Genomic DNA, 121,896 nt, shown 5'->3' on the forward strand with positions numbered 1-121,896 from the left:
AAGGGCTGCAACGATCGTGTTCTACCCTGCGGGGCGGGGTGGGGGAGGAGACAGGGTTGTGATTGTCACACCAAGAGAAGTTACAAAAGGTAAATGCAACGTGTTTACATTCTGTATGCGTGCAGCCTACGGTTTCCGGTAATCTCTGTATTGTCTGAAAAGTAAACTATACAGTGAACATTGCAAAAGGTATAAACTGAATATTTCTAATGTCGCTTTTCACATGTTTACAGTATTTTATAATACACCAACATATAAAAAATACCTCTGCTTCTTCCATATCCCATACAAATAATAAATGTCACACTAGGGCCACCCGGAATATTCATTCATCTGCCCAAGTGCATTATGTTCGTGAATTGCGTGTGTTCCCTGGTCGATTTGCCTGTTTGCTGGACGAAAAATTCGAGTTCTGGGGGGAGGGTATCTTGATGATCTACGCCTGAGACTGACTAACTCAGCCACGGACTGAAAAAAACAAAGCCCATAAAAATTCCTCGTGTCATTGACGGGATTCGAACCCGGGCCTTTTCCACCCGGTGTTGGAAGGACGGTGAAGATGTAACTGTGCTACCACCCGACTCCATTTCCCCCACAAAGAAGGGAATTTCTTTTTTTTTTTTTTTTTTTTTTTTTTTATATTGCACACTCGCTGTTAATGGTCTCCGCCAGGGTTTGAAATTGGGTGGGACACTGGTGGACGTCGTCTTCTATTTCCAGAGCAGTTGTGACCACCCTGAACAGTAGTTTCCAAACTTAAGTGACATTTGAAGTTCAAAGACGCTATATTCATGGCACTCCTAAAGAGTAATTGCCATTGAACTGAGTGGAATTTTTCCTAATCTCGCTGCATACCAGAATGTTGGAGCATACAGTTTGGGAACCACTTGCTTTTACATTACTGAGAATTCGGTCTGTCTTCTTAGAATTGCATAAAGTGTCTGCCTAGTTCTAAAAATCGCGTACACGTAGTTATAAAAAAAAAAAAACATTTCCACTCCTGGTTACCACATAGGCTAATTGATTTAGGATTTTTTGAAGAGAATTTAAAGTACTGTATTTTCATTGGTATCGCTCTAGTAAAGCTAGTAATACATAAGATTAACTGTTCATCCCGTATAACTAAATGGTATTAACAGCGAACTGACAACTATTAGAAATCAAATAATACTCAGTTCAGCAGCAATGGGAACTTATTCGAAACCATAACAGTTAACTGTGGGGACTATAACACTAACCATAACTGTGGGGACCATAGACACCTGATAACCAATTTATCAGAACTTTTGACTAAACACTGTGAGATATGTATAAGAAGTACTATATTGTAATGAATAAGTTAGTGAACGGTATGAACTGAAGGACATTAGCCAGGGCAAGTCAATATATATAAATAAATTTTGTAAGGGAATAGATATACGGTATATATGAATTTTTTGAAGTGATTGATATCTGTTAATAATTGGTTAAATAAGTGAATGACTAAGTATGAATTTTGGAAGGGGATAGAGGGAATAGACGGATGTCAGTAACCCTCAAATGCGCAAGTAATTAATTGTAGAAATTTGATAGTGGTGTAATTACCTAGATTAGAGAAGGTTATAAGCTATAATCTGTTAGAAAACGGAGTAATTATTTATACTGAAATTAAGAGTATAGGAGCTTTATAAATTTGGAGTAAGAATTGTTTTATAATGAAAGGAGAATGTTAACAGATTCTTTTGAAAGTCAATTGTACTCAGGAGTAAGGAAGTAGAAACATTATTATTTTGTTAGTTTAAAAGAGGGGAGATTTGATTATGATATATGTAAAAGAGATAACCCTACGTGAGTATACTCAATAGGCAAATATACCTTTGCTCATATACATTCACTTCTAAGTAGGTGAAATTAGATTTATTTGGTCATGTGTTTAATGAATTTTTTTCTTTTGTGTTGATGACAATAAACTATTTTTATCCAATATGTGTGTAGTTTTTGTTGTTCTGAATACCAGCCTATCTGAAGGGGAATCAAAAGTATATATATATACCAAGAGTAGTTCCCCGAACCTGAAATTTTCTGAGTAGATACTAGTCAGGTGCGCAGGTGGGGAGTTTATTTTAAAGGGGAACTAACCAAAAAGGATAGATAAAATTATAATTAAAATATTGTCAAGTTAAATAGGAGACAGATAATATAAATGAAAAAATATACAAAACGTGTAGCACAGTGGTATCGTCACCGTCCTCCCCACACCGAGTGGAAAAAGGTGCAGGTTGGAATCCCGTCGATGACGCGAGGAACTTTTATGGTTTTTGTTTTCACTCCATGGCTGAATTAGTCGGTCTCAGGCGTAGATAGCAAGGTTTTCACCCGGAAAAACGTTTTTTTTTATCCAGCATAGCAGGCAAATTGAGCAGAGAACACATGCAATTTACAAACACAATACACATGGGTAGATGAAATAACTTTCCCGGTGACCCTAATAAATTTTTTTTCCATATGGATATTGGTCTTTCTGTTTCCCACGTCGTACTGAGTGGTTAGCTGGGCCGCTGTGTTGAGACAAGACGAGACACACGACGCTTGCCACTGGCATCGTGGCTGTCCCAATGGCCTTGCTGTTTTCCACGTCGTGCTGGGTGGTTAGCTGGGCCACTGTGCTGTGTTGAGACAAGACGAGACACACGACGCTTGCCACCTGGCATCGACCACACGTGGCTGTCCCACGTATAACCTTTGCTTGGTGTTCTACAGCTGTTGAGCCAGTTACGGTAGACTCGTGACACCACAGAACGGGGGAACTTAACCATGTTGACTGTTGTCGAGGCAATTCGGGAAAAAAAAAAAAAAACTATTTATTAGGGTCACCCCGGAAAGTTATTTCATCTACCCATGTGTATTGTGTCTGTAAATTGCGCGTGTTCTCTGGTCGATTTGCCTGCTATTGCTGTTAGCCCCCCCCCGTTTTTTCAGGGGGAGGAAACATTGCTATCTACGCCTGACCCCGACTAACTTAGCCATGGAATTAAAAAAAAAGCCCATAAAAGTTCCTTGTGTCATCGACGAGATTCGAACCCAGACCTTTTCCACCCAGTGTGGGGGAGGCCGGTGACGATACAACTGTGCTACCACGCAAACATGCGAAGACGGAAAGATCTCGACACCGACTCGTTCTTCGCAGACACTCAAAAACTGACTGCTACGTGTGCAAACTGCAATCTGCCACTACACTCTGTGCCTTCGCCAGTGTCACAGCCTAATCCATTCATACCCAAGGGGGTGTTACTAATGCAAAGCGGACTCAGTATGTATATTTATTATTTATGAACAAGATAATATCAATGAGCTACTCCACACACACACACACACACAGGCACACACAAAGTGGCCACTTTATTAGGTACACCTACCTTTTTCATTGAATGGAACGCCCTTTTAACAACAGCATCATATACCATTAATTACTTTTTCCATCAGGAATGCACCATCACAATGGCAGAATTGTACAGAACTGGTTCCAGGAACATGAGAGTGAATTGAGCCTACTGCTGTGTCCTCTCCAATCACCAGATTCCAATCTAGTCGAGCATTTGTGGGATGAGGCAGAACGAGTTCTTCAGAGATGCCGATGCGCCTAATAAATCCCCAATCAATCAGTTAGAGTAGAGATCTGCAACCATACAGATTCCAACGATTGTGGGAATCTATCTAGTCAACACTAACCAGCATCTTATGACATGCGTTCGACACCCCGTTTAGTCCCTGCCAGGACGAATCCAGGCCGTACACACTACCTGTTCACTTTATTATAATCATGGAAGTTTGGGCTATGTATAACGTAGCTGATGGTCACGGGCGCGAGTGCACGAGCACACGCTCTTTGAGCGGACCGGGGTTCAAGCCCGTGACTGCTAAATACGATTAACATTTGTATTAATTGATTTATTGTAAACGCTGGTGGTTGTGCCCGCGTATGAACAGTCAATGTAGAAATATTTTTAAATTGGCTATATGCAACAATCTATGAAAAAATATTTAAACTGAAAAGATCACATCTTGTGAAACGTGGTAGTGTAACTCGAATTGTGCCTAAATCAGTTTATTGCCAATAAGAAACAGACGGGATTTCATGGGCTTCCAGACATTATTGTCAGAAATATTCTGTATAAATTTAATACTCAAATTCACATTTATTATTATTATTAGCAATATAGTGCAAGGAAGCCTGAGGCTTATGCTGCACCAGCCAAAAAAAAAAAAAAAAAAAAATTCCAACTTACCTTGAGAGAGAGAGGAATCACCAAGAAAGGGAAGAATGATGATATCCAGCTCAGGACCCTGGGTGTACCAAGCCTAAATCTCTACTTTTATCTCTAAATCTCACCAGATGTAAGATTTAGAGATAAAATCAAAAATGAGGAAACAATGCAATATAAAATACGACCTATTGATGAGTGAATATTTAATAGAAAAAATAATGGGAAAAACATAAATAGGATGGATATTGACAGATAGATAAAAATATTAAAGAACTGGAGACCCATCGGCAAACGAAGTAGAGGAAGGCCAAGAATAAGATGGATCATCTATCTTAACCCAACAAGCAGCGTACTTAATGGATAAAGAAGAAGAAATTTAGTAAGTGTGCTCACATTTCTTTTTTTTATTATTATTTTTTAAACAAATTTAAATATAAGAATGAAACGAAATAGCAAGTTTTCTAACCTTGCCTACAGGGATTTATTTTCTCTCTCCAAATTGTTATTATTCGATTTAATTTCTCTCCAGATTTTTACTGAGTGTTTACTAATACTGTACAGTATATAGACAGAGGACACACTTTTAGAAATTGTGTTATTAAACCGGTATGCTAGCCATAATATTGTTTTCTCTGAAGCTACAAGTCAAGGACAAACTTTCCAGTTTTTCCTAGTGTGCAATTCCCTTACACGTATACATGACGCAATCGCGCATGCGTTGAATAAATACATACACAACTAAGTCTTATAGTGTGCACGGCAGCGCGCAGACATTTCTGTGTGCTAGAAGTGAGTTGTTGACGATGAAGATATATTTTATAAATTGTTATTGAAGAGGTCATTATTAAACTTTTCGTTATTTACCGTTAGGTAAATAGGCAAGAGTTTTACCAGTTCGATAAAGTTTTGATGATACCGCCCTTTTAAAGACTTAATTACATCATCGACATGTGTCCTGTAGTGCTCCTTGCGTTATTGCTGAGCTTTCTGCTTCTGCTTATGGAATTGACTGCAGCGATTAGTGTCACTTTTTATCCCCCGAAGCCGGTTAATATAACTGAAGATGGTTTTGGTGTAGTTCAGTTTTCAGTTAGAAACACCAGTCTTACGAATCCCTCTCTTTATGAAATCGTGTCAGATGATGAGTATATCGCTAGCGTTGTCAATAAGACGTTCTATATGAATACAACTGTTGATCCTCAGACGTTTAATGATTCATTTACAGTAAGGGGTAATTTTCTTGGACGTACATTTGTTCGCGTTCGAGCTGTTAAAGGTAAAGAAGAGGAATACTCAGAAAAATTGCCCGTGACTGTTACAAGGAAAAAACGAGCAATCGCTACTGCATTTGTTGTGTCAGTAACAATTCTTGTATCTCTCAATTATGTTAACATGGGATGTGCATTAGACCTCGATGTTGTGAAAAAAGTTTTGTTTAGACCTGTTGCGCCAGCTTTAGGTTTCTTTTGCCAGTATGCCATAATGCCTTTGGTAAGTCATATTCCACATCATGTAACATTAAAAAAAAGTATGCCTTATTGTCCAGTAGAATTTCATGATAATTTATTTATGTAATGAGATCAAGTATTATGTTTGGTAAAATTTTAGTATCCGGTACCCCTGGCCGTGCTCAACGACCGGTTTTTGCTTGAATCCCTCCTGAAATCGCGTAGAAACTTAACCTTTTTTCACTAAGCAAAAATGAAAGTCGAAACATGATCCCTCTTATAAGTGTTTCTTTTTTTTCCCCTCTTCTAATTACAACTATTTTTCTCAGTTGACGTCCTTCACGCAACCTTCTGTTCGTCACGTAGCGTAAGACGAGGGGTACCGGATACTAAATTTGTCTTATGTTTATTATGTATTATTATTTATTATTAAGTATTATGTATTTATGTAATGAGATTAATTTAGTAATAACCATATTTGAACTTGCACATCAGAAATGAGTGCTTCCCTATGGAGTCGGACTGAACCTAGAGGGGATATTGAAAAAAATATCGGAGGTGGCGAGCAGCTCAGTCATCTCTGGATAAAAAGATGCTTTTTTTTAAGATACTTTTTTTTCCCGAGGTTATTTTCAGATCGATTCCAGTTGTTCCATTCAAATTAATGGTCACCTAAGAAGACTACGCTTTTTCCAATTATATTGCCATTCCCCAAATCAATTTTGGAAACAGCAGTATAATTATTTTGGAATTGACCTTGGAGTTTGCCAGCACAATCTTTTGAATTTCCCAGTTGGTGGTAAACTTTCGTCTTTGGAAGATGGATTTTATATTTGAAAGCAGCTAAAAGTTATTGAAAGCTGAGTCAGAGAACAAGAGGAATGATCATGCTGGGCATTCCCCCCCCCCCTTTTTTTTTTTTGCTAAAAACTTTTATTGAAGATTCTAGCTGGCCAAAGTATTGTCACAGTGAAGAAGCCAGTTATGTAACAGTTCACTCCTTTTGCATCGCATAGAATTTGTCACATCAGAATGCTATTGACATCAAAGAAAAAAATTAACATCACCTTTACATGTGCTTTTTTGGCTCTCAAGGAATGTTGTGTTTTCCACTTCAGACTTTGATGTGTTTTTTCAGGTCTTACTAGAAACAGTTTTTTATTATTGATTATTTTTCTTTAAAAAAAAGGTTAATTTGTGTGACTTCCCTTTTAGATCAAAACAAATGCTAGATCTGCCGCTCATCACTTAAAATTCATGAAACAATCTTTGCAGAAACTGTCCTCATGTTCAAATTTTATTATTATTATTATTATCCATATGATGCAAGGAAGCCTGAGGCTTATGCTGCACCAGGAAAAAAAAAAAAAAATTTCCCGAGTAACCCTGAGAGAGAGAGTCAAAAGTAGAAGGGAATCACCAAGAAAGAGAAGAATGATGATATCCAGCTCAGGACCCTGGGTGTGCCAAGCCCATACTCACCAGATGTGAGCCCCGGTGTTAAATATATTATCTAACTTAACTCTTTGACCATCATTCTCCTAGTTGTATCTGAGCATACAACATTTTCATCAATCCTGTGGATAATTGGAAGACTGCTTTGTGTATCATTATAGGCATCTTTCCTACTCTAACTTATTTGTACCAAAAAAACTCTTCCTTTTGTCATTAGTTTATCCACCATGGGCAAAGAATTAATATCAAATTTTCTTCAACTGTAAAAAAATTGTTGTTAATTCTTTGCTCAAAATTAGCATTTGTCTTGTTGTCCATGCATTAATCAGAGATCAGTAAACTGATTTTTAAAAAAGAAGGTTAGTTTTATTTATTTTTATAACAAACTTGTTTTATTGGTCAGTATCTGTGTGAATCTCTGCAAATAATGTACTGTATTTGCATAACCATTCCTGAGTGTATATTTGTTCACGATATTAGTATTAGTAATGGCCGCATGGTGCAAGAAAGCCTATGGCTTATGCTGCACCAGCCAAAAAAAAAAAAAAAAAAAATCCAAACAAAACAATGATAAAAACAAAAAAAAAAAAAAAAAAAAATAATAATAATAATTAATAAAAAAAAAAAAAAAAAAAAAAAAGGAAATTAAACCTATCATCCTATGCACTTCCCTTACCCGAAAGTACTATCCAGATGACTTTTGAATTTCCCCAAACTGTCAGGTTACTGTTTCCCAGGTGTAATACCTTACACTTTGTTGGATTAAAGCATAGCTGCCATTTTTCTGACCATTCCTGAAGTCAATCTAGGTCTCTCTGAAGAAGCTCAGCTTGACAGTGATCATTAACTACTTTATCATTATATTAGCTTGGAATTTTGTTATCTACAACAAAAATCACATATTCAAAAAGTCTCAACCAGGAATTGGGTTAATGAAATATGCAGAATTTCCACAAATGGATAAAAGTGTGTTTTCATTACTTCAGTTCTAGATAATCAAATTGCAGGCACCCCCCCCCCCAACTTTTTGATTATTTTGAACCTAATTATGTAAGCAAGAGAAATAACTGAATAAAAAAAAGCATGTTGTGGGAAGGAAATTTATTGATTTAATTGAATAAACTCATCACTGAATGTTAAACTGGAACTTTATTTTTGACCTTTATAGTCGACCTTCATGGCATTCTGTGATCTTACCTCTGGGTAAAGTAAAATGACTGCTTTGTACATGTATATTAAATGTGTAATTATAGTGCAAACTGTTAACATTTGTAACACATATCTCTGAATATGTCCAACTGTTTAAAAATATTTATTGCTAAGTCAAAATCATTACTCACTATAATGCCTAAAATCCCTAACTTAGTGTAGGACTTCATTACTAAATTAAAGGTATGAGTAAATACATGGTAGACATGGACCTCCAACGAGAAAAGTCTACACCAAAGTATTGGTGTAGACTTTCTACACCAATATTTTGTTGTAGAAAGTCTTTTTTTTTTTTTTTTTTTTTTTTTTTTAAATCCATATGCAGGGCAGTACTTTAAATCTTACTGGTGGTATGCCAGTTAAGTCAACTTAACCTTCATTTATTATGGAAGTACATACATTTCTGTTGGTGACAGAAAATTTTGCTCTGTGTGTGTTGGGGGGGATTGTCATGTTTCATTTGCTAATTACACATTTTCTGAAAGTTAATGTTAATCTTCTAATATCTAGTCTCAGGATGGTTAAAGCCTAAATCTGTATCCCCACATAGAGAAATTATACTGCTAGTAAGTAAACTTGAAAGACCGACCAGTGCATTCCCTCTGCAGGCTAGCATTAGACAGCTGGGGAAATACCACATGTTAAACCTGATTGATTAAATGAGTAACTAAAAGCTCTTAACAATGTCACTATCAAAGGCCATCTCCTACACCAATATTGTCTATAATTTGTATATAGGTAATGTCAATTTGAGTATGTTTTAATATCAGCCTCATTAACACCTATTGATTGCACCCATAAAATAGTGAGATCACAAACATATGACCTCTTTCCCAGATGTCTACACTGCCTTACTTACAAAGAGAGAAAGAGGCTGGTCTCTGTCTTTAGAATTTTGATTTCCAGTGTTTACTTTATTCATCCTTTTTGAAGACTTAAATACCTAAATCAAAATTTTGCAACTTATAGTGGCGCCTCCGTAGCCAGGTGGGAAGGAGCAGCAGTGCGTAGCACACGCTTCTTGATTAGACCGGGGTTCGAGCCCGTCACCACCAAATACGGAGGATGCGGAAAGGTCATTCAGGGAATGACCACCGCATATCCCGGAGCAATATGGCCTTAGTTGCTAATGCTCCTAAAAACCAAATAACAACAATAACAACAGCAACTTATAGAACTGGAGCCCTGTTAAGATTAATAAATTACATCCACACTCAATCTTTTCTACTCTTATCTTTAGCCCTTTCCAGGAAGCCCATATCCTTCCTGAAATGTGATTTCCAAAATCAGTATATATACAACACACAAGATGTATCCTAACTAGTTTGTGTGTGTGAGACTTTGGGGTGTAAGCAGAAAATAAAAATAATTTAACTACTCTGTTTACCATTTCCCACGTGATAAATAACAACCTGTGATCACTCTTTATCTAAATGTGAAACTATTTGCAGAATCCTTTTGACTGTGCTCATAACATTGTTCCATGTAGAACAGTATTTTATGTATGATATCAAAGAAGAATGTCTTTGTTCGTTTAACTCTAAAGAAGACCCAGAATTTAGATATGCAACTGACATGACATTGTAAAATCCCACTTTTGTTTTTGTTATAAAATTCATTTTTATCCTTTTTTTTTTTTTTTTTTTTTTTTCCTGCAAAATTGAAAATTATCTTAATTATGGTATGTTCCATTTCTAATCACTTGAATTTCTTGTGCTGGTTATTTTTTCACGTCATTCTTCTGTTACCCGCCACTTAGTCAATTTCCAGTTGTTCATAATGCAGGTACACATGGGAAAAATGCAATTTTCAGAAAAAATACTCATGATTGGCACAATGCCAAATTACAGAATGCCAGTAACACAAAAAGACACTCCATCGCTCATGTAGCATCTTTAGACACCACACAGGATTAATCTCTTATAATTCATAGCAAATTGAAATATATTGTACAGCTAATGTATGGTATTACATTGTACATAGCTAAGGTCAAATGTTGAGGGAGAGCAAGAGGATGAACAAACAAATGGCTGTGTACCAAGACTTTGTAATGCTTGTTTTATTTTATTTTTTAATTTTTTTTATCAATTTTCAGTCTACTTTCCTTAAACAAACTGAAACAAAAGCAGAAGGCATTCTTAAAGGCTAGTGTCCTTGAGCTGTAGTCTAATGATTAAGATAGCACTGTGTATGGGAGTGGGTCTAGTGGAAAATTATGCAAGAAAGAACTTATAAAGCATGAGCCAAAAAAAAAAAAAAAAATTCCCACATCATCTCTCTATTCCAGTAGTTTGTCTATTTCTTCCTTGAATTTACTTAAACTATCCACTTCTACAACAACAGATGGAAGCTTTCCCAACTATTAACCATCTGCTGGCTGAAGGCACACATTTGTCCTGCAGCCATCCTCTCTCAATTTGAATTTATGCCTGCTCATGTATGTAGTCTGAGCAAGTGCAGTTTCTTGTGTCTTGCGACGATGCCATTGACTGCCATAGCCTGTACAAGCTAATTCCAGTGTATAGTCCATGTTGATATTAGTCTTTCTATTCCTACATTGTACTCTGTGATTAGCTGGGCCACAGTGCTGTGTTGTTGCTGTGTTACGATGAGACACATGATGCTCACCATGGGTGTAAAGCACATGTGACTTTTTGGCTAGTTGTCCAACTTCCGTTGAACCAGTTGTAGATTCATGAACCACAGAATGAGAGCACTTAACCATGTTGGCTGTTGTTGTGATATTGGCACTTGCACATCCTGCTCCACAATCATTCCACATTCAAATTTGGAAAGATCTTGATGCCAACCCATTCTTCCTCACAGACCCTCAAAAACTACAATCTTACATCAGCTGGTCCCCACTTTGAGCCTTCACCAGCAAGACAGACCAGTTCATTCCTACACAAGGCGGTGTTGCCAATGTAAAACCAACTCAGTGTGTACTACATACAGTTAATATATTGAAAAATATTTAAAGTATACTGCCATATTTAAATTATATTTTTATTTTTGATGAGATGTATGTACTATTGGACATGTGAAGAAAGTATAAATATCTTATTTATGTATTATAGTTTAATGCTCTGTGCAACAAAATACTGCGAAAAAATTTTTTTTTTTTTTTTTATAAATATCGACATCTCTGTTGGTTAAAGTAATTTAATTTTAGAACATTTCAGTTAATTTATTGCCTGGGAAAGCTGTTTGATATTCTTTTCAAAGAATATAAAATGGTTTCTTAATGATAAATTTGTTACTGAAAATCTTTCATATTTCCTGTAATAAATAAGCAGCTTTGCGCTTTCGTACACACACACACACACACACACACACACACACACACACAGCTGGTAAGTTGTGACGAGTTTCCATTAGGTTAGGCATGCTGCAGTTTGATTTGTAGAAAGGGTTAGGAGTTAACCAATTGTAAGCACAAGCTAGGCAATTGTTACCTCTGCAATTGTTTATTTGTATTTAAATTATACAGTAATAACTGCTTTCTGTATGCAACAACTTCAAAGCCACTTTGTCAAACTGCAGTGCTGTAGTGATTTTCTTCTAAGGAAAAACATTCTTGTATACTATTACACTTCATTAACTCATATATAAAGATACTTAAATGCAGTTCACCCCTACTATTTCAATAAATACATTTTTATTTAAAATTTTCAGTGTTTTATTTAAATTTTGTAGTAGTGACATAAGCCTTATGTTATCCTGGTTGTCATGCATTTTTGGGAGTGAACTTTTTTTTTTTTTTTTTGTATAACAAGTGGAACACATCCTCTTGTTATACCATTGTATCTATGGGGAAAATTGCTACTTTCCAGGAATCCATGGTGACTGTAAATCTGGAACTTGCTGTATATACAATTTTGCTCTCAGGTATGTTGCCACCTCTTTGTGTTGCATACGTCAAAAGTGAAGTTTATTGGGTTTTTTTGTTTTGTTTTATTTTATTTTTTTTATATATTTTATTTGCATACTTATTGTTTCCCTAACCCTCTTTTTTTCTAAGAGACCTTAGTCTTTTCAAATGCTCTACTTTTCAGGAATGTAACCCCACAATTGAGATATGATTACAGATTGTTTTATTTGAGGTATTCCTATATACATATAGCACATATTGTGCAGTACAGGAAAAATTAAATTAATCATTTCCCTTCAATATAGGGGTAAAGCAAGAAACATTTTTTCCTGAAGTTCCTATGCTGAGTATATCTGACAGTACAACAGTGTTCACAGTTGTATTGTGGATGAAAATGGATAAATTTTGCAGTGTCAATGTTTACAAACTATAATTTAAATTTTGAAAACATTCACTAAACAGTAAATGTGCTTAATGAATCATAATCTCAATGTAATGTTTAATGTACAAAATGTTAAATTCAAAAAAGTGAGTAAACCATCACTTATTATCAATGAATAGGTAATCATGTTTGCAGGGATGAACTGTCTGCAGTTGGTCCTTGAAGCTTCCAACAGTTTTATCCCCCTCCCAATGGTAACATATTACAAATCTTGTTTCAAAATGGTACCAGTGACAAATGCCACCAAGTCAGTCTTCCTCCTGCATGTCCATGAATAGCAATTAGACAGTCCCGTGATCTAACCAATTTCTTGGTATCGTTGGAGTGCAGTAAAAACTTAGGACTGTCTAAGGCTTAAGTCAGACAATGTATTGACTTTTGGATGGTTTGCTGTATTTACCTATTTTCTTAGACATAGCTAGAAAATGGGTGGTAATGGACAAAGATGGTATAAACAGTATTATTATGCAACATTTCAGATCATGGATCCCTTCACAATGAGTTGCTCCTACTCGTGCACTTTGAATAAGTACCATTTCCCCAGAAGACAAATACAGTATACTGCTGTTTATTCTCAGTTGAGTGCCACCATCCATACATACTGTTTCAGAGATTGTCTCATCACCAGGTGGGTAGGCACCTGCCTATCAGTGAGGGGGCAGCAATCTTCACAATGTTGGTGTTTGTTGCAGATGGCGACACTCAACTAATTATCTGTTGATCCCCTGCCCCCCAAATACTGAATTTGAAAAGGTAATTTGATTTATGTGTTTTTCTTCTTTTTTTTATCAGTTTTTGAAAATAGTTTTTCATTTTTAGCTTATTTTATAAATATGGAAAAACTCTTGAGATTATTGCTATAGTCTGGTCAGATGATCAGAAAAGTATAATAATAGAGGCATGTGATGCAAGAAAGCAAGCATATGTAGCATCAGCTAAAAAAAAATTTGCACAACCAGTCCCTCTAAAAGTTTGTTCAGTTCCTCCTTGAATTTATTTAAGCTAACAATTTCCACAAGACAGATGGAGTTTGTTCCAGCAATTAACCACCTGCTGGCTAAAGGCAAATTTCCACACATCTATTCTACAGCTGTCTTTCCTCAATTTGAATTTATGCCGCCTTAGGTTTGTAATCTGAGCAAGTGGAATAATCCCATCAGAATTCAGCATATCATTGGAGTGCAGTAAAAACCATTCATGCACTTTGAATAAGTAGCATTTCCCCAGAAGACGAATATACTGCTGTTTATTCTCATATCATGTGCATGATATCAAAGAAGAAAAAGAAGAAATGACAAAGAAAAAAAAGATATTGTATTTCTAATAACTATATGTACATTTCAATTGAAACCAGAGTTACAGTATAGGTGAGGTGGGCATTATGGTACCCTGATTGGCATGTTTTTATTTAGACTTATTTTGAAAGGAGATGGCCAAATTAAAAATAGCATTTGCTTAAAATGCATCGTTTGCAGTTAATTTTAGACAAAATTTTATTTACCATACTTTTGAGGGGAAAATCCTAGGATATTCTGATAGGATTTTTATGACAGTCTACCATTTCGAAACAAGGTAACCATTACTTAGCTTGTAAGTACCCATTTAAAGCATATGATCCATATAAAAGCTGTATTTGTGATAGATGTTGAGGGAGGGGATTGATCCTAGGATATTCTAGCAATGTAGTTTTTATTGCAATCTTAAAACGAGATTGAAATAGCCTTCATTAAGTCACTATGTTTAAAAAAAAAAAAAAAAATCAGGCATTATTAGTTCTTAGAACTTCTTTTTTGGAATATATGATATGTTTTCATTAAAATTTATTTTTTGTTTTTATTATTATTATTAGCTATATGGTGCAAGGAAGCCAGAGGCTTATGCTGCACCAGCCAAAAAACATTTCTGAGTTACCCTGAGAGAGAAGTAGGAGGGAATTGCCAAGAAAGATGATATCTAGCTCAGTACCCTGGGTGTGCCAAGCCCATACTCACAAGATGTGAGCCCCTGGGGTTTTTGAGATGGAGTTCAGTTTCATGTTGAATATAATTTACTTATTTAGTCTGCTGTTCAAAAATGGAACATATGCTAAGTAAGTGATTTTCAGTGAAAGTAAATGTACTTCCATCAACATATCAATAGGGGGGAAAAACTAAACAAATGAAAGTTTATTTATTTATTATTTATTTTTTTTATTGCAACACATTTAAAATTATTTCATATGAAAAATTAAGATATAAACATTCTTGTTAGTATACTAATATGATTTTACCTTATAGGTAGCCTATGGTGTAGCAAAACTCTTATTGTATGGCCAGCCATTTTTACAATTGGGTTTGTTTACTTTTGGCTGTAGTCCAGGTGGAGGTGCAAGTAATATGTGGACTGTTTTGTTGAAAGGCAACTTAAACCTCAGCTTAACAATGACATTCATCAGTACCGTTTTTGCATTGGGTATGTATTAAAAAAAAAATTTTTTCTTTAACATTACATCATCATAAGTTCTCTGCCATGTGTCAGGATCATTACAGCCAGAACTCATTGGTATCTCCCTGTCCTTATCTTTCTCCTTTACCCCACAATGCAAGTCGGCCTCTATTTAATCATCAAGAAGCCAGTTCTACTTATCACTCTGTCTCTTTCCCATCATGTCCCATTCAGCTCTCTCTCTCTCTCTCTCTCTCTGTCTCTGTCTCTGTCTCTGTGTGTGTGTGTGTGTGTGTATTCTCATACAGATATTTGATCTATATTAGAATACAGATATTCAATATCAGACAATTCACACAAATATATGTCGTTTGTGTGATTTATCTATTGCTGATATTGAATAAGATCTACTTCCGAAGACATGCTTCCTGTGAAAATTTTGAACTGACAAGTATTAAAAAATCTAAAACAGTATTGTTTTTTTTTTTATGCTCTATAAACTAATCTTTCAAATGATTTTAAATAAAAATTTTAGTTGTTAGAATTGATTTTTTAATTTTGTGAAAGTCAGAACAGCATTTCCCACTCTGAAGATGTGGTTTAGAATTATACCTGCTAAACATCAGTGTAAATTATCGGCTTCTTTCTTTATCAGATGAGAAGAAATACTGGTTTTCATAACTCATAGGATACAATGCTCATTTGATTATAGTTAGCAGCTTTTAATACAGCCCTCTTTTGTTCACATTTGAATACTTGTTTAGCATAGTATCCCCATTCCTCACTGAGTATAATACATATATCTGTGTTGGGAATTTACCAGCTATGGGAATCTACCACATCATCAGCAGTAGCAATTTTGCTTGTTATGTTAGTGTGCAAGTTTTCTCTGACTTTAAAATATATGAACTAACCCTCTGATAGCACTGAATAATTCATCCTTAGAATTATCACCATTTTGTTTAACTGCGGTAATAATGCATGCCTAAGAGGCCCTACAGGAATAATCCTGGTGATCCCCTATTTGGTAATTAGTAGTTACTTTTTTCCCATCTTAACCCTTTGCAATCCAGCATCATTTTTGCTGTCTTCCTATTCTGGTTCACCCCAAAACTTAAAAAAATAAATGCTGAATATGAGCTCTTCAGACATTATTTATTTTCAAGTTTACATGAGTTATTATATAAAAGCAATTGATAAAACATTAAAAAAACTTTTCAGCCATTTTCAATATTTGTTATTTATATGATATTTCTTGAAACATTCACCAGAATGCAGTCGAGGTTTTCTGGAGCACGTCTCGCAATACCAAACTCTTTTTGTTTTCTTCCACCTCTAACCCTTCTGTTACTAGATAGTGCACAGCTTTCTTCTTATTTGAACTTTCTTGTTTCATCACAAAATCAGGACAGCCATTCAATCTCTCTTTGGCATCTGAACTTGATGCCCTTTTTCTAGAAAGGACATTCTTATTTCAGACAGCTCCTATCTGAACAAGCAACTTCTTTTGAAACTGTTTGGGATGAAGGTTTTTTTTTTTTTTTTTTTTTTTTTTTTAGATGGATCCACCACCTTCATCAAGATGAAGCTGTTCACAATTGAGACTTCTAAAAGTCAGGAAAATGACTTTCTCCACCATTTTGTTGATTTCCAAGTGAATGAATAACTCACACAATAATGATCAACTCTTTCTACAACTCCCATATTTTTTGTACATTCACAAATAGCAACTGGTTTTTCAATCTATAAGGTTTCCCTCCTTTTACCTTTCCTTTCGTGACCACAGTTTGGGTATCAGAGAAAGTAGAAAGCATAAGTACAGTTTCCATGCCAGCACTTGAACTTCATCCTCCTTTTGGAAACCAATGGGTCTGTGTTTTTCAGTTTTCTTTGTCGTCTTGATCTCTAGCAGTAAACCCTTCCTGTTTCCCATAACAGCACCTGTTAGGTGTATATTCATTTTATGTAGTTCTTCTGCTAGTTCAGTAATATTGTAAAATCGGTCAGTGAAAAAAATGAAATCCACTACCCTCAACACTTTGAAACACTTTTGAACAGATTCTGTATACAAATGCTTAGTCACCAGTTATATGTATCAAACCCACTGAAAGGTCATCTACATAAACAACAATAGCAATCAGTGGATAAAGTACAGGAATCACTAAGGGAACCACAACTCCTATGCTTTTTTTTCAAAATACTAAGGCTGTGGTCACCAAAATGTTTACCCTTCAATTTGAGGTCTTCAAAACATCTGCCTTGTGGAGATGTGGATCACGAATGGCAAATCCCTAAACCTTCTTCACTTCATAGGGTATTATTACATTGGAAAAGGAAGAACTGATAGAAGAATAGGAGTGGCAATCATATAAAAAAGGACTACCACCTGTCAAGAATACAAATCAATGACCCTTGAACATATTGCGATGATTTGTTCCATCTGCACAAAAAATACCATGCAGTGGAGAAACTAAGTCTTTTACAGCCTGAAATAGCAACTTGGCCATGTTCATCATGATGTTGCAGAAATAATGCTAACTGATAATTTATCTAAATTTCAATCTGATCATAATCCCATTACCTGCAAATTTTCTCTTTGTAGTGTACTGCACATCCTTATAATAGAAGAGAAAGAGATGACATTAAGAAATTCTTCTCAGTTAAATATATCAAACTCAGATAATGCTTCAATAACTAAGCACTTTAAGTTGGCATGACTTGTACAGTAAATCACTGGCCACCTTGGCACATGATGGTCATTGTTTCCATCAAATTTGGTAAAATGCTGAGACAAAACTAGCATTTACTAATAAATAAAAGGAATGTAAAAAGTGGCAAAGAATGTAATGAAAAGAAGGCCTCATCCACATTTCTGAAACAGAAAAGAGGAGCAACTAAAAAAGAAATGAACTGTTTAAAATAATGCATTCAAAAGGAATAACAAGAAAAAGAGACTACGCATTTTGAAAAGATTCAAAAACATGCAGTATGCTTGCCAAAATTGGCTAAAGGGTGTACTCATATGTGGAGAGGCTTTGAATATGTGGGCTATTGAGTTTGGTAACTATATACCTTAAAGGGGGATCTAATTGAGGTTTATAATGCTTTGAGAGGAAATAGTAAAATCAATGGAGATGAAATTTTCACAATACAAAATGAGCAAGAATCGGAATGGTGGGGAGAATTGAAGCTAAGTGGGAGGAATTATATACCAGATTGTAGGAACTTTTCCTTTAGCCAGGAAGATGTTAATCATTGAAAATAAGTTGCCTCTGAATAGTTGAGCTTAGGAAAATTTAAAGGGAAACACGTGGGGTTGTGTGTGTGCATACACACACACACACACACACACACACACACACACACACACACACACACACACACACACACACACAGGTGCAGTAAAAACTTCAGATTTCCTTGTAGTGTATGTGCAAGTACTAAGTTTGTCTCTTCAAAAGAGTAATCAAGCTTGCAGGAAGCAGAGAGTGTATGTAGATTTAAAGGAGAATTAGATAAATATTTGGAAGAAGTAGGTAAAACTTAATACTTGGGAGATGATTTGATTTAATTTATCTCATTTTTGTTTTATGTATTATTTTTATTATTATTCATTTAATTTAATTTTTTATTTTATTTTACATTTTGACAGCACATGCTACATAATCCTTATTTCTTTGTATTGTTCTACCATTTTAATACTAATACTAATAATTCAAAATTGTCACTTGCATGTCAGTAGCTGTGACTTGATCTAAGGACAGTACTGGGTTTGGTTTCATTTATATGTTCATGAAATAGTTTTGTCAGTCACCATATCAAGTATTAAAAAGTAAAACTTTGGTATATTAAAATTTTAAGTTCATATTAAACTTGTACAGTAATATTTGTAAAATACTTTTTAAGCACCTTCATGTTAAAGCAAATCATTAAAATTACAATGATTTTAGTGTTAAAGTTATATAATAAAAGTCAATAAACAATTTATTAAATTCTAGTGCTCTTGTGTATATTTGTTATTTTTAAGGTAAATTTTTTTTAATGAAAAAGTAGTATTTGTAGTTAATATATTCTTACAAAGATATTTTTATAACTTAATAATATTTATATAATTTATAATTAATTATTCCTCATTTTTTTATAGGAATGATGCCATTGTGGCTGTTTACATTAGGGAGCACACTACTAGAAGGAACCAACACTAGAGTTCCATTTACTCATATTCTTTATACCCTTGTTGCACTAGTAGTTCCAGTAGGAATTGGCCTTTTGCTGCAGCGTTTTTTTCCAAAGGTTTCCAAGTTCTGCAGTCGTATTTTGGCTCCTGTATCTATCATCATGATTATCTATATCATATGTTTTGGAACTTATGCTAACTTATATATGTTTAAGCTGTTTACTTGGAAAGTAGTAATAAGTGCTCTCATTAATGTTTGGGTGGGATTTTTATTTGCTGCTGTTGCTGCTAAGGTTATTGGTCTACCATTAGAGGATCTTATAGCTATTACAGTTGAAACTGGTGTTCAAAATACAGGTATAGCTATAATCCTTTTGGGATTTTCATTAAAATCTCCTGATTCAGATTTAGCATCAGTGGTCCCAGTTGCAGCTGCTATCATGACTCCATTTCCTCTTCTAATTATATATTGCTGTCAAAAAATCAAGGATTGCTGTTTTCAAAAGAAAGAGAGTAAGTTGGATTATGTCATAGACAATGAAGAGGAACAAAAAGTACTCAACCTAGTTTCTAGTGGAAGCACAATTTCAGAGAGAAAGTCATCATATAACGGCTATATGTGATGTTTAAGTGTAAAGGGAACAGTTCTTAAATTAGTTATTCGTGAAGTTTTCTGCACACATATTTTTGCACATATATCATACATAGCTGTTTAGTATGTATATACATATAAAGGATTATGAAGAACTGTTTGTTATATTTTAGTATTTTGAATAACTTATTTCTCTTTGTCCATTTTAATTGTTTGTATAGGAACCAATACTTGGATTAGATAATGAATTTTTAATTCTTGTGATATGAACTATATTTCTTTTTTGGATGGTTTGAAACATATTGAGCATTGACAATTATAATTACTAGTAGTATAAATAATGAATCAGAAAGAATAGTAATAGTTCATAACTAGGATAACAAAATGTATCAATGCCTTCATTTGAAAAGGGCAAATGTCAGTTTTTATGCACATTATGTTTATAATATTGTTGTATCCTTTTATGCTAAGAACAACCAGTGTCTAGCTCTAGTAGTAACAGAAGGGAGCTAGACATTAGCATAGGTAAGTGACAACAAAATGATAGCTTAATCCTACTACTATAAACACAGTATGCATGAAAATTGACATTGAACCTTTTAGAACACGTATATTGTAGGGTGTTTTTTTTTTTTTTTTTTTACAGTACTTATGGTAGTTAGTGAATCATCTGTATGCAGAAAGGTTGTAGTATTATTAATAGATGCAATAGGTGAAAATTAACTCTTCTTTTTTTTTTTTCTGTGCTGTTTTTATTGGTCACTTAATCTAAATAAGCAACCTATACTTTGCCATATCAGTATAGTGTTTTTTGACTCTGAAGATAGGGTTTTTTTTTTTTTTATTTCACATACCATTCTTTATTTCTTTATCGATAACATCATTAGGCATCTAGGATTGAATAAGTCCTCCAGTGTATTTGAAAACAAAGAAAGAATAGTCCTGTCTTTCTGAGAAACTTTGCCACCTTCAAGTAAAATTATTTAATTTTTTGGCAATAATACTATGTCTTTAACTGCTGTTTGCTATACAGTAAAACTTATGATCATACATAGTAAATAAAATAGTACATATGATCGAAAATGATCATATGTACTATTTTTGGTAGCCCTGGTAGCTTTGAAAGAAGCTGTTATTTTGTAACTTCTGCAATTTTTTCAGGAGCCAAGTGACACAATTGTGACAAGCTATGCACAAAAAGCAGCCAGGCTATTTGAATAACGTCAGTTCCCTGGAGGTAGCTGTCTACATTGTTTGCCACTTCATGTTTATTTGGCTTGAATGTTTTGCTTTCACACTCCCACAGAAAGCAAGGGATCTTACATAAATAACTTAGAATATCTGTTTATTTGTTTATGTGCCATCCCATGGTGGTCCATTGAAAGAGTCAGATTAATTTTATTAAAACATAAAATGGGATGGTTTAAAAAAAATATTTTAAATAACCATTGTAGCTGCGAACTTTAACTTTTATATTTTCAATGAGAACAGTATAATTGATATTTTTATAAAAATGAATTTTGAATCTTCATATGTTGCTCTGTCAGAAATCACTTTGAGAGTTGTGTATTTAAAAAACTTCATTTAAAATAACTCCTTTAGATATGAATATATGATATTAGACATTCTCAAAGATTTATACTGTTTACTAACAGGGAAAAGTTAAATGAGAAATTTATTTACAAATTTGGGGCCAAAAAATCTTTCTCCTTACAAAATTGTTTTACAAAAAAAAAATGAAAGTGTTATTTTGTATTTAGGATCTATATAGTTTTGATTATCAGTGAGAAAAAGTGAATGGGAAATACTGAGAGCTGCACTATGAGTTTAAAATTCGGGAATGAGACCCTCCTAAAACAGGTTGTTTTAAAAACCTAAGGATAGGGTGAACTTTCAAGAACACAAGGCTGATAGAACAATAGTAAAGGTTCTCAACTGCAAGACAAAAGAAAGGCAGATCACCACCATGTTGTATATACTATTTCGGTAATATAACTGTGTATCAAAAATTTCCCTCACTTTTCTCATAATCAGTATTAATTTTGGGTTTCAGAATAAATACTGATTATCTTCATTGTCTCATTGCTCCTTCCTGTTTCTGCCATAACTTTAATACACAAGATCTTGATCAAACTGTGCCAGCATCAGCATCCTCCTTTCCAGTCATTTGTTGTTGTTTTTTTTTTTTTTTTTTTTTTTTTTTCATTCTCTATCCAGCACAGCCTTTCTCTGTTCAGGAACAGGGTAGCACAGTTGATAGAATCGCCATCCTCCCTACATCAGGTGGAAAAGACTTGTTTGAATCCCACTGATAATGTGGGGAATTTTTATGAGCTTTTTTTTGCACTGTGGTTGAGTTAGTTTGTTTAAAGCAAGGGTAGCATAGCTTTTTCTCCTGGAAACTTTTTTTTTTTTTTTTTTTTTTTTTTTTTTTTGTCCAGCAAACAGACAAATTGACCACAGAACACATGCGGTTTACAGTCATAATATGTGTGGCTTAAGTTGCTAATACACCTCTCAAAACACTGGAACAACTCCCTTTTCCCCACTCTTCTTCTCTTATAAATTCTAACTTTACATGCGTAAGGTTCCAGACCGCTGTGGAACGGTCTGGAACCTTACGCAAGTAAAGTTCCCACATGTCTCGAAATGCATTATGGGAACATAGGAATTCTTTAAATACATAATTCCTTTTCTCCTATCATTGCCATCTGAAGACGTTTTTCATGAAAGTCGCTTGTTGTGACTACTGGCTTCACCTTGTTCTCATATTAATATTTTATAAATGACAATCAGGGATGAAGTAGTGCACTTCTTCTTCTTCCTTGAGCAAATTTTAATTATAGGTTTTTAACAATTCTATCTTTATTTATTTTAAACTTCATTTCCACTTCAATACCATGTAACTAAGCAAATCAATCGAGGTGAGTACTGTCAATTAAGCTCTTATTGCTGCTATTATTATTATTAAATAAAAATTACTTTAAACAGCTTTTATTTTATTATTATTTTTTTCATCCTTTAATTTTTATTAAAACGTGTACCAGAAATGTATTTTAAATAAGTCTTTTTTTTTTTTTTCTTCTTTTTTAATATAATTTAGGGGAGGGCACAATTTTTCATTCTTGCCTCGGGTACTAAAATGGCTCGGCACAGTTCTGCATGACCCATTGTGTGAACTGCAGTGGCAAAAATCTGATTGCCCTTAATTCCTGTGCCACCATAGTAAATATGCAAGCATTCTTGTCTTGGCCATCTTGAGAACAATGGGAAAGTTTTTATTTATTAAACTCGGCATTCCTCTTTCAAACACCATATATGGATTACAAACTTTTTTATCAAACTGATCTGTAGACAGCAGCGGCTGAAGCTTTATTCGGATGAAGTAAATAATAAATTTGTATAGAATTTGACTTGATCAAGAACATTATGCTTCAAAAAGAACAGACAAAAAAAGTTACTCTGTCCAGACTATGTACTGGACACATGGCACCTCCGTAGCCAGGTGGGCAGGAGCAGCAGTGCATAGCACACGCTTCTTGATTAGACCGGGGTTTGAGCCCATGTCCGCCAAATTCGGAGGATGTGGAAAGGTCAGGGAATGACCACTGCATATCCCCTGAGCAATATGGCCTTAGTTGCTAATGCTCCTAAAAACAAAAAAAAAAAATAACTGGACACACCATATAACTCACTTTTGCTTACCAGAGAGGGCCTCCTACTCAGTGCCTTAACTGCAAAATATTAACTTGTAGTGCAGCATCTAATCATTCACTACATTTCAGAATGTGAACTACTTTTTCTCCCTCTCACCTTCTACTTGATTCTTTGATCTCACCATGGTGGTATCCAAGAATCATATACGAGTTGAAACCCCTCCCCAAGTCCTTTCAAGTTGACTGGTTTTTCAGAGAAGGCTGAAACTCTCTTATTCTTCTACTGGCACAAAATAACCTTCTAATCATTCACTACATTTCAGAATGTGAACTACTTTTTCTCCCTCTCACCTTCTACTTGATTCTTTGATCTCACCATGGTGGTATCCAAGAATCATATACGAGTTGAAACCCCTCCCCAAGTCCTTTCAAGTTGACTGGTTTTTCAGAGAAGGCTGAAACTCTCTTATTCTTCTACTGGCACAAAATAACCTTCCCCTCTGCTGTTCTTTAAGGGGATCTCTACCAATGAACAGTTCTTTCATTTCACAACCATTCAAGACCACATACCCTAGCAGTTACTCTGCTGTTGATTTGTCAGTAGAACACTAAGTACATTGTTACAAAGTAGTAGTCCTTTACTTCAGTGGCTATTTTCTTTCTTTTGACAGTGAATGATAAATTTTAAATTCATTGTATTGATTGTTCTTACTCTGGTGAACGTTCAACACCTAGTTTAACACAGCTCATAATACTTCATGTTAGTAAATATGGCTTTCTGTATTTAGCACGTGCACACAGCTTGCCCCCCTCTGGGGTTTGTGTGTGCACTGATATGAAGAATTTGCCTTTTGAATGTCATTTTGTAATCAAGAAATATTCTGCTCCTGTAGCTGAATTCAAAGGTGTAAAACAGTTGAAACTAAAAGATACAAAAGTGGGATGACGTTCATTTTCCTTTTTGACAAAAGAAAGCTATTCTATCATAGCAGCTTATAGATATTCATCTATAAGCTGCTATGCTTATAGCAGCTTATAGATATTCATCTATAAGCTGCTATGACAGAATTCATATTCAGATATACAGATATTCATATGTATTGCAATAATGAGTTGCAATGTCCACTTGATAACATTAATTTTCTGAATTAAGATGTTAATTTAAAGCTGCCAAAGTTCAGAAAGGAATTTGTAGAGGTTAGCTCCTAGGAACACTTTAGACCAGTGGTGGTCAACCCCTTTTTTCCTTTTTTTTTTTTTTTTTTTTTTTTTCCCACATGCATTTTCAGACTCTCATATTCAAACTGAAACTCTCTACATACTTATTTTTATTAGATGAAAGTTTGTAAATATACAAATAGTTGTTTATATGAATATATAAGAAGCATTTGATTACAGTGGGAATAAAAAAAACATTCTCTAATACTTCTGCATACTCTTAAGAGTGCACTTGCCATTGGTTGACAGACTTCTAGTTTAACTTAGAATAGACTACTAAAATTAATAATGATGTTCTGTTCCTTCTATAGGTTTGCATAAATGCAGATCTAAAAGAACAGTTTTTATAGGAAATGTTAATTTGTAAATTTATATTTTTATAAAACAAAAGAAAGAAAACTATTTTGAATGGAAAATTAAGAATTCTAATAAATATTTTACGAAGCATATTTAATAAAATATATTAAATCTATATATATTTAAATTCAATTTTGAATGTAGTTTTTCTGAGAGAGAATATTTATATTATATGCAATTATTACTATGCCCGAAAGTGAGATTACTTTTATTAGTCTTTTTATGAGTGATTTTTAAGCACTGTGTTGTTGGTCCTGAGAAGTTTTTTTTTTTTTATTTTAGAAAATCCTAAAAATGAAACCCTTGTACATAAATGCCTTTAAAAATAGTCTGCTTTTATTTTGGTTAGGTCGCCAATATTAGGATGACATTATTTCAAAAGTCAAATCAGCTTTTTAAAAAAATATACAAAAAATTCTGTAAAAAAAACTCATTACTTATTTTGTGATGCAATGCTGTCTTCTACATCTATTTATATATCACTTAATTCAAGTTCATCAACTTCTCTGGATTGGAATGGCAGAATTTGTTTTTTTAAGCCTGAATCAGACAATGACTGCTGAGGCCCGATCTCTTCCTGTAATTTTAAAATCTGTTTTTATGCTATCATCCAGTATAAACTGTCTACAATTACTTGGAAACACAAATAAGAGGTTGCAGCATTTACTGGAAGCTTTAGTTGAGGTACTGTTAAATAACCTCAAAGTGTGGTTTGTCTAAGTACTCCTCAGGACATACACGCATAAAATGTAGATATACATACTTACTTGAAAGGTTAAATATAGTGGAAATTTGTTAAACGCACAAATGTGATAATTATGAAATCTCCATATTCTATGATTTAGAAAGTGATTGCAGTCTGGCTAAGTGCACATGGTTTGTATATTTTATAAAATAATAGTAAAGGAAATGGCCTGGCCAAAATTAGCACTTTCAGTATTTTCTTTAGTATGTATCTTCAAAACACTGAAAGTGTTTTGAAGTTTTGTTTGGTAATAAATGTATTTTCCTAATGCTCCTTCTCCTCCATACTGCTTAAATAATGATCCTATAACTATTTGACATTAAAATTCACAGATTTCCAGTTGAGTCTATGCTATGGTATGATCTCTAATTGTTTTACAGTGAATCTAAAGAAAAAAAAATATTAAAAATACTAATTTGCTTCATAAGCATCATCAATGTGTATTTTTAAAAATTTTCTTTTCTTGTTTTCTTTGAAATTTATACGGCACATTAGCTTCCCATGGCCATAATGTGCTAATATAGTTTTTGAAATAACTTGCTAGAAACCTATATAAACATAATTTTAATGCTTTTATGAAAAAAAAAAAAAACTTTAAATTATACAAAATTTGACCATTTATTGAAAGAATGATGACTAGATAGTGATAAATTTCAGAAATATAATTTCCCTTTGGAGTTTAAACATATATATACTGTACATTTTTTGCCAAAAAAATTCCTTGGCAGTATGTGATATTAATGTCTTCTACTTGTCATGATTTTTTGTTAATTATTATTGCATCTTTATTTTAGCTGTTTAAGTAATCATATACATTCTTAACCTTTTGTGAGTGTGCATGCATGCACGCACACACATATATATATGGAATTTCCTCTGTGGTTTTTGAAACTTGTTTTGATACATTGTCAGGAAGTACAACAAATATATATGTACAAATTATCTTGAAAAGGAAATGATGCCATCCATTAACTGTATGAATAATAGCCACCACTTTTATATTTACAACAGATTCAAAAATCAACTTGAAAAGGTTCAAGACAATGTGGGCAAGCCAAAATTAAATTTTCTAGAACTTGTATCCAGACCATGTTGAAACTGGTTTCTGATACATGTATAAATGCATAAGATATAGCATCAAAAAAAAAAAAAAAATGAAAAAGGAAATTAATATTTCTAAACACATCTCCATACTTTTTCGACTTTCATGAAACTAGCAAATTCCTTAAAATCCACCCCACGTGTCTTTTATGCATACTCTCCAGAAACTCGCTTACAAAAAGGTTAAGGATGACTTCGTGTTTAAACTCTATTTACAGTGCATTTATTGCTACAATTTTAGAAAATAATCATAAATTTCATTCATCTTTAGCTTCTGTTAATCACATTATTTTTCTAGCCAAATAGTATTTATGATTTTCTCCTGTCAAAGTATTCATAAATACTTTTCTCGGATAAAAATTTTTACTGTGATAATATTACAAATATTGCAGAACATTATACATTTACCAATATATATTTTGTTCTCGGTGATTTCACAATATGCAGTATTTTTTCCTATGCAGATTAATTGAGATGATATCATATGTGTTGCTACTTGTTCTTTCCAGTTTCCCGAAAAGTGTAAGTTATACCGTTTCCTGTATTTGAACCTATCATTCACTCCCTAACAGAAAAATTACTGTTTTTTTATACATAATGACATGACATGATGATTAATGCATATACAGTCAAAGCTCTTTATAGTGACCCCCTTTTTAATGCCCTATGTGTTGGTCGTGGCCAATTTCTCATTAACCTAATGCTATTTTATGAACAATAAATATAATGCCAAATTGGTGATGCATACACATATCCAGGAAATGTTTATTATTATTAGTATTTATCTCATGGACTCTCCCTCTTTAGTAGTAGCAAGTAGTCTGCTGTTGTATGGTTATTTACACCTATTTATAGAAAGTCACATGATACAGAAAAACATTTCCATATGTTTAAAAGTTAGCGGTGCTCACGCTTAGTAAAATACTACAATTAACTGTTTTAAAGATATTTTGGACTTTATAATTGATTAGAATTTGTACTTTTGTTAGAATCATTGAAAGTAAAATACATATTGTACTTATAAATTAAGCTCCTTGAAACAGTTTAAATTATTCATGTTGATTGATTTTTAAAAATCACAATAGTGCCACTTTATTTAGCATGTACCTTGTTTTTATGTTATGAATTATATCCATAATTCATAACATAAAATTCATATATAAGTTTTTATATTCATAAAAACTATGCCGTTAAATGGGCATTGTTGTGGTTGAATTTATTTAAAACTTGTTTTAATTGGAAAAGCAAAATGATATGTCACCAGCCTATAGACAACATATTAATATCATAAAAAAGTAATATGGTGAAACAGGTATGTAATAGTACTAGATGAAAATTTATTTCTTTTGGTTTGAAATGAAATTTTTTTTTTATTTTCTTTAAGAAAATAAATATACATTTGACTTGCTACAGTGAAATACATGATGCTGCTATGTTCATTGTACATGCTTTAAAATCATTAATATGCAGATGGTCAGTAATGGTTGTAACTTTCATAAGATATTTTTAAAAAAAAGTGCTTGTTAAATTTTATTTTTATTGATGTCAACATTATCTATAGTTTGTTATACTTTATAGCTTATTCATGGCTATAGCCATTATACGTACACAATAAAGGACCTGTGAAGTAATTTTGAGTACATTTACTGTATTTAATTTTTTGATAAAACTAAAAACTCTTATATTACACACAGTTATACCAATAAATTGGGGTAGTGAAAAAGAATGTCTTAATAAACTATTAGGTACATTTCTATAAAAATGAAATAACCAACAAGTTAATGTATGCGGTGCATTTACATTTCAGACACGTTAACAAATATTACTAATCCATCATTTATGACAAGGGGGGGAAAAACTGACTTTTCTGCATGAACCCCACTGAGAAAGTTCATTTCTGTGCATTTGCCGTAGTGCTCATTTATTCCTTTGTTCAGTAAATGGAAATGCACATAATATCTAGTACTTTAACTACAGTATACAGTAAATGGATATATATTCAGAAAATAAATAATAATTGATGAATTTCTATTGCTCAGACTAATGAAATTTGAGTTTGACAAACTGTTCTAACACGTTCACTGAATCTGATATGCATATGCATTCAGAAAGCACCCAAGTGCTTTGCCATAGCACATTAGCAGGCAATTCTTAAGAAATATATATGAGTGGTGTAAAAGTAAAAGCACGTAACATCGACTGCTCAGTTATATTGGCACACTGAACTCTGGGCTATTAGCAGCAACACTTCATTTTTGTTTATAGTTTGGTATACATTTTTATTATTTGTTTGCTTGTGTTGACATTAGTGGAATCAAGTTTCAATTAAAATTTTTGAGTTTTGTTCTGATATACAACTCAGCCTAGAAATAAGTGTTTGCATTTAGCTATGAATTCCAGACTTTTACTTTTCAACCATTATTTATGAATTTTTGTTATTTCTCATCATTACAAAAATTATGACCTAGTGAATGCACACTTTCAAATATAGGTGGCACTGAATGTGTTAAGAGTCAAATATAAAATATCATGAAGATCCATCCAGTAAGAATCAAATTTTGCATGTGGATGGATGGACAAAGAAATAACTGCCATATTTCTGAGTCTGATTTTAATGAATTTTTGGAGGCTTCAAGAAATCTTTCTAAAAGAGCCAAATATGGAATTTTATGAAAATCCATAAAAGTCTAGTTATTGTAGACATGGGAGGACGATAAGGCACCCTATGCATATATACTAAAGAAACTAAAAAAAGATGTTAGTGCTATGAATATTCCTTGTATTAACAATTACAGCCTGTGTCATATTCTCAGTTCATCTTGAAAAATAATCAAAATCCTACTGGCTTAAATCTTAAGACAGTGTTTCTCGATCTGTGCTGTGAGTATGCCTCAGGTGTGCTGCCGAAATGCAAATTAAAAAAAAAAAATTAATAAATCCAAGTTTTATAATAATAATTCATATAAAAAAATTCATTTATTTATACTGCACTGATCCCAGCCCCTTCCAGCGGTCAATGTGACGTCACGTTTTGATTCCTAGTACTAGATCTGTTCACTTTTAATCCTTTATTCAGCCTTTGATTCCTAAGAGTAGATCTGTTCACCTTTATTCGGCCATTCTTATCACTTGAGAGTCTCTTCCAGGCACCCTGCAGTTGCATAAGTGCAACTTGTCAGCAGCATAGTAAGAAATTTCCTTTGTGGTTTAAAAGTACTTTTTTTGTTTTTATATCTCTAAAAAGCCATGTTCAGTTAATTCGTATAGAACAGGTATTTTCAATTAACTGTATTAGTACATTTTAGAAGCAACTTGAATTTTTTTTAGAAATTATTAGCAATGGATAAATTTTTAGTGAAAGGAAATCAGCAGAGGCAACTTGATAACAACAAGCTTGGAGAAAATGACAAAAACAAAAACGAGCAACCATCAACCTCAAAAAAGAAGAAAACCTGTCGTAAATAGTATTATTATTATATGCCATATGGTGTAAGGAAGCCTAAGGCTTATGTTGCACCAGCCAAAAAAAAAAAAAAAAAAATTCCCCGAATTATCCTGAGAAAGAGAGTCAGAAGTAGAAAGGAATCGCTAAGAAAGAGAATGATGATATCCAACTCAGGACCCTGGGTGTGCCATACTCACCAGATGTTAGCCCCTGAGGTTATGATGATGATTATTTGGCAATGGGATTTTCATATACTGGTACCCAAGATTGTCCTCTACCTTTATGTGTGGTATGTGGTTTAAAATTGTTGAATGAATCAATGGTGTAAATTGCAGTGCATTTTTCTACGAAACACAAGAATTATTCGTCCAAAACTGTGGAGTATTTTAAAAGATTGCAGGCCACTACTAGAAAACAAGGTACAGAATTTTATAGTATGGCTAAAATATCTGACAGAAAAAAAAATCTCGCCTGATTGCAGAAATTCTAGTTTTACCAGCATGTCGGGTGATCGTGAAAAGTATTTTGGGACAGGAAGTTGGGAAAAAAAATAATGGCTGTACCACTCTGGAATAGCACAATTAGCAGGCGTATAAAAGAAATGTCCGATGATATTGAAGAACAAGTTGTTCAAAATATTATAATTTTGGGCGACTGTTTGCATTGCAAGTAGATAATTCTACAGATAAGGAAAGCCCAAAAAGCAGGAAAGTCCAATTAATAGCATTTATCAGGTTTATTGAAAACACACAATTATTAATCTTTTTTTTTTTTTTTTTTTTTCCTTCGTTGTAAAGAACTCGCTGAAAGAACAACCAGCCAAGATATTTTCCATGTAATGAATAATGATTTACAAAAGTGTGGTATATTTTGTGTAAGTCGTGTGTTGGCATTTGTACCGACGGTGCTCCCATGATGACAGGAGCACTAAAAGGATTTGTAAACTTAGTAAACCAACACGATCAAATATTATTACAACAGTTTTATACACAGAAGTTCTAGTAGCAAAGACAGACAGTTGTACCCAATTTAAAACTTGTACTTGATCAAGTGATTAAAATGATCAATTATATCAAAACTAGACCACAAAAAATATGTATTTTTGGGAAATTATGCAAGGTACTGGAGTCTGATCATTTTTCTTTAAAAATGCATGCCGAGGTTCAGTGGCTATCGAAAGGAAATATACCTATGCATATATACGAATTGCATGAGGAAATGCTCATATTTTTTTTTCACTGGAGCAATCAGATTTTGTGATTATTTGTTAAGTGATTATTATTTAAGTGATAATTTGGTGCTGTAAATTAGCTTTTCTAGCAGATTTGTGCAGCTTAATAAATTAAATATCAGTATGCAAGCAGAAGCAGCCCCAGGTCTTATCAGTGCCCTGTGCGAGATGATTTGTGCACCCTCTCAGACTTCAAATTTACAGCAAATCAGTAAATTTTTGGGGCATTTTGCACCCCCTAAATTTTAGCGCTCTGTTCGGGGGTTAACCGCTCGATCGTGCCTTAAACCAGCCCTGATGCAAGACCCAGAGGAAAATTTACTCACTTGTACTGACAAGTTGTTCGCCGTTAAAGAAATGTTGAGTATGTGGAAAAAATTGTTTCCCTTGACTGCCAAAACGAATTATACTAAAATAATATAATAAGTGAAACATTACAGCTGTTAAAGACAAAAATTGAGCATTACTTTCCATCCCTTGATACCAAAACATATTTATGGGTAAGAGACCTATTTGCAACAAGAAACCTTCCAACATTAGAACTTAATCTGCAAGAGGAAGAAGAATTGGCTAAGATTCATAGCGACCAGTCGCTGGAAATCCACTTTAATAACACTAATATTAGCCAATTTTGGATCAAAATTTAAAATGAATTTACACGAATTTTGGAAAAGGCAATTAGAATTTTATTGCCATTTTCCACTTCCTACTTGTGCGAAACAGGGTTTTTCCGCTTTAAATGAGATTAAACAAAAAAAGAGACTGACTAAAGTCAGTAGGAGAGGAATGGGAGTAAGCCTATCCACTCCATGATAAATTGTCATATTAAAAAGATGTGTGCCTCTCATCAAACCCTACGACTGATTAAAATGTTATAATTGTATATTTGTTTGTTTTTATATAATTATGTAAAATAATTTTTTACATATTTCCTTTTAAATTTCATGCAATTCATGTATGTTCAAAAAAGGGACATTTAAAACAAATAATAAGTGTAACTTCCAGCAGTTTGTGAATACAGGCAGTTCCCAGGTTTAGGTTTTTTTCTTTCCCCAAGTATCAACAAAATCGAAAATACGAACATTAATTGCAAAAAACGAATGTTAAACATTCATAAATACTGCATTTCAAACCACGCACATAGCTATACAATATAGTGCACCCTGCTTTACAATATTAGTCCGTTCCAGAGACACCATCGTATCGTGAAAATATCATAATGTGAACCCAATAACACATTGTTTTTTGGTAATTCGTCCCATGACCTTGGAAGTTGAAATTTTCGCTATATAACTCTCTAAAAGGTCGTTTTTATAGTGTAAATTGTATTAGTTACCAATTCAAATCATTAAAACGCATTACACTTTCATCATTATCATATGTTCCAATTTTGAACAGCTTTGTGATATTTTTCTAAAGCCCGTTTCTGGAGGCCACGACCATAAAACAATAAAAACAATTTGTACTTTCCAGTTTATTGGGCTTTTCTGTTACTGCAAACAATTATAAACAGGTAGTAAACCCGATGTTATTGCATTTGTGAAAATACTGATAGCTGAAATTGTGTGGTTTTTTTATGTTATTATGGTGAAATGTGTTTTCCCCTTTACTGAAATCTTCAATTGTATAAAAAAACAAATTTTCAGAATCTTCTCTTCATTCATTTTTTTTTTTTTTTTTTTTAAAGCTTCCTAAACTTGTTACTTGGTGCAAATCGTGTTAGTTGCTTGTTATTTAGTTTTTAGGAGCATTAGCAACTTAAGGCCATATTGCTCCGGGATATGCGGTGGTCATTCCCTGACCTTTCCGCATCCTCCGTATTTGGTGGTGACGGGCTCGAACCCCGGTCTAATCAAGAAGCATGTGCTACGCACTGCTGCTCCTTCCCACCTGGCTACGGAGGCGCCGTGTTAGTTGCAATTTGTGCATTCATTGCATGCTATTGAAATTTATAAAGAAAAGAGAAGATTATCTTGGAAACAAACTCCTCTTGAAGCATTTCTGAAGAACAATGACGCCTTGTGCAACAAACTAACAAGTGCCAAACCAATAATGAGTGATCAACGAGTGTGCATTTAGTCGATGATGATGAATAAGCATTCTTTAACATTTGTAAGTCATAAATAATTTCTTTATTATTATAATTTGTTTGATTTTACAGGCTACATTTTCATTTCTTTGGATAAATCAATCATTGTTTAAACATAAACTTAGCTAATTAATTTCATTGTTGAGAACATAACCCCTATTTTTAACATTGTCTATGGGAAATAAATTCCCACTCTACGAGCGCACACTAGGAACGAATTAACTCAAAAAGTGGGGAACTACTTGTATTTATATTTATTATCTTTATTTATAATATATATGAATATATTAGTGATTGTAGTGTGTGTGTGTCGCAAAATTTTAACATCTTTAAAAGTGTGCTGCAACAACGAAAAGATTGAGAAACACTGTCTTAAGACATACAGAAAAATTGCTGAATTAATCTATTACTGGATGATATGAATTTGATTTCAGAATCAGTGGCATTCTACACAGGCACAATTATTTGTCAAGTTTTATTTATGATCAGATAAAAACGTGTTGTATAATTTTAAATTCAACTTGTGGACAAATATGTCAAATGAAATGCATAATTTTGGCACACACAATAAATTGTGTACAAGTTGATATAAATGTTACATATAGTGAAATAAATTTTTTTTTTTTTTAATCTTCCCCATTAAATTGCTTATGCATAGCACTTGTTTTTTAAAGTCAGGGATCTTCAGATTGCTGGGGGAGAGGCATGGTGAATTTACCTCAAGCAAAGGAGCAGTTATACAAAAAAACACAAAGATAAACAAACTGCATATTGGATGCCTCACCGAGCGTTATTTTGTACTCTATGCAAATCTTGCTTTTGTATCACTGTATACTCACAAATACTGACAGTGAACTCTCAAGCTGATGTCAAAGATTGCAATTATAATTTTTATAATGGAAATGGGAAGTATATTAAAGTTGAATTTAAAAGTAATTTATTTGCCTCTAGTTTTTATAGAAACAAAAATAAATTAGAGATTTAAGTATCACTTCTCCAAAAGAAGCTTAACTTCCCTTAATAATTTAAATGTCTGTATTCTCAATATTATTTATAAATTAATTATATTTACAAGGTGATATTAAAATTAATAAATCATGTAATAAAACAAAGAAATTAGATTAATTTCATTTAATTTTCTTATTTATATTGTAGTAATATCTGTAAAAAAGTTTGTTTTTATGCAAATGAATTTTGAATTATACTCTTAAATTACAATTCATATAACATTTAAGGTACAAAGTAGGCCAATATCCATGATTATAAAATAATTCTGTAAAATTTGATTTAGAACTTTATTAAACATGAAGCTTACAATTATTTCATTGTGATGCACATTTAGTTAGTAGTGGTCAAGTAGGGACTGCCAACCAAATATTAACTTCAAATCTAGTTCTTTAAATAGACATCAGTGAAATTAAGGATGGTGTGTGTGGATTACTTTTAGCATTATAAACCACTCCCTTTCTAACTACGCTGCTCAACAAAATTAACAGAACAAAATGTTTTTAATGAATATTTTATCGTGAACAGTGTTGCTGAAGATGAATCTTTGATATAATAGATATCCTGACATGCAAATTCCAATTATCCAATAGAAATTGATCTACCACCTTACAGAGCCACATTGTACAAATTATTCATGCCTATAAAAACACTGGTTGTGACCACATCATTTCATTCCTGTTTTTTGGTTTGCTCAGTGGAATAGCCCCACTTGAGTACTCATGATGGCGAGTCATTGTCATTTAGATGATTCTTGGAAATGGTGGGCAGTTGCAGGTGGTGGTGGCAAGTTGGTTTATTGTATCATCTCAGCACCATGGAAGCAGTTTCAGGAGATGAACCATTACAAGGAGAGCTGGTCAAGGTCACCTGAGGGCTACGTCAACCAGAACAGACTGCTATCTGACTTTAACAGCAAAATGGAACCCTATTACTTCCTGTCATTAACTGTCTCTTGTGGTTGCTGTGGCCACCACAGGTGAAAACATTTCCAACTGGACTGTATTAAGAAGGCTCAATTCAAGTGAACTCTATTCAAGGAAGCCAGTGGTTTATCCCATCCCCAAACCACCACAGAGCTCATGAACATGGGAGCCCTGACAAATGGGGTAGAGTTCTGTTTTCTGATAAGTTCTGTTTTAGCCTAAAAACAGATTCTAGACATTATTTCATTTGGAGACTATGTGGAATGCGGTACCATCCTTCCAACATCATAGAAAGGGACACTTACAGTGGAGGCAGTGTTCATGTGTGAAGTGGAATAATGATCAACAGCTGCACCACTTATGTTTTTGAGGGTACCACAACTGCAGAGGTCCTGAGAACAGATCCTGAACCCTATGTGTGATGTTTTAGGGGGTGCAGTTGGCCTAGATTTTCTTTTCATGCATGACAACACCACTGCACATAGAGCTCAAGTGGTGGAGGAATATCTTGAAACTAAAGATATCCAATGACTGCCATGGCCAGCATGATTACCACACTTAAATCCAATCAAAAACGTGTGGGATACCTTTGGGCATTGCATTGCATTGCATGCCGACAGTCAACTGCTCAGTCACTTGAACTAAGGTCTGCACTGGTGGAAGAATGGCATTTATTGCCACGCCACAGAATCTTATAGACACCCTTATGTTGAGCATGGTTCACAGCTGTCAGCTGTTGGAGGGATCATACTCCGTACTGATGTCATGTAACCATATTTTCAAGCATCTTGTATCAACTTCTGTAATGTGACCTTTTTGGTAATTCTTATACAACCCCTATAAATGTCCTTATACCTGTATGAAGTTTCTCACTATCTCCCCATTTCATTTATTCTATGGTACACCACTATACCAAATTTTGTGCGGCGCCTCCGTAGCCAGGTGGGAAGGAGCAGCAGTGCGTAGCACACGGTTCTTGATTAGACCGGGGTTCGAGCCCGTCACCACCAAATACGGAGGATGCGGAAAGGTCAAGGAATGGCCACCGCATATCCCGGAGCAATATGGCCTTAGTTGCTAATGCTCCTAAAAACCAAACAACAACAAGATACCAAATTTTGTCCCACTTCATCACAAGCTGCATGAGTTACACCACATTTTCTATGTGTTCTGTTAATTTAGCCAAGCAGTGTATTTACATTGCATCTTATATTGATGTTCCAAAAGATAGTACTCACATCTTTTAGCAGAGGAAATACTCTTAAGTAACATTGTGCCTTAATCAGAAAAAATCTTTATAGCTGTTTGGGCTAAATTATTATAAATATCATTTATTCTCCAAAAAATAATACTTTATAAAAACGCAACAATATAATTTAATCAAAACACTGTATATTGCATATAAAATGCTGCTATAAAAATATGAAAAAAGAAACTGAAAAGTATAGTACAAATATATAGATGATCCCAATAATTATACATATATAAAGTTAAATAATATTAAGTCAATAAACATGAATAGAATAGGCATTGTATTATTAATTTCTAACATTTAAAAAAAATAAGGCAAAAAAACATAATTATCTCTACAAATAATATAAAAAGATATTAATATAACATAAGAAATAGTAATAATTTATTTTTGCAACTGTAATTATACATCAAATTTACTTCCGTGCAATTAGTGTAAATCATGAGTTATCCTCTCCTTTGAAAATCATTGCTAATTATTGCAGAAATAGTTTTTAATTGTATTTTCTGTAGGTTAATACAACGTTTGTATTCACATAATACTGACTAATAGTTCTACTGCGTTATTTTATTCAGAACTCTCACTTTCATTTTAAAAAAGGAAAATCATTTCCAATGCGATTTGAGCACAGCATAAATAATCAGTGGAGATATATATATAAGTAACTACACTCTACACCATTCAGTTTAGTCACTTTGAAAATTTAAAAACCAAAGCACATTATAAAGAATAATAGTTTCATGATTTAATTTATGTAATATATTTTATCCACCTAGGTCCCTAGTTAAAGTTAAACTAATATATTAGTTTACTATTAGTTTTTTTTTTTTTTTCTCCTTGTGTGCTAGAACAGCTTAAATTTTTTAAGTATAGCAAACTTTGCAAAATATATAGCAATATTTTATGAAAATAGTTATATTAAAAAAATGCAAATGTTTCAATTTTACACTTAAGTTCCTTCTATTAGATTTTTTTTCCTTTTTCTCTAAATATTGTCTTATGCAGTGTCATGCCAGGAAATTTTTTCCCAAACGTACTTGAAATAAACATGCAAATTATTTCCATATCATCTAGAATAAAAATACAATTACTCTAGTAACTAATCAAATTAGCCCTTTTTTTTTTTTTTTTTTTTTTTAAATTCAGAACTTTTTCGGATCCTATTATCATTAGAAAAAAAAGCTGAAACTGAAAAATAAAATATCATTGTCCTAAACTTTAAAAATATTATTATATCCCTTTTGGGGTAGGGTATGTATCTTTCATATGCCTTTCCTTAAAATTTGGAAAAGTGAATGAACCATTAAATGTGGAACATTTTTGAAATGATAATTTCTTCCCTGTTCAAATTATTAACACAGAACCTTATAGGGATATGGCCTTCTGTACCCTTCTTTAGAAATTGTAATGTTACTAAAATCGTCATTACTTCTCTTTTTTCAATTATTCTTGCAGTGGTGAGATTTGTTTTGTATTGCATTCCTGAGTATATTTGAATAAATGTTTTTCAGTTTCAAGATGTTTATATGTAGCTTCTAGTGGGGGGGGGGAACAGATTTACACACATCAGTAAAGTGTTATTACATAACTGAATTTTCATTTGATGTGCTGGAATTCAAGTAGGGGCTATAGAGGTGTGATAGAACTATATTCATTATAAATTATTTGCATATAAAACAGGAATTTTATTCTCCATGTTGTTATATTTCTCAGTTTTGTGATGCTTTTTCTCAACTTCTATTATTTCAGATGGTTTATGTATTGCAATTCACTATACTTAATTAAAAACAATTTCTTAATTATAGTTTCTTTGTAAAGACTTATTTTCGGTTTCAGTTTTTTTTTCCTTTTTTTTTTTTAAATTTACGCAGAGACCTATTGCTGTATATCTTGTGAATTTTCTAACTAATTGTTTCTTGTAGGAAAGTTATTCCCCATCATTTAATTTAAAATCATCAAAAATTTAATTTAAAATCATTTCTGAATTTTGTTTGTTTTGTGCATTTTTTCATTAATTACATTATCATTTCTTTCAATAAGGTTTTTATTAATTTTAATAAAAAAAATTACGAAGTATGCAGTACAGGCATACCTCGGTTAACGTTACCTCTGATAACGAAGTCGGCAATTTCAAGCCCCATTTAACATTAAAAAAATATATTCCAGTTTAATCACCTGAAATCTAAACAAACTGAAGAAATTACAGAAACCTTTGGGGCTTCTCGTGGTTGGTTCGAGAAATTTAAAAAACGGGCCAGGATTCATAGTGTAAAATTAACAGGAGAAGCTGCAAAGTTTCCAGAAAAACTGAAGGAAATAATTGAATGTGAAAATTTTCCATTGGTGTTCAATGTTGACGAAAGCGGTTTGTTCTGGAAAAGGCTACCAACAAAAAGCTTCATTTCTATTGAAGAAAAATCAGCTGCTGGGTTCAAAGCAGCCAAAGACCGTTTAACGTTACTCTTTGGATCAAATGCCTCTGGCGATTATAAATTAAAACTGTTATTAGTTTACCATTCAGAAAATCCGAGGGCATTAAAAGGTAACATAAAAATGAATTTACCTGTAATATGGAAAGCAAATAGAAAAGCGTGGGTTACCAAGGAGTTATTTACTGATTGGTTTGTTAACCACTTTTGTCCTGAAGTAAAACGGTATTGTCAAAAAAAAAACAACTTTGAAGAAAAAGCTCTTTTGTTGTTAGACAATGCTCCGGGACATCCTACTGATCTTAACACGGACACATGCATTCCTGTCAAAGTTGTGTTTCTTCCAGCAAACACAACTTCCCTGATTCAACCATTGGATCAGGGAGTAATAGCATCATTTAAAGCTTTTCTATTTAAGAATACTTAAATAGAAAAGAAAACAGTTTTCCCAGCCCGAGTAAAAGGGTTAGGGTTGGCGTAAGGAAGGGCATCCGGCCGTAAAAAAAAATTCATGCCAAAACACTACAAACGCTGACCTCATATATAAAAATTGGAAAAAGGCGAGGACAAAAAAAAAGAAAACAGTTGGATCTGCGTCGAACATTAAGCAGTTTAACTGAACTAGAGGATAAAGAGGAAATGACAGTTAAAACTTTTTGGAAAAACTACACCATTAAAAACGCAATTGAAAACATTGATAGTTCTTAGAAAGAAGTCGATAAGAAATGCTTAGATGGAATTTGGCGCAAAATATGGCCAGAAGTTGTACTAGAAGAAGAAAATAACATCCAAGAAATTAGAAATGAAGTTATCCAGATGGCTCAATCAATAGGTTTCGAAAATGTCGATGAAGAGGATGTTAGAAATTTATTGAATGCAGAAGATGATGGTTTTTCAGTGGAAGATTTAGAAAACCTTGTTAGCAACGAAGACAAAGATAATGAAGACGAAGTTAAAGAAGTTCCTGCCGAAAAAGTGTTAACAACCAAAAATTTAAAAAGGTGCTTAAAATGACATTGAAAATGTTTTAAATTTTTTTAGTGAAAATGATTCTGATTTAGGAAGAAGTGTTATTGTTAAGCGATCAGTGTTAAATGCAATAACTCCGTATAGGCAATTGTTAAATGAAAGAGAAAAAGAGCATAAACAATCAACTTTAGACTCTTATTTTAAAATGTGATTTCACTTTGTATGTAATATATGACTGTTTATTTAATAAAACTTTCTTTGTTCGAAAAAAAAGCTTTTCATGTTCTTTACGTAGGAACGTATCCCTATTCTGGCCATAGTATTTTTACCTCTGAAAACGAAGTTTCGCTTAACGAAGTAATTTTGTGGAACGCGTCCTATTCGTTATTCGAGGTATGCCTGTACTTCCTAATTTACAGTTGTTCATAATCAGTTTTCAGTAGGCTCTGGTTTTACCTATAATTATCAAGATTTTACTGCATATACATATATTTAATATAAAATAAGCTCAGTTTAACACAGTATGCTTAAAATAAGCTTACTTTCTATTAAATTGATTCTTGAGGACAAAAATAAATTATTTTTGCATAATTAATTGTTATTAACATTAAATTTGTACTGAAAAAAAATTAGTTAAATTGCATTAAATTTTGGAAATAATACTTTAACTACTTGCTATCTCTAGCTGAAAAACTATTAGTTTTAGTAAGAGTAAAGTTGGTGCAGATCAATTCCCTATCATGTCTGCCATTGACAATCCAGAATTTGTTTGTCATTAACTTTCATAAGGCTGTTGTCTTATATGTATATTTCTTTAACATTAAAAAGCATGATTTAAAAAACAAATTCAAAACTGAGGTGAGTATTTTCATTATAAAGACAGAAGGTCATGACTGTTTGGTAAAAGAGTAATCAATAAATTTTGCTTGATCATTAAACTTGTTTTAAATTTTGCTATATCCATTTCCAAGTGGGGGGGAGAGAAATTTTTATCTACAGTTTTGTGTAAGTTTATTGCTAGATTTTGGCTGGTTTACCAAGCCCATTGTTATTACAGTTATATGCAATGAGAAGTTAGTCTCAGTTAGTATAACCATTGTTTGGTTGGCAGAAGAACACTGTTGTACCCCTGCTTCCAATTAATATATTCTGGGTGCAAATATTTATTATTGTAAGTCATCTTATGTTTGCAGCTTTATTAAATTTACCAAAGCTGTATATATTATACAGCTTTGGTAAAATATATTACAAGTTTCTAAAAATGAAGTACTGCAATAATTAGAAGCAACCACTTCAGTTACAAAATTAAAAGACTGATTGTTTCCATCATACTGTAAAAATTTCCAGAAATATTCAAGAATAACCATGCTATAATTATTTACAGGATAGGATGTCATTATTTGCAGAAGATTAATTGTATTGTACAAGAATTCAACATGATCACTGGCAAATTAAGAAGTGTGTGTGAGAGATTAATTTTTTTTTTTTTTTGAAAGATGGTAAAATAGTCTAGTGATATATACAGATTAATTTAATCATAAATTAATGCTATATAATATGAGAAAAGGGAAATCCAAAATATTTTTTTATTTATGATATACGTATTAAATTTTTGTCTGACACCTGATATACATGACACGTATGTATATGTTAATTCAAGAACGTATCGGAGAAAGGATGCAGTGTTCAGTACATAGGCTGCCAAACCTAGAAGATAATAGAAGAGGAACAAGGATGAAAAAATGAAGGAAATAAGAGTATAAAATGTGAAATAATTAAATTGTAATAATCAAGTATAAATTAGTGGTTGGATATAATAATGTAAAAGGAGAATTAAGATTTAAGCATGAAGGCCAAAATTATAATTAGAAGTAAAGATTACACACATAATAATATCTTTTATCCTAAATTCTTGCATTACTGTCATTTTCTTTGTTCTTAAAATTTTCAGTACTCTTACATAACCAAAGATCAATTTTTTTATCAAATAAATAAATGATAATTGAGACAAAAACTTTTATATAATAAATCAAACATAAAATGAATAGAATCTATTTAGTATATTCTGTAGAAGTGTATTTACAATAGATATTTAGATATAAAAAAAACTGAAAAAGTAGAGTATTTATTCATGTCGCAAAAATTCAGAAAACTCTATTTAAAAAATTTGTAAAAACCGCTGCTGGGGATGAACCCTGCAGATGAACCTATCGAGAGTTCTCAATGTTTTTACTCTGAGATAATTGTATATTTACAAAGTTTCAGAAAGTAAGTGATGGATAAACTTGAACTAGAATGGCAATCATTCAACATCAATTGAAATATAAACACAAGCAGAACCTGTAACGTATCTCTTAAGTCTCTGCAGCACAAAAAGTTACAAAAATAAGTGCACAGGACCTGTCATGTTCTCCCGTGTTATTATTCCATGAAAAATAAAATAAAAACTACATTTATATTTAGGAAGGTAGGGAAGTTTCAGTCATTAACTTTCAACCAACAATCCACAATTTTTTTTTTTTTTTTTTTTTTTTTCTTGCACCTGACAGGGCCCACACACATGCCACTGGGTTAATTTTAGCATTAGATATTTCCCATTCTATACTCTTTTACTTTCTTCCTACTTTTCTATTACATTCTAGGTAATAGAATGGAAACCTGTGTACCAAATACTGCACCCTTTCTCCAATGCATTCTTAAATTAACAAATATTTTACTTTGCATTCTCATTAAGCTGCTCACCGCTTATAGATGTAATTTCCATATCCCATGTTTTATTTCAGACTTTCATATTCATCCACAGAGTTCTTTTTTATCACATTAAACATGTTTTTTTTTTCCTTTCTATTTATGCTGCTTTATTTATATTATATATATTATAATATTCTTCCAGAATGTACTTAAGATTACCTTTTTGTTTTCTGCAGGCAAACTGATATCATTCATCAGGCCTTTGCAAATTTGTGTACATAAATAAATCATATTAAAATCAAGGGATAAATACAGTATTTTATATAAAAATTTTAGAATTTGAAATTTTAGTTTTTTTTTTATTTTGTTCCAAATCCCTTGAAAAAGTACTTAAACCAGAAATCTGAAGACAAATTAAGTTCATCAGCAAGCACAGCTGCAGTCACATAGTCCTAGTTCTCTTCTTCTTCGAGATGGGCCTGGGATAAAAAAAAAAAAACATGATGATAAAATAGAAATAAACATGAAATGGCAAAACAAAAACTATTTATCACTCTATGCAGTAATATTTTTTTCAATGTTTCTTAATGGCATCATTGAAAAAATTACATTGCATATAGTAATAAATCATTACCTGGTTATCAACTGGCATGGAATCCATTCTTCCTTTGGTTCTAGATGAATAAATAAATAATCCTCACTTAAATATGATAAAACTTCTTTATTGCTGCTAAGTACAGTACATGTACTAGTGACAATAATTCTCATCACAGCGACATGGCCAGGAGTTTTACATTATATATGTGATTAATTGGCAAAAATTACAGTTACATAGGGAAATTGAGTTACACAAAATTAAACATGTAAAAATAAAATTATAATAATAGGAAAATATAAAGAGGAACTGAACGTCATAACCCAGTTTGGAGGAATTTATCCCAGTTCCACAGATGTAATCCACTCGAGGAGCATGTGACGGTATTTGTAGTCGGTAGCCATTTTCTGTAGGTTAACTCCAAGACAGAGCAGTGCCTGAATTTTGGGGAGTGCCTGGGTAGGTAGGAACAGACTACACAGTTCCAACCGGTTGTATTTGAGGATTAGTGTTGGGGTCTGACCTCAAGGATGGCAAAGGATTGTGCCACTGACAGAAATCCCAGATGTTTGAGGTGTTTATCACTCCTGTGTACGTTTTTACTGTAGTCATTAAACTCCTGCTGTCAATTAACCTCAGGAGCCTGGGTGCATTTAGCTGCTCAGCCACGTCAGTTGTTCTCAATTGAGTGGGTCGGTGATGCTTATTTGTGGTCCATTTCAGGGTCCGGTATTCACACGAGAACACTGGTTTTTGAAGTGGGGGCAACGCAAATGCCCAAATTTCAGCAGCATATAAAATAACCAGATAAACAGTGGTTCAAAGATATATCTGGTAGTGGTTGCAGCATCATTAGAATGAAGTAAGTGTTGCTTCGCTCTCCAGCATAGGAGAAATTGCTTCCGGAGGTATTCTGTGTGAACATTAAATTTCAGCTTCGGATCAAAATAGACACCGAGATCCTTATGGCAGGTAACCACTGGGATGAGAGTACCCAAAACTGATGGTTGAGTTATTGTTGGTTGTTGTTTCAATGAGTAAATCATTATTGCAGATTCTGAAGGTTTAAGATTTAATCCAAACATCTTCAAGTAAGTTGAAAGAGTGGTCAAGTTCTCTGTGATTGAAGACTTAATTGCCATTGGGTTTGCAGATGGTGGGATTAAGGTAAGAAACTTTATATCGTTGGCATATATTAGAGCATCATCATGGGGACTCATGAAAGGAATTAGAATGGCTGAGAAGACAAGGCCAGACAGGCTTGTGCTACCTTGTGGGACTCCCGCATTGATTTTTCTTGTAAAGTGGATCTTCTTCATTGTGAGGTGGACACTTCTATTCCTCAATAAGGCGGTGAAGAAAGCTAGTAGGTCTCCATTAATCCTGAAGAAGAATTGCAGAAGACTGAGAATGGCTGTGACATCGAAAGCAGCTTCAATATTGGCGTACACAATAGCAAATTCGGATTTAGTTTTGAAGGCTTGAAAAATTGATGTCTGTGCAGCTATGAGGTTTGTTATGATGGAACTGTTTTAGATTCTGTGGCATCAGCTGTTTGTTTAATGCTGGAAGGAGTACCTTTTCAAGAAGTTTGAGGAGGGTGGAAGAAGCTGAGATTGGTCTGAAATCTTTTAGGCTTGTTGGCGCCTTAACCTTAGGCAGTGGCCTCGCAGAGTATTCATTCCATTGAGCAGGTAAACTCATGTGGAAAGAACAGAGTTGTAGATTGAGAGCAATGCATCTAGGATATAGGGGCTAAGGCACTTAATTATGAAATGAGGTATCTTATCATGGCCTGCAGTACTAGATGGATGCGCGCCTCCGTAGCCAGGTGGGAAGGAGCAGCAGTGCGTAGCACACGCTTCTTGATTAGACCGGGGTTCGAGCCCGTCACCACCAAATACGGAGGATGCGGAAAGGTTAAGGAATGACCACCGCATATCCTGGAGCAATATGGCCTTAGTTGCTAATGCTCCTAAAAACCAAACAACAACAAGTTGCTAATGCTCCTGAAAACCAAATAACGACAACAACTAGATGGATGCAGGGAGTCAGTAGCATATATCAGTTGCTGTCTTGTGATGGAAATTATGGAAAGGTCATCAGTAGGAACAAATTGAGAGTTTTGGAGAGGAATTTCAGCAGAAGTGGAATTGGCTTTGAATCTTGAAATGTAGTCCATCCAGTTATCTAGCTCAAGATTTGAATTAATGAGACTGTGTCTGGATGAGTATGGTGCTTTTCCTTTAGACAAGGTAGCATCGGTGTATCTCTTTATTGCTGATGCCTTGAGTCTATTGAAAATAGCTCTTGCTCTGGAGTATAGGATTCAATCTTGGGTTGTGCCAAAGATTTTTCACTGCCTGTGAAGGTACTGTTTGTTGTGGAAACTGCACGCTAGATCTTTGGTCCACCAAGCTCTAGTCTTTGGAGAAATGTGTACTGTTTTGGCTGACGCATAGAGGGTGACTGTATTTATCCATCTTGTGATTAGATCAACTGTGAGGATTGGATCACATCCATCAAGCACATGCCATGGAATAGACTGCACTGCCTTGAGGCACTTTTTGGGATCCAGAAAAGTTGGAGAGAGAATATGATTTTCTTTTCAACAGTATTATGGCAATTGAAGCTGGGCATAGGCAGAACAGGAAGTAATGCAATTGGGTCGTGATCTCATTTGAAGGACGTTTCTGGTGGAATGTCGACTCTGCAAATTCCAGAACATAGAATCAAGTCGAGGCGATTGGTGTCTCTTGTTGGCTCCTCATTGATAATCGTAAACTTTAATGGACAGAGATTGTTCATTAGTTGCTGAAGGAGAGGGCTCAGATGGGGTGGAAGGTTAAAACTGCCGCAGAGAATGCAAGTAGCAGAAGGGTGTAACTTACTCATTATTCAGCCGGTAGAATCATCAATTGTTGCAGTATCTGGAGCTGGGGGTATGTAGATTGCCGCTAAATTAATTAAACAGGCATTAAACTTCATAGTCACGAGTATTGCTTCATAAAATAAGGAGTTGCTAGATGTGACGTGCACAAATTTCAGGTTGGAATCTTTGACGAAGATGGTAACACTGCTGCCTCTAGACAGACCTTGACAGATCTTGATGTGAAGAACAATGAAAATCCAGTGGCTGGAGCACAGGCTATTGACTCCTGGTCAGGTTCAAGCCATGTTTCTGATAGACAAATTATATCCGTGCTGTTGGAAAACAAGAGTTGTTCGAGAGTTAAGCTTATTTCGGAGGCTCCGGACATTTTGGTATAAAACTCTAAGGGTGAGTTGAAAGGGAATTTTTATAAGTGCTGATCTATTTGTTGATGCTTTTGAACACCTCAACAGATTAGGTCTGGTGGAAATTATACTGTTAATTGAAAGTGATTGAAAAGCAGGGTTATGTGGTATCACATCAGTGTTTATAAGCAGTAGCTGGGGCAAGAAAGTCATTGGAGCTGGACATGTGGTGCAGTGGTTTTCGACAGTCGAGAGACACTACTGCAGTTTCACAATTAGTCATACAGGGGAGAGCTATGTCACCCTTCAGTTTTGCTCACAAGATGAAGTTGAAGTGGATGGTTTTGGGTCTTTCGATTCATAAAAAAGGCCTGATTAGAGTGCCAACTGGCCACACAGATGTGGATGCAACAGATCTGAATGCCCAACTTTTGCAAACTACTCTAAAGGACGAGTAATTTGGCGTTTTCTTGAGTAAATTTGTGGATACTTTGGTATGCAGTTCTTTACTCATTGCCGCCTCAATATCCTCAGCAGTTGTCAGTGGCCCCAGTCGGGAAATAAAAAGGCTAATGTGCTGGGAGGTGGGAGGCTTGCTTATTGATCTCAGAATAGAAGACGGGGAGGTACCAATCCTAATCTGACACTTTTCCTTGATATTGGCAGGGTGACTCTTAATTTGAAAGGGTGACCTGGAGAAATGAGGGTTCTGATTAGCTGTCAATTGAGGAGATGAAACAGAACAGGAGCAACGATTTTAGCCCAAGATTGTTTGTTCATGACAGGTGAGCAATGGCTGCCTAGATTTTTGTCCGTGAAGGTAGAGGTGTTGCTGCTTTCAGACAGCAACACAGATGGTAAAACTGAGGTCAATTTTGGAGGTGGGATAGTAATTTGTTGGGCCACCACTTGTGGATCGCACCTCTGTTCAGCTGCTTGACATGAATTCATGACTGGGATTCGCTGCTTGCTACATTAGGGAATTGAGGTTCATCTAAAAGGTGATTAGCTCCCTGAGTATTTGGGCAACATTCAAATTCGGCGGGATTGTGTGAAGTCAAAATATCTAACTCTGCTGATTGGGCGGTGAACTGAGTGTTGATTCTGTTAACTGATTCATTGTGTTTGGAAAACTTACGAGTTTTGAAGCATCCGGTTTTTGATTTGCATATTAGTATACAGATCATTGAGAGCAGACATCAGTTTATCTATTAACACAGGTAAAAAATTGCTTTGCAACTCATCTGCAACAGACTTGCTTATTGACTCATTCTGGATTTCTGGCCTTGTGTTGTCCTCTATGGACAGTGTGGCCGTTGACACTATTCCTAGCAAAGAGATGTCAGTTTGGATCGTCATATTATTAATGCTCCGGGCCTGGGAAACAGTTAATTTGTCTTTAGTACACGACGGTTGCAACAAGCTTTGCAATGAAAAACTTATCTCACCCCTGATACACCCCGGTGTTTTGCAACTGATTAACATGGGTGCTTCGTTATGACAGTTATTGAGAGTATCCACAGGGAGGATCGATTTAGCGGTATTACGATTCTTTGAAATTACATCAGATGGAACATCTCACAACAAAAGTTTTTTACTGACCATGTTATTCATATCAGAATTTCATTCATGTTGCTATGTTCAGATGGTCTGCTATTGAATATGTCTACACCTTTTGATTTAAGTTCCATTTCGTGCACATTTCAAATCGAAGCATGGTTGTTCCTTGGCGTACACATCAAATTATAGATTGTGGTAACTTGTTCACTGGGTTTTTCATTCTGTTGTTTTTCTTTTTCAGAACTCCTTATGAGTTCTTGCTGAGTTGTTAATATCTTCTGAATTTGCTGTTTTAAAAGGTCCTGGTTGGTAATGACCGTATCTAGTCTGTTTTGTAACTCATCTATATGGGATTTCAAGTCGTGATGATCTGTGTTGCTTCGACTTACTGACAAATTTTGCTCTGAACAAATTTGATTAATTAACTGCAGAGTGTCTGTACAATTGGAGTCTTGTAGATTGAGTTTGGGTCAAAGGATTTCTATCTCCGATTCCTCATAAGAGACTTCATTATCTGATAATTCATCAATAATCTTAGAGAGTGCTTCTTTTTGTTTTTTATCAGATATTTTTCCGGTTCGGTTTATCTCTGTTGCAGTACAGTCAGCACAAATCCATTCATTTTTATCTCGCTTCATTTTCTTAAATATACTATGCGATACTGAGGCACATTTGAGACAATATTCCATTTTGCAGCTTATACAGAAAAGCGTATTTTTTACCTGATTCTTGCAGATCGGGCATGTCTCTATTCTCATCCTCGGTTATGAAAAATGCTTGCTTTTTTCCTGAGAAACTCAAACACGCTAGAGTCCAGTTTTCGTTGCTCTTCTTAGCCGATTTCTGCATAACAATCACACTAGGCCTGGTCTCAGAGTTTCTATAAGTTTAACGGTGTTATTTGTGGCATTCAAATTGTTGAGGCAGGGAAACAATTGTCTGCTTACAATAATGTTTATGGTTCGGGTCTCTGCGGGAGTTCCTTTGTCAAAACGACCTTGAAGTAGGTACCAAATGACTCCCGTTCAAAGGTCTTAGTGATTGCTTTGTATAAGCTTATGAGCAAGTATACACCACGTACGTTGAAACTTGATGTAGCCAGCATTAAAATTATAAAATATAATTAAAAAGTTACCTTTTAACTTCATTGTGGAAACGACATGTTCATCCAAGAGCTCACTAAATTCCGAGTATGGACGTACAAAAAAAATTATCATACTTTGACAACTAAACACAAATTTTTTGATTAAACATAGAGCACTAAAAATACACAACAACGTGGAACCCGTGCACGTGCGAATATGCTCTCAAAAGCATTGACCAATGTTTTGCAGAAATGGATGAAGTGCAGTGAAGCTAATGAACAATTTCAGATGATAGACAGTTGATAATTTGCACCTCTCCTCCAAAGCAGCTGTCAGCAATACCATTGGCCCTGTCCTGATCTAGTATTCAGCCTTATCCCAATGATATTAGCTTGGTCTAGCCTAGGACATCTTTGGGACTCGGGGCTGGTCTGGCCAATTCTGCAACAATGTTCCCTTCAAACCACGTGCCTTTAAGCCTGGCTTTCTGGTTCAGAGTATTATCCTGTTGGCATATGCATTCATCTACTTCTACAGAATTACCACACTGAAGGTCAAATGCATGATCATTCATGTTCAAAGTGCTATGACCAGCTGCCCCAGCCCAAATAGTGAGAAGCAGTGCCATACAGTAACACCCTCTAGCCAACACTTAATTGTTGAACCTGAACAGTGTGTTGCTATTGTTATTTGGTTTTTAGGAGCATTAGCAACTAAGGCCATATTGCTCCGGGAATATGCGGTGGTCATTCCCTGACCTTTCCGCATCCTCTGTATTTGGTGGTGACGGGCTCAAACCCCGGTCTAATTAAGAAGTGTGTGCTACGCACTGCTGCTCCTTCCCACCTGGCTACAGAGGCACCACAGTGTGTTGCAAATGTCAAGCCATTAGTGCTCTTACCATCATAGGAAGTATTTGTTATTTGGTTTTTAGGGGCATTAGCAACTAAGGCCATATTGCTCTGTGAATATGCAGTGGTCATTCCTTGACCTTTCTGCATCCTCTGTATTTGGTGGTGACGGGCTCGAACCCCGGTCTAATCAAGAAGCGTGTGCTGCGCACTGCTGCTCCTTCCCACCTGGCTACGGAGGCCCATATGAAGTGTCTTGCTGTTCGTAGGTCAGGAACAATGAGTACCACACTACTTCCTATGACGTTTGGCACAGATTAACTTTTAAATTCAAATTCAATGGATAAATATTTTTTATAAAAAACTTCATAATTTGAGTACATCTCAAATTATGATAGCTTGTGATTTGCAGCTATAATCAGGACCAAAGCTCTCTACAGATAGTGGATACACTTATGACCTCCAACTTTGTGGTTTAGAGGCAATGTCTGGGATCATCTCTCTCTCTCTGATCTCCTTACCATAGAGTTTTAGATTAATTTCACCTACTAAACATGAACAGATGACAAAAATACAGATGTTCATGTTGTCTAGCAGCCGCCACACAAACATTTTTCTTAATTCAGGAGATAAGTGACCTTAAATTCTAAAAAATATGCTTAAAATTATTATTATGTTTCTCTCGTTTATTTTCATTCAATATTTGTAATTGAGTTTAGCAGATCATAATTAATAATCACCAGTTACAATTCAGTAAAAAAATTAAAAATTAATTTTTTTTTAATTGTAACAAAAAAAGGGGTGTCTCGCAGATACTATGCAGATGTCTATTAAATTTATGGTCCAAGTGATGAAAGGTTAAAGCCTTGTTCAACAAATTTGGGGCATAGATCTCATGCTATGAGAGAGTTACAAAACATAATTGTGTAAGTACAAATTGATTCTCACGGGCAGAAAATAAAATTTGCTTATTGCTTCTATGAATAAAAGCAACATTACTGCTGTTAAATTTTCATTTTAAAAATAAGTTCCATTAAAAATATAACACCACAGTATACAGGAATTGGTGTTTCAGTATTGCACTATACTCTAAATAAAAAGCACTGTTGCAGCAGTGCTTTTTATTTAAAAGTATAATGCATTATTAAAATTAAATAATGCATTATACTTTTAAATGACCTGAAAAGGACCTGCCACAGGTTTCAGGTCCTTTTTTGACACCTTATTGGTGTGAAATTAGGCACCAAAAGGAGTTGATCTGGTGTCCCAGTGATGAGAAATGTCCACAATATGTGTGATGTTGATGCTCTGGAAGATTGTAAGCCCAATGAATATAGAGCAAGGCCTCATGCTGTGAGCTGTAAAACATAATTATACAGGTAAGGTGTAGTCCAATACCAAGCAACGTGTGGTGGTGTCCCTCCATAATATGAGATCAATGCTATATACAGACTGACTTATGCCTATGCTTTTAATTCCTTGCTCCATTCTGGAACTTTTACTACAGAAAATGGCTTTTTCATAATGCAGTATTCTATTCTCACCCACATTGAAGTGTTTTAAAACTAATTTCATCAGTCCAATACCTTTCCACATGATATTTTTGTGTTCTACCTCAATAATAGACCTAGCATCCAAAATTTTACTTTTTCTGCCTTTCCCCTTTAGCAATAGTCTCAGCTGTTTTGTTTAGTAATTCATCAAAGCATTTACTCTATACTTCTGAAATATCCTTTTCTGTTTTAACTTGCCTTATCACTTTTAATTACCTTAGTTATGGTTGTTTCTCCATTCTGAGATTTTCAATTAAATGCCAAAACATTTTCCCAACTTTCTGACTGTACTCAGTCCTTCCTAAAATCTTTAGAAGCCAGTAAGCTTCAAACATCTGTCATGGCAGTGTCTCATATTTTTAAATGTCTAATGAATTCACCTATTCTGGTGATGCCATACAATTTAAAAATATATTAGCAACTTGAGCAGAACTATAATTGGTATTTGTCTCTAAAGCTGAGCATAAGCCCAAACCTCAAGTCTCTCCATGATCAAAACTGAACACAGGTAAGGAATTTTTATTTAATTTCGACTGTGTTGAAATGTCCCTACAGTCCTATAGATTATTAGAAAGATTTTCTTTAGCCACTTTTGCACATATCTGGACTCTCTTAAACTTTATATTTCATTTTATTATTTAATATTTTGTTAATAATAAATAAAGGAGATAAATAATAATAAAGGAGATAAGTCTCATAAAAAAAAAAAAATAAAGAAATTGCTAATAACTTATTTTATTAGCAATTTCAAATAGCTAATTCTATTTTATTAGAGAGTTAAATAGAGACTTAGACTTCCTTGAGACTTAAATTAACAGGCATGACTATTTTATTATCCATAAATAAAATTTACTAAAATATATAAAATTATTTAGCTAAAAATTTTAAAAGTGAGAATGTTTCTAACTTATCATTAAAAATTATTTAAAGTTAAGATTTAGCTTAGTAAATGCACCCAATTGTTTTAATGACTACAAAAATAACTATTACAGTAACCTTACCATTGTCGGTATCTAATTTAGTCAATCTTTCTGGCTTTTCAAACCGGTCTGGAATTTTCTTTGTCGTAGTTTGACAGGAAAAGATCATCTTCTCACCTACTACTTGCATTAACCCTGGATCAGTGGTGATGTTCCCATAGGGTGTGATCAGCTAATGCAAGTAAAAAGTCACATCAAACAAAAGTATAATGACATGTTCTTCAAAGAACATAAGATTTCTTATGATTTTTTTTTTTTTTCTTCTAAATCTCTTGCATTTTAATATACCTTTCTAGGAGGAGAATGTAAAATAAAATACCCTGATTTATTTCATTTACACTAGATATTATCAAGTTTAATAAAAGATGCAATACTGCATTTACATTTATATAAAAAGAAAAGTGGATTCAACTTATTAAAGCATTACACAGAAAAAACTTTTAGCAAAAAATTTATATTATATGTTCCAACCTATACAAAGGCATTTTATGAAAGAAGTAAAGGCACTCTCTGCTACCTATTGGGGAAAAGATGTTGTTACAGCTAAATGAATACATAAGGTTAGCAGAGCTCTGTGTGGCATAAAATATAGTAGAACTCATACATCTGGGAACATTGGGACTTAACTCTCAATGGATTTTCAAAATATAACAGTGTTCAGCATAGCTAGAGGTAAAGTGCTGAAATCATCAACCACTGTAGTAAGATTATGTGTATGAAGCAATATTGCTACTAAAACAATTATAGCAAATCTTTCTTCAAAAAACTCTCCCAAACTCATGTACAAACCATAAGTTAAAAAATGAAAAAAATCACTGTTATAATGGTAACTATAATTAATACAGTTGTGTAGGCACAAAAATATATGCAAAATCTACTGTAACTTCCTGATGGCAGTCAAACTCATACTATGATACAATTAGACAGGATAATTAAATTTTGTATAAACTTTTAAAGCAAGCTTCTTTTTTTTTTGCTTAGAATATGATGATTGAGGAAATTTGCCCATAGCTGCTAAAGCAGCTGCCACAAAAAAAAGTTTGCTTGCGTGAGCAATATGCTGAATTACCAAGCCTACAGTCAAGGAATGAACACACAGTAAAGTTAATGGTATAATTTCTAGTGTCTGTGCATGTTTATATATAAATAAAAATGTTTGCTTTCCAAGTTTATTCTGATATACAATTTTAAATAACAGTAGCTGTCACCCAAATTGGAGAGAGAGAGAGAGAGAGAACAACCATAGAGTTTAAAAGCATTTCAGGGAAAACTTTCCCATGATTAGAGTTACATTAACCAAAACAATAGCACAGCAGATCTGAAGAGCAAATACTGGATGCTGAAATTGCACCTGCATAAGCCAGCAGCCCTGTGGAATGCTTTTGGCACCTTTATGGGTCCATTCCTTAATTACTTAACTGTTCTGAAAGCTAAAGGAATGGCTACTTGCTATTAGATACACATACCTAATAAACTGGCCACTCAATATATAGTTTCACAATTTATATACTGAGTGGCCAATCTACATACTGCTAAATAAGCAATCTGTATACTGCTAACGATGACTTTTTTTTTTTTTTTTTTAATTTAAAAATTTAAAGTCTTGTTATGTTAGGTGTTTAACATGCTTAATCATCAATGATTCCTTGTATATGGTGGGTATAACTGAAGTGCATAACTTTGGCTGCCTGTAGGTGGCAAACCATGAATCACCCTGGTGTGAAATTTGGAACAGACAGTGTCTAGACTGGTGTCACAAAAACTTGTAGGCTGTGGCCACATTTTAATTTCTAGCTTTATCAGCAGCCCACTTTTTTTTTTTTTTTTTTTTATTCTCTGTAAAAAAAAAAGTGCATCAACAAACAAAAATATTTCTAACAACTTCAAAATTTGCCCTCCTTGTTTTAAAGTACACAGGTTTAAAAATAAAAATTTATTTATATGCAGTCTACTTGCTACATAATCACTTAACTTGGCTTCCATAAATGCTAAAAGGGCGGGGGAGAAAAAAAAAAGTGTACTCACATAACACTGCTCTGAGTTAAAATATGATTTTTTCCTCCCTATTTAAATATAGGGTAGCATTATGTGGCTAGACTAATTCCTGTAAATTTGTTCCCTTTGCCTGCACGCTTTGGGAAAAAAGTCTCAATAACATGCCTTTCAGAATTATATAATGAACAAGCTTGTATCTTTTTTCACTATGTAACTCATGCATGGTATGCATAATGAACAAAACAAAAAGTTCACATTCCTGCAGTTCTCTTGGAGTCTGTGGACCATAGTATGCATGCCACTGGTCTAGACCATGTAGGAATGACACAAAGAAAATTATTTACAAAAAAAGTGATGCCAGGGTTTGCCTGGCTCTACTACCAGCATTGTGCAAAATGTAAGTTATATTCTACCATATAAAATTAATTTAATTTAATATTGCAAGTAAACTAGATTTGTCATTTGTTTAGGTCTAGCTATAATTGGTAAGGGTCTAAAATGATGGCTTAAGCTAATTATTTGTTGGATATACTGACTGAATATAGTCAGTATTCCCACCCCTTGAGAATGGACCAAATAATATACATAATTGAAAGAGTTGATTTATGCAGGGTTACTGCACGTACATCATTTCTACTACCCAAGGTAGTATGAATGCATCATTTAATTATATCTCATATTGTGAATCAACCTTCACAACAAGTTGCCGAGGTATTGCACTGCTTTGAATAAATAATGCTTCACCAGTGGAGAAGACTAATGTTACTTCTTCTCGGTGGATACCACTCAGGCGGCACCGTTTCGAAGCTTGTTGGCTTACTCATCGGTGGGCGGACAGGTACCCTGTTGTTGCAGTAGTGACAATGATAAGTCATAATTGATAATGGATTTTTAACAATAAAACTGGAAAGGTGTAATCAGGCAGGGCTGCCGCAAGTGGGTAGGCGAGGTAAGTGTCGCTTACGGGTGGCAGTTGAAGAGTGCACAAAAATTTTTTAACGAAATTTTCTGTTTAGCAATATTTTTTGAATTCCTCTTGGTAATTACATTTAAAATAGTTTCCATAGAAAAGAGAATTTCCATATAACAGACGGATTACGAGAGACTTAACTGGGAACGCATTAACAGTTCACAACTCCGGCCCTAAGGCAATTGCGATGATTAGTGCTGCTATTAAGTACAAATTAAGAGTTAAAGGGATTACCATTCTGTAACTTAGTGTTACTCGTAAAACCTCTCCAACCGCCTGTCCCAGATCATCTGATTGGTTAACATTTACTAGTATTGAACACAGCAGCCAATTAATTCATTTGAAATAAATACAGTACATGTTGCACACTTACGTTAATTTTCTTAATATCTGGATCTGTGTTCAGTGGCAGGCTGTATATCCGTAGTAAACGGTGCCAAAATGAAGAAAAATAAACAACAAAAACGGCAATTTTTTTAAACAACTAACAAAAATTACCACCAGCACCACTGATTCTTCTCCTCCATACATTACTAGACAATTTCAAGTGCAATTACAATGAGAACTGCTAATGCAAGTCAACAGAAATGTTTTTTTTTTTTTTTTTTTTTGTCTTGGGGACTGCTGCCCTCACATCCCCGCTAATATAAAGAGAACTTGTTACTAATAACTCATACATACAATTACTTCAAAAAACTTGAAATCGTCAAGAAACAACTTGAAAGCAAAAAAAAAAACTAACCTCATCAGTCCTCGCTTCCAAGAACACTTCATTAGCCCAGATTCGAATCCCATGTGAGAAACTTTAATGGGCTTTTTTCGCTCCGTGGCTAAGTTAGTCTCAGGCGTAGATGGCAAGGTTTTTTTTCGCCAGAAACTGATTTTTTTCGTCCAGCAAAACAGGCAAATCGACCAGAGAACACGCAATTTACAGACAAAATACATATATGGGTATAAATTAGAAACAATGGGTGGCCCTAATGTAATAGTTTGAGTACACTTCATCAAACATCCACACTGAAAACATGTATTCCGAAGGTATCAAATTCACAGTCGTACACCATTCAGTTAGTTTTACATCGATCCTTTTGCAGCAGAGCAGCACAACGACGATTAAACAACAGCACAATAATTTCGCATTTCCCGCTAAATTCAGAAGCGAATTTGCATTCAATCAAACGATCAGAGACTCAAAATGAGGTAAATTACGAATTCTCAATAATCAACCAATGACAGAACTCGACCAGACAATCATTCCGTTCTTCAACTTGGAGTTAAACCAGAATAATATATATGATACTATTTTTAGCAAGGCAATATATAGCGTTCAGGGGATCTTCAAAGGTTTATATGAAAATGACAATGGTAACTTTCCGAAACAATTGCTAAATTTGATTTAGTTAAGGCAGAACATTTTTTTTTTTTTTTTTTTATGAAAACCCCAAACACGAGAGGTATTAGAATCTATAGTACTTAGTACCATGCTTGGGTTGGAGGTTTAGAAGATGAAAGAAAATATTTGTTGACATTAAACTTCAACTTCTGTAGACTCTAATGGAATCTAGAAGCCTGAGAGAGGTTTGGGGGCACCGCCCCAGATGTGGGAACAATATTCCATGGTAGGGCGGATTTGCGATTTGTACAGAGTGAACAGCTGTTTGGAAGAAAAGTAATGCAGAGAGCGAAAGAGAGAACCAAGTTTTTTAGATGCAGAGGAAGCAATATTTGTAATGTGCTTGTGCCAAGAGAGATTAGAAGTCAGGGTAATCCCCAAAAGAGATATATCAACTTGCCTAGAAATTGGAGTGTCAACAAACATAAGCATAGGAGCAGAAGAATCCTTTTTGCAAGATATAAGACAAGACTGAGTTTCAGAAGGATTGAAATCAACTAAGTTAGTCTTTGCCCCACTGCAGAATTACCTCGAGATCGGCATTTAGGGAATTGGTATCAGATATTAGAGAGGTTGAAGCTGATTGAGCAGGGCAAGGTTTCTCAAAATGGAAAGTGGAAGCTAATGTGCTATCGTCGGCAAAACTATATTTGCGGTATTCAAAAATTTGAATAAAAAAATATCGTGCATTATTTGGGTGATCAAATACAAAATGAAATTATTGAAATAATTTCACAAAAGATTACAGTAAAATTAAATGCAACAAGGCATCATATCTTTAAGAGTATAATAATCTATATAATATTAGTGTAAACACACCATAGACAATTCTTAAACAAAAAACTACATTAGTAGTGTGAAGGGCATCATTTTATCTGGCTCTCATATTGTGCTCTTCCTTCACAATGAGTTGCCATGTATTGCACCAATATTATATACAAAATATTACAGATAAAATACTTCAAATGACTAGAGAAGCTAGTCATTTCTAGTATTTTGCTATAATCATTGAAGATGAAAATAAAAATATAGATACAAGGAATCATGCTAAATCAATAGCCTTAAATATAACACCTTATGAGTTTCTTTGTTCAATTATAATTTGGCATGATATTTTAAATAAAATTAATCCGATAAGTAAAATGCTCCAAAAAAAAAAAAAAAAGATTCTGATATACACTGAGTGATCACTGCTTTATGGCCACCCCTATGAAAACTGAATGCGACCCGTTGACCACGTGAGGTACGAGAGAGAGAGAGAGAGCGCAGAGTTAGTTGACCTACCTAGCATAGATAAGGTGTCAGTGATTCAGTAGGTAGTAAAATTCCAAGCGCGATAGGTAAAAGGAAGGATTATTGGACTATGATAAAGGACAGATTGTGAGTGCTCGACAAGCTGGTGCCTCGATTTCCCAAACGGCTGAACTGGTGGTGTGTTTGAGAGCTGCTGTAGTTAAAGTCTACCAAGACAAGTCAAAATGGTCAAACAACGACCTGATGGTAAACTGCAAAGGTCAGCAATAGGTTGATGTTAGAGATGAGCACCAGATCTGACAACTTGAACAGGCACAGCACTGTTGAAGAGTTGACTATCCAATACAACATGGGCCAACCCAGAACAATATCAGGCATGACCATGCATTGCATGCACGCACGTATGGGCTATACCAGCAGACGACCCCTACGGCATTCTCTCCTAACCAAGGTTCAACGGCATAAAAGACTCAGGTGAATCGCCTGGGGCAAAGAGCATGCAAGTTGGACGTTAGAAGACTGGAAGAATGTGTGCTGGTTGGATGAGCCACGTTGTTTACTCCACACCATGGATGGTCATGTATGGATTTCGCCTGAACAAGAGGCTCTTGATCCATCATGCATGGTATCAAAAATGCAGGCTGGTGGAGGCAGTTGTATGGTGTGGGGCATGTTTCACTGGCAGGAACTTGGACTCCCTGGTGCATGTGGAACAACGTATCAGTGGTCTCCACTATCGTCGTCTGCTTGCTGACTGTGTACACTCCGCTATGTTACACTTTTTCCCGAATGGTGATGGTGTCTTCCAAGATGATAGTGCGCCAAGCAATCGGGCACTTGTTGTTGCAGGAATGGTTAGCAGAACAGAGTTCTGACTTCCAGCATATCAATTCGCCTCTGAACTCCCTCCAATATCAATCCCATAGATCACTTGTGGGACACTATGGAAAGGCATATCAGGCGTCTGGATACACTAATCACTTCCATACCTGCATTGCTGACTGCATTACACACAGCTTGGTTGACCATACCTCCCGAACTCTTCCGACATCTTGTTGAATTAATGCCATGTCGGATAGTTGCTGTACTGAGGACAAAATGAGGACCTACAAAGTATTAGGTAGATGGTCATAATTCAGTGATCACTCACTGTATATGAAGCTCTTGAATGTCTACAAAATATCATAGAATATTTTAAAGAAAAAAAAAGAACAGAGGAAGCAGTCCAAAAAATTCTTGAATCGGCTAATAATATGGCTATTATAATTGTAATAATATGGCTATTATCATGGTAGATGGTTAGAACTGTAAGGAAAATATTGAAAAAGCATCATTTCGATTTCATAATCGAAGCAGATATGAAGTTATTCAGAATCCACAAAATTTCAAAATTAATTTTTTCTTTCAAATTATGGACACAATTTTCTTGTTAATTGAAAGGTTTACAAATATGAAATAACATGTAGAAATATTTAAAATGTTTTATAATATTTCTGAATTAAATCATTGCAAAGATTTACATATTAAGTTAAGTGACATTGATCATAATGAGTGATATTGATGGTTTTGCATTATCTGAAGAACTTAGAGTAATTCGGACTTATATTAAACACGATATTACACCATTTGAAGTATTACAATATATTTTTAAAAACTATTTTATAGATACTTTTCCAAATTTAGTAGTTGCATTCAGAATTTTTCTCACTTTAGCAGTTTCGGTTGTCAGATGAACGGATTTTTCAAAATTAATCAAAAACGTCTTAAATGACTCCCTCCTTGGGCAATAATTTCAATCGAAAATTATATTTTGGAACAAATCAGCATCAGTGAAATAATTAATAAATTCGCATCTCTTAAAGCAAGGAAACATAAATTTGTATAATTTTCCTTTTATTTTTATTATTGTACGATTACTGATTTAGAATTTAAAGTTTATTTCCAGAATTTCAGAATGATTTTGTTATTTTTGTTTATTTCATTATATTATATGTGAGATTTGATGTAATTCTTTCCTTTTTCAATAATTAATAATTATTTACAACTTATTTTATTTTTTAATCAAAATATTTTGGGGTGGCAAATTTGATTTCGCTTACTGGCAACACATAGGGTCGCAGCAGCCCTGTAACCAAGTATATGGCTAATGGTGGCCGGGGGGGGGGAGATTAGTCGTGATAGAGCAGCAAGGCGACGGGCACAGAGTGGCAAGAGTGCTGTGACTCGGGGGAGAACTGAGGGGGGGGGCGATTCTCCAACGCATCACAGCCTAAAAAAATGTGCAACTTGTGAAATGTTTGCCGAACTATCTGGAACGGAACATGATATTGCCATGGGGGATGTCTTTGTGTGTGCGCGCGATGTAAGGAAATCAGGCGACAACTTGTTATGGGCCTATCTGAGAGTTTGTAGGACAGTGTGGATGCCCTCAAAAGATCTAAATTGAGGGACCCATCGGGCTCTCAGCTGCCCACATCAACGCCAGAGCTTGCACTTGGTCATCACGCAACACAGCGGCAACCCCCAAGGCAGAATGCATTGGTCCCACAGGACTAGTAGTTGTTGGTGACAGGGAGACGGGAAATATATTGTGTAAAAAGGATAGGTAGAACAGGACCAGGGTATGTCTGCCAGAGTCAAAGGTTGATTGTAGAGCAGATATCATCTTTTAGGGGCACAAAAGGTGATATAGTTGTATACGTTGGCACTAATGATATTAAGAGTAGGAGACCAGCAGAATTACTTAACAAGTACAGGTCACTGATGAAAAAAAGCCGTGAATTAGGGTTGAATTTGAAAGTGTCTGCAATTCTGCCTAGACACGATAGGAGGGAGTATATGATGAGAGCCTTGTCGATCAATTCGGCCCTGGAAAGATTGTGCAAGGCTCAAGGGATAGAATTTTTTTCAGCCTGGACTGTACTTGTTAACAGGAGAGACTGCTTCTACAGGGATGGGATACACTTAAATAGAAAGGGTGCACGAATATTTGCTGATGCTATCGAGGCAGTGTTAGGTGGGTCGGAAAACTGATAGCTTGTGGGGATACAAGGACTAATAGTTTAACAGTAGCCGTAGGCAGAGGTGAAGGTGATTCTTGCACAACTTCTATTAGAATAAGTAGTGACATGGAGCGAGGTAAGGTGTGCGCGATGCAAGGAGTGTAAGGAAATCAGGCGACAACTCAGTGTTGTTATGGGCCTATATGAGAGTTTGAAGGACAGGGTGGATGCCCTCGAAAGATCTAAATTGAGGGGCCCATCGGGCTCTCAGCTGCCCACATCAACGCCAGACTTGCACCTGGTCATCACGCAACACAGCGGCAACCCCCAAGGCAGAATGCACTGGTCCCACAGGAACTAGTAGTTGTTGGTGACTCTATTGTCAGGGAGACGGGAAATATATTGTGTAAAAAGGATAGGTGGAACAGGACCAGGGTATGCCTGCCAGGGGCAAAGGTTGATGACGTTGTAGAGCAGATATCATCTTTTAGGGGCACAAAAGGTGATATAGTTGTACACGTTGGCACTAATGATATTAAGAGTAGGAGACCAGCAGAATTACTTAACAAGTACAGGTCACTGATGAAAAAAAGCCGTGAATTAGGGTGAATTTGAAAGTGTCTGCAATTCTGCCCAGACACGATAGGAGGGAGTATATGATGAGAGCCTTGTCGATCAATTCGGCCCTGGAAAGATTGTGCAAGGCTCAAGGGATAGAATTTTTTTCAGCCTGGACTGTACTTGTTAACAGGAGAGACTGCTTCTACAGGGATGGGATACACTTAAATAGAAAGGGTGCACGAATATTTGCTGATGCTATCAAGGCAGTGTTAGGTGGGTCGGAAAACTGATAGCTTGGGGGGATACAAGGACTAATAGTTTAACAGTAGTCGTATGCAGAGGTGAAGGTGATTCTTGCACAACTTCTATTAGAATAAGTAGCGACCTGGAGCGAGGGGTGTTGGGGGTTTCAGGGACGGATGGCAGGCATTGTGAAACAGGTGGGTATATGGGTGGGCTTCTTTTAATACAGGTGGGCTTCTTTTAATAAAGAAAAACATAAAATCAAAAGAAGTGCATCCAGTTGATATAGATGAACAGTGCAGTGTTGAGTCAGTTTGGTGTGACATAAGCACTGCGAAAGCAAAAATAAGAGTAGGAGTGTGTTATAGGCCTAATGACTCGAATGAGTACAATGAACAATTGTACAGAGAAATAGAGTGGGCTAGTAAATCGGAATGTCTTATAATGGGGGATTTTAACTTCCCAGATATTGACTGGAACTTGTGGGTTGGTCACTCACACACTAGTCAGACTTTTGTGGATTTATTGGATGATTATTTTCTGCAGCAGCATGTTCGAGAGGCAACCAGAGAAAGTAATACTCTTGATCTGGTTACCAGCAGTGATCATTCATGTATTAGGAATTTGCAGATAAAAGAACCACTAGGTGGCAGTGATCACAGTGCACTGACGTGGGGTTTACTTAAAAATTTAATTACCATCAGGGGGTAAAGGAAAGGGTTTTTGCTTCCGTAAAGGTGAGTACAGTGGTCTCCGACAGTTTTTAAATTCTGTACAGTGGGATCAACTGACGATGTTACCAACAGTAAATTCTAAGTGGGAAGCATTCAAGGAATTAATCGTGAAAGCTACTAAAAGTTTCATACCTATTAAGAAATATTGTTCAAGGTTTAGGCCTAAATGGTTGTCAAATGAACTAATGAGATTCGTAACAGAGAAGAAAAATGCATGGGATGCATATAAATTATCAAGCGACTCAGATGCCTATGGCAGATATAAGTTAATCTTTAATCAGGTGACAAAGGAGGTTTGGCAGGCAAAGGCAGATTACAAGAAATCCTTGGCAAAAGATGCTAAGAAAAACAGCAAGGATTTCTTTACTTATATAAACTCTAAAATGAAAGGGGAAGAATCTGATTAGTCCACTTGACATCGATGGTTCGACTGTTGATGATCCTGCTCAGATAGCAAACAAACTGAATGAGTATTTTTCATCTACATTCACACGTGAGGAATTATTAAGGTTTGAAAATGGCAGAAGGTTATCAAATTGTAGCAGGATACTTAATGATTTTGTAATAACTGAGAGCAAAGTGGAAGAGAAATTGTTGAAGTTAAACGTAAGAAAAGCACCTGGGGTGGATGGGATCTATCTAGTTATATTAAAGGAGGCAGCAAAGCAAATAAGCAAACCCTTAGCCATAATTATGAGAGCATCCTTGGACTCGGGAGGTTCCCACGGAATGGAGATGTGCAAATGTATCCCCAATTCACAAAGGGGGGATTGAAGGGTGACACGAATAATTACAGACCAGTTAGTTTAACTTCTGTTCCAGGTAAAATAATGGAGTCGCTGGTTAAAGATGCATTGCAGGATCATCTAGACAAGACTGCAGCAATAATTCAGACACAGCATGGGTTTGTTAAGGGAAAGTCTTGTCTGACAAATTTGATAGGATATTATGATGTGGTTACAAAGGAACTGGATGCAAAAAATAATTTTGATATCATATATTTGGATTTCAGGAAAGCTTTTGACACTGTTGCACATGAAAGACTATTGTACAAATTGGAGCAGAATGGTATTAAGGGTAAGTTGCTACAATGGATAAAAGGATGGTTAAGTGCAAGAAGACAGAGGGTGGTAATCAATGGGTGCTGCTCTTCTTGGACTAATGTTATTAGTGGAGTCCCACAGGGTTCGGTGTTAGGTCCACTGTTGTTTTGTATATTTATCAATGATATTGATGAAGGTATATCAGGCTTAATGTCGAAGTTTGCAGATGATACAAAGATTGGCAGGGTTGTTAATGACAGTAATGGCAGTGTGCTACTGCAACAGGATCAAGATAATTTGGGCAGATGGGCTAAGAAATGGCAACTGAAGTTTAACCTTGACAAATGCAAAGTACTGCATATGGGTAGAAGTAATCCCAGAGAAACGTACCAACTGTGTGGTACTACACTTAAGGTGGTAGAAAATGAAAAAGACCTGGGAGTAATTGTGCAGCAGTCAGATATGAAGTTTTCTGAGCAATGCAGACAGGCTGCCAGGGCAGGTCATGGGGTTTTGTCAATGATATATAGGAATTTTGCTAGCAAGGAAAAGGAGATGATTATCCCTCTATATAAGGCAATAGTCAGGCCACGCATTGAGTACTGCATACAGGTCTGGAGGCCTGTACTTGAGCGTGTACAGAGAAGGGCAACAAGATTGGTGAAGGGATCCTCTTACCAAGAGAGGCTTAAGTTCTGCAAATTGCAGTGGCTGGAGACTAGGCACCTGCGCGGTGATCTGATTGAGGTATATAAGGCCTTGAATGGGTTGAGCACGCTGAATTCTGATGGGATCCTTCCACTTGTTCAGATTACGAACCTAAGGGGGCATAAATTCAAATTAAGAAAAGACAGATGTAGAATAGATGTGCGGAAATTTGCCTTTAGCCAGCAGGTAGTTAATTGCTGGAACAAACTTCCATCTGTTGTTGCGGAAGTTGATAGGTTGAATAAATTTAAGGAGGAACTGGACAGGCATTTGGAGGAAATGGTGTGATTTTTTTTTTGTTGGCTGATGCTGCATAAGCTCATACATTTGCTTTCTTGCATCACATGCCACTACTACTACTACAATGCAGAACTTAAACTTTAGTCTTGATGATAACACTAGTTTGATTCCATTCACTGGCATTTGCATTATTTTTATTTCATAATTTTTTATTATCGATTGATTAATATATTATTAATCGATTATGGATCATTCAACTATGCCCAACCGTCACTAAGTAAAGCTTGATTCATCCAATTATCTGCTGTCAGTTTGAGTTATTGTGTTGAACAGAGTGTATTTTCTGTGTTTTTCTACATTTTAAAATGTGTCATTTTATTACGCAGAGAATTTGCATCAATTTTTTTTTTTTTTTTTTTAATTAAGGAAAAGTGTAACAAAAACCCATAAACTGGTAAAAACAGCTTTCAGCAAAAGTGCTGTCATTTGAACACTTTTCAGTGGTTTGCAAAGTTTAATGAGGGCTGTTCATCTGCTGAAGATGATCTTTTCTTGGGCTGCCCTTTGACTTAGATCATTGATTCAATCACTTGTGTTCATGATCTAATCAAGAATTACTATTAACTATCCATGAAGATGCTAGTGAAACTGATATTTATTAGAGGACATGTCAATCAATTTCAACACAAGATTTAGGAATGCAGTGTGTTTCAGTCAAGTTTGCCTCGCATTCTCATTAATGTTCACAAAGAGTGGCAAGTTCTTACGTGTCTGGAACTTCATCAACATGCTGCTGCTGGTCCACACTCTTTCTTCCATCATTGTGGGAAACAAATTATGAGCATATAGCTGACCTGGAAACAAAGGCCCAACCTTCTCAATCTTCTCCAAGGCCTAAAAAATCAAGACAGTCTTGATCAAATGTGAACATTATGCTTATCATACTTTTTGACTCAATGAGTTTTGTTCATTATGAATTTGTCTCATGTGGAAAACAGGGAAAAATATAAAACAGTTCTACAACTGCATGATTGCTAGTCATAGAAAACAAAAAAATTGGGCTTTAGGATATTGGTGTTTGCATACTGGCAACACCCCCTGGTACACTCAGAGCTTTCCATTCAAGAATTTCTTGCAGAGCACTCCATTACTGTACCCCTCCCAACTTGGCATACTCAGAGGATTTAGATCCATATAATTTCCACCGACCCCAAGCTTAAAGTGATTTTAAAGGGTATCAGATTTGCATCAACTGAGGAAATTATTCAGAACATGACACAGGAACTATTAGCAGTTCTAAAGGAAGCCTATCAGGAATGCTTTCAGAAGTTGCAGAAGTGCTGAAATCTGTGTACTCATATACAGTGTCAAGTAGACTACTTTGAGGATGATCCATCCAAATAGCAGGTAAGATCACAAACTTTCTGATCATTTTCCAAATATTAGTTCAGTCTCCAAACTTTCTGATCACACCTCTAATATTATTTTTTTTTATTCAAGAACAGCCATGTGACAAGAGTAAGGCTGCGAATTTAAAAAAAAAATTTAATATATTTAACTTTGTTACAGTTCAATTTTCAATTGTAAAATGCTTAATGTATACACTTACTAAGCATAACTTATGGTAATGTATTATTTACAGTTTTCCCTAAAATCAGTTTTATTTAATTTTCATGTCTTCTTCAAGTCACATAGCTCCCTGAGGAGCTGTTGTGGCCACCAAGAAATTCCTCCAACTGCATCAATCATGTGCTATACGTGCAGCATTGCAAAGTGTCATGCCCAGAAGTTCACTGATCCCATCCTTCCATCTAGTTGCAGGTCTTCCTCTGCACCTCTTCCCCTCGTTTTTCCTTCCATTATATTCTTCAACAGAAAGTTTTCCCTTCTTACTGTATGACCAAAAAAATTGAGTTTTCGTTTGTCGATGCTATAAAGAAGAAGAATTTTAGGCATGCCAATTTTATTCAATACCTACTCATTTGTTCTTCGATCCAAGTAAGAAATATGCAGTATTCTCCTGTAACACCACATTTCAAATGCCTCAATTTTCTTCCTGTCAACTCTTTTCAGATTCCATCCTTCACATCCATAAGTGGCAACTGGAAAAATTAACGAATCAATGATTCTCTGTTTTGTCTTTAGGGGCAGATCATGAGCTCTCCATAATTTTATCAGATCAACGACCACCGTTTTAGGAATTGCCTGTTATCTCTTTACATCGTTTGAGACGTCACTATTTTTATTTATTCTTGACCCTAAGTAATCAGATTCTTCAACTTCAATATCTTGCCCATTAACCTTCACTTTACTGGAATCGAGATTATCACCAATCGCCATAATTTTAGTTTTACACACATTCCGAAACAATCCCTTTTTCTTACTTGCTTCACATACTCTCCTCAGAGTTTCTTTAAGATGATCCTTAGAATTACAAATCAGCACAGTATCATCTGCATAACGAAGGTTGTTTATCTTCAGTCCTCCAATTTTGATGCCAGTCTCTAAATCTTCCAAAGCTTCACGCATGATATCTTCAGCATAAAGATTAAAAAGGTGAGGTGACAAAATGCAGCCCTGCCTGACACTGTTACCTATTGTGAAAAAGTCAGTGTACTATGAGAATGAACATGAAAAAGTCATGTTCATTCTCATAGTTCTTTCCTGTTCCTGGTACAGTAGCTTAATCAGCTGAATTATGTGGATTGGGAAACTCATAATAGTCATTGTTTCTCATGTTGAACACAATCAAATGCATTTGTATAATCTATAAAACACAAAACAACTGGAACATTGAATTCCTCGTATTTTTCAATAATCAGTCGTAGGCTTAAGATCTGATCTCTGGTTCCTCTACCCCCTTCTGAAAGCTGCTTGCTCTTCTGGCATTTCTTCTTCGTTTTCTTAAGATTCTGTTCAATATGATTTTAAGAAGAATCTTGCTAGCGTGAGAAATTAGCCCAACAGTCCTGTAATTTGAGCAAATTTTCAGATCTACTTTTTTTGGTTAGGGGATGAAAATTGATTTCTTCCAATCTGATGGCCACCATCCCGTTTTCCAAATTTTACAATCATTTTATGAAAAAACTCTGCACCCTTCACACCTGTAGCTTTAATCAATTCCACTGGGATTTCATTAATTCCAGGTGACTTGCCACACGTTAGCCCTCTGATGGCTTTTTCGACTTCTTCCTTCTGTGGAACTAGTTCATGATCACACTCTTGAGCCGACCGGGCTAGCCGAGTGGGTAAAGTACCTGCCCGGCAACCCAAAGGTCGCGGGTTCGATTCCCGCCTCGGGCTTGGATCAAAGTACTGCAAAAACCTTGGGAGGTGCAATATGGCCACAGAAGCCGATGCGCCAACAACTACCAAATCAAAAAAAAAAAAAAAAAAATCACACTCTTGAAAAGGGGGTGGCAGATCATTAGTGCCAGCAGGTGCTCAGAAGAGCTGCTCACAGTATTCTTTCCACCTTCCTTTGATTTTGTTCTCCTCTGTTAAAATTTCCACTTTGGAGTCCTTAATTACATTAAGTTTTGGTTGGAACTTTTGTCTTAAGGACTTAATTACATCATATATCTTTTTAGTGTTGTTTCATTTGTTGTGGTATTCGATTTCTTTACACTTTCAATTGATATAATCCTGTTTATCCTGGCTTAAACAGCACTTGATTACTTTGCTTAGTTCCTGATACTCTTTGTTTCCTTGTACACCCTGGGCTTTTGCAGTTCTTCTCTGTTCAATAAGTTTAAAAGTGGCTTCTGTAATACAAGGCTTCCTGATCTTTGACCTTTCTCTAATGTGTCTATTTACTGAATCCTTAATAATGCTTTTTGTAATTTTCCCACATTTCCTCAGGCAGCATATCGTCATCTAGTTCTAATAGAGCTTGAAAACAATTGCCTGTTTCGAGCATATAATCGTTTCGAATCTTTTCCACATCCATTCTTCTAGGAGGAACCTTATTCATGATATTTTTCAGCTTCAGCGGGAGAACGATGTGGAGTAGCTGATGATCACTGCCACAATCTGCTCCAGGAAGTGTTTTTGCTGTGACTACACTGGAACGCCACTTTTGCTCCATAAGGATATAATCAATCGGATTCCTTGTTTTATGATCAGGAGATTTCCATATGTAGAGCCTTCTCGGGTGCTGCTTGAAAGCAGGTGTTACATATGACAAGACTGTTCAGATGACAAAATTCAATTAAACTTTCACCTCACTTATTTCTTGTGCCAAGACCAAACCTACCACATTCTGGACCAGAAGAAACTGTCTTGCCTACTTTTGCATTAAAATCACCCATGGGTATCAAAATATCCTTTTTTAGGACCAGATCAAGAGCTGACTGGAGATTTTAATAATAAACGTCCATATCTTCGTCTGTGGATGTTGATGTTGGTGCATATGCAACTGGCTGGCTCTGAAGGCTAACCATCATCATTCTGCTATTAATAGGATTGTATCCAAGAAGAGACCTTGAACATTCCTTATTCACAATGACAGCGACACCATGTCCTTTTGCTTGGTCACTTCCAGAAAAAACAACCAAAAACCCATTTCCAGTTTCGAAATGACCTTGTCCTGTCCATATGACTTTGGTTGCTCCTAAAATGTCAATTTTTCTGTGCAATTTTTCTTTACAAACAAAAAATATTTAAGTATAATCATTTTTACTGATGTTTTCTATATTATACAATATTTTATTTAATTATAAGGCCCATATAATTTAATTATTATGTGTAATGCGTAATGTGGAGTGAAATGTCAATTACTTTGTACTTGTTATTTACTAATTATATTTAATTATATTACATTAATTATATGGAAGGCTTACTCTTTCATCCTCTTCTTCTTTTATACCTTCTACTTGTATTCTTTGGAACAATCTTTCTTCACACATATTTCCTAAAAATTACAATCTACAGAAATTCAGGTAAAAAAAAAAAACACTGTGCGCTAAGATACTCACTAGCTTTGCAAGACACAACAGATACTTTTTCAAAATGATAAACTCCAAAGTTCAGTTTGAGTTCAAAAGAGTTTGAGTAGGAGAATATACTGTTAGAGCAATATTGTCAGAGTAGATGAATACAGAGCCTACCTCATTTAGTCATAAGTGTATAGACATTGCTTAGTACCCAATAAATCTCACAATTTAAGCTTGAGCCTTATGTGGAGTTAAGTGTCAATTACTTTGTAATTTTATTTAGTGATATAAAATTATCTAATTTTTCAATATTCCAAAACATAACTGTTATTTTTCAAACCCTAATCAATAACTATGGATTTACAGGTTATGCTTATAAATGCAATAAAGACAACTTGCCTCCTATAAAAAGTCTTTATTTCATTTATGATCGTTATCTGGATAAATAGAAGCCCCTATATTTATTAAGACTTTAAAGTCAGTTTATCACTTGAGCAACAAGGTTTGATTTCACCTTTCATATCAACTACCACATTGGGAGAAATGATCATGACATTGGATTGGTGCATAATTTTGACAGTTCTTAAAAAATCAAAACACATGTAACAACGTGCACCCTACATTGGCATTCAGTACATTCCAATTACTCCCATTATCAATTTCTTCAAAATTGATAATGGGAGGATTTCAGTAATGAAGGCTCTCATTTAAACAAGAAAATTAAACTTTAATTTTTTTCCTCTTTTAGAACATACAGATTGAACGATGATTGGTGAATGATCTTTTCTCTGAGAATGTGGATTGATTTTTTTTGGCATGTTATATAAAGTACAGGTTAGAGGGATGGAAGGAATAAGCAAATACTATATTAATTAAAGGAAGGAGGGTGAATAATTTTATAGCATTAATGCAAATCTTGAAAGCTGAAGCAGAATACTGTGCAATTAATCCATCATTGGTATGCCATTCCAAAGAAGAATTTGGATAAAAAAAAAACAACCTAAATTTCCAAATTTAACAAAATATAACACAGAATATGTTTAGTTTAGCCTATGAGCCTTGCTGATTATTATGCTTCAGTGTGACTCATGTCAGCTGTTTCCTCACACATTTCATCATCGAAGTTGTCTTCATTAGCTTGCAACAATGATGATGATGAGCTTGCTTACATGATGTCTTCCTCAGTGAGGATCTGATGTCTTAGATCATTATCACACATTATCCGTGGGGCAAGACATTGGTCTTCATTTGTTACATCTGAACAACCCCCAAAACGTTGAAATAACTGAACAAAATCATTATCATCCTTGTCATCATCAGGATCTGAAGAAATATCCATTTCCTCCTCAGATCTCTCCATTGGAACATCAGGCCAAAGTTTTTCCCAACATTTGATAAGGATAGTCTTGTCAGTTCGTCCCAAGCTGCAGCAGAAAAATAAATGACTGTCTTTATGACATTTTTAAGAAGGTCCATAAAATTTGATTTTTCTTCAAGCACCTCTTATTGTTCTAACAGTGAGATTATCAACTTCTTTCTGAACCATCACTTCACAGCCTCTGTAACTCCCTGATCCATAGGCTGTAATAGAGCAGTAATGTTGAGTGGCAAAAATTTTATAGAGATGTTGCCAGATCTCAGTCCTTCTGCTGGGTGGGTTGGAGCATTATCAATGAATGAAATCACTTTTTCTTCCAGTCCTTGATTCCTAAATATTTTTTTAGGCTGTAATGTTGAGTGGCAAAATTACTCAACATTACTGCTCTATTAGGCTGTAATAGAGCAGTAATGTTGAGTGGCAAAAATTTTATAGAGATGTTGCCAGATCTCAGTCCTTCTGCTGGGTGGGTTGGAGCATTATCAATGAATGAAATCACTTTTTCTTCCAGTCCTTGATTCCTTAAATATTTTTTTAACTAAGGGAAAAAATTAGATGAAAAACCAATCTTTAAAAAGATCTGAGCTCATCCAAGCTGATTTTTGTGATGTATACTTAGCTGGGAGGGCATTTAAGTTCACATTTTTAAGAGCACAGGGCTTAGAAGATTTTCCCATGACTAACAGTGGTAACTTTAAATTCCCGGACGTGTTACTGCACAAAAGCAACATCACTCTTTCCTTACTCAATTTATGTCCTTTAGCTGAAGAATCAAGTGTTTTTTTGGGTAACATTTTGAAAAATAAAAGGCCTCATCCAAATTTTCATTTTTTGCCTGCTTAATGGTAGCTTTATTTCCTAAGCTGTCTTTGGCCACCATTTTTGCACAAAAGTTTGATTGCTTTCCTATATTTTTTTTACAGTTGGAAATAGTTTGTTTTTCCACCCCGATCTTTTTTAAAAGATTGCTCTCAATATTTTTGTTGCTATCTCTGTTAACCAAAAACCATATTATATTATCTGATAATATTGGTCAAAGTAACTCTTGCACATACCTTAAGAGTTCTTTTCTGTTACCCCAACTGGACGTATTATCTAGATGTTCTGGGGGCAGAAACATTTCACGTGAGCGGGTAGCTAATATCAGGGAAGAGAGCCTAAAAAACTTCAAGGGTTCTGTTAGGGTTGTTAAATCAAGAACAGTAAATCTTAATTGTTTATACAGTAACGTTAGAAATGTCGTCAATAAAATGAGCGAATTCGAACTGCTGGTTAAAACAAGTAACGCGGACATAATAGCGCTTACAGAGATGTGGTGCCACCCGGAAATTGGGGATGATGAGTTTCAGTACAGCTTGTATAATGTATTTAGGAAGGATAGGTTAGATAGAAGGGGTGGTGGGGTAATGCTTCTTATCAGAAGCAGCTTGAGTGCGACGATAGCTTTCCCGGATTCAGACATTTCACATGCTAGTATAGAGTCTGTATGGTGTGAGATAGTTGGAAACAAAAGGTATAATGCGAGTAGGAGTAATCTACAGACCAGGTGATTGTAAAGATTATGACAAAAGCCTCTACATGCAAATAGAATGGGCAAGTAAGTGTCAATGCCTTATTATGGGTGATTTCAATTCGCCTCTAATTGATTGGAGTAAATGGGAAGGAAACTCGACATGGGGAACAAAATTTTTAAATCAACTAATGACTGTTATTTGTATCAACATGTCAGGGAAAGTACTAGAGAAAAGAATATCCTAGACCTCATCATCACACATGAATCAGATGACATAACAGGGCTGACAGTAGAAAAACCAGTAGCAGGAAGTGATCACGGAGTTCTACGGTGGATGATGACGAGAGAGGTAGCAGAAGTAAAAGGCAAAGGAATGGGTTTTAATTTCAGAAAAGGAAATTACGATGCCTTAAGGTACTACATGGCCTCTATTAACTGGGTAGATATCGCGCAGAGAATGAATACAATTGAACTGTGGTACGCTTTTAAAACATTAATCACAGATGCCTTGAATGCGTATATACCATTAAAAAAATACTCCACGAGAAGGGTTCCAAGTTGGATGAATAGTGAAGTTGCCACATTACTTGAGCAGAAAAAGGTGGCATGGAAAGGTTACAGAGCAATAAAACGTACTGAAGCCTATAACAGCTACAAGGTGATGTGTAATAGAGCCACAGAAAAGGTTCGACAGGCAAAGGCAGTTTATGAGAAATCACTAGCAAACAGAGCAAAGAGGGGGGGATAAAGAATTCTTCACATATATAAATGCCAAGAAGAGCAGGACAAACCAGATCGGACCTTTACATAAAGGAAAGGGGATAGTAATAAATACACCAGCTGCTGTTGCAGATGAACTCAACAGTTATTTTGCATCGATATATACAAATGAAAAGCCTTTTGTGGCAATGGGAAATTGTGGGAGCGAAGTTAAAAAATATGTAATTAATGATATTGAAATTTCGCAAGATTATTTAATGAAAAAACTTGCGAGCCTACAGACCAGTAAGACTCCTGGAGTTGATGGAATATACCCTATAATCTTAAGAGAGGCGGCAAGCGAGTGCATTGAACCACTGAGGCTAATTATGCGAGCATCACTAGACTGGGCAGATTCCTTTGGATTGGAAAAGTGCAAATGTATCTCCCATACATAAGGGTGGCTCTAAAAGTGAAGTTGGAAATTATCGACCTGTCAGTATGACTTCAGTAGTAGGGAAAATCATGGAGGCAATGATCAAGGGTGGAAATCAGGATCATTTGGATCGAATTGAAATTCTCAAGGATACTCAGCATGGTTTTGTAAAGGGAAAATCATGTTTAACAAATCTGGTTTGCTATTTCGAAAGGGTCACTCACAAGCTGGATTTAGGGAATAATTTCGACATTGTTTATTTAGATTTCAGCAAAGCTTTTGACTCAGTCCCACATGAGCGGTTGCTTTATAAGCTGGAACAGGTTGGAATCACTGGGAAAATCCTTAGATGGATAGAAGGATGGCTTCAGGGCAGGAGGCAGAGGGTTGTGATAAGTGGCTATTCCTCAGATTGGGTTGATGTAAGAAGTGGGGTTCCCCAAGGATCAGTATTAGGACCACTGTTATTTTTAATTTTCATAAATGACATTGATGAAGGCATAGAGGGCGTGATGTCTAAATTTGCAGATGATGTTAAAATTGGTAGAGTAGTTAATGATCACTGTCAAGCTGAGCTTCTTCAGAGAGACCTAGATAGACTTCAGGAATGGTCAGAAAAATGGCAGCTGTGCTTTAATCCAACAAAGTGTAAGGTATTACACCTGGGAAACTGTAATCCCAAAAAAACTTATTCACTTGGTAGAGTTCAACTAAACCCAGTACTGGAGGAAAGGGACTTGGGTGTTACGATACGGTCAGACATGAAATTCTCTGAGCATTGTAAACAGGTTGCAAGGAAGGCCCATGGTGTCCTATCGATGATCTATCGAACTTTTGCAAGTAGAGATAGGGACGTGATAATCCCATTATGTTAGACCACACTTGGAATACTGTGTTCAAGTATGGAGACCGCACCTAAAGAAAGATATCGAGCTTCTTGAAAGGGTGCAAAGAAGGGTAACTCGCCTGGTGAGATTGGCAAAAGGGCGTCCTTATGAAGAAAGACTTCGAATATGTGGGTTGCAGAGTTTGGAAACTAGACACCTTAGAGGAGATTTGATTGAGATGTTTAAGGCTCTGAGAGGCATCAGTAAAACAAATGAGGACAAAATTTTCAAGATTATAAATGATGCTAGAACTAGGGGACATAAATTCAAGTTACAGGGGGAAATATTTAGATTGGACTGCAGGAAGTTTTATTTTAGCTAGAGAGTTATAAATTACTGAAATAAGTTGCCTTCATGGGTGGTAGAGGCCGACAGTTTGGGGAAATTCAGAGGTCATCTGGATAGTACTTTCGGGTAAGGGAAGCGCATAGGATGATAGATTTAATTTCCTTTTTTTTTCTTTCTTTTTTTTATTAATTATTATTATTTAGTTATTTATTTTATTTTATTTTATTTTTTTGTTTTATCATTGTTTTGTTCGGATTTTTTTTTTTTTTTTTTGGCTGGTGCAGCATACGCCATAGGCTTTCTTGCACCATGCGGCCTTTACTAATAGTAATACCAACCACAAAAAAATAAATAAAAACACCAGTAAAAACACAAAATAAAATATAAATACAAAAAACACAGTAAAAACAAAGCAATACAGCAGGTAAAGAACTGAGGTAAGGTGTATGCACGGACAATGCTAGCAGCAGCTGTCAAATTAATACAAAAGCTGAGAGACTGATTTGTGAGTCATTTCTAAGAATGCATGATTCATCCCCCTCCCCATCACTAATCATGTGCTACGGTGCTCCATCACATTCGCTCTTATCCAGTGCAGTGGGCAGTTACTGCTTAGTATACATGGACAAGTTGTAGTCCCTTTATCCCTGCTCTTCTTGTTTACAATGATGCCGTTAATATAAACTTAGCTAGACGAGCTGACGCTTATAAATACATATTTTTTTCAAAATCATAATATATGGGGTATCTATGCCTTGTCTTTCCAGTGCCCGAAACATTGCTGTATATCGTACAATTTGCAGAAACCACTCATAAGTGAGTTATTTTTATAATTCCTTCCATATATATATATATATTTTTTGATAGTTAGAATATTTCCCCTGACGGAAAATCCAGTCCGGATTAACGGGTTCTACTGTATTTATTTTATACAGAAAAAACTCAAAAAAGAAAACTGCAGTTTTTACTTTTGGAATTTTTTTGCACATCAGTTATATGGTCAAGAATTAATCCCAACAGGCTTAAATAAATAAATGGATTTAAAACAATGGGGGGGGGGGGAAGATTGAGGGCTTTTTATTTATTTTTTTTTTTTTGTAAAAAGTGAGGGATGGAAATTCATATTGACGTGTGGAACCTTGATCATGTAGGTGAAAGAGGCTCCCTCAGATAAGAGATATCCAACTTTTTCATCTTTTTTATAGGAGTATGAAATTAATTTATTACCTTGAGTAATTGTGATAAAAAGTAATTACATGTATAGAAATTGTAATTTTACTCTTTCTTACAATATCTAATAAAGCTGTTAAAACCTAAAGTTCTAAATGCACAATGATTATTGATGTGTTAGGATAGCCACTGGCAACTGCTAGTTCAAACACGTTCATAATTAATCTGGCATCCAAAAGTCACACCTAGAGCTGGTATGTGTATGTAATATTTGCACACATTAGATTATCCCTATTATTGAAAGCAAAAAAAATAAATAAAAATAGGGTTTTTATTTTTAGGAAATACAGTAACTAATACAATAATGCCTGTAATTTTTAACATATGATTTAACTAGTACATTGCTTGTCAGTTACGTGTTTGAGTTCTGCTCATGGCTCCTATTGGTCGATACATACAGATTTATTTACATGTACTTATGCTACCTTTGAATACAGGTAGGTATTTACTGTTATTTTATTATTATTATTTTTGTATAATATCTTACATTGCCACACCACCCTTCTGTGTGATATGAATGCGGGTGATGTTTTCCCAGTCTTGGTGTCTGGGGACCCTGGCACAAAGGTTTGTCACATTTTTGAGACTGTAACCCCAAGGTTCCCAAAGTGTGGGGTGCACTTTTGGGGGGCTACACGTTTTTATGAAGCATTTTTTTAAAAAAAACAGCCAAACCAACCCACTAATCCAGGTGCAAAATTTATTTTATTTCAATCTTTGAGATTAAATGTTTTGAAATATGTATTAATTCATAAAAGTATGTATACGCATAGCTAAAGTTTATATCGAATCTGTTTATTTGCACTTGTTTTGTAAGATGGGGATGCGTGAGATTTACGACATATTTTAAGGTGTCAAGGCATAAAAGTTTGGTAACCTCTACTTTAATCCAGTAAACATTGTGACAAAATCCATTCAAACTTGGGAAAGAGGGTTCTCTGCCAAGAAATTTTTTGAGAATTATAATAGCAAATGCACTAAATGGAGGCTATTTCCATGTTACACCAAAGGAAAAGAACTGCACATCAGTCTTTTTAAATTTATCATGTTTAGTAAGTTAAATGACATTGCAATTTATCTGGTTTCAGCAATTCATCAGAAAGAACTATGCTGACACACTGCAGCCCTTCCACCACTGTTATAGTTATCAAAGGAAAGCTGTACCTTCGACTGGTCATTTATCAAATAAAGGACAAAATGAAATTTACAATACAATGCTGTAAATAATAAAAATGGGCCTAAATAAGATTGTTTGAAATTCATCAGACTGCTGTTTTACTAACAAAATTATACATATAGATTAAGATTATGGGATGCCAACTGATTATGTTATAGTAGTAGTAATGACAAATGATGCAAAAAAGCAAGCTTATATCGGCCAAAAAAAAACCCTACACAGTTCATCCATCTGTACCGTCCAAGAATTTGTCTACTTCTTCCTTGAATTTATTCAACTCATCCACTTCTGCAACAACAACAGATGAAAGCCTGTTCCAACAATCAACCACCTGCTGGCTGAAGGCAAACTTCTACAGATCTATCCTGCAACCATCCTCTCCCAACTTGAATTTATGCCCCCTCATGCATAGTCTCAGCAAATGGAAGAATGCCATTAACATTCAGCTAACTCAATCCATTCAAGGCTTTAAACACTTCAAATCAGATCTTCCCACAGGTGCCTAGTCTTGAGATGCTGCAGTTTGCAGAACTGAAGCCTTTCTAGGTACTCCATTTTGTTCCCTTGACCAGTCTGGTTGCCCTTCTCTGCACCCGTTCCAGCAGATCTACGTCCTTCCTAAAGTGAGGCCTCCAGACCTGTTTACAGTACTCAAGGGCGCCTCCGTTGCCAGGTGGGAAGGGGCAGCAGTGCGTAGCACACGCTTCTTGATTAGACCGGGGTTCAAGCCCGTCACCACCAAATACGGAGGATGCGGAAAGGTCAGGGAATGACCACTGCACCGGAGCAATATTGCCTTAGTTGCTAATGCTCCTAAAAACCAAAATAACAACAACAACAACAGTACTCAAGATGCTGCCTAACCATGGCCTTATACAAAGGATAATCACCTCCTTAAACCACTACCTCCTATAACAAAGAACCAGCGCCGGCCACAAGCATGTTCAACTGGTTCTGTTGAACAGGGCCCCGTGCCTGGTTCTGTCGAATAGGGCCCCCACACACAAATGGTATAAATAATAATATCATCTGTGTCTTTTCTGTATTTCTATCAACGAGCCTACCGCAGTATAAATGTCTAGTTACCCACATTATCGTCATTCCAAGAGCACTTTCGTGAATCGATTTGAAAATTACTCTGAGAGTATACTTCATTCTCAATGCATATGTTTTTTTTGATATTGAACATTTTAAATAGTTTCTGTAAAACGAAGAACCATGTAACGAATGGATTATGAGACTTAACTGGAAATGCAATTGTCGCACCTCTGCTGCTAAGCATGAATTAAGAGTCAAAAGGATTATCATTCTGCAACTTAAGTGTTACTCTTAAAACCTATCCAACCATCTATCCCACATACCCAGAAAACGTGCTGGTCAACTGATTGGCTAGCATTTACCAGATTCAACACAACAAGCAAATAATTCATTTGAAATAAATACAGTACATGCAACTGCAGACTTACATAACTTTCTTATTATCTGGATCTGTGTATCATATTTATATTTTGCAGTTACAAAATTTATTTTGTTTATATCATATATTTCAATTTTTTCTCAAGGTAAGTAATTTTTATAATGAAAAATATAACTGTGAAACTTATTTGTTAGCATATGTTTATAGCTTTGATTCACTATACTACAATATAGAGGCTATACAATTTCAATTTTTTAGCATTGCTTATAAACATGAAACTTACCTCCTAATCTGTATGTTTTTAAACATACAGATTAGGAGGATAATCAGAATATGATGAAGAAATTAAAATCAGATTTTTTTATTTTTGTTTGTTGTTTCATTACATTATATGTGAGATAAGTTGTAATTCTTTTCTTTTTCAATAAATTAATAATAATTATTTACACCTTTTATTTTTTAATCCAAATATTTTGGGGCAGCAAATTTGATTTTGCTTACTGGCAGCACTTTAGAGTTACAATGGGCCTGTGTTTTGTAAAATATTAAAATTGTTTTAAAGAATAACAAGTCATTATTATTGTATCATATCATTTACTAAAGTGATATTATAAATACTAAAATGTGTAATATTTTAAAATACTTTTTTTTATTCCTTACCACAGTCAACTGTTCTTATGCTATGTAGGCACACTGATAATTTTTAAGAAATTAATATTTATAAATACAACATTTTTATTCAAATAATTTACATGATATAAATATCTTTAATAATAACAGAAACAGACTTAATAATTTATATAATATGAAAATATTTTATTTTCACCTTAATAGCTTATAAATTAAATTAATTATTTTTAAATTTAATTCTCTTAGTTACTGTAAAATTTGAAAAAATAAAAATTAAAAAATCACTATTACAAAAACACCCTGAATAAGTTTTGCATAGGGTCCAGCAGTTAATTCTTGAACAGATTCCTGCAAATTTTGAGGCCGGCCCTCCAAGCTGCATATATTAATTTTGATTTATGCAGCAACATAGAAGAAATATTTTATTAAATATAACATCCTCTGACTGTGTGGTCATCTCAGAGTATAAATAGAAAACTTATTTCGTTTATAAATATAATAGAAAATTACTTTTGCAACCCTTAGCATATCTAATGGCAACACATGTTTGTATCAGTACACATAGGCTAGGAATCACTGCTCTAGTATTTCCTTTAATAATATATAGACAAGAAACAAAACTGGGAAGGTATTTTAAGATTTCTTGTCTGGGCTGTTACCAAACAGATTGGGCTGGCCTGGTTATACCAGTCAGAATTTGCACTTGGCTTTATAGTGCAAGTGATCCTTATCCTTATCCCTTATCCCTGCTAGAAAAATTCCTATATATCATCGACAAGAGTAGCTCATGGTGTATTGTCGATGATATATAGGAATACTTTTTGCAGGGATAAGGAGGTGATTATTCCCTTGTATAAGGCAATGGTCAGGCCACACCTAGAGTACTGTATACAGGTCTGGAGGCCTCATTTCAAGAAGGATGTAGAGATGCTGGAACGAGTACAGAGAAGGGCAACAAGATTAGTGAATGGAACAAAGGGGTGCTCTTACGAAGAAAGGCTTAAGTTTTGCAAATTACAGCGTCTGGAGACTAGGCACCAGCGAGGTGATCTGATAGAGGTGTATAAAGCCTTGAATGGTTTGAGCATGCTCAATGCTGATGGGATTCTTCCTGTTGCTCAGAATAATCACCTGAGAGGGCATAAATTCAAATTGAGGAAAGACGGATGTAGGATAGACGTGAGGAAATGTGCCTTTAGCCAGCGGCTGGTTGGTTGGTGGAACAGACTTCCATCCCTTGTGGTGGAGGTTAATAGCCTAAATAAGTTTAAGGCTCAGCTGGACAGGTATTTCGAACGAACAGAGGGGTGAAGTGGAAGTGGTTATTTTTTAATTATTTATTTATTTATTTTTTGGCTGATTCTGCATAAGCTTGCTTTCTTCCATCAAATGCCTCTACTAATGCTAATGCTAATGATCATGAAGGGTTTTCATGTTACGTCACGCTTTAGTAATGTATTACATGGCCATTATTCAGATATTTCTTATTCAGATATTGTGTTATGGTAAAATACTGATGATAGAAAGGCACTGTAATGATGTTTCCAAAGACTTATAAGAGACAGAAGCAAAAGGCAGCATAAATGCAGCTATATCTAATACATTCATAATGTTCTTTAGCATTTCGATTCCCCCACAATCCTTTAGGCCAGTGTTTTCCAACGTTTTTCCAGATACAGACCACTTTTACATTTGAGGTAGAAGCAATAGAACACCCGAAAAAAAATAAATAAATAAAATAAATAAAATATGCATACAAATATATTAACTATTTATTGCTAGGAATTTGGTAAATAAATTTGATGAATTTGAGGTATTGCTCAAAACATCAAAGGCAGATATTGTTGGGATATCAGAGACGTGGTGTCACACAGATATAAGGAATGCAGAACTGGAATTTGGGAAGTACAATGTGTACAGAAATGATAGACAGGATAGAAAGGGTTATGCTGTTAGTTAAGAAACACACAAAATCCAAGGAAGTGAAGCCAGTCGACGTCACTGGACAGTGCCGTGTCGAGTCAGTTTGGTGTGACATTAGCATTGTGAGATCAAAATTGAAAGTAGGAGTGTGCTATAGGCCTAATTACTCTGATGAGTATAATAAGAAACTGTACAGGGAAATAGAGTGGGCCAGTAAATCAGAGAGTCTTATAATGGGGGATTTTAATTTCCTAGATATTGACTGGAATTTGTGGGTTGGTCACTTGCGCACTAGCAAGGCTTTTGTGGATTTATTGGATGATTGTTTTCTACATCAGCATGTTTGACAGGCAACTAGAGGGAGTAATACTCTTGATCTGATTATCAGTAGTGATTCTTCATGCATTAAGAATCTGCAGATAAAGGAACCACTAGGTGTCAGTGATCACAGTGTGTTGAAGTGGGATTTACTCAAAGAGGTAACTACCATCAAGGGTAAAGGGAAGGGTTTTTGTTTTCGTAAAGGCAACTACGATGGTCTGAGACAGTATTTAAATTCTATACAATGGGACCAACTGATGATGTTACCAACAGAAATTCAAAATGGGAAGCATTCAAAGAACTTATCTTGGAAGTTATTAGGCTTTACATACCAACTAAGAAATATTGTTCAAGGTTTAGGCCTAAATGGATGTCAGAGGAACTAATGAAACATATGGCAGAGAAGAAAAATGCATGGGATACATATAAATTAATGGGTGACATGGAAGCCTATGATAGATATAAGCTGGTCTGTAACCAAGTCACAAAGGAGATTAGGCAGGCAAAGGCAGATTATGAGAAATCCTTAGCAAAGGATGCAAAGAAAAACAGAAAAGAGTTCTTTACCTATGTAAACTCTAGAAGCAAAGGGATGAATCAGATTGGTCCACTGGATATTGATGGTTTAACAGTTGAGGATCCTGCTCAGGTGGCTAACAAACTAAACAAGTATTTTGCATCTACATTCACACACGAGGAGTTATTCAGGAATGCCACAGGTGAAGTAAACTCTGGCAGTGAGCTAGATGATTTTGTAATAACTGAGAGGAAAGTGGAGGAGAAATTGTTGAGGATAAACATAAAAAAGGCACCTGGGGGTTGATTGGATCTATCCAGTTATATTAAAGGAGGCAGCAAGGGAAGTAAGCAAACGCTTAGCCATAATTATGAGAGCTTCTTTGGACTCAGGGGAGGTACCCATAGACTGGAGATGTGCAAATGTGACCTCAATTCACAAAGGAGGATCAAAGGCTGACACAAGTAATTATAGACCTGTGAGTTTAACTTCTGTTCCAGGAAAATTAATGGAGGCACTGGTTAAAGAAGCACTGCAGGATCATCTAGACAAGACTTCAGTTATAGCTCAGACACAGCATGGTTTTGTTAAGGGAAAGTCTTGCCTGACCAATTTGATTGGATACTATGATGTGGTCACAAAAGAATTGAATGCAGGGAATAACTTTGATATTATATATTTGGATCTTAGAAAGGTTTTTGATACTGTTGCACATAGAAGACTGCTGCACAAATTGGAGCAGTGTGGCATTGGAGGCAAATTGCTGCTATGGATAAAGGGATGGTTGAGTGGAAGAAGACAGAGAGTGGTAATCAATGGACACTGCTCATTGTGGACTAATGTTATTAGTGGAGTCCCTCAGGGTTCAGTATTGGGTCCATTGTTGTTTTCTGTATTTATAAATGATATTGATGATGGTATATCAAGCTTAATGACCAAGTTTGCAGACGATACGAAGGTTAGCAGGGTTGTTAAGGACACTAATGACAGTATGCTGCTGTAACAGGATCTAGAAAAGTTGAGCAGATGGGCTGAGAGGTGGCAAATGAAGTTTAACATTGACAAATATAAAGCACTACATATGGGAAACAGCAACTCCAGAGCAACGTATCAACTCTGTGGTACTACACTGACAGTGGTAGAGGATGAAAAGGACATGGGGGTAATTGTGCAGGCAAATATGAAGTTCTCTGAGCAGTGCAGACGGGTGCAAGAGTAGCTCATGGTGTCTGGTTAATGATATGCAGGATTTTTTCTAGCAGGGATAAGGAGGTGATTGTTCCCTTGTATACAGCAATGGTCAGGCCACACCTTGACTACTGTATACATGTCTGGAGGCCTCATTTCAAGAAGGATGTAGAGCTGCTGGAACGAGTACAGAGAAGGGCAACAAAATTAGTGAATGGAACAAAGGGTTGCTCTTACGAAGAAAGGCTTAAGTTTTGCAAATTACAGTGTCTGGAGACTAGGCACCGGAGAGGTGATCTGATAGAGGCATATAAAGCCTTGAATGGTTTGAGCATGCTCAATTCCGATGGGATTCTTCCTCCTCCTCAGAATAATCACCTGAGAGGGCATAAATTCAGATTGAGGAAAGACATGTAGGATAGATGTGCGGAAATTTGCCTTTAGCCAGCGGGTAGTTGGTTGGTGGAACAGACTTCCTCCATCCCTTGTTGTTGGAAGTTGATAGCCTATATAAATTTAAGGCTCAGTTGGACAGGTATTTCGAACGAACGGAGGGGTGAAATGGAAGTGTTTTTTTTTTTTTTTTTTTTTTTGTTGTTGTTTTTTTTTCTGGCTGATGCTGCATAAGCTTGCTTTCTTGCATTATATGCCTCTACTAATGTTAATGCTAATTTTTTTAATATAGTGATATCTACTTCTACTTTGCACATACAGTATACGTTAAATTGTTATAGCATTTGCCCCACCCACTGTCACTGTGACAGTATAAACCATTCTGAGACGGCGCTATTGATTGGCACGAATTGTTCAAATTCCGGCTTAGTTGGGCATCCTTTTTAAAAGTTCGTACTGCACTCCCTTAATTAACCTGGCCATAAATCTCATTAACCACCCCCATATAAATTAAACGAACCGTTGAATGGGCGGAAAGGGCACGCAAAAGATTTAATACGCTTACGCTGGGCACAAAGGCGCCTCCGTAGCCAGGTGGGAAGGAGCAGCAGTGCGTAGCACACGCTTCTTGATTAGACCGGGGTTCGAGCCCGTCACCACCAAATACGGAGGATGCGGAAAGGTCATTCAGGGAATGACCACCGCATATCCCGGAGCAATATGGCCTTAGTTGCTAATGCTCCTAAAAACCAAATAACAACAACAATAACAACAACAGCTGGGCACAAAGTGATGCGAGCAGAAAGTCGACGCCACCGGTTTGAAGTTTTATCAAGACCGCTACAACTGTACTGTTCTTTTCTTTTTATTTATTTTTTAAAATTAATAGTCAAGATTGCCCTCTGAAGAAATGCGGAAATCATTTGTTTGCATGAAGGCATTTTGTTTTTTAAGTTTTAAAAACAGTGATGTATGTAATTAGTTTTCATTTAAACGCATGAGTATTTTTATTTTCATTCCATAATACTTAAGAAAGATTGCTGTAAAGAATTCAAGCATTAAATCACACAATGGATAATTGCATTACAGCGAGGGTCCAGGTGAATGTGGTCTCTCGAGACCGACTTGGGAAAGGGATTTGATATACCTTTGCTGTATCTTTTATAGAAATATTCTGAAATAAAATAAACACTAGTTAATTAATTAGAGGAACGCAATACAATTTTCTTCCGTACTCAATTAGTACGAAAAAAAAAAAGACATTTCGTCCCCCTTCCCCTGTTTTATAAACATGAGAAGATCATGAATCTTACCAAGATATTCCAGACTGGGTATTATTTATAAAGATTTTAGCCACTCTCGATTAAGACGCTTCAGGTTCTTCCAAAGCTTATCAGTGAGATTGTTCAGGGCTATTGAGTAAGAATTCCCCCTCCCCAAATCCCTCGTTTCAATTAACATATTGCAGTGGTTCCGTTTTCGGGGATGCCAACCTGTCCGCTTTTCCCACTCTCTACTCCCTAAGAAAGTACCCCCCCCCCCCCCGGCTCTCCCTTCAATGAGGAAGTCAGTGATGGTCAAGTAAAAGCACTAATCTTGCGCTGAGGAGGGAGTATAAAGTGTCAAATCTATAAAGACCCCTTGCGTACGAATTTGCAACGTCAAGTCTGGAAAGTTAATTTTGAAAATCGTACTTCATATATACATATAGATTGTCGTTTATTGCGAAGTAACATAAAGTATACAATAATAATAATAACAACTCAGCACAATATAATAATAAGCACAAGACTGGTAATGAAAATTATTTTTATAAAGTTTAAGAGCGGTATTTTTTGGCTGTGCTCCTAGTTACAAGATGCTTTATTCCTTTTTATGACGCCTGTAGTCCTCTTCTATATACGTATATTATCAATACTGTAACGGCGGAAATAATATAAAACGGAAGTGTGAAAACCGTGAAATAATAAAATTTTAAGCATAAAAGGGCAATAGCCAAAAAATATTTTAAAACAACTTAAGAGATAAATTTAAAGCCACTGATGTGACTGCTATCCGAGAGAGAGAGAGAGAGAGAGAGAGAAAAATCAAATTTCAACGAAAAAAAATATATATACTGTACACTAAAATGCACGTGAATCCGAAGCATCGGAGACAAATATGGCAAAAGCAAATAGAATATACCGTGGAAGGAATGATTTAAAAATTAATAATGCCCAAACGTGGCTAAAATTTTGGTAGTTTTTGTACCTCTTTGAAAGGCCTTAATTGCGTATACTGTATACATGGAAATTCTGAAATTGTCGAAACCAGGTGAAGGGCAACGTCATTTAAATACTAAACAAAGTCTATTTAAGAAGAGTGTGTATTTTATTTATTCATTTTTATCCCCTTCGATGTAATATAAAAATAGCCTCATTTGGCGCATTTAATGTCATAATTTTCCAAAAAATTTTCTCTCCCCTTCTCGGGTTCGAATTGAGTTCGGCTGCGAAACCTTACTGAATTGCCAAAATGAGTCACATTCTCAAAAAATAAAATAATAATAAGTTTTGCTGTTCATTATATGAACGCATATTAAACAAACAAAAAAAATTACAGTATAAAAATAATTAAAAAACAAGCAAACCACACACAGAGGCATTCTAAACTAAGGGAGCTCTTGGCGCCCTTTGGATGATGCCTCTGATAACCGATCGGTCACCTGGTAGTCAGAGTAGCTGCCCTTCCCTCTCGTAGTACCTGCTAAACGCACCGCCAATCATACCTCTGAAAGTCTGAGTCCCGCCTATTCCCCCATTATGGGTGAACCGATTTGAGCACAGTTGGGGTCCAATAGTTTTATACAGCCTTAGAGCCTTTCCGCACGCCATACATCATGCGACCTCTGTATTTTCCCATATATTACTGCATATTTTTCCATATATAGCTTAAACTTCCATGGTCTTAATAAAGTTGCCAGGCAGTGCACAACAATTGTAATTTGAAAATTCAGTTATGTAAAGGTAAAATTATGTAGAGTATAGTAAACACACAAATATCCCCAGTTCAAAAGTTCAATGGCACACTTCAGTTTCGATGTACATGTAATGAGCACTTCTTTTTTTCCACATATCTGGATAAGAATATTTAAACAACTGGAACACGCTGAGCTTAATTTTAAAAAACCGAAATGCCGTTGGCCGAATTCTACCATTGCTCGATAACCAATTTTGCAGTAATACCGTTCATTAGTGGATTCTACAAGTACATTGTCTTGAGTGTAATAATTTACAAGTTTAATAAAATTACTATAAAAATTCCGCGAGACAAATGTTTATGATGATGTCGCTATTTATGAAAAACACCCACATGTTAATCCCAGGGGCTCACGTCTGGTGAGTGTGGGCTAGGCAAACCCAGAGTCCTGAGTTGGATATCATAATTCTTCTCTTTCTTTGTGATTCCCTTCTACTTCTCACTCTCGGGGTAATTCAGATTTTTTTTATTTGGCTGGTGCAGTATAAGCCTCAGGCTTCCCTTGCACCATATGGCTAATAATAATAATAACAATAATAATGTTATACGATAGTAGTTCGCGCATATCTTTGAAAAACACGGAAAGCATCAAATTAACAATTCGTTCTTTCGTCATATACGGAAGACTTTTGAGGTTTCATCACTCCGTACCAGAGTTGTCCTGAAAGGAGAAAAAATCCTACATTTCCGGTCGAGACCAACTAACTAGGTCAGTGTTTGAAAAGCCATTCAGAAGTTCCTTTTGACACTGAACAGAATTTCCAAACGGTAGGTATCTACTCTGCAGTTACATGGGTCTAAAACCACAGGTGGCCAATAAAATGATGCAGTGAATAGAATTCAGATAAAATAAAAAAAAACTTCATCAATGACACTTTCATATCTACACAATGACTGTCTGCAAACGTTTTCATAATTTCTTTATTATTTGTTGAGCTACACTTATAACTGCTTATTCCAAAACGATGCTAACTAGTTCTCAGTACAATTAGAATGACTCACAAGTAATGAAGCAACAGGAGGTAATTTCCTCAAGAGTCCTCCATTATTACACTCATTACATGAGTGCGTATAACCTAATTCCCCGTTTCACGGACTGGTGCGGTGCGTTCACAACTAGGTAAAAAAGTCTAATAGGAAATGTAAACGACGGGTTAATTTGAAAGTCATCTGCTTCAGTGAAACACGTGCGAAAAAAGAAAGAGGAAAGAAAGAAAAATGGCCTGAATCAAACATTAAAAATGGTTAAAAGAAGTTGCATAGTTTGATGCATTTGTCTCCGGTTTTCCGGCTTGAGCTTTGTGTAACAAATGCAAATCAGAACTTCATGGTAATATAAAGAGGCGTGTGCAAAAATACAGAACACTTAGTACTTTTGGACTTTACTCTAGAAAAATATATATTAAAAATGAATTGATAAAACGGTTATTATAAACTATTTAAAAATTCATCCGTTTCTGGTTTAATTATTTATTATAATTAAATCAATGTTAGAGAAAAATAGCAAAGTTACATTTTAAAGAGAGCAAAGGTTACAGAACGATTAACAAAAAGCATTAATAATGTCTACAACTTTTACCTTTAATGCTAATAATATCAAAATTATCTTTGGCAGAAAATTAACTGATGTCTTACATAAATATATCTAGGACTCAGGGGTTGCCAACCCTCGCGGGGAGTCTCCGTAGTCAGGTGGGAAGGAGCAGCAGTGCGTAGCAAACGCTTCTTGATTAGACCGGGGTTCGAGCCCGTCACCACCAAATACGGAGGATGCGGAAAGGTCAGGGAATGACCACCGCATATGCATATCCCGGAGCAATATGGCCTTAGTTGCTAATGCTCCTAAAAACCAAATAACAAACCCTCGCGGCGCGCGTGCCACACCTCCCGATGTAAAAAAAATAATAAAATAAATAAAATAAAAAATTATGCAACACTTGAAAAATCAGAAATGAAGCTAAATACATAGTAAAAATTCCACTTTTATTGCCAGAAATTGTGTCCGATTTTCAACGTGAAGGAACGTTAATTTAGGTAAGTAAGGGAATTAGTGAGCTACTCATGACATCGATTTTGTAAGGACGAATGTTTATTTGTTAACTATATTAAATTTATTTTATAAACCTAAAATTGTTTTTTAATTTTTTTAATTACAAGCGCTTAGTAAAAAATCCCTAGCGTAGTTAGCAAAAGCATTTAGTGGCGCAAGAGCGAATCGGTAAAGCGAAGGGGGAGTATTCATTCCAACAGCTTCTGGATTCGCCTATACTGGACACGCACTTCCAAAATACGTAGCACGCTGTAAGAAAAGCTTGGCCACTCCGAACCTAAGTTTGTCCATAAAACTCTATCTGGTTTTTGGAGGTTTTTTTTTTTTTTTTTTAAATCCTTGAATCGAATGCGTCGATGTTTTCGGCAGCTCGCGATCGATCGCCGACCAAATAATGTATTTCCATTTGGATGGGGTTCGGTGATCCAGCCCCGATCATAATAATAAACTTTATGTGATCAGTTTTATTTCTTTAATGATTTTTAAGCCAATTAATAACTTATTTCGTTTTGTGAAATGCCCATTATCTTGCTGAAATAGCCAATTAGCTGGGCTCTCCTTGTCTGGCGGCTGGTTAAAATTCCTTGCATTATTTCCAAGCTAAATACAAACTGAAGTTGAAAAGTCCATCTTAAATCAGCTAAGTGCTGGTTCTTAACTGATTCTTCCACACCATATAGACTAGTGTTTCCCAACTCTTTTTTTCAGATACGGACCACTTTTGTATTTCCATAAAAAATATTAAACTATGCATGCAAAATATAACTATTTTTAAATACAGTGATATGCACTCGTATGTGGTATACGCTTGGTCACTGTAAACATACCTTTCCCATCACTATTAATGGGATTGTTATCTCAAAAAAAATCTGTTTTACTATCAGGCCCCGCGAACCACAAGTTGGGAAACACATATAGACCACAAGTTCTTAAAAAACTTTTTTATCCGCGACCCCTTTTTGTAAGACGAAATTATTAGCGACTCTGGAAGTACTGGTTAAGTTGAGTTAGGTTTTTGATACAGCTAGCCTGCTTTATCTCTGCAATAAACTAAACAAACATAGAATGAAAGATTGTAGTGTATAATAACTTCAATAGTTCTAAAATAAATTTATAATTTACTCACGTTTATCAATATTTGCTGCGACCCCCAAGAATCTTTTTCACGACCCACAGTTTAAGAAACGCTGATCTAGACCCGCGGTCGCCAACCTTTCGGACCTCACGGACCACTAAACTCAAAATTTTGAATCCCGCGGACCACTACCATGATTTTTTACATAAAAGTAACATTCTAAATATGAAATGGTACTTACACTTGTTTTTGCACTCCAAGTTATTTGCAAAAAATTGGATATCATTAATGTTAATATAATTAATAATATAATGGCCTTATAATGATAAAAAAAGTATAATAAATAACGCAGATATATTCATTATGAAAAATGCAAAATAAAAAAAAAAAAACATTTTAAATTTCATTTTATTAAAAAAGAATTAACAGAAATAATTAATATTAACAATTATCAAATATCGAGTGCACCTCGACACAGGTGTATAAAGGATTAATTATAGCAAAATTATCAGTGTGACATTTGTTGCTGCTTGTTTGAAATAAGTTGTTGGATTCTTGGCTCCAATGACATTACTGCAACACGGAGAGCCGTTTGTATTTCTAGCCGACAGCGGTACTTGTTTTTAATTGCCGTAACTGATGAAAATGTCTTTTCATACATATATGTAGTTGGGGATGAAATTAAAATTTTGATGGCCTTTTCACTCAGCACTCCGTACAGTACTCACTTTTTACGGAAAGCCAAAATTGAGATCTTGTTAGGGATGAGTGGAATTTACTTTTGAGACTCTCGTCGGATGATAGATCGATTAGGCTTTTTCTTTCATGTTCAAATTACTGTCCTCGATTTTCGCCGAAAATGGATCTCTTATCCACGTATTTCCGTGGATAATAGATCCATTACCTGTCAGTTGACATCCTCCTGTTTCATATAATCATCAAAATTTGAGAACATTTGCAGATCTTCTTCAGCCAACCGCGTTTGCCACAGCAATATCTTTCTTTGCAATATCACCCATTTTGCCTTGCAGTCTGAACACGTCCGTAAGCTGTCGTTGCAAGGACGTGTTCAGCTCGTTTAACAGAAAAAATATCTGCCAGGTATGCAAGCTTGGCTAGCCAATCATTGTCGGACAAGAGATCATGGAACCTCGAATTATTTTCCTGCTGGAAGAATAACTTGACTTCTTGGCACAGGTCGAACAATCGGATTAGTACTTTGCCCCTCGACAGCCATCTCACCTCAGCGTGGAGAATGGGTATGCTGAGAGCCCATTTCTTCAAAAAGTGCCTCAAATATTCGAGAATTGAGCGCTTTGTGGCGAATTTCGTTTACAATTTTAATTACATCAGAGAGTACTTCGTGCAGTTCTGGAGATAATCTTTTCGCCACAAGTTGCTCACGATGTATAATACAATGAGTAAACAAGATGTCTGGGTGTCCAACGTCTTTCACTTTTGCAACAACTCCTGAACAATGTCCAGTCATGCTTGCGGCACCGTCTGTGCATATCCCAACACATTTCTTCCATTCAATACTGTGTTTCAGGAAATAACTATTAAGTGCATCGAAAATTTCAGAGCCTGTTGTTTTACCCGATAAGATTAGCGAACAGAGGAGTTCTTCCTTTAATTCTCCTTGGCAATCAAGCTTCACAAAACAAAGAAGAACTGCCTTGTTAGTTATGTCTGTTGATTCGTCAAGTTGAATTGAATAAAATGTAGAATTTTTCACAAGTACAATCACTTGATTTTCAATATCCTCGGCATGTCTTCAATTCTGCGCTTCACAGTGTTAGCGGACATAGGAATTCCTTTCAGTTTCTAGACAGCCTGTTTCCCCAAAACCTCTTCACAGGCTTGTAACAAGCAAGGCTTAATTAATTCTTCTCCAATCGTATACGGCTTTTTACTTCTCGCGATTTGAAGTGCTATCAAATAAGAATATTTTACTAAGGACTTATCTTCAACAATCATTGTTGCTAATGAACTTTTTTGCTTTTGCAAATTTTCACACATCCTTTGGAAGTATTCAACCGGCTTTTTAGCTAAATCCGGGTGTTTTGACTGCAAGTGCCTTGTAAGATATAAAATCTTACAAGTAAAATATTTTATACAAAAGAGAGATTTATTAAAAGTAAAGCTTCTGATATAGCAATATGGGACAGCGAAACCTTACAAGTCACGAATATTATTTAGATAATGGGTCACTCGCTAGGAATTAAATTAGACAAGATTAATAGAAGGGAGCGGTACGCTGAAAGGCTAGTGGCAATAGGGTTGCACTTCAGCTCCCAGCACACAGGAATAAACCAAAACAATGGAGACAGGTAGCAACGGTTGTTGGTAAATAGGTGTTAACTCTGGAAAACAATGGTATGGTGGACCGTACTGTCGGGACATTCCTTTGATCGGTAACATCTGGAGACGAGACGGGTAGTAAATACTTGACAAATGCTCCGATGAGATTTAAGACTGGCGTCTGGCTGTCGCTGATAGCAAGTTTTGGGATCTTAGGAAGAAAAGGTGTTAAGTGAAACAGAAAGATGGCGGCGAACTTCAAAGCAACAGACGGCCTGGGAAAGGAAAAATGATATTAAAATGAGAAGTTGAATCTAGCGGGGATGGAGATAGCATGGGAAACCCACACTAGCGAATAGTCGGGATGTAAATTTAAATATTGAAGTACGAGTGGTTAAATTTCTGAGCGAAGGTAGGCCAACAAAAAAGGGCGGTACACAAATTCGGAAAACAAAAAGAGAGCGTGTGCAGCCAAGAGAGGTCACTGAGTTGAGTTTTTGTGTGTGTTTTGTGAAGATGAGTTAGGAAACACAGAGTTGAGTTTATGAGACACAAAGTTGAGTTTTTTGTCGGTGTCGGTAAATATGAGTTAGTAAGTTGTGTAGGGTTAGATAAGTACTCAGGTCAGCAGTTGAGAAAGTTCTGACAAAGATAAGATGGAGTAATAAGTTGTGTAGGGTTAGATAAGTCCTGTCCTGTCAGCCAGTTGGGAAAGATCTGACAAAGTTAAGATGGAGTAGTGAAGGGTTAGATAAGTTTAAGTACAGTCAGTAAGTTAAGAAAAGTTAGAGGAGTTTCATGATAGAAGAGAACAGTCGAGTAGTCCGCCATCGGAAGGCAAGGGTAGTGGCCTATCTGCAAATAAGTCTCTAATCCGTCATCGGAGGAAGGCAAGGGTAGTGGCCCGTATGCAAGCGAGTGAAGTGTAAGGAGAACAAGCCTGTCCGTCATCGGAAGACAAGGGTAGTGGCCCGTATGCAGATGAATGAAGTGTATGGAGAAATAAACCTAGTCCGTAATAGGAAGGTAGTGAAAGTGGCCAGCGTGAAAATAAGTAGTGTAAGGAGAAAAATAACCCTAGTCCATCATCTGTAGGCAGTGATAAAGGCCAAGGAAAGAAATAAACCTAGTCCACCATCTGAAGGCAGTGGTAAAGGCAAAGGCACAGATAAGTGAGCTGAGAAGGTAAAGTTGTAATCCAGAGTCCGCCAGAATAGCTGAACCGAAGACGGGCCCATAAATTCCTAAGAGACACAGTGATGCCCTATCCAGACGTAGACTACAGCCCATTGAGAAACTAGAAGTCCTGAGATGAATGCCCTTGGCAAACGATGATGCCATTCCCAGACATGGAGCTGAAGGCCCCAAAACGGATAAATCCCATTCGTAAAATTAAGTAAGTGACTAGTTATAAGGTATTCTCACTTACCTATAAAGGACTGTAGGAACTCTAATATCAGATTAGTAGAAATTTAGAAAGATGTTACGGGAAGGATGTACAAAAAGTATAAATAAATAAACATAAATATAGAGATAAGTCAGATGATAGTTTTGGGTTTTGAGTAATGTATAATTAGACATGTGCAGAAAGGTAAGGGAAGGAAATTGGATATTTGTTATTAGTTATTGTCTAACATATATGTATGATATATTTTGTAAGGAAGGGTAGAGAAATACAGAGAAAGAAAAAGAACTTCTGAATGTGGCTGACCCTTGGGACAGGCATTAGTCCAGAAACTGATGTTAAATGCACGATTTATCTTGATTAGAGACAGTTTGTGAAATTATATTCCCCAAGGCAAAAAGGGGCACTAAATAAATCAGAAGTTAAGAGTGAAATTCCTAAATCAATTTATAAAGTAAGAATTTGACTTTCATAGGAGAAAGTGTTACTAAACCTCTTAAGTACTTATTGATCATGTGTGAAGAAAGAAACTATAGCCAAGTTTTTGTAAGGATATTAATTATGTTGTGTAGAAAGAAATAACCCTTCTAGTGCAAAACCAATGTACTTAATTGTATATATATCTGATGCTACGTAGGCAAATTTGGATAATATTAGTATGTGCCTGAGTTTTGATCACTTTATCATGTTGTATATATATATGCAAATAAACTATGTTATGTTATAAATTAACGTGTGCTTTTGTCATTCTTGAACATTCAGCCTTTCCGAAGGGAATTATACGTAATTGAGAAGTTCCCTTGAATCTGGGATTCTCCTGTGAAGTCTAAGTCAGGTGTGTAAGTGGGGGTATAAGAAAAAAGAGGTCTATATAAATAATAGGGAACAAAATAAAGAATATTTAATATTATCATTAAATAAAAACAACAACAAAATAAAAATCAGACTTCCTCTTAATCCCCCCCCACCACAGCCTGCCGAGTTTCGAAGGTTCATGGCGTCATTGGATAAACTCTCAGAACATATAATACAAAGCGGCCGTGGATCCAGTTCACTTCCAGGTTCTTGAATAAATCCAAACTTCAAGTAGTCCGCATCATATTTTCTTGAAACTTTGAACTTTTTCTTCTCTCCGCCTCCAGTTCTAATGTCCTTCCTGATGATGCCTTGCGGTGGCTGCGGAGGCTCCGATTCATTAACCAACTCATGACAACGCGATGTATTACCTAAGAAGCGCAAAATGCTTGCTTGCTTTTTCTCACTCATTGGGGTTATTTTATTTGAATCTAAAATCTAAAACCAAACAAGAAAGCTCTTTGATGCCATTAAATATCACACTGTGCACAGTTAAAATAAAAATATCACTGCTCACTTACCTAAGAACTGCGCCGTGTCCAGGCTAGGCCATCGATAAGAAATAGAAATAGCTTTGTATATTTTTTTACAATAAAAGCATCGCTAATACCGGATATTGCACTGGGCCTTTTATAAACATGCAACGTAATAAGGCGAAAATTGCAAAAAAAGTACAATCAGAATATAATGAAACATTTTAATAAACACGAAAATTGCAAATATATTCAGATTACTCTGCGGACCACTGATCTAGACTACGCTGTTATGGTAAGCCACCTTGGTACTGAATTATTCAGGTTAACATCTCTTACAGCGCTCTCTGCACCTCTTCCCCTCCCCCTCCCCCGCTCCCAAACAGTTGGACTGATTGTTTGTTGAAGGGAGGGGTATACAGCACCCTTTAAATATATCTCGTTCATATTAAAAGTTAATCATTCTATACGCATCCTCACAAAACCTACTGACATAATTTGTAATTATTTTGGGATCTTCTCTTTCAACGCACACTCAATTTTTGTTTTAAAATTAACTGGAATATATGGCATGATAAAAAAGCTGTTAAGAAAAACGAAGCCCTTCGCGACATCACTGAGTTCTCCACTTATCAATAATTATTGTTGGAAAGATGTTTCAAATTATGGTACATCAAACTGGAGGAATTTCTAAATACGTCTTCAAATAAGGAGTAGTCTCCCACCCCCAAATTATTTCGGATATTTCAGCCCACCCAATATGCAAATCGGGCCGTGAACACGCATACACGCTTGTACAAATACACGATGTTTAAAAAAATAGGTAATTGACCTACCATATATTTATATAATAATTTTTACTTTATGAAAAACAAAGAGGCGTGTGTTTTTTTTATACACTCCCACCTAAAAGTTTGGAATCACAGCGTATGACAACAGTTTTCGTTAATTTTTTTTTTTTTTTTTAAATTAGCTATGACAATGTAAGGTTTAATGTAAAAAAACACTACAAAATATTTTAAGATTTTTTATTAAGCATTGAAAAATTTACAGCAAAAAAATATTGAAATAATTAATATTAACAACTATACTGATTTTTCAGCGAAATATCCTCCACGAGATTTTATCGCTGCTTTATACAAACGTGCCATTCTGACGAATTAATTTTATAATAGTGTCTTGACTAACATTATTCCAATCGATCTGCAAGGTTTCACATAAATTTTGTGAAGACTTCACAGACACTCTAGAAGCCCTAGAGCCTATGCTTTGGGTCATTGTCTTGTTGTAATATAAAATTTCTTCAAAAAAGTCGAAGTCCAAAGGATATTGCACAAGTTCAAGAATGTTTTATAGCCTTCTTTTCTTAAAATTCCTTTAATTCTGACGATGTCACCCACTCCTGAAAAACAGAAACGATCCCAGATCATGATGGAACTACTACCTTGACTATAGGCACTAAACAATGTGGCATAATTTTTCCTTCGGTTGATCGTCTCTCTCTCTCTCTTGCTCTAGGCGTTACTTTTCTTCGAAACAACAGCTGTACAAATATCAAATCTGAGCGTATTAATATAAAGTATTAAAATACATATATATATTATACGGGCAGTCGTCCTGATCGTGGTTTGTCCTTCAAACTGCCAGTCTCCTAGAATCTTTGAATGGTAGTTTGTACTCCTTTAAAAGAAACATCTAATTTTTGTGCCAATACTTCTCATTGAATAACTTTCTTTGTACGGAGTTAAAATATCACTTCTTTTTTCACCACTCAGGTCCTTATTTCTTGCCATGTTTATCGCGAAACACACAAAACTTACATCAAACACGCTTTCTGAACAACAGGTGCTTGATTTTATAAGTTATAGCTCTGACTTCTCCTCAATTCAAATTATTGCAAAATCACTCTAGAATCATCTACAATCTTTTATAATATTGAGACAATACTCACACTTTCTAGAATATTATAGAATCATATACGTTCTACCATATTCGGGAATCTTTTACAATGTTCTATCGCTTCTTGAATACTAGGAATTTCCTAAATATTTCTTAAATATTATTTAAGTTTTTTGATTTTTATATATAATAGAAAATATTTTCAATAAAAATTGGTAAACAATTTGGGCCTATTTTAATGAAAACTTTGAAAATTAAGAAAAATGAAACGCAATTCCAAACTTTAGGCGAGAGTGTATTTGCCTGTAATTAATGAAAATTAAATTTCGTGTGTACATAATAGAAAATGGCCAGTATCGGGTTACGTATTGCCTACCACAACAACATCTGTTTTACTGTCATGCTCCGCAGACCATGTAGCAGATGGATGAGAATACACTTTCTCAAATTGAAAAAAAAAAAAAAAAAAACTAATTTTAAACGGAGTGGCGATTTTTTAGGTACAACCCCCACCCCTATACTTCGTGTATGTGTCGGTTTTTTTGTAGCCAACAAAAAACCGACACCATCCCATCGTTCAATTTTATTTCCCTTTCCGTTCTTGGATATCCAGAATAAAGCTGTACTTTTTATTTTTATTTTTTTTTTTCACATGCATAAAAGAGAAGCGGTTGAAATTTTGACATTCTTTTAATTACTTCCAAGTTTAATTACAATCGAGCAATATAACGTAGAATAGCATTACATTTGTTTTCTTCTAAGTTTATTGGCCAGAAATTGAATGGGAGTTTCGAAAGTGCTGAAAGAGTATGCAGTTTTATGTTCATTGAGTTCAGGTAAGACAGAATCGTTAGAAATCAACCGATAAGCTAAACTAAACTGGCCCGTTTTCTCAATGTTCAGATCCTGAGAATTATTACTTAAATCTCCCAATTTTATCGAGTTAATTTTGTAGTTTATTTTGCATTTTCTATTTGTTATAAAATTGATTATAAAAGTTTGAAAAAAAAATACTAACGGGTGTTTCAATAAAACATCGAAGAACTGTACAAAATCGATAGGATATTTCATCATAAACGCTGCATGAAAAATGTCTATCGTTTACAAAAGCCAGCAAGCGAAAAAATACAGATCCTGGTGACAAATCGCAGAAACCCATAATTTTCACTAGCAGAGTGTTCATTGTTTTAGCCGAAGTTGCAAGTTTATGTACAGTTTTTGTATGAAAGTAGGCCAAACGAATGAAAGTATGCCAAATGCACAAGCTGATATTGAGCAATGCTGCATGAATGATTCGACGGTGAAATCACTTATTTTAATTGGTTAAACTAATTGGACTTTAAAACAATGACCGGTTATTGACGAGGGGCCATCGATTTCTTGAAAAGATATTGATGGATTTTCAGTTGAAGCGAGAAAATATGCCTATTAGAACATAATTAAAAGCTCCAGGATATCTGGAAGGAGACATGACACAGTTCGCTAACTTTTCATTGTATTCTGAAGTATTACTCACTACGAAAGCAACTACAGGAAAAGCTTTGTTATGCACCATTTTACAATGATTGGAATGAACGCTCGGTAACCGGACTAAAGAATAGCTTACACCCAGATCCTGTCCTTCCCTTTCCTGTGCTCTTTAATTAACAAACATAAAAATAAACAACCTTCGCGCTCCCTTTGTGGTTCCCGCCGTGGCAGAACCTAGCGGTATGATAGTTTCGCCACTACTTATACTTTGCATTTGATTTAAGAATGTACTTAAAAGTGTAGTTTACAGCTATATCACAACCGTAGTCAATGCAGCTTTATGTAGGAGATACTCAGAGTGCATCCCGCGATCAGAATCTTTGAATGTTTTGAGAGCGTCCCAAAAAATGACATGCTTTGATTATTTTAGGTGTCAGGCCTCCGCGTGCTTGTGTTCATGTCGGGGACCGCAAATAGGCACCCAGTGAAGGGGGAAGCCATCCAAAGTTTAATAATTTACATTTAAAAATTTTTTAAAAAAATTAAACGAGAATGACTATTTTCATTTTTGTTTGTATTTTACTATAAACAATTTACTATAACGTTACTAAAAAGTTAAATTATCTTCTAAAATTTGTTTTGGTAGTAAATTATAAGGAAAATGATAAACATTCTGATAAGAGTTTTTTTTTTTGTAGTGTTAGGACATAGTTGTATTTTTTTTTTTTTTTTTTTAATTCCAATATGCATTTTGTTGTGTCCATTGAGCATTAGGAAATTTATTAAAATAACTATCTACAAAGGCCACCGTAACCAAGTGGTCGACGCGAGGGTGCATAAGTACAGGCGCTTTGAGTGACGTTGTTCATGCTTACGTGACTGCTAAATACGGTGTTGTTTCTTGTATTCTATTTTGTGAACTACTCTTGACCGATTAGTCGTCCTGAAGCATAAACAAAAAAAATATATATTAATTAAAATAATAATAATAAAAATTTCATATTTCTTTTTTGGAGGGGAGCGCTGATAAGAATTTTCACAAAGTGCCTCATAGGCTCGCGGCGTTCCCGTTAGGCGCGAAAAGAATACAGCACGATGTCAAATAAGTGTCACATGAGCAAGCGAACACCCACTTAGCACTGATGCTTTATTATAATGTTACATGTAATTACTGTTTATAAAGTAAATTGCAATTTGCAAAGCTAAATTAACAAAATTATATATTATTAATTTTACCTTCGTATATTTAATTGAAAAAAAATTGCTTTACATAGAAAATAGGGAAAAACCTTTCAGCATCCCCTATACTTTTTTTGGGGACACTAGGACATATTTTTCCAAAAATCGGAAAAAAAGCCAGAAAAAAAACGGGATTTCACCCTATGCAAGGGTTAAATGCATTTGTAGTTTTTTTATTATTATTATTATTATTACGTAAAAAAAAAATGACGCATTGGCATTAGATGCATGTTAACGCAACATTCCCTAAACTTTTTTTTTTTTTGGAGAAACCAAGCCATTTTTTCTCAAAATCGGGAACAATCCAGGAAAAACGGGATGCCACCCTATGCAAGGGTTAAATGTATTTGTAGTAATTTTTTTTTTTTTTTTGTTACGTAAAAAATACGATGCTTTGGTATTAGATGTGTTAACGCATTTTTTGTTGTTCTTTTTATGTTATTGCTAGTATGACTGGAAGCTCTTAAGTTTTCTTACGCCTTTTTACTTTTTTTTTCTTACTTTTTTTTTTTTTTTTGGAGAAACCAAGCCATTTTTTCTCAAAATCGGGAACAATCCAGGAAAAACGGGATGCCACCCTATGCAAGGGTTAAATGTATTTGTAGTAATTTTTTTTTTTTTTTTTGTTACGTAAAAAATACGATGCTTTGGTATTAGATGTGTTAACGCATTTTTTGTTGTTCTTTTTATGTTATTGCTAGTATGACTGGAAGCTCTTAAGTTTTCTTACGCCTCAGGACACACACGCACTGTACATTTTTGACAAAATAAATAAATTTTCTGTTTATACTTCGGGACGACCAAACGGTCAGAGGAGTTCACAAGATAGACAGAATACAAGAAACAGCACCGTATTCAGCAGCTACGGGCTTCAACCCCGGTCACGCAAGGCACGTGTACTCATGCACCCAAGCGCCTGACCACTGGCCTAGGTATCTTAGGTATGTCTTCCCCTTATTACTGTAAACACCTAAATGTGTCAGGTTTTTTGTTTTTTTTTATCTTTTTTTTTTATTGTTGGTACTTCCGGTTCTTTATATCAGGTTTGTTTGTTTGTTTTTTTTTATAATAAAAATACTAGGAACAGTTTGTCTGCGTTCTGGTTAATTTAACTATTTTCGTAAATATAATACTTTAGTTTGGGTTGAGTGATATTAGGCCTGCTAACATACATTCTAGGTGCTACACGAAAATGATTCTTTGTGATGCATTCGCACATCAAGCGATGTGATTATAATTACTGTATTTTAAAATTCTGAATTCATGTTTTTAAACTGTTGTTATTCTCTGCCTGATTGTATCTACGTTTTAAGATAGGTATCGACGATAAAACCAGTCCGTATTGTCTTTGAGCTAGTCTGTATCGGGGCTTCTATATGCTTTCACTTGATCACCACTCAACACCGAATACTTGGTTGATAAGCTGTACTGTATTTAAAAATTATTAAAATTATTATGAAACGTATGACAAAATAAATATTTATCTTCTCATAAAATACCAATGTTGCAAAATAACAGAGAAAATGGAAAAAAAGGAGTATTTGTAAATTTATTCAAGGTCATATTTTAGGGCATTTGTTATTCAGAGAATAAGTACGACACCCCCCTATAAGTTTGTTGTAGCTTTAAACCATTATAATTTAACGAAATACTCCAATTCAAATTATACTTATTTACATAACTTTCGTATAACCTTTTCTCCCTCCCAGCCAGCTCTAACCGTAAAATATCATAACATTTTATATGATCCTCTCATCTACTCTACTTATTCCGAGAATTAAACTCACATTCACGACCCAACGAATAACATTATTAAGTATTCTATAAATAATTTGGAGAAATTATGTATTGAACTTACCAATAATTTCATGCTTTGAAACAGCACCACTTTAACGAATGAATGTTTTTAAGGTTAAATATGGAGAATTAAGCAAATTATCGACAATTAATGAGGCCAAGCAGACGCCGTTGAAACGTTTTTTTCTCACTGAATTATAGCGCCCTCTCTTATTTTTATTTCATTTTAATATTAAGAGTTTAATATTATTAAGATTTTAATATTAAGAACTTGGCTTCAAGTGACAGCCGATATTTATTCACTTATTGTGCCAACAAATATATCGCATTAATGATACCATTTATTCAATATTGCTCATATGCAATAAGGTTATTGTGAAGATCAGCAAGCCACTACTTTCCTTTGCTCACGAAAATTTTATCATTCTTTTAGACGAGCGGATATAAATACTCTCTAATGCTAAAGTTAATGTCATGTGGTTACGGTATTTGTTGTTCGCATCCTCCAGAAAGATGTGCGTTCGATTGGAAAAAAAAAAAAATTGCTGTTAGTTGTTCTTAGAAACATAATTTTCTGATTCCGCTAATTCTAGTTTTTCACCTCGCAAAATAAATAAACCGACCTAAGAATACGATGCAGTTTGTCTACCGATATGTAACACCTTATAGCCTAGCAACCAACTTCAAGAATGGCCAGGTTAGTCTTTACTCGTAGTTAGTTTAATATAGTTATTCTAACAGATAGCATACCTTCCAAAGGCCATCTCCTTTTGAACATCGCCTGTGTTTGGGATTTTAACAATGGTGGCTCGTAATGTGTTTGGGGGTGCTGCGTCTTAAAGTTACATTATATTGCCTTGGTTATAAGACATGTAGACATATACAGTAATAATAATAAGCAAGCGAAAAATACTACAAAATATTAATTAGACATTTACCATTAACAGACGAACTTTTATTTAAAATAAAATCCATTCTTCGGTTTTTGTTTCTTGAAAATAGATTAATAACTTTTTCATTCAAGTTTGGTGCACTGTTGGCCAAGCTTTTCTCTATTGAAAGCATTGATTGAGCATTTAGCCTTTCCTGATTCATAGTGCGCCTTAAAAATGTTTTTATTCTTTTTAATGTCGAATGGCAGCGTTCGGGCTCTGAAGTAGTCATCAGAATGGTCAAAAGAACTTTTGAGTTTTATAAGTTCACCAAGAACTTCAGCTAGATTATTTTCTGAGATAAATTTCAGCAAGTCAGTTAATTTGTAATTCCTTAAGAAGTTTTTCTCTTTCAATCATGGGATATGCCTCAGTAGTCTCCCGCACCTCTTCCATAGGCATTTTCGTACGAAAAATAACAAAGTTCTCCTTGTTAAATAATTTAGCAGAAATTAATTGCTTTGTAAAAGAATATCTCTCACCTATGTCACCGCTTATATAGTTGCATACTTCCTTCGCTCCAATCATGAGTGTTTTTGAAGGATTTTCACAGTACATTGAATTCCTGATTTTTAGAATGGCATTCTTAAAGTTGCCTATATATTCATGTATTTTAACTGCCTCAATTTCTTGAGATTGCATTTGATTATAAATAACTTCCACGTGACGCATTATCTGATGGAAAAATTCTAACCAGAACTCTAATTTTTCATTATCAAGTTGTGAAAAATTCAAGTTGCTTCTGAAATCGTCCTATCTGCGTTTGCTGTCGCTTGTAGTTCCTCCATGCACTTTTTAAGGATTCAAAATTATGTTTGTAAAGCCACTCTTTGTTCACGTTAGGTCGTTGTTGTTTGGTTTTTAGGAGCATTAGCAACTAAGGCCATATTGCTCCGGGATATGCGGTGGTCATTCCCTGACCTTTCCACATCCTCCGTATTTGGTGGTGACAGGCTCGAACCCCGGTCTAATCAAGAAGCGTGTGCTACGCACTGTTGCTCCTTCCCACCTGGCTACGGAGGCGCCCCACGTTAGGTCACCTCTGAACAATAAACATGGAAAACAATACAAAGTATTTTTTAACTTCACAACCACAAAGCCAACTTTTCCTTTGGTACCATTCAGTTTTAAAACTGCAAATATATTTCTTATTATTACTTATTCCCCGCTGAGAAATTTGAATTTTTGGTGTGGGGCGGCCTTCTTTTTTAATCGCATTTTTTTTCTTGGAGAGATAATTGTGGAAAACTAAGTTGCTGTAGTTTATTCACTGTCACGCGATTTACTTCATGGGGAAGCATGGAGGCCATGATCGAATCAAATTTCGCAAAATCGTGTGTCGTAGAAATAATGTTTTACTTACATAATATAACTTTAACTTACCAAGTTCAAGCTCAATTCGCAATTAAGCTATAATCACATAATTACACTGTTGAATGTTGAGTATTGACTTAACACTGATATTATTTAGTTACTTAATGGGAATTCGGGCGAATAACAAAAAGACACCGACATTGTGGCTATGCACCCATCATGGTCAACAATGAAATCTGCACTGCGCGCTTTACAGTGACTTTGATTCGTTTCGCCTATAAAAAATATATATTGACAAGTTGTCAATATGCTGGTTGCCAATGGCAACCAACTACCAGATATTCACTGGAATGCAAAATGTGTCACTGCTTGGCGCACAGTGAGGCCTACGGTTAATTAAACTTCAAAGTTGGAAACCATTTCGTGTTTTTATTCATTTATTATTGAAATGATTACTGGAAATAGAGAATGCGCGTACTATATGTGGGTCCTGTTAATAAAAATATTCATTGCATTGCATTGTTCTTCACAAAATTTCATATAACTCCGTTCACTGTATATCTAGATTTAAATAGCCTGGGGGTGCTGTAGTTTTATGGACAAGCCGCCCCTGGATTTTAATCAGAAGTACATCGAGGTGAATTAATGGATTACTTTCTCTAGCTAGTTATAGTCAATTCTTATAAATGGCTGGTTTCATTCTTCGATACCTTTTAGTCAACGGCAGCAAACATCAAACATGACTACCCCGATTTGCATTAGGGACGATTTCATTAAATAATTCCAACTTCTTGCAGATGCGGTAATACTCTTTCTGCGTGATTTCAGTTTATCATTGTACTTATTTTGTTTAAGATTATCTTATTTTGTGCTAATCCTAACTCTTAACTGGAACTAACATGATATTATTTTGTTAGACAACTTCTCCCTCTAGGTTGTTGATTATATCAAATGAGATTTCTGTGATGTTTGCTTGTAAAAAGCCTTTCAGGAAGGTGTATGTATTTTTGCAGAGTTCAAAATGAATAAAATAAAATATAACGCAGGAATGCTCATGTTCTAATTTAACTTCATCTCCAAACTCCTATTCATCCTTGGTACATCTATTTTTGTAGAATAATAGAGTTGTTTTGCAATGTAATGTTTGATTTCAAAAGTCCACCACTAGTAGCCGGAAACCCGTATAGAGAGACCTCAGTATACCATTCCTGAAAATTAACCAAATCCTGGTGTCAAAACACTTCCACCTATTAATGCCGGCTGTTACGGAAATTTATATTGGTTGATTTTGTTTAATAGCAAAATTCTTACGTTATCATTTGAGAGCTAATCACCAAACTGTGATTACTAAATTGCAACGCTAATGCCAATAATTACATTATATATATGTAAATAAATAATCTTTACTGCATATGAAGTATGAACAACTTTCCACGGCTGTGAGTGGCAAGGATTTTACAAAACTTGAAATACATCACCCTACCAAAAGTATTAGAACACTATCACGTTTAGAAAAACATAAATTTTAATGAAGAGATTATTTAAAAGGGTAATTTCGATGTAATTGAAAAAGTTCCAGTTTCCGGTAGCAGGCAGCAAGAGAGTATTTCCATTCTTCCTTCAAGGCAACCGACAATTAAGCTCTAGAAGAGGGACGTATTTGTAGCGCTTGGATCAAGCGTTCCAATTCATCCAAAAGGTGAGATTAAAATCCATGCTCTGGGATGGCCATGGAAATTGTTGGACTTTGTTTTCTTCAAACCAGGTTTTTACACTCTTATTGTATGGGATGGAGCATTATCTTGCTGGAACATGGAAGACCCATTTCCACTGTACCATCAGAGTGGAGCCACAGAATTGTGCAACACGGGGCCGAACCTGCTGGCTTTGCCTCCAGCAGTTCCCAACTATTTTGGTTGCCATCTGAATCAGTTATCTTGTCACGACTGTTAGTCGATGGCCTAAATTTTCTGCAGGTCCCCCGCTGACGATCGCCGTGCGCCTCTTGGGCCAGTCCAACTTAGTCCAAGATAACCTGGATTGCCTGACATGATGACTGATAGGACCTGTTCAAATTTGAGCAGGTCCATCAATCGCTTTCACAGTGGAAAATCTGGGGCCGAAAACAGTCAGAGTAAGTTGTTATGATGAATTGTCATAAAGCAGATTTCGACCTTAGTCCAGGCTTGCTGCCGACCAGTGTTGGAACTAGATGTGCTATACATGAATAGCTCACCAGGTTAGAAGCATCCCTAAGTGTTATCACAGCCGAGGAAGATCTACTAAGTCTCTTGCAATCGCCCGGCTTCTGCCTTTAAAGTCAGACCTGGCTTCAGTAATGAAACTAAAGCATCTAATACTACTTACCAAGATAATAGAATAGAAATGAAAATACAGTACATGAATATTAACTTACTGTTTTCGGCCTGTTTGATATTATTTGGGTCGCTTTCTTCTTCTCAACGATGCAGTTCACGTGAGCTTTCTTGTTCTTGTTCATTAGTTCCTACCCAGAAAAAAAAAAAAAAAACATTCTTAAAAAATAACTATACCACTAACGAGAATGCGTTGTATATATCTGTAATTACTATTTACTTTGTATCAGCGAGAAGCCTATTGGTATAATAAAGTATTGTTAGCTGCAATTCAAAATATTTTTCATTTGTTAAATGATGTGCGCAGTAAAGTTAAGAAGTTTTGAAACTAAAATATGCAAATAACTGTAAAAGGGCGCAGTATCTCAGCGTGTGCGGGAATATGTAATAATATATAGTCAAGAGACTGGTTGAGACAACATGCGCGATCAGCGAGTCTGCGAAGCCCAAGAAAGGAAGACCTAGGTGGGCTATGGTTACGGTTACCAGATAACCTACAAAAAATGGACGTGTTCAACCTTTTCTTCTTCCGTTTTCTGTCTGGCAGGAATTTTAAAATTTTGGTAATATGTCCTGCTTTTCTTTCCAGAAAATTCATTGATGGCTCCCTTCCATATATTACACTGATAATTATAGCGCCTACTGGAACGTAATTGAAAGCTACTAAAGTAGAGAAGTTCTTTCAACATCACTTCGTTTCAATTTTTATACAAGATATACCAGACATTTAAGAACTTATTCTTGGATGGTGGATATGGGTACTTAGAGGTGCCTCCACGGTTGCCTGTGGAGGCACCTCAAGGTAGTACCTGTCCACTTGATTACATTTCCTTCCGTTTTAAATGCATGATTAATATGTGAATGGCACTCAGGCTACCCACTATCATTAATGAAGTGCATGGTGGAAAATAATTAGTATTGTACGTAACCAGTTACAAACTAAGCAGGTTAGTATACAATGAGCAAGGAGATAACATACTGAATAGACTCCGACATCTCAACAGTCATAAGGAATAAAAAGTGCAGATAAAAGATCTACTAAATGAGTAACTTTATAATATCAAAGTGATGATTGATACAATGCAATGCGTTTGCACCACACCTTTATTCCAGTGTAAGGAACAGAGTATCGATGCTATATTTATGAGGTTGAATGAGAGGCGAAAACTGGGTTGTAGTTAGCCGATCTCAGGCGAGATTAGTAACAGTATCCCCGATTGAAGAGGCCATTAATCTGTATCGTGACTCCAATCCAGACCTCTCGAAATGAGTGACAGTGACTAAACCACTCTATTGTCACGGAGGACATTGGAATAGCTATCAAACGTAATGAAAAATGATCAAACGTCCTGCATTCCACTTCGAATGGTATTATTAAAAAATTTCCGCATTGTACTTTTGGGCATGCATGATTTCCTTTAGCATGCATTTGTGATATCTCCGTCTATTGAAATCACGTCGCATGGTTGGCAGGTTTTGGCATAATCTGAATAACTTGTTATATCCTGACAAATTACCTGTTGGCCCAGGAGGCGATCGCCGCCCGGCTGCCTAGATTAGTCTTGTCTTACATGCAAATAGATTCGCTTTGTCAGTTGAGTGCACAGTATCATACACATAACATTTTAAAATCATTATCAACATAATCATAACTAATAATATTCATAATCAACCCGGGGGCTCACATCTAGTGAGTATGGGCTTGGCACACCCAGGGTCCTGAGCTGGATATCATCATTCTTCTCTTTCTTGGTGATTCCTTTCTACTTCTGATTCTCTCTCTCTCTCTCTCTCTCTCTCTCTCTCTCTCTCTCTCTCTCTCTCTCTCACAGGTTAACGTTGGAATTTTTTTTGGCTGGTGCAGCATAAGCCTCTGGCTTCCTTGCACCATATGGCTAATAATAATAATAATAATAATCAAGTTTTTAAAAAAGAATTTTTTTCATTGGTTCATTCTTTGTTTCATTCAAACGTAGGTTGGCACCGTTACAGTATCTGCGGTTTTTATTTATTATTCCTTCCTATTATTTGGTCTCTTCGGTCCAAACATCTTATTATTTCTATCAAAAAAAAAAATTAACGAGAGACCATTGAAGCAATGTTCAATCTCTAATTTGTATTTTTTAATCTCTAATTTGTAATTTTTGCTTTATGCTTTACTTTTTAATTCACTTTGTTAATTTATTTATCTTATTGTTTTTATTATGTATATTAGAAGCACATACTTGAAATCATATGATCCTCACATTTGTAACTGGGTATTCTCTCTTTGTGTGAAAATAAAATAAAACAAAAGTGCCATTTTTTAAAATTTCTTCTTTAAATTAATTGTCGTGTTTGGCGACTTTAATAACTTAGAAAATATTCATCTTAAAAAAAAAAAAAAAAAAAACAAGCTCCTTGTACCACAATTGCAGTATAACGAAGCATTTCTTATTGGGCCGTGGGTAGCACACTGTTCATAATGTGTTCATCGTGCTCTCCACACCAAATGAAAAAGGCCTTAGTTCAAATCCTGTCAATGACTCCAGGAATTTTTATGGTCTTTTTCACAAAGTGGCCAAGTTAGTCAGTCTCGGACGAATTATTTGATTTTAAGTCCCAGAGACTCCTGCTTTTTTGTCCAGCAAACAGACAAATCGAGGAAAGATACACACACAATATACTGGCGCCTCATAGCCTTAATTGATTTGGCACTTAACATACACCCACTTCGGATTTCAGATGAACTTTTATCTTTACATGTAATTTATACTTTTAACCACTTTTTTATGTGTTAACTTCTGTCTGCACGGGTAGCACAGTGGTATCGTCACCGTCCTTCCCACACCGGGTGAAAAGGTCCGTGTTTGAATCCTGTCGATGACGAGGAACTTTATGGGCTTCTTTTCACTCCGTGGCTGAGTTAGTCGGTCTCAGGCGTGGGCAGCAAGGTTTTTTACCTCAGAAACTGGGGCTTTTTCGTCCAGCAAAAGAGGCAAATCGACCAGAGAACACTCGCAATTTTCAAACACAAATATGGGTATATGTAAGAAATTACTTGGTGACCCCCTGCGTCGTCTCGGCATTATGGAATTATTTCAGGCGACAGGAACCATTACAAGAAGAGCTGGCCAGGGTCGCTCTTCACACAAGACAAAACACATGACTCTCACAGCAAGACAAAACCCTACGATGTCTTGTCATCACTGTCTCTTGAGGTTGCTGCTGCTGCCACAGTTGAAAACATTTCCAACCGGACTGCGTTAAGAAGGCTCAATTGAAGTGGATTCTATGCAAGGAGCCAGTGATTTCCTCCGAATCCTGGTAGCCTCCGAAAAATTAAATTACTGTTTGTCCAGGATCCCATGACTTTAGGCCTCTAAAAATATGTGCGTCAGAGCCCCAGACTGCCTAAATCCAGCATTGTCTATTTCTAATAGCCAACAAACACCAGAATTTGCTCGCAATGCGTGCCACTATCAGACAACCAAAGGCATATTTTGATTATTTTTATTGGATATAAAGCAAGCCTCAAACTTCGTAGACATTAATTTAATTTTATTTTGTAAATGATAAAAAATCCAAAATAAAAAAAGAATGTTAAAAATCTGTTATAAATTTCAATCTTACTATTCTCGACCTCTTCCCTCTGATTTTAAACAATATTACTTTTTATAAAAGACACTAGCTTTCATAAGGAAGATGCGCTCCTTCCTACTAACATTCATTGAAATGGTCCTTTCTCGTGGCGTCAAGGTATGCAGCTCAGTTTGGTCGTTTCTATTTGCATTTGTGAATGGTGTATGTACCAAAGCCGGTTTGACTCTTTGCAAGATGAAAAAAAAACTAGGCATGAACAAAGCCTCCCATGTAAAGCTGCTTCCAAGGGAAAGTAAACAGCATACCTTCGCTTGGGGCCAGCTGACTCAGCTTCACTTGAAAAGACGCTCAATTCAATTGAACGTGGTTCAATAAGGATATAACGATGATATTATTATATATAATAAAATAAAAATATACGTATATTTATATATAATAATATAATTAAATCTCTATAACATACCGCTGTACTTTCGTCTAATTGCAATTTAAGAGGCAGCCCTGTCTTCTGAGTTGGATTACTAGCCATTGCCATCATTGGATCGTTGGTATCATCTCCTCTTTTCAGTTCAGAAGTGGATGGAAGCTGGAAAAGACATTTCCACTTTAAAAATTGAAGAAATATGAAAAGAAGTGCATAACGTTTGCGAAACTTGCCATATTTAGTTTAAATTCAGAATGTAAGAACAAAAAAAAAAAAAAAAAAGAAGTTTACGTAGCTTTCCGTTCCTAATTTCGACCTATTTTAACTTGGTGAAATGTGTATTAGTCAACATGGCCAGGATGGAGAATAACGAAATATATTACCACAAAACTAATTGGCTTAGAACTAAGAAAGCAAATAATTCGACTTCTTTGATTTTTAAACAAAGTCATATGGAGGCTATTTCGTTCATCAAATAGATTTCGATATACTCGATCGGATAGTACTCGATACCACACCATCTTATTCATAAATTAGTAGATTGTGAATTTGTTTAATTAAATAACTGGATGAGCAAAGAGATGTCTGCTACTTCAACTTAGCAGTTCTTTTTGTTCGTCCATATACATCAGTTATTTTTTAATACCTCGGGATGATTAGCAATAAAATTGTAAAAATTAGTACGGGGGGAGTGGATGCCAGACGGAAGAATGCTTTTCATAATGAGCATAATTACCATTGAGAATAAAGATCCTAATTTAGGAGACAGTTTTTGTAAATAGCATTGCAGGCCGTAAGAAAGAAGCCTACGGGATGTCATGACGTAAATACGATTGTGCGCTACAAATAAATGTGACTCATGCCAATACCACGCGATGCATTGACCATTTGGTCATCTGCTCCTGACACGCACCTGAGGAAGTACCTTAGCACTGAATACTAAATTAATCGATAGCTGAAGATGGAATAAAGCCCCTTACCATCTTACAAGCAATCATTCATGCCTATCTGGAATCCCCTTGAAAGAAGGGATTATGGCCAGAAACCTGCGCATCCTTGCTAGGCTACTTACGGGATGATGATTAATTTTCTAGAATTGCTAGAGAACTTTCATTCCAAACTAAATCTTTCAAGATGTTCAATGCATGCAAATTGATGCGGAACACTCTACCAGGCAAAATATATCATAAGCGAGCGGCAACTTACTCTGCGTTGAAAATCCACTGTGAGCAAATTTGCAAGATCCCTTGTAAAGAAGACAGCAGAACTCCAAGCAAAAAAAAAAAAAAAAGACCCTTCTCTTCTGAAAGCCTAATTCTCCATCTACTTTACTAAATAACTTCTGTATTCATTCGCTTTTGAACGCCATTTAATATTTGCCATATTTACTGTTATTCATTACTTTCTGCGCTGGATAATCGAAGTACAATGTACTAGTACTGTATTGTGTTTTTTATCATTAGACGAATGCATCCCTATACTGATAAGTTGTATCCGATTAGATCACACTTGGTCCAATACTGATTTAAATAAATTCAGTATGATAATAAAAAAAAAGGGTGCGAACGTCATTAATCAGTCATAAAACTTAAGCCAGTTCGAGTTATTATTATTATTTGTGTTTATTTGGCTACGGACATGGTTACCTTTCCACTTTCTTTGAAAGGACGATGGTTGAAATATTAGTTAAAAATAAAATTGTTGCATTACTATCTTATTCTCGATTCTCTCATTTATAAACTTTTCGTATTAACTGAGCAATAATAATGCTATTAAAAATAATCAAGTTCTTACCTTCTCCACGCGACACTCACAAGAATGTCTGGTCTGGATGTAAAGAGCCAGGAGAATAATAGTTCCGACAACCAGAGTCAGTGCAACCAAAGTGGTGGAAATTGTTCTAGCCAACTTTACAGAATGCGGAACCAACTTTCTATACGCCTAATAAAGATAAAAACACATTCAGAGAGAGGACGAGCCATGTATTTTCTGATTTAGATTGACTTAAAACATACAAAAATATTTTACAGAGAAAGAACAACAGAGATCGCCCTTCGACCAGCTCGACATATTTTCACCTTTGCTTGCGGCTAAATTTCATCTAAATTATGTTTTAGTATAAAGTCCTGTCCCAAATACTTCCTAATTTATTCGAATTACCAGTAGAAATTATTATTATAATGTGCACTGTATTCTACTACTTATTCTAAAAAGACAATCTGTATCCTATCATCCGTTAATATTTATTCATTGTATCTTTAATGCCAAGTAATTTTTCTCCTCTTCAGGACAAAATGGCCTCAACCTCGTCTTTAGGATTGCTGTGTGTTGTACACCTGGTCAAAATTCATCCTGTGACTCTACAGACCAAAGAGAGTTTTCGTTTATCAATTACTGTCATAAATAACCGCATTTTAAGTGTGTACTGCTTGCCCTCACATGATTCACAAGTTCTCCCCGTACTGTTTAACAATCAATCCACATCAATCATCCGGGAACTCGTGATTCTTGGCAGAGGGACCATACCACTAGGTTTCCCCGCAGTGGCTGATCTAGTGGTATGGTAGTTTCGACACTGGATCAAATCATAAGGTGACCGACTTTTAGAAAAGTGATTTTTCGCCTAACGATATTATTTAAAAGATACAAGAGTATCAAGCTTTTATTGGCCCTTTTCTTTTTTGATTTATAGAGGGTATTCGTATAAATGATCCTTAGAATTTGAATCTTTTATTCTTCAGAATACATTCAAGGTACAGTTGAAGTACTTTAAATTCCAGCCTGAAAGATCAACTAAAAAGTTTCAATATAGCTCCCAAGTTACAGCCCACTACGCATTCCTGCCGCAGAGCGTAATGCATAAAATTGGCGATTTTATGCATTACGGTTTTTGTAGATGGTATCTTTCAAAGGCAGCGATGTTGTGACATTGCCATGTTGCGATTAAAACAATTTTTATGGCGAGGACCTTAAATTTTCAATTAAAAACGGCTTATTGCTCATTGTGGTATGACTTATTTTGGAGAAGAATGCTGTCCTGCTCTGTTCCGATCTGAGTGCAACTGAGTAAATGGGAAATATTTGTGGTCTAGGAAATCAAAAACACCTGTCCAACTAAAACTGTTCTGTTGGAGGAATAAAGAAAGATTTTAACCTTCACGTGTTACATTATAGCTGAAACTGCGCTACAAAGATTATGCGCTTATAAGACAAAGGATGTTCTCATACCATATTAATATATGACCCGGAAATCGTTTGCACTTTTTCTTTTAGTGTTCCTATACTTTTGGGAAACAGTGTATAATGTAATTTAGGTCGCTAAAAATAAATTATTGTAGTAAATAAAAATAAAAATACTGCTGTAGGCCAGCATTTCGGAAGCAATAGTCACAGCTTTCATTCTGGAAAAAAAAAATAATATATATATATATATATAAATTCGATTTGGCTCATTAGGTTTGTTGGCATTAAGAAGAGAGGGAATTTCTGTTCAAATGTAATAATTACACTACTGATGAGATAGCGAAGTAATCAGAAGTAGTTCGCTTACGTAATGCTAGCTTTTAAAACAGTGGAAATCAAACAAAAACAAAAAAAGAAAAAAAAACAACAACAGAAAATGATGTAACATAATTAGATTAAATTTCTTCAGTGACACACATTCGTAAATTAATGACAGATGAAAGTCTAATGTGACAAGTTGTTAAAATACACAATGTTGTATTTCAGACGCGTTAGCAAATTTTAATAATTTATAACAAAAAAAAAAAGAAAATGTGTTTGTGCCGATCACGCATATTGGAAGTTAAGTGAAGCTTAACTTCCACTTTAGGCGAACATTTTTCATTTGACCGAGGATCCCGTGCTGACCGTATGAATGCCGCAGGCGACAAATTTGCATGAATGGGAGCCTCGGAGATATGAGACGTTCCATTACTAAATCTAGTTTCGGCAAGTGCTGTGGCATCGGATGATATTTAAAACCATTTGACTTCGATAGAGCCGGAATCATTTTGTACTTGAAAGAGCCACAACAGTTGTTACAGGCCGACATTTGACTTACATCCTCATTTGGAAATGCTGTTTGAAGAAGAGCATGATCTCGAATTGCTGCAATCTTCACATCGTTCTTGAACAAAAGCCGTCACACACGGAACAGACTGACCGAAATCATTGTCCAGGAATGAATGTTTAAACTGTGCGTAGATGCTTTGGTGTTTCTTAAAATGCTGTTGCTGATACTCCTGCTGTGTATTACGCCCAGTATCTGTTGAACAATTTGATGGAATACTTCTGGCAGTCGGTTTTGACTTTTTCGCTTTTCGTTTACGACTGGGCTTCGAGGACTCTTCATCATTTTCATTTACACAACTTCCATGACTCCTCCCAAATTCACTTCTATCATTTCTGGGGAAACGTAAGGCTCTGAAGATATGGATTGATCTTCTCCAGCTGCTTTGTTCAACTCCATCGCACGCTGTAATTTCTTCCGCTGTCGAAATAGCTTACAACTCTCCTTTGTACTCAATGGAGGTGGTTTCGGTGGTCGCATTGCACGTGTACGTGCTCTATACGCTTTACAACGCTCACTTTAGTCTTCGACACGTTGAATTATATATATTTTTTAAATACGGTGGAGAATGACGCAATCAGTAGGGGTATTGTTGGGTCATGCGTCGCTCGTGCCTGGTACGGAGTGATACATAGTATTAGGGTCAGGCGCCACCTGTGGTTTCCCACATCTACGCCATATGTTCGCTGTGAAGGAATACAGTACTACTGTAAATGCCAGAAAAGTGTTGTGTGCTGTATATGACATATTGCGTTAGGTTCTGTTGTGTGTCCTGGCATTTGGCAGCAGGGCCCCTGGTGGGACTCCACGTTGCCCGCACACACCACTAGGAGGTAGCCAGTCTGCCCATTATTCTCTGGTTTGTCTCCGCCAGGGTCGCCAGAGCTTCCTGGACGGAGACAAAAAAAAAAAAAAGAGAGTCGGGGAAGTACAGAGTGTACGCAAGAAAGGAGGGTATAGCTAGAAATATGGAGGATGTAGGCGAAGGCATCCTTCAGGTTATCAATGGAGCAATAAGCGCCATCAGTTGAAAGGGGAACCCGGGAAGGATGATAATGTACAGCAAGAGAGCCGAGTGAAAGTTGCCACTGAGGAATGAGGTGGCCCATACGCCAGTTGATCCTATCCAGGTTAAGATCGGTTGGCCAGTTAGGTAAGGATCAGATGTTTGGGTTGTTCCTATTTTGTGTTGGCAATAGGGTGCTCCGTCTTGTGAAGAGGGCTTGTGCAAACTTAGTAAATTCATAGTAGTAGTTTTCTTCTGTGATGAATAAGTGTTCATTTCCTTGAGGGTTATCTTGTATACGAGTAAACAGGATGCTGCGGAGGTCCTCATAGTGTTGACAGGTATATACTAGATGGTTCCAGTCTTCTATTTCACCATATGCACAGTAGGGGTTGTCAATGATTCTCATGGATGTTAATTTATGGTTTATTGATCCGTGTCCAGTAATGAGGTAGGTGGTATAAAGACCAGGAGAAAACCAATTTGGAGATTTAGGAAATACGGCATTCACATAAGGTATAAATTCGGTAGCAGTCTATCTGTCCTGCCAGGTCTGAAGTAGTAGGATGGCAATTTTTTTCTTTTCCTGCCTGAGTTCATTCAGGTTATTTATGGAGTGTCCAAGGATAGTTGCTGGTATACCCCTGTATAGACAGTAGTGGAGGCCCCTTCGAATAACCTCCAGATCAAGCTGAAGGACGCCCGCAAGAACCTGAAGGGCTGGGTTGCTAACTGTGCAGCATGCCTGTGTAATAGTAAGAAGGATGGTGCGCTGGATGGTTCACAGTTTACGTTTGTTGTTGTAAAGAATTGCCCTGCAAAACCAGACCCCTGATCCATACGTTATGAAGGGAAGGAAGATTGATTTGTACAGAATCTTAAGGGTGCGTCGATTCAATCTCCAATCACGACCACTCACCCGTGCAACGAGAGCAGTGTAGTTTCTCACTTTCGCGTGGAGGTGTGCAAGATGCGGAGAGAAAGTGAGCTTAGGGTCAAGTACTATTCCCAGTAGTTTTAACGTAGAAACTAGCTTGACAGTTTGGCCTTGAAGTTTGATAGCGGGGTTTCTAGTAGACTGCAGTGATCCCTTCAGGAGAATGGATTGTGTCTTTTGGGGTGAGAGTCTTAGTTTGTGTAGGGCTGCACAGTTCTGAAGGATTTGAAGTGCCTGGCTTCCAGAGAAGCTCTGCTGTCAGCCTCAATAGAGATGGTCACATCATCAGCAAAGGCTTGTATAGCTACAGGACCTAGGTCCAGTCCAAGTAGCTCATCCAGGACAATGTTCCACAAAAAAGGACCAAGGACTGAACCCTGGGGGCAACCTCTGTAGATAGACCTGGTGATTGTTCGGTACGTTGAGGAGATTGTAATTTTCCTATTTGATAAGTAGTTTTCGATGCATTTGTATAAATTTAATGGAATATTTGCTTGCCTAATCTGCGAAGGATACTTGCCCACCAGAGCCTGTCAAAGGCTCCTGCGAAATCTATTGCTATTAGTAGGTAGTATTTGAATGTAGAAGTTGAGACTGCAGAGATGATCCTTTGCAGTGCGTCTTCTGTGCAACGCCCCGGTCGAAATCCAAACTGGAAGTTGGACTGGAGCCCAGATTTGGTGTAATAGTCTTGGAGCCGTACTAGGAGTAGTCGTTCAAACAGTTTACTGACCATGGATAAAAGGGCAATGGGTCGTCATGACTCTGGTTGTTGGAGCGGTTTAGACGGATTTTTTATGATCAGTTTTACATTGGCGTTTTTCCATTCTTCTGGGAAAGACCCATGGGACAAGCACTTATTGAAGAGGTCGAGTAGAAACTGGATGTTGATTTGGGCGGTCTTTTTAAGGACTTCGGGTTCAATGAAGTCTGGTCCGGGACATTTCCTCTCCTTCATTTTGGTAAGAGCCTGCTGCAGTTCATCGGTGGTAAATCGGTCTTCTACAGCATTGTTGAAGTTGGTATTGTTTGCCTGGCATATTTCTTGCTGTTGTACTGTCAGAGGATCAGTATCTGTGCCAAAAAGTGTGTCCAGAATATTGGCCATAGACTGCTCTTACGATGTAGTCATAGTGCTCTTTGGTGTGAGAGTGGATTGGACGGAGTGATACAATGGTGGGATGATTCATTTCGTGTCGCATTTTTTGGCGCTTTTTGTCAATCCACGGACACATTGCACGTGTACGTGCGTTATACGCCATACAACGTTCACTACAATGTACACCTGCTTTACGATGGGTTTACTATACGATCAAATTATTTTACGATGGACACTCATTAACAAAATACCGTTCACTATACAATATGTAGTTGGGGCTGGTCATTGTGATCACGTTTACGAATTGAATTTTAATTCTATTAACGGCGATTCTAATAAGCGAAAATAGGAGGAATATTATCTGAAGGCTATAAAAGTAAAGATATAAAGCACAGATTTACACTTTATTACCTTACCAATTAACAAAATTAAATTATACGTGAAAATCGGAAGAATATTTTCCCCAGGTTAACAACAAAAAAAAAAAAAAAAAAAAGGAAGGCAAAAATCCAACTACACCAGGCTGTTACCCTCCTAATCACCAACCAGACCTAACGCTGCTTAAGTTCGGTAATCGCCCAACAACCGAAGCATTTAGCCTAATACGATAGTTGTCCGTTTAGAGTGCCTGTAATGGGTTTACTTATGGCAACGGTCGCATTTTCATTGCGTTTTTTGTCAATCCACGAACGCAAGTTACTCCCGTCTAAAAATGCCTTGAGCGCGTCTAAAGAAGTTTCACTTCAAGAAAACAGCAAAAAGCAACGACTTTTATAAGCGAACCGAGAACATTTCGGTACTGCGCATCCGTCACATTGTTCATTCCTCCAGCCAGCGCATGGCAACAATATCCAGTGCTTCAGCTACAATATATAGTATATCGATAGCCTCTATAATATTTAATATCACATCGCATTCCCGAATCTGATATTAAATTTGATTGACATATTCCTTAAGAAATATCAGTTTCTCTAACAACTTCCTAGATAGTTAAAGTGGATAGTCAAACGTTGATGACTCGTGATAGAACATGTAATTAATGCGTTATGTCTAGACTCTAGATGGTTCTAATAAATTCTATAAATAGAATTCTGATAGAATATAATTCTTCTTTCAACAACTAACTCCGCTCCCTATCATGCATACGTTTAGCTTCTGTTGAATGCTCTCACTGTAGATATTTCCAGGGGCATTTGTCTTCCGAACACCTGTAATGATTCTCCAAACTTGGTTCAACTTCCTTCTAAACCCATTGAAAACGCTAAGCGCAAGCTACCACTGTACCACTTACGTTTCAACATTAAACGCGCAAGGCTAACTTTTCTTCTTCTTTATTTATTCTCAGTACTTTATTCTAGTTTCTAACAATCTTCTTCATACGCATTTCCTGCAAATATACATTTTTGGATCTGCATTTCCTGAAATATGCATTTCAGGATCCAAATTTCCTGAAATACACATTTCCTGAAATACACATATTTGAGGAAATTCGTCTCCGAATTTCCTCAAATACACATTTCAGGATCTGAATTTCCTCAAATACACATTTCAGGATCTGAATTTCCTGAAATACACATTTCAGGATCTCCGAATTTCCTCAAATACACAACAACCATCAAAGGTAATAGATAAATTAAAAAAGCAAAATACAGTACATCTTTTGATATTAGATAAACGATTAAGGACTTTTGTGTCAAATTAATAATTGTATGTTTCTAAAAATCTTCATCAGGGGGTTTACATTAAACCTAAACGTCGTTTCATTAACTTTAAATTAACACGAAGCTTTCCAGTTTAAAATATAACAAAGAGAAAATTTTTAATATATTTTTTATTATTAAAATTGTCTTAATTCACTATTAACGTGAATAAATCTACCTGTGTGATAGTAATAACATTAATCCTTACCGGAGGTGGCAATTCTTGTCCATAAGTACTCGCTATCTCTGAGGCATAATCAGTAACAGTTCTCTCCATCTTTTTTTCCATATAATCTACTGGAAAATGGATCCGAACCTCAGTGTCTGACACACCACAGTGAAAGTAGTGTGACGCTTGTGGGCACAATTTCAACTTCTTCCTAACCTAGTAAGTATGGTTTTCTTATAGTGGCCAGAGTGTATCTAAACGTTGGCACCTAGCGGAAACAGTGAAGCGAAACAAACAGGAACTTGGCACTGAGCGCACAAAGCAATGCACCAGTGAACAGGTCATAGCATTTTTTTAAATTTTTATTTTTATTTTTATTTCGCGTGTCAATTTTCTCCATGGCCAGCTTACCAGAGAAGTAAGTTTTCAGCGGTACAATATTGGGCGTCGTGGAAACTGCTGTGATAAGCATAACCGCCCTGAAACAGGTCAGTAGTAGAAAATAACAGTGGGTAGAGACGTAAGCTTTCTAATCTGTTACAGACTCATTTAAATAACCCTCATGCAGAACGGTGATGTTAGCGGGACAGCTTGATTTCGTACCCCAAATGTGCATTTTTCTTTTTCTTTTGCACTTTCTTTCTTCCTTCCTGCACTGCAATATTTCCTTTTGATCGTTACGATATACAACTTCCTTTCATAGGTGCTAAAGACTTAAGAAACCATTCAGTGTAATGTTGATACTTATCCTAAGAAGGAGAATTTTGTAAGCTTCAAGGGGTCAATATACTGGCGCCTCATAGCCTTAGTTGCTTTGGCGCTTAACACACCTAACGCCTTAAGGTGTGTGGGGGGATGGATGGAGAGAAAAGTTCCCCCTATATGCAGATGTTCAATGTGAACACGAGGAGAACAGATATATAATTTTATTGGCTATTCCCGAGTAATCTCCAATAATTTAACAATAGTGATGAATTTTCTAGATTTAGCCTTCATTTGTGGTTAAGAAATAAATCCACGTTTCGATAATAATGAGCGTATGAAAAACTATAATCGCATTTTCGAATATTTTGAAATGCACGAATTGATAAAACTTCCTTAGTCCTTTAGTTATGAGTCCACAATATTTACAACCAATTTTACTACGTTGCTGGAATAGAAAATTTTACAGATATTTTTCCACTGGATAATTGCGAAAATATATGGACTCCCGAACCTGGAATACCGTTCCGGTTTGTCATACGTATTGGCAGTATCGTATCCAGGTGTCATTTAAGGGGAGTAAGACGACCAGGTTTATGAATTTTTTTTTAAAGATAGACCTAGGAACACTTATACGCATGGTTGAGGGGGGCATATGTCCCCTCTGCTCACCCCTGAATACATCCCTGCGTATCGGTAGTATCATATGTTCGCGTGAAACACATGACATTCGTCAGGATAAAACTACTTTCAGCAGTATTATCTTGACGACTACACCGTTTTGTGAAATTTTCCATTTCGAGCCCTAAATTCAACAGTTTATGGCAACATCTCAATAACGGTTCTTAAAAGAAATCCCATCCGGGTACTTAAAAATATAAGGCAATCTCCTGAAGATTTTGTATAACACTCTAAAGACAAACAGCTCATAATCCGTCATGAGGACTTAACCACTTGTTACATCATCTTACAGGGACCGGTTTCTCCGCAATATTATTTCCCTGCGGCTCTCAATCCTTTCATTAAATTCTAAGCCGATTATTTGAAATTCTTCATCAGGTCTAAAGATTAAAAACGCGTCAAGTGAATAAATTAATAAGCTAATAACAATTATTGAACTGGAACAGTATCCAGATTGTATGGAATCATGTTTAAACACAAGAAAATCTGCCCAGATAGTGGTTACAAAGAAAAAAAAAAAAAAAAATCAGAAATAGTATCTGCATACGGGTAGGTGAATATGAAGTACAAAGTTGAAATCACACCAAAGCCTTAGGTCTAAAATGAGATGAAAGTCTATCCTTCTCAAAACAATTTGATTATATCAAACAAAAATCTACATGGCGCTATGGTAAAATAAACAAGAATTTGTTGGTATTAGACACCCAAACTTAACAAAAAAGTATAGCTTGAAATACAATCTTCCCAAATTTGGTCCTCAGCACCACCTAACAAGCTCAGAAATTTTCTCAAACTTGAATACTGGAATCCTGAAATGACTCAACAGCATCTGAGACACAGCCATTTACCACTCTAGAGCCATCCTGCTTTCCAATCTCAATACCTACTTCCCTGAGGATTAGACAATAACCACAAGGAACATATACACATTGGTCCAAGTGCTAACAGGAAGATTAGATGCTCCTGCAATAAAGACTCTTTGTTTAATCCCCATGGCTATCCTCCGCAGCAGCCTAAAAAAAAAAAAAAAAAAAAAAAAACTGAACAGCTTAGGCCGCTTTCTTCCGGTGAACACCTAATAACTTTTTAATCAACTAAAGATCGAAACGGAAAAGGTCTCAAACACAAGAGCCAGATGACCTTCGTTGGCACAGTTGATATAATTGTTGTCTTGCCCACAGTCAATGGAAAAGACCTGAGTTCGAATCCCGTCAATAACGCGAGGAATTTTTATAACCTTCTTTCACAACAACGTGACTGAGTTAGTCGGTCTCAGGCGACGGTAGCACGGTTTTTCTCCTGGAAACTCGAGTTTTTTTACTAGCAAACAGAAAATCGGCCACATAATACACAATTTACAGAGGTATTTATACGGCGCAATATGGCCTAAGTTGCGGATGCGCCTAAAAC

The 121,896-nt window shown here is 35.6% G+C and overlaps 2 protein-coding genes across 2 annotated transcripts; one reads left to right on the forward strand and one right to left on the reverse strand.

The window, feature by feature from the left end:
• Positions 1 to 5,041: 5,041 nt before the first annotated feature.
• Positions 5,042 to 19,954, forward strand: LOC150082863 (ileal sodium/bile acid cotransporter-like). The gene is made up of 3 exons (XM_090376881.1): positions 5,042 to 5,735; positions 14,946 to 15,120; positions 19,238 to 19,954. The coding sequence occupies exons 1-3, from the start codon at positions 5,193 to 5,195 to the stop codon at positions 19,891 to 19,893; spliced, it is 1,374 nt and encodes a 457-aa protein (XP_090233007.1). The 5' UTR covers positions 5,042 to 5,192; the 3' UTR covers positions 19,894 to 19,954.
• A 23,432-nt stretch (positions 19,955 to 43,386) lies between these two features.
• LOC150082864 (uncharacterized) lies at positions 43,387 to 119,280 on the reverse strand. The gene is made up of 6 exons (XM_090376883.1): positions 119,143 to 119,280; positions 111,915 to 112,061; positions 110,160 to 110,282; positions 106,156 to 106,245; positions 52,859 to 53,009; positions 43,387 to 43,455 (listed from the first exon to the last, which is right to left on the reverse strand). The coding sequence occupies exons 1-6, from the start codon at positions 119,221 to 119,223 to the stop codon at positions 43,400 to 43,402; spliced, it is 648 nt and encodes a 215-aa protein (XP_090233009.1). The 5' UTR covers positions 119,224 to 119,280; the 3' UTR covers positions 43,387 to 43,399.
• Positions 119,281 to 121,896: the final 2,616 nt, after the last annotated feature.

Source organism: Mastigoproctus giganteus, chromosome 7 (genome assembly GCF_048544385.1).
Source record: "Mastigoproctus giganteus isolate SK-2022 chromosome 7, ASM4854438v1, whole genome shotgun sequence".
Taxonomy (NCBI): Eukaryota; Metazoa; Arthropoda; class Arachnida; order Uropygi; family Thelyphonidae; genus Mastigoproctus; species Mastigoproctus giganteus.

Excerpts from the sequence above, each read along its gene's own strand:
- LOC150082864 (XM_090376883.1), bottom strand. The coding sequence starts at position 119,223 with ATGGAAAAAAAGATGGAGAGAACTGTTACTGATTATGCCTCAGAGATA. Across the intron at positions 106,246-110,159 it reads AATTAGACGAAAGTACAGCG|GAACTAATGAACAAGAACAA; the intron begins GTATGTTATAGA and ends TTTTCTGGGTAG. Across the intron at positions 53,010-106,155 it reads TATCAAACAGGCCGAAAACA|CTGATCACACCCTATGGGAA; the intron begins GTAAGTTAATAT and ends TACTTGCATTAG.
- LOC150082863 (XM_090376881.1), top strand. The coding sequence starts at position 5,193 with ATGTGTCCTGTAGTGCTCCTTGCGTTATTGCTGAGCTTTCTGCTTCTG. Across the intron at positions 5,736-14,945 it reads AGTATGCCATAATGCCTTTG|GTAGCCTATGGTGTAGCAAA; the intron begins GTAAGTCATATT and ends TTTACCTTATAG. Across the intron at positions 15,121-19,237 it reads CAGTACCGTTTTTGCATTGG|GAATGATGCCATTGTGGCTG; the intron begins GTATGTATTAAA and ends ATTTTTTTATAG.